Raw genomic sequence first — 121,668 nt, 5'->3', positions numbered from 1 at the left:
GACAGCGCAGGAGTGGCTTCGGGACAAGTCTCTGAATGTCCTTGAGTGGCCCAGCCAGAGCCTGGACTTGAACCCGATCGAACATCTCTGGGGACACCTGATAATAGCTGTGCAGCAACGCTCCCCATCCAACCTGACAGAGCTTGAGAGGATCTGCAGAGAAGAATGGAAGAAACTCCCCAAATACAGGTGTGCCAAGCTTGTAGGGTCATACCCAGGAAGACTCAAGGCTGTAATAGCTGCCAATGGTGCTTCAACAAAGTACTAAGTAAAGGTTCTGAATAGTTATGTTAATAATTTTTTCCACTTATTTTTTTTTTAATACATTTGGAAACATTTTTATTTTTTTAAACTGTTTTCGCTTTGTCATTATGGGGTATTGTGTGTAGATTGAGGAGGACAAATGGAACGTTCGTCGTCTGAAGATGAGTAATCATCGGACCAAAGCGCAGCGTGGTAAGTGTTTATGTTAATTTAGTAAAACAGAACACTAAACAAAATAACAACGAGAATGAAACGAAACAGTCCTGTCTGGTACAGACACAAAGACAGAAAACAACTACCCACAAAACACAGGTGGGAAAAGGCTACCAAAGTATGGTTCTCAATCAGAGACAACAATAGACAGCTGCCTGTGATTGAGAACCACACCCGGCCAAACACACAGAAATAGAAAACATAGAACACAAAACATAGAATGCCCACCCCAACTCCCAAAATAGAGACATAAAAAAGGAACTAAGGTCAGGGCGTGACAACAAAAAAACGATTTAATCAATTTTAGAATAAGGCTGTAACGTAACAAAATGTGGAAAAAGTCAATGGGTCTGAATACTTTCCGAATGCACTGTATATGGTGGCTGCACCATGAGTGGAGGTCATCCTCCTACCCTTTGACCTCCCCCTTCCCCTTCTGTCACGTCCCCGTTGTTTTATTAGCGGCTGTGTTTGAATCGTGATTAGTTGTTTGCTCAAAGCTGCCAGCTCCCTGCAGCCTTCACTGTGGCATGTTTGGACATGAAAACTGAAGGCGTTGCAATGTGGACTTAGAGCGGAGGGGAACCAGCGTAGTAATAATGAAATTACAATTGCCAGGGGACTGTTCCCTGTTATTAGAGCTGCTGTTTAATCAAATCAACAGCAAAAAAAAATCACATGCGCCGAATACAACAGGTGTAGACTTTACTGTGAAATGCTTATTTATGAGCCCTATCCAAACAATGCAGAGTTAAAAAGTGAGAAAAATTAGCTACAAATGAAATAGGAAATATTAACACAATAAAATATCAATAAAAATACTATATACCAGTAGTACCGGTACAGAGTCAATGTGCAGGGGTACGAGGTAGTTGAGGTTATTGATGTGAACATGTAAGTAGGGGTAAAAGTGACTAGGCAATCAGGATAGATCATAAACAGAGTATCATGCGTGTGTGTGCGTGTGTGTGTATTGGATTGTGTGTGTTGGAGTGTCAGTGTAGTATGTGTGAGTGTGTGGGTAGATTCCAGTGAATGTGCATAGAGCTGGTGCAAGAGAGTCAGTGCAAATAAAAAGGGGGTCAATGCAAGTAGTCAGGGTAGCCATTTGATTAACTGTTCAGCAGTCTTATGACTTGGGGTGGAAGCTGTTCAGGAGCCTTTTGGTCCCAGACTTGGCGCTCCGGTACCACTTGTTGTAAGGTAGCAGAGAGAACAGTCTATGAATTTGCTGGCTCTCCACTGACACCGCCTGGTATAGAGGTCCTGGATGGCAGGAAGCTTGGCCCCAGTGATGTACTGGACCGTGCGCACTACCATCTGTAGCACTTTAAGGTCGGTTGCCAAGCAATTGCCATACCAAGCGGTGATGCAGTCAGTCAAGATACTCTCAATGGTGCAGCTGTAGAACTTTTTGAGGATCTGCAGGCCCATGCGAAATCTTTTCCGCCTCCTGAGGGGGAAAAGGTGTTGTCGTGCACTCTTCACGACCGTGTTGGTGTGTTTGGACCATGATAGGTCCTTAGTGATGTGCACACTGTGGAACTTGAAGATCTCGCCCCACTCCAGTACAGCCCCATTTGATGTAAAGGGGTGCGTGTTCGGCCCCCCATTTCCTGTAGTCCACGGTCAGCTCCTTTGTCTTGCTGACGTTCAGGGAGAGGATGTTGTCCTACGACCACACTGCCACGTTACTGACCTCTTCCCTATAGGCTGTCTCATCGATCGTCGGTGATCAGGCCTACCATCGGTGTGTTGTCGACAAACTTAATGATATTGTGTTAGAGTCGTGCACGGCCAAAGTAGTCGTGGGTGAACAGGGAGTACAGGAGGGGACTAAGCAGTGTGGTGTGTTGTTACCTGCCCTCACCACCTGTGTTGGCCCATCGGGAATTTCAGGATCCAGTTACAGAGGGAGGTGTTCAGTCCCAGGGTCCTTAGCTTAGTGAAGAGCTTGGAGGGCACTATGATGTTGAACGTACCTTTTGTCAGAACCGATGTAGTAGGATTCGATCTTAGTCCTCTATTAACGCTTAGCCTGTTTGATGGTTCGTCCGGATTAGTGTCCCACTCCTTAAAAGTGGTAGCTTTAGCCTTTAGCTCAGTGCGGATGTTTCCTGTATGTAATCCATGGCTTCTGGTTGGGATATGTATGTACGGCCACTATGGGAACGACATCGTCGATGCTCTTATTAATGAAGCCGGTGACTGATGTGGTAAACTCTTCAATGATATAGAATGAATTCCGGAACATACAGTGGGGAGAACAAGTATTTGATACACTGCCGATTTTGCAGGTTTTCCTACTTACAAAGCATGTAGAGGTCTGTAATTTTTATCATAGGTACACTTCAACTGTGAGAGACGGAATCTAAAACAAAAATCCAGAAAATTACATTGTATGATTTTTAAGTAATTAATTTGCATTTTATTGCATGACATAAGTATTTGATCACCTACCAACCAGTAAGAATTCCGGCTCTCACAGACCTGTTAGGTTTTCTTTAAGAAGCCCTCCTGTTCTCCACTCATTACCTGTATTAACTGCACCTGTTTGAACTCGTTACCTGTATAAAAGACACCTGTCCACACACTCAATCAAACAGACTCCAACATCTCCACAATGGCCAAGACCAGAGAGCTGTGTAAGGACATCAGGGATAAAATTGTAGACCTGCACAAGGCTGGGATGGGCTACAGGACAATAGGCAAGCAGCTTGGTGAGAAGGCAACAACTGTTGGCGCAATTATTAGAAAATGGAAGAAGTTCAAGATGACGGTCAATCACCCTCGGCCTGGGGCTCCATGCAAGATCTCACCTCGTGGGGCATCAATGATCATGAGGAAGGTGAGGGATCAGCCCAGAACTACACGGCAGGACCTGGTCAATGACCTGAAGAGAGCTGGGTCCACAGTCTCAAAGAAAACCATTAGTAACACACTACGCCGTCATGGATTAAAATCCTGCAGCGCACGCAAGGTCCCCCTGCTCAAGCCAGCGCATGTCCAGGCCCGTCTGAAGTTTGCCAATGACCATCTGGATGATCCAGAGGAGGAATGGGAGAAGGTCATGTGGTCTGATGAGAAAAAAATAGAGCTTTTTGGTCTAAACTCCACTCGCCATGTTTGGAGGAAGAAGAAGGATGAGTACAACCCCAAGAACACCATCCCAACCGTGAAGCATGGAGGTGGAAACATCATTTTTTGGGGATGCTTTTCTGCAAAGGGGACAGGATGACTGCACCGTATTGAGGGGAGGATGGATGGGGCCATGTATCACGAGATCTTGGCCAACAACCTCCTTCCCTCAGTAAGAGCATTGAAGATGGGTCGTGGCTGAGTCTTCCAGCATGACAACGACCTGAAAGACACAGCCAGGGCAACTAAGAAGTGGCTCCGTAAGAAGCATCTCAAGGTCCTGGAGTGGCCTAGCCAGTCTCCAGACCTGAACCCAATAGAAAATCTTTGGAGGGAGCTGAAAGTCCGTATTGCCCAGCGACAGCCCCGAAACCTGAAGGATCTGGAGAAGGTCTGTATGGAGGAGTGGGCCAAAATCCCTGCTGCAGTGTGTGCAAACCTGGTCAAGAACTACAGGAAACGTATGATCTCTGTAATTGCAAACAAAGGTTTCTGTACCAAATATTAAGTTCTGCTTTTCTGATGTATCAAATACTTATGTCATGCAATAAAATGCAAATTAATTACTTACAAATCATACAATGTGATTTTCTGGATTTTTGTTTTAGATTCCGTCTCTCACAGTTGAAGTGTACCTATGATACAAATTACAGACCTCTACATGCTTTGTAAGTAGGAAAACCTGCAAAATCGGCAGTGTATCAAATACTTGTTCTCCCCACTGTATTCCAGTCTGTGCTAGCGAAACGGTCCTGTCGCTTTAATTAACTGTTGTTAAGATATTAACTTCTGTGATTATCTTTTATGGTCCTCCATAAGGTATACTGGCTGCCTATCTAGCGGCAAGCCAAACTGCCAAGGAAAATAATCATACTATAGTTGTCCTATATCAAATCGAATGTTATTTATAACATGCACCGAATACAACTGTTGCAGACTTTACAGTGAATATCATGCTAATGACTCTACATTTCTGCAGACATACTTAACTGTAGGTCCTTATAGCAGTGCTTGCACATCATCTTATTTTCATGATTTACCATATCATCATGACCACTTCAGTTACAGTAATAAAGTAAGGATTGTTTATGTGTGTCTGTTCAAGCCTTTAGAAATGTAGTACTCGATCTGAGAACCTAGCAAAAAAAAAATCAAAAATCAAATAAAAATCGGGGAACATTTTGAGTGAGTACAGTAATTAGTCATTGGAAGTGACATGTTTACTATGATGATTTTTGTATCTGCACAGCATCATAGCAATAGCATCTAGCACTTACATAAACTAACACTGAGCAAACCTAACCCTCCCAAAGAAGCTTGCCGATGAAGTGGTCTAATGTTTCCCTGCTGTTCCGTCCGGTATGGGCCCAAGGCCTGGGGGTGGAGGATGGGAGTTGAAGGGTGAAGGGGCAGGAGGGGGAACCGGAAGGAGGGGGAACTGGAGCAGGCCCAGAGAAGCTCCTCGGATGCCGGCCTGGTCTCTTTATCTGGGTCGCTCCCTGCCTGCTCCGTGCTGTGCCTGGATGTTTCCCAGGCAGCCGGTGGTGAATAGTAGAACCGGGATTAGATGGCGGCAGAGAGAGTGAAAGGTGATCGACTGACGGCCGCTGCTGACTGAAGTCCTCTGTTCCTGGGCCCAGGCCGCGACAGAGGGGGTTTTCATGGGCTGTTGCCCATAGCCTCCTCTGCCCACCACGGATCAGGAGGGGCACATGGAACAATGGAGCTACCTAAGCAATGGAGCAGGTCCCAGGACCCAGCCTGTCAGCTCAGTCTGGCCCAGTTGCCCCAATCAGGTGTGGGCATAATGACCCTATCCTGAAGTGAATCAACCTCCTGAGCCTGGTTCTATTGGCCTTGTTCTAGTCTGCTATTCCTTTGTCTCCCTCTAGTTTAATCAGAGGATCATGGTATGTGTAGTATGAGTCTTTAATCACCATAGTTCAGTATGAATGAGTCCTTATAAACTGAGGAGGGTTTGATTTACAGTCACATTCCACTCCTTGCTATGAATTTATATTTAAGGGTGTGGAATACACTATACTTTGATGTAGTTGCAAATGTGCCAGTTGAGTATTGATGTAGGCATACCAAGTTATCAGAAGTTAAGTTAAGGCTCTGAATTTATTTGCCTCCTCAAATAGTTAGAGATCTTCCTCCAAACTGCTCTTTGCAATGTTTGTCATCACCCTTGCCATGTTTTGTTTTAACTGTTTTTAAATGCGGTTTCAAGAAAGAACGGGCTTCCTTAACTTCAAAGACATAATTATAGGGGCAATGAGAAGATACTTTGCTGCCAGGTTAGAAAGAGGTAATAACTTACACACCTTGACATGTTTCAAATGGTTATGAGCAAAACGTGAAGTGCTACAGAAACCAGAAATCTGTTATGAACTGTATAAGAATGAATGTTGCTCAACCCTGTTTGTGCAAAGAGCTTTTTCAAATCAAATCAAAGTTTATTTGTCACATGCGCCGAATACAACAAGTGTAGACCTTACCGTGAAATGCTTATTACAAGCCCTTAACCAACAATGCAGTTCAGGAAAGGGTTAAGAAAATATTTACCAAATAAACTAAAGTAAAAAATAATAAAAAAGTAACACAATAAAATAACAATAACGAGGCTATATAGAGGGGGTACCGGTACCAATTCAATATGCGGGGCTACAGGTTAGTCGAGGTAATTTGTACATGTAGGTAGGGGTAAAGTGACTATGCATAGATAATAAACAGCGAGTAGCAGCACTGTAAAAACAAAATGGGGGGCGGGGTCAATGTAAATAGTCTGGGTGGCCATTTCATTAATTGTTCAGCAGTCTTATGGCTTGGGGGTAGAAGCTGTTAAGGAGCCTTTTGGTCCTAGACTTGGCGCTCCGGTACCGCTTGCCGTGCGATAGCAGAGAGAACAGCCTATGACTTGGGTAACTGGAGTCTTTGACAATTTTTTGGACTTTCCTCTGACACTGCCTAGTATATAGGTCCTGGATGACAGGAAGCTTGGCCCCAGTGATGTACTGGACCATACGCACTACCCTCTGTAGCACCTTACGGTCAGATGCCGAGCAGTTGCCATACCAGGCCGTGATGCAACCAGTCAGGATGCTCTCGATGGTGCAGCTGTGGAACTTTTTGAGGATCTGGGAACCCATGACAAATCTTTTCAGTCTCCTGAGGAGGAAAAGGTGTTGTCGTGCCCTCTTCACAACTGTCTTGGTGTGTTTGCACCATGATAGTTCGTTGGTGATCTGGACATCAAGGAACTTGAAACTCTCGACCCACCCCACTATAGCCCCATTGATGTTTGAGGGTCTGTTCAGCCACCATTTCCTGTAGTGTCATGGTTCCACCAGAAGGCGGCAGAGACCATCCTAGAGACAATTATGACACTCAGGTGTGTTCTATTAGGCATTACGATTTGCACTTTAAAAGAGGTGTGTTTTCGGTTTCTCTTTCAGAAGAATTGTTTACCGTGTGCGTTCGTTTCCTCAGTGAGTTTGAGACTTAGTGTAGTAAAGTATTATGTTTATCCTTAACCACTGATTCCTCGTCTGGTCTCTTCTCTGCACCTGGGTCCAACCTCACCATGTCACATGTAGTCCACGATCAGCTCCTTTGTCTTGCTCACATTGAGGGAGAGGTTGTTGTCCTGGCACCACACTGCCAGGTTTCTGACCTCCTCCCTATAGGCTGTCCTACCACTGTTGTGTCGTCAGCAAACTTAATGATGGTGTTGGAGTCGTGTTTAGCCACACAGTCGTAGGTGAACAGGGAGTACAGGAGGAGACAAAGCACGCACCCCTGAGGGGCCCCAGTGTTGAAGATCAGCGTGGCAGATGTGTTGTTGCCTACCCTTACCACCTGGGGGTGGACTGTTAGGAAGTCCAGGATCCAGTTGCAGAGGGAGGTGTTTAGTCCCAGGGTCCTTAGCTTAGTGATGAGCTTTGTGGGCACTATGGGGTTGAACACTGAGCTGTAGTCAATGAACAGCATTCTCACATAGGTGTTCCTTTTGTCCAGGTGGGAAAGGGCAGTGTTGATTGAGATTGCATCATCTGTTGGGGCTGTATGCAAATTGTAATGGGTCTAGGGTATCCAGGATGATGCTGTTGATGTGAGCCATGACCAGCCTTTCAAAGCACTTCATGGCTACTGACGTGAGTGCTACGGGGCGGTAATCATTTAGGCAGGTTACCTTCGCTTCCTTGGGCACAGGGACTATGGTGGTCTGCTTGAAACATATAGGTATTACAGACTCGGTCAGGGAGAGGTTGATAATGTCAGTAAAGACACTTGCCAGTTGGTCTGCACATGCTTTGATTACACGTCCTAGTAATCTGTCTGTCCCCGCGGGTTTGTGTATATTGACCTGTTTAAAGGACTTGCTCACATCGGCTTCCGAGAGCATTATCACACAGTCGTGCGGAACAGCTGGTGCTCTCATGCATGCTTCAGTGTTGCTTGCCTCGAAGCGTGCATAAAAGGCATTTAGCTCGTCTGGTAGGCTCGAGTCACTGGGCAGCTCGCGTCTGGGTTTCCCTTTGTAGTCCGTAATAGTTTTCAAGCCCTGCCACATCCGACAAGCGTCAAAGCTGGTGTAGTAGGATTGAATCTTAATCCGGTATTGACGCTTTGCTGTTTGATGGTTCGTCTGAGGGCATAGCGGGATTTCTTATAAGTGTCCGGATTAGTGTCCCACTCCTTGAAAGTGGCAGTTCTAGCCTTTAGCTCAATGAGGATGCCTGTAATCCATGGCTTCTGGTTGGAATATGTACGTATGGTCACTGTGGGGACGACATCGTCGATGCACTTATTGACGAAGCCGATGACTGAGGTGGTATACTCCTCAATGCCATTGGATGAACATATTCCAGTCTGTCCTAGCAAAACAGTCCTTTAGCGTAGCATCCACGTCATCTGACCACTTCCGTATTGAGCGAGTCACTGGTACTTCCTGCTTTAGTTTTGGCTTGTAAGCAGGAATCAGGAGGATAGAATTATGGTCCGATTTGCCAAATGGAGGGTGAGAGAGAGCTATGTATGCGTCTCTGTGTGTGGAGTAAAGGTGGTCTAAAGTTTTTTTCCCTCTGGTTGCACATGTGACATGCTGGTAGAAATGAGGTAAAACAGATTTAAGTTTCCCTGCATTATTAAAGTCCCAGGCCACTAGGAGCTGGATGAGCATTTTTCTTGTTTGCTTATGGCCTTATACAGCTGGTTGAGTGCAGTCTTAAAGCCAGCATCAGTTTGTGGTGGTAAATAGACAGCTACGAATAATATAGATGAGAACTCTATTGGTAGATAGTGTAGTCTACAGCTTATCATGAGATACTCTACCTCAGGCGAACAATACCTCGAGACTTCTTTAGTATTAGACATTGCGCACCAGTTGATATTTACAAATAGACACACACCACCGCCCCTCGTAGCTTCTGTCCTGCCGATGCATGGAAAATCCCGCCAGCTCTATATTATGTCATCATTCAGCCACGACTCTGTGAAACATAAGATATTACAGTTTTTAATGTCCCGTTGGTAGGATAGTCTTGATCGTATATCATCCATTTTGTTTTCCAATGATTGCACGTTGGCCAATAGAACGGATGGTAGTGAAGGTTTACTCACTCGCCTACGATTTCTCAGAAGGCAGCCCGACCTCCGCCCCCTTTTTCTCCGTCTTTTCTTCACTCAAATTGACTTTCTTCACTCAAATGACAGGGATTTGGGCCCGTTCCCGAGAAAGCAGTATATCCTTCGCGTCGGATCTTCGTTCAGTTTGAGGTGAGTAATCGCTGTTGTTGATGTCCAGAAGTTATTTTCGTTCATAAGAGACGGTAGCAGCAACATTATGCATGAAATAGGTAAAGAAATAAGTTAAAAACAATGTGAAAAAACTAACAAAATAGCACAGTTGGTTAGGAGCCCATAAAACACAGCCGTCCCCTCCGGCTCCATTCCTACAAGTTGTACTCACAATGATGTTATTAAGTAGGAGGGGCAATATGGTATATGCAAATATGTAATAGTGAAGTGATATATTACTTTCTACTGGTGAAAGTGACACTAATACATGCAACAATAACTTCAACACATAAAATGTTTTACCTCAGCGATGCCAAGGCAGTTCCTAATGTCTGTCTCTGTTATAATCCTCCGCATTGTCAGTCAGTCGGGGACCAGGCTAAACCCCAAGGTGTGGCCGGGCTGCCCCAGCACCAGATGGCACAGCAGAGCAGCACTCTAGAAGTAGTGGGATTAATGGCTGATCAACAGATGTGGCTCAGCCTGGCACCTTGATGCAGGCAGTTTTTACTGAGAGAGAGTCTCTCTCCCTTCCATCCACCCACAAGTCCTCATTACCCTGCTTGCTCGCTATCCAAACTTCCTTCCATGGGCAACGAGGCGACAAGCCAACCAGTTAACATTAGCCTACTACGTCTAGCTACATGTTGAACTTCCATCCTCTCTGGCAAAGGGCACAATGTATAGATTTATGGTTGGATCAGAATCGCTGTTATAATCATTGGCCAGTACCGAGAATTAAGTAAGACCACAAGTACAAATCCCTATCTCCATCCATGGCTAATTTTGGAAAGGGACGATTTTTAGCTAGCTAGCTAGCCACCATAGGACAACAACACAACGAGGTGCAACAGTTAAAGTTTTTTCTGTCACGTTTGGCTTCTGATGTGATTGGTGTGAAACCAAATCCAAACTGACTTCCCTTGACACTTTTTCTTTGGTGTGCCAGCACCATTTACAGCTGACCTCACAATTTTTGTCCCCCCCAAAAATGAAATATGACAATTACATAAGTATTCAGACCCTTTACTCAGTACTTTGTTGAAGCACCTTTGGTGTTCTTCTCTGCAGATCCTCTCAAGCTCTGTCAGGTTGGATGGGGAGTGTTGCTGCACAGCTATTTTCAGGTCTCTCCAGGGATGTTCTATTGGGTTCAAATACAGGCTCTGGCTGGACCACTCAAGGACATTCAGAGACATGTCCCAAAGCCACTGCTGCGTTGTCCTGGCTGTGTGCTTAGGGTGGTTGTCTTGTTGGAAGGTGAACCTCAGTCTGAGGTCATGAGCGCTCTGGACCAGGTTTTCATCAAGGATCTCTCTGTACTTTGCTCCATTGATCTTTAACTTGACCCTGACTAGTCTCCCAGTCCCTGCTGCTGAAAAACATCCCCACAGCATGATGCTGTCACCACCATGCTTCACCATAGGGATGGTGCCAGGTTTCCTCCAGATGTGACGCTTGACATTGAGACCAAAGAGTTCATGGTCTGAGAGTTTTTAGGTGGCTTTTGGCAAACTCCAAGCAGGCTGTCATGCTACCTTTACTGAGGAGTGGCTTCCGTATCGCCGCTCTACCATAAAGGCCTGATTAGTGGAGTGCTGCAGAGATGGTTGTCCTTCTGGAAGGTTCTCCCATCTCCACAGAGAAACTCAAGAGCTCTGTCAGAGTGACCATCGGGTTCTTGGTCACCTCCCTGACTAAGGCCCTTCTCCCCCGATTGCTCAGTTTGGCCGGGCAGCCAGCTCTAGGAAGAGTCTTGGTGGTTCCAAACTTCTTCCATTTAAGAATGATGGAGGCCACTGTGTTCTTTGGAACCTTCAATGCTGCAGAAATGTTTTGGTACCCTTCCCCAGATCTGTGCCTCGACACAATCCTGTCTCGGAGCTCTGCGGTCAAATCCTTCGACCTCAAAGCTTGGTTTTTGCTCTGACATGCACTGTTAACTGTGTGACCTTACATAGACAGGTATGTGCCTTTCCAAATCATGTCCAATCAACTGAAGTTACCACAGGTGTACTCCAATCAAGTTGTAGAAACATCTCAAGGATGATCAATGGAAACAGGATGCACCTGAGCTTAATTGCGTAGGACAGGGTCTGAATACTTATGTAGATAAGGTATATCAGTTATTTTTTTTAATTGTATAGATTTGCAAAAATTTCTAAAAACCTGTTTTCACTTTGTCATTATGAGGTATTGTGTGTAGATTGATGAGCATGTTTATTTATTTATCCCTTTTAGAATAAGGCTGTAACATAACAAAATGTTCAAAAACTCAAGGAGTATGAATACTTTCCGAATGGACTGTATATTCAGTACCATTCAAAAGTTTGGACACTCCTACTCATTCAAGGGTTTTTCTTTATTCTTACTATTTTCTACATTGTAGAATAACAGTGACGACATCAAGCTATGAAATAACACATATGGAATCTTGTACTAACAAAAAAGTGTTAAACAAATCAAAATATATTTGATATTTGAGATTCTTCAAAGTAGCCACCCTTTGCCTTGAAGACAGCTTTGCCCACTCTTGAAATTCTCTCAACCAGCTTCATGATGTAGTCACCTGGAATACATTTCAATTAACAGGTGTGCCTTGTTGAAAGTTCATTTGTGGAATTTCTTTCCGTCTTAATGCTTTTGAGCCAATCAGTTGTGTTGTGACAAGGTAGGGGTGGTATACAGAAGATAGACATATTTGGTAAAAGACCAAGTCCATATTATGGCATGAAAAGCTCAAATAAGCAAAGAGAAACCACAGTCCATCATTACTTTAAGACATGAAGGTCAGTCAATATGGAACATTTCAAGAACTTTGAAAGTTTCTTCAAGTTTAATCTCAAAAACCATAAAGCGCTATGATGAAAACTGGCTCTCCTAAGGACCTCCACAGGAAAGGAAGACACAGAGGTACCTCTGCTGCAGAGGATAAGTTCATTAGAGTTAGCAGCCTCAGAAATTGTAGCCCAAATATATGCTTCAAGGAGTTACAGTAACAGACCCATCAGAATGCCACTTAACCATCAACTGTTCAGAGGAGACTGCATGAATCAGGGCTTTATGGTCGAATTGCTGCAAAGAAACCACTACTAAAGGACACCAATAATAAGAAGAGACTTGCTTGGGCCAAGAAACACGAGCAATGAACATTAGACCGGTGGAAATCTGTCCTTTGGTCTGATGAGTCCAAATTTTACATTTTTGGTTCCAACCGTCGTGTCTTTGTGAGATGCAGATTAGGTGAATGGAAGATCTCCGCATGTGTGGTTCCCACCATGAAGCATGGAGTAGGACGTGTGATGGTGTGGGGTTAGTTTCCTGGTGACACTGTCTGTGATTTATTTAGAATGCAAGGCACGCTTAACCAGCAATGCTACCACAGAATTCTGCAGCGATACACCATCCCATCTGCTTAGGGCTTAGTGGGACCATCATTTGTTTTCAACAGGACACTGACCCAACACACCTCCAGGCTGTGTAAGGGCTATTTCACCAAGAAGGAGAGTGATGGAATGTTGCATCAGATGACCTGGCCTCCACAATCACCCGATTGAGATGGTTTGGGATGAGTCGGACAATTTACCACCTGTGGTAAATTCAATTGATTGGGCATGATTTAGAAAGGCACACACCTGTCTATATAAGGTCCCACAGTTGACAGTGCAGGTCAGATCAAAAACCAAGCCATGAGGTCGAAGGAATTGTCCGTAGATCTCCAAGACAGGATTGTGTCGAGGCACAAATCTGGGAAAGGGTACCAAAAAATGTCAGCAGCATTAAAGGTCCCCAAAAACACAGTGGCCTCCATCATTCTTAAATGGAAGAAGTTTGGAACCACCAAGACTCTTGCCGCCCGGACGAACTGAGTAATCGGGGGAGAAGGGCCTTGGTCAGGGAGGTGACCAAGAACCCGATGGTCACTCTGACAGAGCTCTAGTCACTCTGACAGAGCTCTAGAGTTCCTCTGTGGAGATGGGAGAACCTTCCAGAAGGACAACCATCTCTGCAGCACTCCACCAATCAGGCCTTTATGGTAAAGTGACCAGATGGAAGCCACTCCTCAGAAAAAGGCACGACAGCCTGCTTGGAGTTTGCCAAAAGGCACCTAAAGGACTCTCAGATCATGAGAAACAAGATTCTCTGGTCTGATGAAACCAAGATTGAACTCTTTGGCCTGAATGCCAGGTGTCAGGTCTGGAGGAAACCTGCCACCATCCCTACGGTGAAGCATGGTGGTGGCAGCATGATGCTGTGGGGATGTTTTTCAGCAGCAGGGACTGGGAGACTAGTCAGGATCAAGGCAAAGATGAATGGAGCAAAGTACAGAGAGGTCATTGATGAAAACCTGGTCCAGAGCGCTCAGAACCTCAAACTGGGGCGAAGGTTCACCTTCCAACAGGACAATGACCCTAAGCACACAGCCAAGTCAACGCAGCAGTGGCTTCGGGACAAGTCTCTGAATGTCCTTGAGTGGCCCAGCTAGAGTCCGCACTTGAACCCAATCGAACATCTTTGGAGAGACCTGAAAATAGCCGTGCAGAGACACTCCCCATCCAACCTGACAGAGCTTGAGAGGATCTGCAGAGAAGAATGGGAGGAACTCTCCAAATACAGGTGTGCCAAGCTTGTAGCGTCATACCCAAGAAGACTCGAGGTTGTAATCCCTGCCAAAGGTGCTTCAACAAAGCACTGAGTAAAGGGTCTGAATACTTATGTAAATGTAATATTTCATATTTTTTTTTAAATAAATTGGCAAACTTTTCTAAAAACCTGTTTTTGCCTTCTCATTATTGGGTATTGTGTGTAGATTGAGGGGGGAAACTATTTAATAAAATCTAGAATAAGGCTGTAACCTAACAAAATGTAGAAAAAGTAAATGGGTGTGAATACTTTCCGAAGGCACTGAATATGAACATTTTCCTTTCGGTATAAGTTTTGGAGAGTACTAATGCTACCGTCCCCACTACAACAAAATGTTTTTTAAGTACATGTCACAAAATGTTTTTTAAGTACATGTCATTCTGTCCTTGAAAGATTTAATTAATATACTGTAGAAATTCAGGGAGGACTGCTCCTTTTGAGGAGTACTAATTTGGCCGACCGGTGGCTTCAATGCCTCTCATTGGCCAATACATAGCATCAGCAATCTAGTGTTTATATACACCATTGGCATTTACCTGCTGGCGGCTCCTTCGTCGCCATGCTTATTTAACACACAAACCTGCAGCACAGGCATGCCCACTGCAAATCCCTTGTGAAGATGAGTTTGGAAATGGCTGTCATTAGCGAAAGTGCTAGTGTTGCCGCAGACAGCCTTGTGGATCCAGGTCAGTGACTGCAGAGTGAGATCTTTGATGGGCTCACCATTCCCGGCCCAATGATGTCATGTTTTCGTGAAAATCCATTTGAATTGAACCGTGCAAGCATAGCTTGTAAGTGGTTTGTCCTCTAAGGTTCAAATATGCAATATTTGTAACGTTCTTCATCGGGTGAAATAGAGGAGGACCAAGATGCAGCGTGGCGAGTATTCATTTTAATAGAATACTTGAAAAAAACAAAACCGACGACGAAACTGTCCCATAACGTGAACACAGGAACAATCACCCACAACACACAATACAAAACAGGCTACCTAAATATGGTTCCCAATCAGAGACAACGACAAACACCTGCCTCTGATTGAGAACCATATCAGGCCAAACACATAGAAATAGACAAACTAGACATACAACATAGAATGCCCACTCAGATCACACCCTGACCAAACAAAACATATAAACATACAAAGCAAACTATGGTCAGGGCGTGACAATATTTCATTACTGCCCTATAATGTCATTGTTTTGTGTGGAAAGAGAAACATGTAGCTATGAATAGTCTATAGATTTCTGCAGAGCAAAATAGCAGGTTTAGCCAAATATTGTACTACTGCAGTATCATCCGCTAGGTCAGTGGTTCCCAAACTTTTTATAGTCCCGTACCCCTTCAAACATTCAACCTCCAGCTGCGTACCTCTTCTAGCACCAGGGTCAGCGCACTCTCAAATGTTGTGTTTTGCCATCATTGTAAGCCTGCCACACACACACTATACGATACATTTATTAAACATAAGAATGAGTGTGAGTTTTTGTCACAACCCGGCTTGTGGGAAGTAACAAAGAGCTCTTATAGGACCAGGGCACAAATAATAATATAATCAATAAGTTTGCTCTTTATTTAGCTATCTTACATATAAAACCTTATTTGTTCATCAGAAATTGTGAATAACTCACCACAGGTTAATGAGAAGGGTGTGCTTGAAAGAATGCACACTCTGCAATTTTCGGTTGTATTGGAGAGAATCTCAGTCTTAAATCATTTTCCACACACGGTCTGTACCTGTATTTAGTTTTCATGCTAGTGAGTGCCGAGAATCCACTCTTACATAGGAACGTGGTTGCAAAGGGAATCAGTGTCTTAACAGCGCGTTTTGCCAAGGCAAGTTACTTTGAGCGCAGCCCTATCCAGAAATCTGGAAGTGGCTTCTGATGAAATAAAATTTTCACAGAACCGCTTGTTGCAATTTCGACGAGGCTCTCTTGTTCAGATATCGGTAAGTGGACTGGAGGCAGGGCATGAAAGGGATAACAAATCCAGTTGTTTGTGTCATCCGTTTCGGGAAAGTACCTGCGTAATTGCGCACCCAGCTCACTCAGGTGCTTCGCTATATCACATTTGACATTGTCCGTAAGCTTGAGTTCATTTGCACACAAAAAAATCATACAATGATGGAAAGACCTGTCTGTTGTCCTTGTTAATGCAGACAGAGAAGAACTCCAACTTCTTAAGCATAGCCTCAATTTTGTCCCGCACATTGAATATAGTTGTGGAGAGTCCCTGTAATCCTAGATTGAGATCATTCAGGCAAGAAGAAGCATCACCCAGATAGGCCAGTCGTGTGAGAAACTCGTCATCATGCAAGAGGTAGACAAGTGAAAATGATGGTCAGTAAAGAAAACTTTAAGCTTGTCTCTCAATTCAAAAAAATGTGTCAATACTTTGTGCCTTGATAACCAGCTCACTTCTGTATGTTATAAAAGCGTTACATGGTCGCTGCCCATATTATTGCATAATGCAGAAAATACCCGAAAGTTCAGGGGCCTTGCTTTAACAAAGTTAACAATTTTCACTGTAGGGTCCAAAACATCTTTCAAGCTGTCAGGCATTCCCTTCGCAGCAAGAGTCTCTCGGTGGATGCTGCAGTGTACCCAAGTGGTGTCGGGAGCAACTGCTTGCACGCACGTTACTACTCCACTATGTCTCCGTCGTGGCTTTTGCACCATCAGTACAGATACCAACTCATCTTGACCACCAAAGTCCATTTGATGTCACAAAGCTGTCCAGTACGTTAAAAATATATTCTCCTGTTGTCCTGGTTTCCAGTGGTTTGCAGAAAAGGATGTCTTCCTTAATTAACCCCCCATAAACGTAACGGACATATACCAGAAGCTGTGCCAGGCCTGCCAAACCTGTTGACTCATCCAGCTGTAACGCATATAATTCACTGGCTTGTATGCGAAGCAGTAATTGTTTCAAAACATCTCCTGCCATGTCGCTGATGAGTCATGAAAGTGTTTGATGAAGACATTGTATGTATAGTTTTTTTGGCCTTTTCCCCCAGCATTGTCCCAGCCATATCCGCAGCAGCAGGAAGAATTAAGTCCTCTACAATAGTATGGGGCTTGCCTGTCCTAGCCAGTCGGTAGCTCACCATGTAAGACGCTTCTAGCCCCTTCTTATTAGTGGTATCTGTTGCTTTTATACATGTCTTACTACTCGAAAGTTGTCTTAATTCTCGCTCAAACTCCCTTGGCTTATTTTTTCAAATTGGTATGTTTCGTTTCTTAATGTCTGCGCAAGAGTGAAGGTTTCCCGCGAGAGAGTAACGGTTAACGTGATTGGATGTTCATTATTTGACTAGGCTACCTGTATTTGACATTGTGTTGTTATTTCGCTGAACACTAGATGGTTGAATTTTATTTTTAGCAGTGAAACGAGGCTACTCAGGCGAGGAAAAAACATCACCCAAATGTATAGCCCCGTTGGAAAATCTAAATGGACCGGTGTACCCCCGACGGCATTGTGCATACACGAAGCAGAACATCAAGCATGATCTAGTTTTTATTAAACCCCTATAATACGAGAGCCTGAAAACCATCTCCTTCATGTGGGTTTAGAATTACCTTGGTTCAGAGGCCTTGTGGCTGTGCTGTGGTTGGGATCCCTACCTATCTGTTGTGATGGATGGAGGGCCAGGGTGAAGCCTATCACCCAATAGCCCATGGGCTGGGTGGTGGTGGTGCCTCTGACTGCTGGGTAAAGGGGAAGATGAACCCTAGTCTGTTTCTCATGCAAGGCTCCGGTGTGGGAGGCAGCCAGTTTACTGCGGGCCAGGCTGACTCAGGGCTCAGTTTCCACCTGCTCAGCCAGTTTTAGGAAGGGAACTTCTCAGAGGTGAATTCTCTGCTCTGTATGTGTGCGCGTGGGAATGCATGCATGAATATGAGTGTGTATGGGTGTGTGTGTTTAATATAGGAGCCGTTTGCATGTGGTTGTAAATGCAAGTGTTTGTTGCTGTATTTTGATAAAAAATAGTATCTATATTTTATTTTTAGTGCCCGTCTATTGTGTATGTGTGTTGGAGGTGACCCATGCAGGAAGGAGGGGGGAGTGCCTATTTACATTGGCAGCAACACAAGGGGGAAATGAACTGACTTCAAAGTGAGAGTGGAGCGGAATTGTGAAGAGAGTGTGCGCTCCATGCATGAGCTACCAGACAGACTCTCATAACACAGACAGATATTCCCAGAGCTGCTCAGAATGGCCTGTTAGAAACATACTGGAGCTATATCTGCCCTGCAGTAGGCCAGCTAGGAGATTATATGTGTGTGTATAAAGACACTCTACCCCCTCAAAATATTACACCTTTTGAAGTTTGTACTGTTGCAGTGGTGAAACAACAAATGAGAGCTTAGGAGTGTTTACTCTTGAGGATAACTTTAAAGGTACATTAATACAATTCTCTGTAATCTTGTATTTTATAGAATTGGCTCCATGTTAGCTGACATCCGCTACAGGCCATAGGCTATATCTTATTTAACTGAACATTCTGCTTTTGAATTCTAACTCAGGTGTTCAACTTCAATTCATTGTAAGTGTTTTACTTCACAGTGACAGCATATAAACCTTTTTAGAGGGCAATCTGCTCAATCACTGTCTGTATCTTTGTGACACAGGGATGCTGCAGAGACGGCCCACCACAATTGATTACTAATCCTTTCAAATGCAGTCACTGTAAACATATGTTTCTTTTTTATACAATTTTTGTATTCTAGCTATTTACACTGAACAACAATATTAATGCATCATGCAACAATTTCAAAGATTTTGCTGAGTCACAGTTCATATAAAGAAATCAGTCAATTTAAATAAATTCATTGGGCCCTAATCTATGGATTTCGCATGACTGGGAATACAGATAAGCATCTGTTGGTCACAGATACCTTAAAAAAGGTAGGAGCGTGGATCAGAAAACCAGTAAGTATCTGGTGTGAACACCATTTGCCTCATGCAGTGCGACATATCTCCTTTGCATAGAGTTGATCAGGCTGTTGATTGTGCCCTGTGGAATGTTTTCCCACTCCTCTTCAATGGCTGTGCGAAGTTGATGGATATTGGTGGGAACTGGAACAAGCTGTCATACACGTTGATCCAGGGCATCCCAAACATGCTCAATGGGTGACATGTCTGGTGAATATGCAGGCCATGGAAGAACTGGGACATTTTCAGCTTCCAGGAATTGTGTACAGATCCTCGCGGCATGGGGCTGTGCGTTATCATGCTGAACCATGAAGTGATGGTGGCGGATGAATGGCACGACAATGGGCCTCAGGATCTCGTCATGGTATCTCTCTGCATTCAAATTGCCATCGATAAAATACAATTGTGTTCGTTGTCCATAGCTTATGCCTGCCCATACCCTAACCCCACCGCCATCAAAGGGCCCTGCTGTCTGCCATCTGCCCGGTACAGTTGATCCCGGGATTCATCCGTGAAGAGCACACTTCTCCAGCATGCCAGTGGCCATCGAAGGTGAGCATTTGCCCACTGAAGTTGGTTACGATGCCAACTTGCAGTCAGGTCAAGAACCTGGTGAGGACGACGAGCACGCAGTTGAGCTTCCCTGAGACAGTTTCTGACAGTTTGTGCGGAAATTCTTTGGTTGTGCAAACCCACAGTTTCATCAGTTGTCCGGGTGGCTGGTCTCAGACAATCCTGCAGGTGAAGAAGCCGGATGTGGAGGTCCTGGACTGGCGTGGTTACACGTGGTCTGAGGTTGTGAGGCCGGTTGGATGTACTGGATGTCTCTAAAAGGACGTTGGAGGCATCTTATGGTAGAGAAATTAACATTAAATTCTCTGGCAATAGCTCTGGTGGACATTCCTGCAGTCAGCATACCAATTGCACACTCCCTCAAAACTTGAGACGTGGGGCATTGTGTTGTGTGACAAAACTTCACATTTTAGAGTGGCCTTTTATTGTCCCCAGCACAAGGTGCACTTATGTAATGATCCTGGTGTTTAATCCGTTTATTGATATGCCACACCTGTCAGATGGATGGCTTATCTTGGCAAAGGAACTGTTCTGAACTGTTCTGCCTGCGGCAATGGAACCCTGACCTGTTCACCGGACGTGCTACCTGTCCCAGACCTGCTGTTTTCAACTCTCTAGAGACCGAGGAGCGGTAGAGATACTCTTAATGATCGGCTATGAAAAGCCAACTGACATTTACTCCTGAGGTGCTGCACCCTCGACAACTACTGTGATTATTATTATTTGACCATGTTGGTCATTTATGAACATTTGAACATCTTGGCCATGTTCTGTTATAATCTCCACCCAGCACAGCCAGAAGAGGACTGGCCACCCCTCATAGCCTGGTTCCTCTCTAGGTTTCTTCCTAGGTTTTGGCCTTTCTAGGGAGTTTTTCCTAGCCACCGTGCTTCTACACCTGCATTGCTTGCTGTTTGGGGTTTCAGGCTGGGTTTCTGTACAGCACTTTGAGATATCAGCTGATGTACGAAGGGCTATATAAATACATTTGATTTGATTTGAAAGGAGAAATGCTCACTAACAGGGATGTAAACACATTTGTGCACAAAATATGAGAGAAATAAGCTTTTTGTGCGTATGGAACATTTCTGGGCTATTTTTATTTCAGCTCATGGAACATAGGACCAAGACATTACATGTTGCGTTTATATTTTTGTTCAGTTTAGTATTTAGTGATTTAGGTCAACCAAAAGTTCTACGTGGTTCATGAAGTTTTTGCAGATCTGTGCATATACCACATGTAATATACCATACTGTCTTTCACAAATGTTTGTCATTGATGGATATCAATTATGGAAAGCACTAAAAGTACATTCTGTAATTCAGAATATTGCATCATTGTGCAATATAATCTTCAGCACTTTGAGAATGTAAGTTTGAAGCATCTGTTCCAATGTCCATATAAATAGATAAGTTGAAGTATGTAGACATTATTTTTATTTGTAAAATCTGCCCATAGATTTAGGGAAGAGAAAATACTCATATCTGGTACAACAATATGTGAGCGTTGAATATAATTTTCTGAAAAAGTATGAGCAGTTCATTGTTATTTCCTGTTCAGATCAGAGGGGACAAATACAACACCTGCTATTCCTGTCATTTTGCCTGTGTTTTGACTTAAAGGAAATCTGCTCCCTCTGTTTTGTCTAAGTGTTCCTGTTATGGAGAGAGGGGAGGTTATGGACAGAGAAGGAAGGATAGTGTGACTCTTAGGTGTTGTGAATCAGAGATTTGAGGGACTTCTGTTTAATTCACACAGAGCACGACCCAGACTGTGACGACTAGCTGAATCAAGTATTACCAGCTGTTGCATCTGTTTCAACAGATTCTGACTGTAATTACTAGGGGCTGAGGTTGCAGCTGCTCACCATACAATGTCCTTTTTAATTTTTTTAATTTAACCTATATTTAACTAGGTAAGTCAGTTAAGAACAAATTGTTATTTTTTTTTATAATGACGGCCTAACCCGGCCAAACCCTCCCTTAACCCCGACGATGCTGGGCCAATTGTGCGCTGCCCTATGGGACTCCTAGTCACAGCTGGTTGTGATACAGCCCGGGATCGCACCAGGGTCTGTAGTGGTGCCTTAGACTGCTGCACTACTCGGGAGCTTTACTTGCCTAGAACTGATATCAGACCTTGGACATCACCCGGCAAGGTGGGACTTACTTCAGATGGTTAATCAAGGTGTGAACATGCTATCAAAAGGAGCGAGCTGGGTAGCTGTAACCACATGTAGGCCTATTGTACATCGCACAGAGCCATGAATAATGTCCTAAATATGAAATCGCTAATGGAAGCTTTATTTTCATTACTTGTATGTATCTTGTTTTGAACCAAATCCAATCATATTATTTTGGGGGAAGTGATATCTTGAGTTTCAGAAAGAGACCCCACTGTATATTGAAGTGAATGTAGTATGTGTGATGTAGTGATGATTGCAGGTTGTCTGTTGCCATTGGTGTAGGATTTAAGATGGGCCATTTCAGTGCTATTCACTAGAGATATTTGAACAACAATCAAGATCGCATAGTTTGTCTTGTTGAAGTGGTTTATTTACAAATATGGACAATTATATCAAATTAAAGTTAATTGTGGAAGTGTATAAAAATTATAAACAACCACCAATACTGCAACTGAAAATAACAGGCATATTTGTCACTAGTCAGCCATGTCTACATTACAAAAATATTGACCTATTTTCTATTTTACAACCAATGATTATTGATTATTTTACAACCTATTTTCTATTTTACAACCAATCTATCTACAACCAATTTGATATCACACACAAACATTCCTCATTGTTCTTCAAGATCGGTGGGTCCCCTGTGGGACAGTTGCGCTAACGTAGGCTAATGCGATTAGCATAAGATTGTAAGTAACAAGAACATTTCCCAGGACATAGACATATCTGATATTGGCAGAAAGCTTAAATTCGTGTTAATCTAACTGCACTGTCCAATTTACAGTAGCTATTACAGTGAAAGAATACCATGCTATTGTTTGAGGAGAGTGCACAGTTTTAAACATGAAAAGTTATTAATAAACAAATTAGGCACATTTGGGCAGTCTTGATACAACATTTTGAACAGAAATGCAATGGTTCATTGGATCAGTCTAAAACGTTGCAGGTACACTGCTGCCATCTAGTGGCCAAAATCAAAATTACACCTGGGCTGGAATAATACATTATGGCCTTTCTCTGCATTTCAAAGATCATGGTACAAAAAAATTTACAAAAACAAAAGTTGGTTTTGTCTTTGTATTATCTTTTACCAGATCTAATGTGTTATATTCTCCTACAATCCTTTCACATTTCCACAAACTCCAAAGTGTTTCCTTTCAAATGGTACCAAGAAAATGCATATCCTTGCTTCAGGGCCTGAGCTACAGGCAGTTAGATTTGGGTATGTCCAGATCTGCCAGATCTGTGATACTGTTGCTGCTAGTCACCTACATAAGTAGATGTAAGACATTCTTAAGCAGACATCAGACACAAAGGGGATGGCTTCTATTTACTTTGTACCAGTCAACAGTCATTTTGTCATCATTTGAACTTCATTATATCAGCCTCTGGCCCGGCAACATCGCGTTGTGCATAGATTTCTTTTCTGTCTCTGCTCTTGTGCTTTATTTTACAGTGAAGTGCTTTTGTTTGCATTTATTTACATAGTCGCTTCAGATGCGTGACGGAAGGCCGTGGGTCACAAGCCGCTTGAAAGAGATTGTGTGCCACACACTATTTTGAAATTGGTGTGTGGGCTAATGTAATCTGAAACGGGATCTTTCTGGACTGTTTTTCGGTCCAGGGTGGTTCAAGGGTGGAACACGAGCCAACTAAATCCATGTCATCCTGGAAAAAGAAAGAGTGGAGAAAAGCACACACGGTCATTAGTAATCTATCTACCTAACACAGGCCAGGCAGGGACCGAGTCAGTTAAAACAATATCCCTTCGCACAACATCAGAAAGCTCGGCTAGGATTGCGGTCTGGCCCTATCTTTGCTTCCAGTTTCCATGGACACCACTGTCCCTGCCGATCAAAGGGTGTGCAACAGTTATGGTAAAATAAGTGTGTGTGTGTGTGTTGAACTAGGCTGTTAGGACACAGAATGTCTTCTCTGTCCTGACACCTCTGTGTTGTAGCCTCTGTGTTGTAACTTTCTACATCACTGTTTTGCTGGGGCTTCTGCTGCTCTGGTCTGAGCTCATTCCCACTCACTGGATTCCATCAGTTCAGGCAGTCTGCTCTGGCTCTGAAGCTCCATTTGGCAGATACACTGAAGCTTTTTCCATAAATAGCGTGTATCTGTTTTAATGAACGACCATTTCTTATTGGTTCCATTTCATATTAATCCGGTGGGAACCTGCTATGCAGAAGAATTCTAAATAGTTTTTGAGGGGAAGGAGAAGCAGTGATGTTTCTTTACAGCACATTCCTTTCATGGCATAGTTTACCTAAGGCCTTTAGTTTCCTGAGCTTAATTGTGTTTGCACTTGCATACTTTCCCCTTTTCTTAACACAGTGAAGAATAGTATGTTACTGAGTTTGTTAATCGCTCATTGGCTTGGCTCATGTATAATTACTGGGAAAGCTTACCCTACAGTAAGTGAGCATTTTAAGTATGTTATATACCAAGCATCGCTCAATTTCAAATTGTATGTACACAGAGGACCATTCTGTCTGTCTGCATTAAAGGTCATACAGTACAGCAAGACACCACTGACCTTCCAGTGAAGATGGCTGCTGCTTTGGAAGGAGGACCTCTGTCAGGGCACCAGTCTTCTCCTGGCTCTGATCAGTTGGCTTCTCCTGTGTGTCCTCACTTAACGTGCACCCCTCTTCCTCTTTCTCCTCGCCCTCTTCCTCCACATCGCACCTCTCTGTGGGTTCTGGGTTGCAGCGGGGCGATCCCAAGCTCTCGACACAGCCGGGGTTCTGCATGAGTGGCCATGTCTCGCCAGCCTCTCTGGAGATGCAGGGCTCTGGATGGGCTTTCAGATAGGCCAGGACGTTCTCCTCACAGGGGTTTCTGCAGCATCTGTAGGGGAAAATGGAGGCTGTGTCAGCAGCATAAATCTCTCCCATTCCCAGCAATAATGATCCAACCACAGTCCCAAGGAGGCACTTCTCTGACAGTAATCTCACAAACAGACCCAAAGTTAACACCATAACAAGACTGTTGTTGGCCTTGTCTGCGTTTCTCTTCCTGTTCTGAACCAGAGGTGTGTAAAGGAATGTTGTTTGGTTTTGCAAACATTATCCACCACAGCAATGGTTCTGTCTGTCTGTCTGTCTGTCTGTCTGTCTGTCTGTCTGTCTGTCTGTCTGTCTGTCTGTCTGTCTTTCTGTCTGTCTGTCTGTCTGTCTGTCTGTCTGTCTGTCTGTCTGTCTGTCTGTCTGTCTGTCTGTCTGTCTGTCTGTCTGTCTGTCTGTCTGTCTGCACTTCTAGGTCTTTCTGGGATTCCAGGAGACATGATGTCAAACAATATCAGTTGCTGTGTTTGTTACTGGTTCTTCTGACTGTCATATCTGGGCATCCATGTACTAAAACAGATGGTGATTGTTGTTGATGAATTATGATGGTGTATGGTGTTGAACAATGTTAAGTGATGTTGATTGGAGGTTAATTAATGTTGGTTGATGGTTTTGAGTGGAGGTGAGTGGTGTTGTGTCATGGTCCTCACCCCTCGTTGAGGCTGATCTGGGACTGGAGGGGGCTGGTGTCTCTGCTCCGGCCCAGACTGCAGATTTCATCACAGCACAGGGAGGGGATCAGGTGCACTGGGCCTGGAAATCACACAGTAATAACCGTGTGACCGACCGCCAACCATTAGAACGCATGGATGACCTGGCCAATAAGCCTCAGCGTACAGTAATGCCAGTACCATAGTGATAAAGTCAAAGACTCCATACCACTTGACAGAGTGACCGGCTTGAGAACCAAGGGTCATAAAGAGTGATGTGCTTGTAGAAGCCCACCAGTAATAGGACCTACCACAGGTGTGGCCTGGCCCGTGGTGACACTGACAGCATGGGCGCTGAGGGAAGTCATGGAGCTTCCGTCGGTCCAGGCACGACAACTCTGCTCCACTGTACAGACCATCCTGGGACCTTAGAGATGCTGAAGCAAAAATACACTTTCATAATGGAGACACCAAACAAGTGCAAGGTAGCAGCTGCTATATTTCAATAGCAAAGCCACCTGTTGGTCCCAATGCTACACTGAGATTTCCACACCATTGTAATGACTTCTTTCAAATTCAAGTTGGTCACTCACCGCTGGGCTTCTTCTCCAGCAGCTGTCTCTTGAAGTAGATGACACAGAGGATGAGCAGGGCCAGCAGCACGGTGGCCAGAGCGCTACAGATGACTGCTGCCAGAGCCATGTCCCGAGGACTGGTCACCACCGGTGGGATGGGAACCAGGTTCACCCGCCCGCTACCTGCAGGGGCAGAGATAGAGACGAGGGGAGAGAGAGAGAGAGAGAGACGGTCAGAGAGAGAGACGGGGAGAGAGAGAGACGGTCAATATGATCATCAAATGTCACCACTGCAGGTCTTCTGACATAATAACATGGTAAATTACTGTAGAAGTTGTAAAAAGTTTAATTAAATAAAACATTTCAATTGTATAGTTTTAAAACAACTATATTTTAGAGTCGACTGTGTCATGTCTTTGTCTGACCTTGGTAGTGCAATCTGGCCATATTGAAAACAAGTATTTTTCTACACCTGAATTGTGTCCATTCTAGGTCTATGTTTATTACTGGCATGTAGTAGCTGTCTTTGACCCACTGAGTCCTCCAAGGAGACAGGCTCAAAGGAGAATGTCTGGAGTAGATTCCCCCCGTCCCTCCGGAGGATGAGTTATTACAGTCATTCATCCCCCTACCCCAAGGCCCTCTCATGCCAGTCATACAGCCCCGTCATTATGTCTGTGTAGTCTGGCCAGACGTTTGAAACAAGCCTGGTGTGTGTGTGTGAGTGTATGTGTGTTTATCCCATGACTGCAACTGCTGCCATTGTCTAGGATCCCCAACGCCAAACTGTTCACACACTCTCACATTAAGGGACCTGGCCTAGACGACAGCTTCTCATTAAACACTTTCCCACGGATATGGAACATCAGGGCTTAATGTGCCAGATGTCATAACAAATTAGATACAATCTCCTTATGCTAAATTAAGGTTCAATGACTAAAATGTAATTGTAATGATTCTTTATCGGATATAACTATCTACTTAATTCCTCAAAAAAGCAAGGAATAATTTGGTACATGACGGATGTCTAGTCACAAGGTAAACTGATATTATTTCAAAAAGCAACAGAAGTATGATTGTATTATCTGTGATTTACATTTTAGGTCAATATTACTCTCCCTCATCACAATTACATTCTTATAGAATTCAAAGTGAGTCAAGAGCTGTGCATAGTTGATGTGTAGGTTTACATAGAGAGCAAACAAAATACCTAAAGTAATACTACGCCTACTATGACAAAGTGACTGGCTACCCGCCCCCTATAAAAAAAAATTGTGATTATGTGAGATCTGTTTAATATCTTTTTTGTTTGAAAAATATTTTTCAATAGGCCCCTTCAATCGCTGTTTGCTTTTTAGTACATTAATCATAAAACAAAGTGGGTTTGGTCTTTTCAAATTCAAGAGTCCTTTGTTATGCAATGTAAACATTACTTTAGCCTTGGAAAAGGTTTTATATTCCATCGGGATAGAGGATAGGGGATAAGGGTATTTGTACATTCCATCTGAGGAAGAAAAAAATCCCAAACTGCCGGTGAAGCTTAAAATTTCAGTGTGACCCGGTTACATTTAAATATACATTGTAAACAAACAGGTGATAATGGCTTATTAAAACAAGATTAGGACGTTTCAGGGGAGATAGGTCTTCAAAACTGTTATGACAGAAACCAAGTGCCATTTTCTAACAGTTTTGACAGGAGTGCACTGCTCAGATCAAGGCAAATACATAAATTACACTAGACAGTTTATATAGCGGAATATAACTTGATATATGTTGAGATGATTTTGTGAGGATACGGTAACATTCTCCACTAAATCAAACAACTTCAAAGAAAATCTTTGAATGGTATTCCTATCCATCTTTTGGAAAGTCCTCTATCAAAGTAACCCAAAATTACTTGCTGAAAGATTTGACAACACCTACACCCATGCTTACACAAGCAAGGTACATAATTTTCTCACCATGGTGCAGAAAACCTCTCAGACTTTTTCTTCCACTGTACAGTTGTTGAAACTCCATGTCATGGCCGTCCCGCCTCTGATCCAGCCAGCCCTCCCCACTCCCCTCCGCAGCCAGCTGTCTCCCCCACACCCCCAGCCCAGTGGCAGCCCTTATCACTCCCAGACAGCTGTCTCCCCCACACCCCCAGCCCAGTGGCAGCCCTTATCACTCCCAGACAGCTGCAGCAAACACAGATTAAGGCTGGCCCATTGAGGAGACCTCACCTGCCGATCGTATCAACCCACCGCACTCTGCCAATAAACTGCTTGTTTTGATACATGTTCTCCTCTCTCCCTGTTGACTTTTGAGAATGCCAAACTTAAAGCCATAGCCTTGTGTATGACAGGCCACAAAAAGACAGGGAACCACCAACCCACTGGCACAGACGTCTAGTTCAATGTCTAGTTTTGATTTACATTTGATTGAGTAGTCAACTAACGTGAATTCAATTTGAAATCAACAAAAAAATTCACCTTGTCATTAGATTTAGGTTAAGAAATCAGACATTCTCTTATGTTGATTACTTTTTTCAAATCCTACCGGTTTTCCACGTTGATTCAACATCATCATGTGAATTGTTTTGGTTGAAATGATGTGGAAACAACATTGATTTAACCCGTTTTTGCCCAGTGGGAAGTATGAATGGCCCCTTCTGAAAACTAATGGTGACCCCATCCACATTCATCACCTGTGAAACTGGAATTACTTCCCATTGCCAAAGAGGTATGAGCCCTCCACAACCAAGAGTTTGTATTTTTGACTAAACAGACTTTCCTATCATAAATACAGCCAACACCCCTTTTAGTGTTGCAAGAAAAAAAAACTAGCATTGCCATGGGGTTGTGGGTTTATACATTTAAATGGATACTAGATTACGGCAGTGGTGAGGCGCTTTGCTGCTCTGAGCATAAACACTTTACTCATGTCAATTCTTTAAAACATTTTTTATTTAACCTTTATCTAGGCAAGTCAGTTAAGAACAAATTCTTATTTTCAATGACGGCCTACCCCGGACAATCCCAGACAACGCTGGGACAATTGTGTGCCGCCCTAAGGGACTCCCAATCCCGGCCGAATGTGATACAGCCTGGATTCAAACCAGGGACTCTAATGACGCCTCTTGCACCGAGAGGCAGTGCCTTAGACCGCTGCGCCACTCGGGAGTCCTGATTGGCTCTTGAGTGACTTTGTTTTGGTGGAGTTGATTTTAAGGGTTGACCGCTCTCATTTGGCTTGTGTTGGTTTTCAACTCAATCTAGATAACTTTGTGCATGCTGCTAACACTACTTTTTTACAGTCAGTGGTCAGGAGACATGACATGGACCTTTGAAGTTAGGAAAGTAGAAGTAGAAGAAATTAAATACTGAGATAAAGTTGTCTGAATGTAACAAGTTGAGAGAAATGAGGATGGATATCAGTCGGGTCATGATTTTTAGGGTCTTGAGTAGCACTGACCACAGGCCCTATCTCTAGGAAAAGTGTTACAGTTGCATGAAGAGGTGATAAGAGTCTGCATTTTGCTTCAAACAAAATTGGACTGACTTCCTTTTGTGTATGCTGTGAAATCCTGGTTTGAGATACAAGTGTCTAAAAATATTTCTCTGACTGTTAAGCTTCCATCTTAAATAAGAAGCAATGATTATTGGTTTGGTAATAGAAAAAAACTGACTAAATTCCCATATGACCTTGGCGTAAATCTGTTTTGGAATGAGTAAAAATGGCGAAACGGTTCTGGAGCTGGGGATTGGGGGGTGCTACGGTCGGCCTCTCTCCAGACAACTTTTACAGCTCTACCGTGACACAGACGAAACTCCTGCAGATGAAATACATTAAAGCGACTGAAGGAATCCATAAAACACAATCTAATTTTTACTCTGCCCCAGAAACTGTCCAGGAGACTGAAGTGCATTAAGATTTACGGCCTCCTCCAAAAGCGGCCTCCCTGCACAGCTGCAGCTTCGCCCCGGGCCAGTGTAGCCTATTATAATGATCTGCCCTTTAAGTTTTCACCACCCTCCACAAGATAACACTAGAGGAAGAGAGTTCAAGACTTTCAAACATTTGGAAGACTCCCTGTCGTAACTACCAGCTTTGCTCTCTCTGGGAGACAATGGCCATTTTGATTAATGGGCTTCTGCAATCAAAATGGCAAGCCAGACAGCCAGCCAAACATACAGACATGCATAACTTAGATGTCCCAAGGCCCATGTTCAGGATTTCATATGGTTTAGTCATATGTAGACTCTATCTAGACAAATACTGCATGCCTTACAGTTATTGCTTGAAAATAAATATTTATTGTCCTATCCAAAAATGGTAGTAGTAAAACAAGCTCATATTGAGGGTGTGACACAGAGTTACATATTAAATGTAAGTAGATTTTTTTTCCATCTCCAGAAAGAGCAAATGTAAACTCAGTTTGTGAGTTCAAGTTGTCTGATATCCTGGAGACGTTTTCATTTATCTAACAGAGGGGTGCTAGACCTAGCTGGATACACACACGCTGCCAAACCTTCTCAAGGAACAGCTGCGGCCTCCACAAGCATCAGGAAGTCACACTGATTTACCAAAGGTATAAGTTAGCTAGCCCACTCTCTCTGTGTGAGTGACAAAAATCATAAGGTTATACTTAATCACTGGTAATGGCCGGAAAAAGGTGGCTAATGAGATGTAGTAGTGGCCTACTGGAATTCAATCCGCTGCTTTGTGAACAAAAAACCCGTTAAGAAATGCTTAATAGACCTCTGTGGATACATGCTAGCAAATTACACTACAAAGTTTAAGAATTTTACTGTACATGATGTGACACTACACTCTCTTATTTCATTCAAGACCTAACTAAAGAAGCATGATGTGATGCAATCATTTCCACACTATTATTTCGAAACATTGCAGCTCCTTTTTGTCTTGAAATATGTGGATGGAGGCTTTTACTTAAGAGGTTTTCGCTGAGAATGGAGCGATGATAGTGGGTCTTATTGTCACAGCTAAAATAATCCAGTTCTGGCAAGACTGACTATTTTGCTAGCAGTATCCATTTCAACATTTATGGGCCTGCTTGTAAAACTAAGCATTTATTTGGGCATAAAACATAGTTGGCTGGCTCAATGAGAATTTACTGAATGAACAGTGATTTTCTCCACCCATTGGGGTTGTGGTTCTGATTACTCTAAGGGCCTTGTGCTGGCATGTTTCAGATGAAGGTATGTGCTTTGTTATGGCATTATGGCCTGACATGTTTTTGGGGTCTTGGCTGTACTTTTAGCCTGGAGTTCAATAGTTTTAATTAATGATGTTCTCAACTTCTCATTCAAGCTACGAATATTCCTTATTTTGCCTATAATTTCCCTGGCTACATTCCTTGGCCTGATGTGAATGGTTCAATTTAATGAGAACTTTTCCTCAGAGGCTCTTCTGATGTTACACAACTTCTAGTAAAGGAAGAGAAAGTAAGTCCTCACAGTGTGGTTCATATGGAGGTGGAGGGTCCCCACATGGTATGCACTCCATATCTTGGAATCCACTCAGCTTAGTTTTCCTGTAAAACCTGTTAAACATAACATAGCATTGGATTATTATGAAATCTGTTTAATTGATTGTGTGCAGTAACGAACCAATACTTTGACCATTTATCTATAGTAACAGAGTAGTAGTACACTGGTAGTAGAAGTAGAGTAGTTGTTGTACGTGATTAAGCTCTTCCCTCACCCAGGCAGACAGTCTCCGCACACAGCATTTCTGGTGGTGGAACAGTTGCCCTTCTGGAAGCGGTTGTTCAGGCCACAGTCCAGGCAGGGCTTGCACTTCTGCAGGCTCCGGTCCTCTTTGTAGCGGTTGCTTCTGCAGGGCACACACCGGGCATCCTCTCCGTAACCAAAGCCACATTCCTGGAGGGATTAACAGGAGAAATCCCCTGGGTGAGAGGTGGGGCTGGGGGCAGCTGGAAAAAGGCTCTGAATGTGGACTTTATTTATTTATTTTTATTTAACCTTTATTTAACTAGGCAAGTCAGTTAAGAACAAATTCTTATTTACAATGACGGCCTACCAAAAGGCAAAAGGCATCCTGTGGGGACGGGGGCCTGGGATAAAAAATACAATATAACTATAGGACAAAACACACATCACAACAAGAGAGACAACACAACACTACATAAAGAGAGACTTAAGACAACAACATAGCAAAGCAGCAACACATGACAACACAGCATGGTAGCAACACAACATGGTAGCAACAAAACACGGTACAAATATTATTGGGCACAGTCAACAGCACAAAGATCAAGAAGGTAGAGACAACAATACATCACACAAAGCAGCCACAACTGTCAGTAAGAGTGTCCATGATTGAGTCTTTGAATGAGGAGAATGATATAAAACTGTCCAGTTTGAGTATTTGTTTCAGCTCGTTCCAGTCGCTAGCTGCAGCGAACTAAAAAGAGGAGCGACCCAGGGATGTGTGTTCTTTGGGGATCTTTAACAGAATGTGACTGGCAGAAAGGGTGTTGTATGTGGAGGATGACCAGGGTGTCTAAAATTAAAGAATGATCTTGGCTTCCAAGATCATAAGGTAACATCTTACACTGGCAATAATCTCCCCGACTCTCAGAATCAATACGTGACCTTCCGCAACAGGACCCCAGAATGGCCGGGTATTTCAAAGATAAAGGCCCTCGGGGACAACCACTGTTGTATTATTGCAAGTTTATTGCTGGGTTTATGTATGACTGGTCATTCTGGGACAACTCAGTGAGTGCCCTGGTGATAGAGAGGCCAGTGTATGTAGGCAACGCTTCAGTTAGATACGGGGCAGGGATTATGGAGAGGTGCCCAAGAGTAAAAAGTTGAATACCTCTCCTGGTCCTACAATGGGTACTGCACTTAAAAAGCACAGCATCTATTACTGAATGAGTGATCTAATATGGAATCAGCTTAGTTGTCAGGCTTAAACCTCTATAGCGAATCTAAGATGGAAAATATTACTGGACCCATATTAGATATACAGTATTATCACCCTGTATATATTATCTATATAACATGAGTATATCTGTTTACTATTGGATTAATGGGTACACCTCATAAAATGGGGACAAGAGAATATAGCCTATTCTGTTTTGTCAAAAAATATATAATGGGGTGTATGTAGTAAGTCTAATGTTAATGCAATTCCTATTCATGAGGCTGACAACCTTGTTTTCCTATGGTCACAGGAACATTTACATTTCTGCTGATCATCGCATCCCACGCCAAGTAAAAGGACCGTGCTGGAATGACATCAGTCATTGTGTTATCTGCAGCAGCTGCCCCCGTCCACTATTAAACCACTGTTGCCACACTGCATTCCCAGACCAGGCTGATTGATGGGGGGGGGGGGGGGGGGGCTCATATATCATTAACGTGAAGGTGAGATTCAAACAGGGCACTTCTCTCCTTGACCTTGTCATGTTTCACCGCCTGGGCATGCAGTCGCACCAAAATGTGGGCAGACTGGCTAAGAAAAATTTAAAAAGCGAGGCAAAGATGGGATCCCGTGATGGCCCCACAGAGTCGGGGCAGAAGATAGAGGAATTTAGCCATTTCAGCTAAACACATATGAGACGACATTGGACCTTGGCTCTGGCCGGAGGAAGGCTATGACAGGGCTGCAGCTGTTGTTGTGTGCTCTCCATATAAGGACCTTCACACCAGCAGAGCAGGGAACAGTGGAAAGATGAGAGACAGAGCGAGAGAGAAAGAGGGAAGGGAGATGATGACAACGGAGAGAAGGAAATAAAGTTACAATTTTGATTCATGGAGGATGGTGAACCGTGGAGCCTGGGTTTCTCCTTGTGCACGCCATGGAAGGCTAGCTGCTGCAAAGCAGTCAGAGCAGAGCTGTTTAGAGTGGTTTTGGACAGAGGAGCGTCGTCCAACTTCCAGATGAAGGGGCCTTAAGAGGATTGATCCCCACAAAGCTGGGCGCTGGCACACTGTCCATGTGGCACTGCATGGCAGTGGATGGGGCTGCCATGTGCACAGGCCAGGGCACAGAATAAAAGGAGCACTCAGCCAACTTGTCCCCTCTCCACCCAGGCAGAGCTGTAAGGAATGATCCAGGAATGATCTAATTCAGTCCTTTGTCTCTGGTAATTGGATGGAAACACCTTCTTTTTTTTTACAATAAAGATGCTGTCAAGGTATCCCATCTTTGGATGCAGCCAGGAATCACATAATGCTACTGTCTCATTTAAATGGAGCTAATTGGGTATAGGTAAATTAGCTTTCAAGTGCGTCATTACTTCCATGGGTTTAGGATGATCTAGCCTAAAAAGTGAGCACAAAAGCCAGTGCTTACAAGTCTCATTTTACTCCTATCTCCAGATCTAGTTTTTGGTGAGAATGTCAAGCAAAACAGCACAGAGGTAGAGCTGTGTGGAGGGAAGAGAGAGAGAGCTGGCTGGGTGGGGTTAAAGCATATTCAGACCGGGAGATAGTTCAGAGATCAGGAGGGAATCACAAGAGTCTCTAGGGGGGCCAGTCATCTGATCCAGTAATGAATGAGTTCGTAAAACAATATGAGTTTGTTAATGCAGTGTGCCATCTAATGTTCTCCACACACTGCCACACTCTTTCAATGTCTAGTGTCTACAAATCAAAGACATGTTGCCTCTTTGCCAGTGGCTTAATGCAGCTCCCAGCTTGCATGCACTATATGTGGGGCAGTCACTCCTGTGTGTACTGTATGTACTATGTGTACTGTATGTACTGTGTGTACTGTATGTACTGTATGTATATATTGTTTGGAATCGTAGATTTGTGCAAATGTGACGAAATGCTGGATGAAAGACAAGGCGAGGACTTCTGTAATTTTCGAGGATTTAATAGAAATAAACCTGTGCACAAGTGAGAGTTGTGTGATTCTCAGAAGAGCTCGCAACAATCTGACCCTCAAAGTCAGGAAGCTTGTTAAATACCATCCTCTGTTCGTTCTCCAAGTTCCAGGGCCCTGGTCAAAACATTAATCAAGATTGTTGTTGAGACCACTTGGGTCAGAGTGAATCGTATATTAGCTATCTCTGTCATTTGAAACCACTGGTGGCTGAATTTACAGCCTGGGGGGGTTACCTACTTTATGGTGACTCCAAAGGGGCTGAGTTCAGATTTAAGGGGGAAGGAATGTAGTTCTTAACAGTATGTATGTTTGATATGAGGACAAAAAACAAAGCAACCCTTGCTAGCTAATAAGTTATGTGTCACGTTCTGACCTTAGTTCCTTTTTTATGTCTTTATTTTAGTTTGGTCAGGGCGTGAGTTGGGGTGGGCATTCTATGTTGTTTTTTCTATGTTTTGTTCTGTTGTTCTATTTCTATGTGTTTGGCCTAGTATGGTTCTCAATCAGAGGCAGGTGTCAGTCGTTGTCTCTGATTGGGAGCCATATTTAGGTAGCCTGTTGTCTATTGTGTTTTGTGGGTGGTTGTTTCCTGTGTCTGTACCATACGGGACTGTTTCGATTTTCGTTTGTTCTTTCACTTTGTTATTTTGTATTTTTGTAGTGTTCAGTTTTTATATTAAAATGGACACTTACCACGCTGCACATTGGTCCGATATCTCTTACTCCTCGTCAGAAGAAGAGGAAAGTCGTTACAGAACCACCCACCAAAAAAGGACCAAGCAGCATGGTATCGGGCAGCAGCGAGTTCTGGACTCATGGACATGGGAGGAGATTCTGGATGGAAAGGAACCCTGGGCACAGGCTGGGGAATATCGCCGCCCCAAGGCAGAGCTGGAGGCAGCGAAAGCTGAGCAGCGTTGGTATGAGGAGGCAGCACGGCAGCGCGGCTGGGACGAGAAGCAGCCCCAAAAATCTATTGGGGGGGAACACGGGGAGTGTGGTTAAGTCAGGTAGGAGACCTGAGCCAACTCCCCGTGCTTTCCGTGGAGAGAGGTGGTCCGGGCAGCACCGTGTTATGCTGAGAAGCGCACGATGTTAGTTCGAGACCTGCGCCTCCACGGACCGGTCTATCCTGTGCCTCCTCCAAGGACCAGGCCTCCAGTAGATCTCTCCAGCCTGGTGAGTACTGTGCCTTTTCTAAGAACCAAGTCTCCTGTGTGCCCCTCCAGTCCGGACGATCCAGAGTCTCCCTCCAGTCAGGACCCTCCAGAGCCGCCGTCTGTTCTGAGCCGCCGGAGCCGCCCATCTGTCCTGAGCCGCCCATCTGTCCTGAGCTGCGCGTCTGTCCTGAGCCGCCTGAGCCGCCCGTCTGTCCTGAGCCGCCTGAGCCGGCCGTCTGTCCTGAGCCGCCTGAGCCGGCCGCCTGTCCTGAGCCGCCTGAGCCGGCCGCCTGTCCTGAGCCGCCTGAGCCGGCCGCCTGTCCTGAGCCGCCTGATCCGCCCGTCTGTCCTGAGCCGCCTGATCCGCCCGTCTGTCCTGAGCCGCCTGATCCGCCCGTCTGTCCTGAGCCGCCGGAGCCGCCCGTCTGTCCTGAGCTGCCCGTCTGTCCTGAGCCGCCTGAGCCGCCCGTCTGTCCTGAGCCGCCTGAGCCGGCCGCCTGTCCTGAGCCGGCCGCCTGTCCTGAGCCGGCCGCCTGTCCTGAGCCGCCTGATCCGCCCGTCTGTCCTGAGCCGCCTGATCCGCCCGTCTGTCCTGAGCCGCCTGATCCGCCCGTCTGTCCTGAGCCGCCTGATCCGCCCGTCTGTCCTGAGCAGCCTGAGCCGCCCGTCTGTCCTGAGCCGCCCGTCTGTCCTGAGCCGCCCGTCTGTCCTGAGCCGCCCGTCAGTCAGGAGCCGCCTGAGCCGCCCGTCAGTCAGGAGCCGCCTGAGCCGCCCGTCAGTCAGGAGCCGCCTGAGCCGCCCGTCAGTCAGGAGCCGCCCGTCAGTCAGGAGCCGCCTGAGCCGCCCGTCAGTCAGGAGCCGCCTGAGCCGCCCGTCAGTCAGGAGCCGCCTGAGCCGCCCGTCAGTCAGGAGCCGCCGGAGCCTCCCTCCAGTCCGGGTCTGCCGGAGTCTCCCCTCCTGTCCGGAGCTGCCCCTCCAGTCTGGAGTTGCTCCTCAGTCCAGTGGTGCCCTTTACTAGGGTCTCAAATCCAGGGTCGGTGACGAGGGTCGCCGCTCCTAAGGTATCACAGAAGTGGGCCGGGATTATGGTGGAGTGGGGTCCTCGTCCCGCTCCAGAGCCGCCACCGCTGTAAATGCCCACCCAGACCCTCCTCTATAGGTTCAGGTTTTGCGGCCGGAGTCGGGGGGGGGGGGGTACTGTCACGTTCTGACCTTAGTTCCTTTTTATGTCTTTATTTTAGTTTGGTCAGGGCGTGAGTTGGGGTGGGCATTCTATGTTGTTTTTTCTATGTTTTTGGCCTAGTATGGTTCTCAATCAGAGGCAGGTGTCAGTCGTTGTCTCTGATTGGGAGCCATATTTAGGTAGCCTGTTGTCTATTGTGTTTTGTGGGTGGTTGTTTCCTGTGTCTGTGTTTGCACCATACGGGACTGTTTCGATTTTCGTTTGTTCTTTCACTTTGTTATTTTGTATTTTTGTAGTGTTCATTTTTATATTAAAATGGACACTTACCACGCTGCACATTGGTCCGATATCTCTTACTACTCGTCAGAAGAAGAGGAAAGTTGTTAACATAATGTAAGTTGATGAAAATGACAAATATTAGATCATTTTAATAAAAGACTTCCCTGATGCTTTGGTGGTTCCCTGAAGGAAGAGCTAATTGATGTTTGTGATTTTTCTTTACAACAATACAGGCAGACATCCAGAAGATGGTATAATCACATTCCATATGTTGCTATGGCAACCACACAGCCTTATTAGAGCCTCCCTCCACTGTGAGATGGCTTCCCGCTACCACTTAGAATGAATGAGGCAGCCAATTATTAACCAGGACCCCCAGGGTGTCTAGCATTCATGACTGTTGAACTGGCAGAGAAACATGGGGCCCACTGAAGCGTACCACCACTGACTGCATGTCTGTGTGTAACAAGATAAAAGGCAACCTGGTAGAAATGTATGTGTGCAACAGATGTTACGAGAGGGCAATTTAGTATAAGATGGAAGGTTTTTACCTGTGCTTAGCTGAGCACATGTTGAAGTGGTAGGAGGAAAAGCATTGCTAAACTAACTTTGCTCATGGCCTTCCAACCCGTTTCTACACAGCCCACACAGAGCACCATGCCTTTGGCAAGAATAGTGATAAAAGGCATTCCCCTCTCACTGTACAGCAAGTTTATGCATGGTTTCCTTCAAACATTGGAGACAATAACTTGGTCAGGGAACTTGGGGGAAAACAATGGAATCCATTCAGCAACAGAGGGTCGAAGTATGGGTGTGACTGATTAAAGAGCGGTCGGTGTTCTACAAAAGCCATTTGGCCCTTTTCTCCATGAAACAGAGGAAGTCATAAATAACCTCAGTCCCCTGGATAATATTCACTATTCTAAACACTGGAATCCATTCTATTGATGAACGCAGGTCTTTCACGAAAAAAAGCGGTGTATTTTTTTTACCAAGTGTATATCTTATCCAGAGGTTATTCAGGTTTCTGAAGTTCCAACATGATTTAAGTGATCTGTTAGTATCCAGTTGTATCATAGTTTCACTCTCTTTCATTTTTATAGATCAAGTTTTCCTTTCAACTGTGATGAAACATGCTATAAACTTGTTCAACTGAGGTGTAATCATCTGGACTACATTTCCTACATATTTTTTAAGTCTGTATGTAAAGTGCAGTACATTTAAGGGCACTCTTAAGGAGAACATAATGTGTTGATGTCTAAGTTTTACTGTCTATATAGGGTACATTACTAGGCTTCAGACCTTTGATAGCTCCTGTCCCGCGTCGCACTGTTTGCAGGGTTTACAGTTCCCGAGCTGATCCTTGTACTCCTGTTCCCTGCATTCACTGGTCTCCTCCTCTGCCGTTACAGGAACCTGAGAGGGAATAATAATTTAATACTGAGCAGCTAGGGATTCCTGCGTTTCATCATGCCTTTCATCAGTAAGAGATAATGTGAACCGAGTCCAGAGCGGGCGTAATCCCACTACAATAGTGCTACTATTTCACCCACTGGCTTTTACTCCTCAAACCATGTAGACTACTATATCTGTCCGTCCACACATTGATGTCCTGCCAGATCTGACAACAGTAACTTAGAATGGAGACTGTTACAAAGGCTATTATTCCTTGGACATTACAGATCACAGATCAGACTATAAATGGCCTGTCAAAAGCCTGATATCACACTAGTTGGGTAAATTCAATGCAGAGCACTTACCAGAGATGAGTATATTACATGAAATATCAGTAGAAGTAACCAGGTGTGACCAAACATCCAGGCCATTTTGAGGGGCTACTGTGGAATGAGTCTGGAAAAGAGAGAGATATAGAATGAAGATGTGAATTTCTACTCTGTTCAACAACAACAAAAAAACATAAAGGAATATTGTGGAACCTTGGATTGGTGTCAAAAAGCCAGTGAAAATTAGCACAATAATCATGAGTAGGTACATATTTGTTCTCAGCCACTTTCCTCCAAACAGGTAGACATAGTGACCAATCACAACATAAACACAACATACCGGTTTTGTAACAACTATGTTGGAACATTGTAACAATGTTTTTGATGAGATAGTTGATATATTCAGCGAGGACAATGATGCGACATCATGCGTCAAAACCGGCCAGGGCTATGACAGAATTATCTTATCAAAAGTCAAAACATTTATGTTAATAGTTTCAGTTTGTTGAATGTCTCAAAATCATATAGGCTACAAAACAACTGCAGCCCTCTGTACGTTTTACCTGGGATGTGCTGCTGTAGTCTGATCGGTTCTTTAGTCGTTCTTTCCCTGGCTGAATGAGTGTAGTTTCAGACAGATATCCACTCCTATGCGTTCTGCATAGGGCTCCAGACCATTCCAGCCATGCGATGTGCTCTCTGCCCGGCTGCGCTGCTCCAGTCCAGAGGAATCCCCGGATTGAAGACAAAATCAGCGTGGAGATCAAAGGCAGGGGATGGCTGCGATCTAAAGCATGTAATCTGATCTCTGATCGGCCTCTAGGCCTACATCAAAGCGCAATCACAGGGCGGACACTAGCGCTACAAACAGGTCATTATGATCGCATGACAATAACCTCACAATTCGATAGAATTGCATGCAAGACAGAGGGATCATTAAAGTAGAAATGCAAAGAGTTTGCAAAGTGCAAGGCGTCGAGATCTGGTTGTGTTGTTATTCCACTTCCAGGGCCGCCTCCCTCTGTGCGATCCCCGGTCTGTTTGTTTGGTTTATCTGAGGGCTCGCTGTTTGATGCCAAGCTTGGGTTTGAAGTTGAGCACAGCCCTCAACATTCCCTTTCATCTCAATGAGCTGCAGATGCCATGACGTCACTTTGCTGTTCTGGGATTGGTCGGGCCGACTGTCTGCAGCTTTTAGAGAGGAAACCAGCCATAAAGTTAACAATCTGAAAGAGGCTGAGAGCAAGCAAACTGTCTCTACTTTATGGTGGTCAATTTGGATAAGATAGGCTGCAGTAGCTACCCTTTATGTTTAGAGTTTATAAAGGGTTTATAACCAGCTTATAAAGAGTTTAGAAGATGTTTATAGACGTTTGTAAATTGTTACAATAGGTCAAATCATTAATGTTGTGGCTTAAGCCTAAATTGTTAGGGCAACAACATTGACCTGACCAATAATACCATATAATAATTTACAATTGACCTGTAAATAATGTATGCAATTATTAACAACCTATGAACCCTTACAATATAATACATGAAGGCCTAATGCTAATTTTAACAAATAGCGTCCCTTCTCACGTAGACCTAGCCTTCAGTGTTTCCAAAAAATCATAATTATACTCCTGCCCTAACTAGGCCTACTAACATTTCTGTTTTCAAAGCTATTTAATAGGAAGAACTCAAACAGTGAGAGAGAGAAAGAGTGAGTGAGAGACAGAGAGAGAGAGGGAGGCAGAGTGAGAGGAGAGTAACATTTTGCAGTCAAACAGAGCAGCCAATTAGTAGACATGTTAGGGCATGTTGTAAATAAATTCTAGAGATTTGTGTCATGATTGTACAAACTTGAGGTAGGCCTCCTGCATGTTTTCATTATATTGCCCCACATTTCAAATAATGGAACTACAGTATTTCTACAGCGGAATGTTGCTCCGCGTACAATTTCTCTAATAATGTATCTGGCAAATATCTCTAGTTTGAATACATTACAATAAATATTAAGTTAGTTATTTGAAAAGCCCAAAATGCCTACACACTTCTTATGTGTTGTATATCTTTTGTGTACTAAAAGATTGCAGTCCTTGACTTTTTAATGAATGGCACACATATATAATGGTGCCATTCACAAATAGAAAAACAACGCTCCTCTGCATACGACCTCCTTCCAATACAAAAGTGTAGCAACCAACTGTAGGTGCTTTCATCTCTACAAGTATGTGTTCATCTCAGCCTGGTGGACACACTGCTATGAGGCTGTAGTTATAAAACTGTCCATCTTAGTTGTTTCAATGCATTGTTTTCAATGCATGTTGTCATATGATCTCTTTGTGGGACTGTTGACTGGGGTTTATACGTTGTCTCCATCTAGTGTATATAAAGTATAAAATATAAAATATTTTAATGCATGGGAATTCCTCAGCAGTAGGATAGTTTATTTTAGCGCACCATTCTCTTCGTCATGACCTAAAGAGGTTTGCACCTTAAAATCATATTTTCTAAAATATCTGCTCCCTAAAGTGAATACATGCAGGTATATGCCTGGGCCTATATTTGTCTCAGGTGTGAGGGACCACTTTGAATACACTTATTTGATTATATCCACAGAAACGTCCAAAATAAGCTGGATGTTTTTAACACATTATAAAATGTTTTGATAAATACATTGTGGTTTTAGCCACCATGGTGCAACTTGATTTGAACCCCAAATTGTAACCCCATGTATCTTTCTTTGGGACAAAAAAACGTTTTAATTGCATCTGGTGATTGGTTAATAAAGGTGCATTAACAAACAGGCCTAGGCCTATTGGCATATTCAAACAGTAAGTGCCAGTGACATGCTCAATACGGAAGTGGTCCGATGAAGCGGATGCTAATCTACAGGACTGTTTCGCTAGCACAGACTGGAATATGTTCCAGGATTCATCCGATAACATTGAAGAGTTTACCACATCAGTTGCGGGCTTCATTAATAAGTGCATCAACAACTTTGTGCCCACAGTGACCGTACTTATATATATATATTTGCCTTTTCTTTTTTTCTTAAAAAAAAAAACATTTTTGTCATTTAGCAGACACTCTTATCCAGAGCCACTTACAGTTATCCATTCATCTTAACATAGCTAGGTGGGACAACCACATATCACAGGCATAGAAAGTACATTTTTCCTCAATAACGTAGCTGTCAGTAGAGTCAGAGCTAGAAGGGGGAGTGGGGTGGGGCGGGGGTGTCAACTGCAAGTGCTGGTTAAATGTTTGGGTGAGGAGTCGTGGTGAGGAGGAGGATTATTTAAGATACTGTTTGAAGAGGTAAGGTTTGAGATGTTTTCGGAAGATGGGCAGGGCTCTGCTGTCCTCAGGGGGAAGCTGGTTCCACCATTGGGGTGCCAGGACAGAGAAGAGCTTGGACTGGGCTGAGCGGGAGCTGCCCTCCTATAGGGGTGGGAAGGCCAAGAGACTCGAGGTGGCAGAACGGAGTGCTCGGGTTGGGGTGTAGGGTTTATAGCATAGCCTGAAGGTAGGGAGGGGAAGTTCCTTGTGCTGTTCCATAGGTAAGCACCATGGTCTTGTAGTGGATGCAAGCTTCAACTGGAAGCCAGTGGAGTGTGCAGAGGATCGGGGTGACATGAGAGTATTTTGGCGGGGGAGTATTTTCTTAGGATCCCCATTAGCTGTTGCAGACCTCACTAGTCGCAGGATGTCATCTGGAGAGAGAGGGGAGAAAGAGGTCAAGGCGTAGGGTAGTTCTGTGTGAGTGAGACATGTGGACTCAATAGGCTGAGTGAATGAGTAGCGGATGTCGTCAATATTATTTTCAAAGTGGTTGACAAAGTAATCTGCGGAGAGGGAGGGACAGAGGGTGGAGGATTAAGGAGGGAGGAGAATGTGGAAAAGAGTTTCCTAGGGTTAGAGGCAGAAGCAAGTGGCTTCAGCAGTTCACACACCAAGTAGGCCACTGAGAAAACAGGCAGCACTTAAAGGAGATGGCCCTAGCTAGCAAAAAGACAGTACTAGACCACAACAGATAAATACTAAAAAATATATACTTATCACTCCTGGAGATATCAGGAGTCCTCTAACTATAGAATGAAGCACACTGAGATGGAGCCTGAGAAGCTCAGAAAAGAGATGAAACCACTTCCCCTTAATACAGTAACTGATTACCAAAACAAGTCACAAATTGCCCTGCCCATTGATCCTGGTTGATGTGCCAACAACAATCTGCAAATTATGAGCAGTCAGCAGTTCACACACCAAGTAGGCCACTGGGAAGACAGACAGCACTTAAAGGAGATGGTCCTAGCTAGCAAAAAGACAGTACTAGACCACAACAGATAAAGACAAAAAAATTATGCTTATCACTCCTGGAGATAGCAGGAGTCCTCTAGCTATAGAATGAATACAGTACCATAGGCAACAGCCGCACTGAGCTAAAGGCAAGAGCTGCCACTTTCAAGGAGCGGGACACTAATCCGGATGCTTCTCGCTGTACGACCTCAGACCAGCATACTCAGAGCATGCCCTGACCAGCTGACACTGACTTTTTAAACCTATCCCTGACCCGGTCTGTAATACCAAGTTGTTTCAAGAAGACTACCATAGTCCCCGTGCCCAAAGACGCCAAGGTAACCTGCCTAAATGACTATCGCCCTGTAGCACTCCCATCTATAGCTATGAAATGCTTTGAAAGGCTGGTCATGGCTCACATCAACACCTTCATCCCAGACACACTGGACCCACTCCAACTCACATACCGCTCCAACAGATCCACAGATGACATAATCTCTATTGCACTCCACACTGCCCTCACCCACCTGGACAAAAGGAATACATATGTAAGAATGCTGTTCATTGATTACAACACTATAGTCTCCTCCAAGCTCATCACCAAGCTCAGGACCATGCGACTGAACACCTCCCTCTACAACTGGACCCTGGACTTCCTGACGTACCGCCCCCAGGCGGTGAGGGTAGGCAGCAACACATCCCCCACTCTGACCATCAACACGGGGGCCCCTCAGGGGTGTGTGCTTGGTCCCCACCAGTACCCCTGTTCACCCACAACTGCATGGCCGCAAATGACTCCAATACCATCATCAAGTTTGCTGATGACAAGATGGTGGTAGGACTGATTCCCGATGACAATGAAGCAGCCTATAGGGAGGAGGTCAGAGACCTGGCCGTGTGGTGCCAGGACAACAACTTCTCTTCAACGTCAGCAAGACAAAGGAGCTGATTGTGGGATACAGGAAACGGACGAGTGAGCACGCCCTCATCCACATAGATGGGGCTGTAGTGGAGTGGGTCGAGAGCATCAAGTTCATCGGTGTCCACATCACTAAGGAATTAACATGGTCCACACAAACCCACACAGCCTCTTGCCCCTAAAGAGACTGAAAAGATTTGTCATGAGCCCTCAAACAGTTATACAGCTGTGCCATTGAGAGCATTTAAAAAATACATATACACTGCTCAAAAAAATAAAGGGAACACTAAAATAACACATCCTAGATCTGAATGAATGAAATATTCTTATTAAATACTTTTTTCTTTACATAGTTGAATGTGCTGACAACAAAATCACACAAAAATTATCAATGGAAATCAAATTTATCAACCCATGGAGGTCTGGATTTGGAGTCACACTCAAAATTAAAGTGGAAAACCACACTACAGGCTGATCCAACTTTGATGTAATGTCCTTAAAACAAGTCAAAATGAGGCTCAGTAGTGTGTGTGGCCTCCACGTGCCTGTATGACCTCCCTACAACGCCTGGGCATGCTCCTGATGAGGTGGCGGATGGTCTCCTGAGGGATCTCCTCCCAGACCTTGACTAAAGCATCCGCCAACTCCTGGACAGTCTGTGGTGCAACGTGGCTTTGGTGGATGGAGCGAGACATGATGTCCCAGATGTGCTCAATTGGATTCAGGTCTGGGGAACGGGCAGGCCAGTCCATAGCATCAATGCCTTCCTCTTGCAGGAACTGCTGACACACTCCAGCCACATGAGGTCTAGCATTGTCTTGCATTAGGAGGAACCCAGGGCCAACCGCACCAGCATATGGTCTCACAAGGGGTCTGAGGATCTCATCTCGGTACCTAATGGCAGTCAGGCTACCTCTGGCGAGCACATGGAGGGCTGTGCGGCCCCCCAAAGAAATGCCACCCCACACCATGACTGACCCACCGCCAAACCGGTCATGCTGGAGGATGTTGCAGGCAGCAGAACGTTCTCCACGGCGTCTCCAGGCTCTGTCACGTCTGTCACATGCTCAGTGTGAACCTGTGAAGAGCACAGGGCGCCAGTGGCGAATTTGCCAATCTTGGTGTTCTCTGGCAAATGCCAAACGTCCTGCACGGTGTTGGGCTGTAAGCACAACCCCCACCTGTGGATGTCGGGCCCTCATACCACCCTCATGGAGTCTGTTTCTGACCGTTTGAGCAGACACATGCACATTTGTGGCCTGCAGGAGGTCATTTTGCAGGGCTCTGGCAGTGCTCCTCCTGATCCTCCCTGCACAAAGGCGGAGGTAGCGGTCCTGCTGCTGGGTTGTTGCCCTCCTACGGCCTCCTCCACGTCTCCTGATGTACTGGCCTGTCTCCTGGTAGCGCCTCCATGCTCTGGACACTACGCTGACAGACACAGCAAACCTTCTTGCCACAGCTCGCATTGATGTGCCATCCTGGATGAGCTGCACTACCTGAGCCACTTGTGTGGGTTGTAGACTCCGTCTCATGCTACCACTAGAGTGAAAGCACTGACAGCATTCAAAAGTGACCAAAACATCAGCCAGGAAGCATAGGAACTGAGAAGTGGTCTGTGATCACCACCTGCAGAACCACTCCTTTATTGGGGGTGTCTTGCTAATTGCCTATAATTTCCACCTTTTGTCTATTCCATTTGCACAACAGCATGTGAAATTTATTGTCAATCAGTGTTGCTTCCTAAGTGGACAGTTTGATTTCACAGAAGTGTGATTGACTTGGAGTTACATTGTGTTGTTTAAGTGTTCCCTTTATTTTTTTGAGCAGTGTATATTTATTTTACCCGCTTTTTCTCCCCAATTCCGTGATATTCAATTGGTAGTTACGATCTTGTCTCATCGCTGCAACTCCCCAACGGACTCGGGAGAGGCAACGGTCGAGAGCCATGTGTCCTCCAAAACATGACCTGCCAAGCCGCACTGCTTCTTGACACACTGTCGGTGGAAACACCGTCCAACTGACAACCGAAGTCAGCTTGCAGGCGCCCGGCCCGCCACAAGGAGTCACTAGAGCACGATGAGGCAAGGAAATCCCCCGGCCAGATCCTCCCCTAACCCGGACGATGTTGCGCCAATTGTGCGCCGTCCCATGGGGCTCCCGGTCACGGCCAGCTGGTATCTAACCCGAAGCTGTAGTGGTGTCTTAGACCGCTGCACCACTCGGGAGGCCATTGAGAGCATCTTGACTGGCTGCATCAGAGCTTGCTAGAGCAACTGCAAGGCACCCTAACGCAAGGCGCTACAGAGGGTGATGAGTACAGCCCAGTACATCACTGGGGCCGAGCTCCCTGCCATCCAGGTCTTCTATACAAGGCGGTATGAGAGGAAGGCCCAAAAAATGGTCAAAGACTCCAGCGACCCAAGCCATAGTCTCTTGTCACTGCTACTGCAATGCAAGCAGTACCAGTGTACCTAGTCTGGATCCAACAGGGCCCTGAACAGATTCTACACCCAGGACATAATACTGCTTAACAAGACTGCTAAATAGCTAATCAAATGCATTGACCCTTTTTTGCACTAACTCTCTTGCACTGACTCTATGCATACACACACTAGACTCTACCCACACATGCACACATACTTACACTGACACCCCAATGCACACATACATATGTGTGCGTCTATTATCTATCCTGTTGCCTAGTCACTTTACCCCTGGATGATGTCAAAGCGAAAACTGGTTAAAAATTTATAAAAAATGAAAAATGCCAAGAGTGTGCAAAGCTGTCACCAAGGCAAAACGTCGCTACTTTAAAGAATCTCAAACATTAAATATATTTTGATTTGTTTAACACTTTTTTGGTTACTACATGATTCCATGTGTGTTATTTCATAGTTTTGATGTATTCACTATTATTCTACAATGTAGAAACTAGTAAAAAATAAGGAAATACCCTTGAATGAGTAGGTGTCCAACGTTTTGACTGGTACTATATATGTATATATATTTAACTCTGCAATGTTGGAAAAAGACTCATAAGTAAGCATTTCACTGTTAGTCTACACCTGTTATTTACGAAGCATGAGACAAATACATTTCGATTTTATTTTGATTTGGTGTGCAGTCGGGTCGGTCACCCATTCATACTGTAGCTTTAAGAAATGCATGCACGAGTTCTGCAGTATTGGACTTGTTCAGAGATGTTTGGACGAGACCATTCGATATAGGATTATGTATCGCATGTACAGTTTCTCGGAATATTTCTGTTGTAAAGTGGATACTGGATAGTCCTATACATTCATCTGATCACCCCAGTACAGGTCTCCCTTTTTAGAGACAGTCAAGCAGCGACTTGCGCACTACAGGGGTGTGAGAGGGTGGAGAGGACAGGGAAGATGCCGCACAATGCGTGAGTCTGATGATTCTGGTGGAATCTTGCTCCGATGTAAGTATCCCTGTTCGTATAAGCTACTGCGGCATCAAACTTATTCTGAAAATTGCAAACTGGGTGATGCTGTTCTTTCCCCGTATCATGCATATGTTATTGTTTGTTTACGAGTAGGGTAGCCAAATAGGCCTAACAACGTGCCCTTTGTTTGTTGCACACAACAGTGTCAGTCTTTCATAGATCATATTTTGCGAAAAGGTTTGTTGACATGCTAAGCATAAAATAATGTCAACGCGTGGAGATGGATCGTTTAAAGTGCTGAAAGTCCTTGATTAAGGTTGGATGATGTCATTTTTCTACGTTGCATTGGATACTGATGCCAATTGCACTGCACCAAAATCATAAATATTATCGAAACATTTTCAGAGATGATTACTTTATATTGAATTATACAACTACTTAATTCTAAAGACTATAACATAGATAAGAAACTGTACAATTGATTTACTACAGACATAGAAAGTGTGACATATAACCTAATGCATCACCTGCAAAATATTAATATTATAACCATAGCTTATTTTGCAACCCATAATAATATGGGTTTATATGAGAAAGTAGCTAGATGGACGCAATTCGAGAGGGACTGCAATGTGTTTCTAGTATTGTTACTGTCGTGACTACAACTACCAGAGTTCATTAGCTTCCCACCAGCAGTCCAGCCAACCCGCAACCGACGCAGTTATCACATGCACTGATAATACATTATTAGAAACAGCGCCTTTGGAGGAATTACCATGTAGGAAGTATCCTCACAATTTTGCTCGCTTACGACTTCCATATCTATAATTTTCAGAAACACAGATTCTATTGAAAAGATACAGCTGGACTACAAGATCATGAAACGAATGTCTTGGCGGGATACAAGTGAGTGTCGGTTTTACTGAATAGCTGATAACTGAGCACCGCAGTGATACATTGTAGCCTTAGCGGGGGACCCATTGAGGGGGAATGGCTAAATGAAGCTTCTTACAACCGCAACATTGGCTAACTGTACGTAACCTATGGAATGTAAACGAATAACAATACATCTACAGTAGATAAGTGGCTCGAGTGAAAACGTTGTGAGGTGTATTGTGAGAAAATAACGGTCCAGTTTGTTTGTATGACAGTCTTTTCCCGGGTGGAGTTTCCCAACGCTCAGTGCAGAAGATAGAAAGAAGTCCAATGAATGTGTACGCGGGGACATAGCACGAAAAAGGCTTAGAAGTGATGGCAAACTGTCGATACCCATGGTAAGTTCGATGTTTACACATTTCAGATTTAAACATGGGGGCTGAAGTAGGCCTACTCATCAACATGCCCAATCAAACGTTATGTCAACTGCTGTTAAACTATGTTGAGGTGTTAACTCACCATTATTCTCTCTATCACCAGTTAGTTATACATTGTAGTATTCAACACCTGTCTTGAAACCCTGGAATCAATGTCACAATCACCTGTAAAATAAAGGCCTAATGTAATTTCTGAAGTGTCTATAGAAAACGCATTGCCATTATAGTGAACCTTTGTCTAGAACATGTTGTGTTCCATCCATCCCCTGTTGAATGCCCCACCCATTTTTTGTAGAACTATGGACATTGCAGAGATGGCAGCTTGAGTCAAGTGGTTTGCAGAATAGGCAAAGCTATTACCCTTTATTGCTGCCTGCACAATCAATATCTGTTGCATAAGTAAATATATGCATACAGATCTCTGTATTTAGTGACTCAGACAGAGCCTAAATAGAGTTATAAACAGTGTTATGGCTACACTAGAAGATGTTACTGTCAGGATCTAGCTATTCTCTTTCGGGAAAGTGATGATATTTGTACCTGAGTGCACGTGGCCTATGTCCATATGGCCTATCACCATCTTGAATCTTTTGGAATTGGTGGTCATTTTTCTGACAGTATTTCTCAGATGCAGAGGAGAAAACACAAGAAACACAAGCAATATTGAAACGTTAGATAACAAATGGAGAAACACAAGCAATATTGAAACGTTAGATAACAAATGGATGTGACTTAGGTTATATACTCAGGTTTCTCTTTAATCAATACAAACTGCAAGCAAGCATTGCTGACCCCATTGTTCCCTATGTTTAAGTGCTACCAGTATTCTGTGCTCTTTACATATCATTAGAAGAGCCATCTGGTCTTGTGAACTCAGGATGACCAAGGAAACATGTACATTACAATTATACACAAATTTAAATTTGTGATGGAATCAGTGTACTGCCAGAATAAAATCTTCCCTGAACATCACCATGTAAGCTTGACGTTGCTCTATGCCTGTGACCTACCAAATGAACAATGCCGTCTATGATTCACTGTGCCATTCTTTCCAGGACAAAGAAATAACTAATACATGGATTTTTTTGGTGTATTTTCTAGGTTGCCTTGGGTGACAGTCCGTCATGAGTATATTGGCCAGAGGGCCTACCAGGTCCCTCATTCTGCAGCTGTTAGGGACATCAAGCAACTCATCTATGAAGAAACCGACCTGCCTGTCATCGAGCAGCAGCTGGTTCACAATGGGAAAGTGGTAGGTAAAAAAGAAATTTTACAAATTGTAGCTATTTTCATTGCTGAAATGACAGAAAATATACAAATGAAGTTTGGCATATTTGACTACAGTAGATTAAATGCTTGACATGAGAGCACAATGGTAAAATTCATTGACAAGAGACAATCCCTTGTCTGTGCATACATCCTGTGTGAGACACTATTGTTTAATCTTGTCTGCTTCTCATACTCCTCCATTGTTTATTGTTTTGTGATGTATTAAAAAGGTCTTTAATAGAGTAAGTTAAAGTGTTCCATCCTGAGGGTGCGTTTGTAAATTCACTCTGGCTATCTACTCCGATTTCAGAGCATTCTCGTCTGGGTGTACCAGAATGCAGAATCATTTATTCATTTACGAACGCTCAACACCCGTTGAATATGACTGGTGTCAGTAAACGTCGGCAACAAAACGTAATTAAATTGTTGCCAGCAGCATAGTTACATGCTAACCAGACCGCTCACGCGCATGCATCCACGTGCGCCATCGCGCGCATGTTGATTTTGCCCACCCACACCAGACGCGGTCAGGACATGCAAGTATAAATATCAAAACAAACTCTGAACCAACTATATTAATTTGAGGACAGGTCGAAAAGCATTAAACATTTATGGCAATTTAGCTAGCTAGCTTGCTGTTGCTAGCTAATTTGTCCTGGGATATAAACATTGGGTTGTTATTTTACCTGAAATGCACAAGGTCCTCTACTCCGACAATTAATCCACAGATATTAGGATAAACCGTGTTCGTTTCTAGTAATCTCTCCTTCAGGCTTCTTCTTCTTTGGACATTATATGGCGATTGACCCACCAACTTTGAGGTGCATTACCACCACCAACTGCTCTGGAGTGTGGACCTCAGTTCATCTTTCAATCACCCAGTGTGGGTATATGCTCCTAAAAACCAATGAGGAGATGGGAGAAGAGGGACTTGCAGTGCGACAAGCGTCACAAATATAACCAAGTTCTATTTTAGCGCCTGGCTATGCAGACGCTCGCGAACAGTGTGAGTGCAATGATTAAATAACATGTATGTGTCAATTATTTTGCAACGTTCACACACTCGATGCGAGCGGTGTGGTCAGCATGTTACAATCACCAACGTTCTAGATAACATGAAAATAGTCTAACCAGCTCTGCTAGTGCAAGTAAAATGGTCAGAGGGAGGTGTTCTCTCATTTATGTCTGGAATGAGCTAGCAAGCTAGCTAACTTTAGCCAGTTAGCTTGGGTGCTTGACTGCCGTTGTGAGTGTGAGGTCAGAACGCTCGGATCAACCCTACTCCTTGGACAGAGCATCCAGTGTGCGGTCTGAATGCTTGGAGAGTGAAACGCTTACGAATGGACAATCTGACAACGCTCTGAAATTATGAAAGCCCAAAGCACACTCTGAGCGCACTCCTGCACTCCATAGTGAATTCCCGAACACACCCAACGTCAATGTAGGCTACATCAGTGCTGGTTATGTTGTCAGAAAATATGTGTTCTACTAGTAAGCAACATTGGTCACTTTGTTTGACTACATAACAACAAAAACATCCAGAAATGTAGGGATTTAGGGATTGTATCACAGCCAGTGCTGCTGATTAAATATCCATTGTGTTTCCAGGGCAGGATTAGAACTCATGACATTCCATGTTTTGTTTTTAGTGTCGATATCTTTGTGCAGTCAAGCCTGTCTCTTTCCAACACGTCCTTATTCAATATTGGAACATGTTAATACCATCTTCATTATATCACATTCTGTGCATTGACCTGGTCAAATTTCTCCTTACTATAGTGGCTGAGGGAATAACATGATGTATTTAATGGCTCTCCATTGCGACAACAACATTACAATGACGTAATCTTCACCATTAACAATTTCATAATTGAGAGGACTACGTTTTATTGGTTTATCACCAGTCTGATAGGACAGTGTATTGATTCAATAGTTTCAAGGCCCTTTGGTTTTTATCTCTTGATAGAATTCCAGTCATTGTGATCAAGAGTGCCTTTGATTACAGACACAGTTATTTTTCATGTATTGCAAAAGTAGGCTCTATGTGATGTAGCCTGTTATGTATTCTCTAAAATGAGATTAAGGCTAACTAATTTATTCAGGTATGTACATTCACATGTATGATCAGTGATGCTTGATGACAGGTCTCACCTATTGCTAAACTAGGCAACTATACTGAACAAGAATTTTAACGCAACATGTAAAGTGTTGGTCCCATGTTTCATGAGCTGAAATAAAATATCCCATAAATGTTCCATACGCACAAAAAGCTTATTTGTCTAAAATGTTATGCACAAATTAGTTTACATCCCTGTTAGAGAGCATTTCTCCTTTGCCAGGTGTGGCATATCAATAAGCAAATTAAACAGCATGATCATTACACAGGTGTACCTTGTTCTGGGGACAAGGCCACTCTAAAATGTGCAGTTTTGTCACACAACACAATACCACAGATGTCTCAAGTTTTGAGGGAGAGTGCAATTGGCAGGCTGACTGCAGGAATGTCCACCAGAGCTGTTTCTCTACCATAAGCATCATCATTTTAGAGAATTTGGCAGTACGTTCAATCGGCCTCACAACCGCAGACCACGTGTAACCACGCCAGCCCAGGACCTACACATCCGGCTTCTTCAGCTGTGGGATCGTCTGGGGCAGAGTATGTTAGCAGAGTTGAACGGTCGGAACCACGTCCTTTTCAACCGCTCTGCTAAAAACCAGTCTGTGCTCTGTGCAAATGGTATGTTCAGGTAGTCACATAAACTGCTGCTTCAAATTCGCTCCATTCATTAAAATCTGAATTTAACCAGCACCCATCTATTTTTGTGACTATCTGAACATACCATTTAGCTTTGAAGTAGCCTGTTGAAATCAAACCATATGATTTGAATGAAAAGTATTATAATTAACATTAAAAGGTGAATGTAAGAAGCACTCATCACTTCAAATAAGGTACATGTCATATTAAACAGCATATAAACACTTTAAATAGTTCAGGAACGAGACAGGGAGTCGAAGAAGGAAACAAACATGTATTATTTAGGCTGTATTTTTTTCAATTATTTCACGGCTATAGCCTACAAAGAAATACATTGTGAAGCATTTGTGATTGCGACACAAAAGCTAGTAGAGTCATAAATCGCTAAGCATTTAAACAACATTTCGTATTAAATTATTAGGCTATATATAGTCTATCAATTGTGCATATAGGCTGTGACTTAGAATTAAATACAAAAATGCCATATTAGGCTCAGTCTACAGTGCATTTGAATACATTTTTAGAAACACGAGTTTGGCCAGTCTGTGGCTTCAGGCTCATGCAATGGTTTCTGGAGAGCAGACCGGCAGTGGAGAATATCCTCTCCGCGCTTGCAGAGCCACTGGGGATGCTAAACACCCTTTTGGCCACTCTTGCCAGGCTGGGCAGAGATGCAGAGTTGTTGTTTTTCCATTTTTCCATATGTAGGCCTAAAGGTTTTTAGGCAGAATAACCCAATCAAAACTAAAAGCTCATGGAAAGGGGGAATATGCCAGGCCTATTGGGCCAAAATCAATTATGGCCTATTGTGTATGGCCTATAGAACAAACATTTAAGAGATCTGATTTTTTGTTTATAAATACAAATACTACAGTTATCTACCCACCTCATTCCTTTCTTTTAGCATGTGCACATAGTAAGTACACCATCATGCTTTCGGGATACGTGTCTTTTCAGATTCCACAATGATTATTTAGTTGTGGACACTACATCACTGCATTACCTCTCTTGCGCTTGGTCCTCATCTTTGTAAGTCACTTTGATTTTGCACCTGTGAGTTTTATCAGTTTCTTTCTGAAAATATTTAGCGAACTCCATGACAGTAGCTAAAGCAAGGGGCTATAGCAGCACACAAGTAGACTACAAATGCGTGCTGGGCCGGGCATGCCCTGAGCTGGTGAAGTGAGCGCTACTGGAGCAAAATTGGAGCGTAGGCGAGAAGGCCTATGCTCCAGTCTTTGGGAATCTTGCTCCGCGCTCCAGTCAAATTGGGCACACTCTGCTCCAGCTCCACTCCACTCCGCTCACATACTCTTGTCTGGGGACGGGTTGCTGAGGAGTATTTCTGTCTGTTTATGAAGCCCTTTTGTGGGGAAAAACAAATTCTGATTGGCTGGGCCTGGCTCCCCAGTGGGTGGGCTTATGCGCTCCCAGACCCACCCATGACTGCGCCCTTGCCCAGTCATGTGAAATCCATAGATTAGGGCCTAATTAAGTTATTTCAACTGACTAATTTCCTTATATGAACTGCAACTCAGTAAAATCTTTGAAATTGTTGCATGTTGCGTTTATGTTTATGTTCAGTAAGTCCTAGGCCTACTGGTAGGCCTACTGCTAAGAGCAGGTGTCAGGAATCATTTCAGGTATTCACACTCCATGAGACCACCACAGCTCAGGATTAAGGTTTGGGATTAGACAACTGAGTCTTTGCTGCTACAGATTGTTCACCATGCGCAGGTCTTGGTGGCTATGTGCAGTATGGGATAGAGTTTTATCTCCCGTTCTTTCATGGAAAGCCCTCCTGTGTGCCTGGCTCATATTAATAGGAAGCATGACTGCGCAGACAACTTTCTTTGTCACTTATGCTCTTATCATGTTACACATGACATTTTGTAGCTAATCATAACTTTGAGCAACGTTTACATGATCTGTAGTAGGTACATGTTTAGCAGCATTGTATTCTATGTTGTGTTGCAAAATGTGGGTTGTTATGTATGCCATGATTAACATGATTGCAGAACCCACTGTTTAGCTGAGCCTTTACTGACTGAGGGAAAGGAGCAGGTGGATCCCTGCCGTCAGCCCCTCTGATGTCACCCTCAGAAATTAGCCACAGTCCACACCCACAAACTATCCTAGATCAGCTGCAATACCCACAGGGAGCCCTCTCTCTGCCCAGTCTAACAGAGTTGAGAAGGGTATCTGACTGACTTTTATGCAAGTTGAGATCTAATTTATTTGATTTGATTATGAACACAGCTATCTATCTGAAGAGTTGGCTCTGTCCCAGCGTCCATACTTAGCTTGGGAATGTCTTACTTAAGGGTGTAACACGTTTAGACTTAGTCTCCATATTCTTCAGTGTGCCTCTGATAGTCAGCTGATTCTGAAAAAATCATTAACTAAGATGGTTAAGTAACCATCTGAAGGGAAAAAAACACTGAATGTCAACTGTAAACTGAAAACATTCCAGTTCTTTGGAGAATTATGGGCTTTGACGCTTTTCAAGCTCAGAAGTAGGACATTGCACCACTACCAGTATCGTATTAGTAGGCCTATTATGGTCAGTCAGAATATACTACGATTCATGCGTGCTTCAATCAGATTGAAAGCCCTGACTTCTCTTTCAACCTTTTATACCATTTTGTGCTATTATTATACACATCTCATTGGCTCAACAACGGGGCCATTCATTGGCAGGTTAAGACCAACAACCTTAATGAACTCTCACTCACAAGGTTACATGGAAAGTTAATTTAGGCCTGGCCTAGTACCTGACCTGTGTTGAATTTAGTCGCTGAGTTCTTGTGATTGCACATGATCAAATCAAATTTTATTTGTCACATGAGCCAAATACAACAGACCTTACCGTGAAATGCTTACTTACAAGCCCTTAAAGCCTTAACCAACAATGCAGTTTTAAGAAAAATAAGAGTTAAGAAAAATATAAAAGAGCAACAATAAAATAGCAATAACAAGGCTATATATAGGGGGTACCGGTACAGAGTCAATGTGCCGGGGTACAGGTTAGTTGAGGTAATATGTACATGTAGGTAGGGTAAAGTGACTATGCATAGATAATAAACAGCGAGTAGCAGCAGCGTTAAAAAAAAGCTTTGTGGGCACTATGGTGTTGAACGCTGAGCTGTAGTCAATGAACAGCATTCTCACATAGGTGTTCCTTTTGTCCAGATGGGAAAGGGCAGTGTTGAGTGCAATGGAGATTGCGTCATCTGTGGATCTGTTGGGGTGGTATGCAAATTGGAGTGGGTCTAGGGTTTCTGGGATGATGGTGTTGATGTGAGCCATGACCAGCCTTTCAAAGCACTTCATGGTTACAGACGTGAGTGCTACGGGTCAGTAGTCATTTCGGCAGATTACCTTGGTGTTCTTGGGCACAGGGACTATGGTGGTCTGCTTGAAACATGTAGGTATTACAGACTCGGCCAGGAACAGGTTGAAAATGTCGGTGAAGACACTTGCCAGTTGGTCAGCGCATGCTCCGAGCACATGTCCGGATAATCCGTCTGGCCCTGAGGCCTTGTGAATGTTGACCTATTTAAAGGTCTTACTCACAATGGCTACGGCGAGCGTGATCACACAGTCGTCAGGAACAGCTGGTGCTCTCATGCATGCTTCAGTGTTGCTTGCCTCGAAGCGCGCATAGAAGTCTTTTAGCTCGTCTGGTAGGCATTTGTCACTGGGCAGCCCGTGGCTTGGCTTGGCTTTGTAGTTCGTAATAGTTTACAAGCCCTGCCACATCCGACGAGTTTTGGAGCCGGTGTAGTCGAATTCAATCTCAGTCCTGTATTTACGCTTTGCCTGTTTGGTTGGTTCATCTGAGGGCATAGCGGGATTTCTTATAAGTGTCCGGATTAGAGTCCCGCTCCTTGAAAGCGGTAGCTCTATCCTTTAGCTCAGTGCGGATGTTGCCTGTAATCCATGGCTTCTGGTTGGGGTACGGTCATTGTGGGGACAACGTCATCGATGCACTTATTGATGAAGCCGGTGACTGATGTGGTATAGAGTATTCCTCAATGCCATCGGATGAGTCCCGGAACATATTCCAGTCTGTGCTAGCAAAACAATCCTGTAGCTTAGCATCTGCTTCATCTGACCACTTCCGTATTGAGCGAGTCACTGGTACTTCCTGCTGTAGTTTTTGTTTGTAAACAGGAGGATAGAATTATGGTCAGATTTGCCAAATGGAGGGAGAGAGAGAGCTTTGTATGCGTCTCTGTGTATGTAGTAATGGTGATCTAGAGTTTTTTTCCCCCTCTGGTTGCACATGTAACATGCTGGTAGAAATGAGGTAAAACGGATGTAAGTTTCCCTGAATTAAAGTCCCCGGCCACTAGGAGCGCCGCCGCTGGATGAGGATTTTCTTGTTTGCTTATGGCTTTATACAGCTCATTGTGTGCGGTCTTAGTGCCAGCATCGGTTTGTGGTGGTAAATAGACAGCTACGAAAAAATATAGATGAAAACTCTCTTGGTAAATAGTGTGGTCTACAGCTTATCATGAGATACTCTACCTCAGGTAAGGGAAGACCCCCATGAAATGTACAAAAATGAATGGCAACTTATTGGCATTGGGTGAACCATTTACACAATCGCAAATACCGCTCAAATGGACGGCAGTTCATCAAAACCATGTTGCAAGCGGAACATGGCAAATGCCAATTGTCATACTCCAAAAATCACAAAGATGGCGAGTGCGCTCCACCGTAGATTTTCATATGGCAAATAGTCACAAAAAAGTAGTCACAAAAAGGTAAATTTTGAAAATCCAAAAATATATATATTTAAACCTCTTTTTTTGTTGTCAATTATACATATGTAATAACCGTATGGACATACTATTCTTATTTTATTGAGTTTGTCCATAAGGCCTATGTTTTGTCCATTTGCAATATACAATCATATATTTGTGTTCGGCTTCCGAACACAAAAAATCTGTGAACCATGACCAAATGGCATAAAAATGTCCAAATGGCATATATAAGTATTGAAAGTACCAAATCAGGATGTTACATCCATTTGCCATATATGATCATAGGAAATCGGCTTCCAAACCCAAAAGTCAGTGAACCATGTCCAAATGGCATAACAAATGTCCAAATGTCGTATATACTGACCAAATGATATATATCACTATGTTAAGCCCTGAATCAACCTAGAAGGTCTATTTGTCATGTTTGATCATAGGAAGTAAGAATTTCTCATTAATGTTGATTCAGCATGTCCATTTCATAATGGAAGTCCATGTGGATATACATTGGCAATGGACACTGTCAACTTGCAGAAGAGCATGTTCATACTGACAGTATAGCATATGTGTGATGGACACTGTCCAATCGCTCGTTGATGTTGATTTCAGCCTGTCCATTTGGTGATGGAAAATCCCGGTTTAAATAGATTGGAAATGGACAAATGTTAATTGTTCGTTTGCTATGTCTTACAATGGGCATTTACCATCACGAATTGGACATGGTCTAATATACTGCAGAAATGCCTAATTGACTGGCTCGTTGAACGAGCAGTGATAGTGGTTCCTTTCCATCGCTCGTTGGTGCAATGAGAGAGAAGTGGGACTGTCGTTTTTTTAAATGTTTTTTGAGAAACATCCACAATGACCAGGGGCGCCCCCTGTTGGTTGGACCAGGGGGGGTGCTCCCTACCCGGCTATGGACTCCTAGCACCCCCCTGACGCCATTTAGAGCCATATTAAAAGTACGCTCCTGGTAACCCGTTCAATTACCAGGTGCACAGCTGTCCATTAGCAATGTCTTACAATGGACATTTACCATCACGAATTGGACATGCTCTAATATACTGCAGAAATGCCCAATTGACTGGCTCGTTGAACTCGGGATGGCCCGAGCAGTGATAGTGGTTCCTCTCCATCGCTCGTTGGTGTTGATTTCAGCCTGTCCAGTTGATGATGGAAAATCCCTCATTAAATACATTGGAAATGTACACTGTCCATTTGTAATATAAAATGTACAATGCCAATATATTATACTGCCATCAAGTCAGCCATCAGTCAATAAGATATCATACTGACACCCATCTTACTTTGTCCAACTCTTTTAGAAGCCAACTATCACATATTTCAGAGCTGGCCCACAATTCATAGCGGCTTCTGTTAAAACCATTTTAAAAAACATAGTTACATTCGAGCTGCGGGTCCAGTTCTGACATTATGTGTAGACCTAGCTGAGGCGACCCCGGATCTCGAGTTTTGGGTCGATAGATCATTCAGAGCCCAAGCAGCAACCTTAATTAGTGCTGAAAATTAACTTTGTCCGGGCATTGCTACAGGGTCCCTGAAGGAGCTATCGGACAGAAACTTTAGGGTCCAAGGCTGTCTTGTGATTCTGGGACTTTTTTAAGTGACGTCAATTTTGCGACTTTAGTTAGTGCAAATGGACGAAGCTGTTTCTCGGCATGATAACCTTTTTAGAGTCACATAACTCACCGTGCACTGTCAACTGAAGCCCTAGAACAGGTTTATAAAGTTTCAGAGCTCTAAGTCTGACGGTTCTTTGATGGTTCGAACGCAGGTAACTATTGCAGGCTGCAGGCTGTGTCTGTAAGCCCCACACTGTCACTCCACATTGACTGTGTGGGTGGGTGAGTACAGAAAATCACAGAAATCACGTAGAGCACCCGAAACCCGTCTTAACGAAATTCGCCTTAACACTGGATCTGTAACTTTTTGGGGAAAAAACACATTTGTTTAGCCATCACCAAACGGACGTTGTATGATTTCTCGTAAATTACGATAGATAAATGGCTGGTTCTTTTTTCCTTACACCGTAGGTTTATGTACTTTGATGTGAAGCGGTCAAATTAGCGCTGTATTACCGTTTTTCACCTTTAATCCTTGAAAATGGGCATTAACTCAAAGAGCGTTGAGGCTTCGACACCATCTTGTTTCTGGGCTAAAAGTACATTTGGCCAAACCTGTGCTCACCGAGTTTCATCTTTGAAGTCTTTTCCATTTACAAGAAACGGCCGTGTCCGTTTGATGTTTTGTCAATTTGCAATAAGCAGCCAGTCACCATCTGGTGGAATCAGCCTATTTTAATAACACCTGCGTAAGGGACCGTACATTTGCAATATGGAGATCCTCATCAACCATACGGGAAATGCCACTCATGTCCCTTATGTAGGCGAGCAAAACCTTGAGACTTCCTTAATATTAGTTTTTTCGCGCACCAGCTGTTATTGACAAATAGACACAGACCGCGCATCAGCAAGACTGAACAGATGCCTCCGGTAAGTAGCGGTCTGTGTCTCGTTAAAGAAAAAATATTTGTTTGAGGTGAGTAAACGCTGTTCATAAAAGACGGTGACAAAAACATTGTGTACAAAATAAGTTACGACAACGTGAAAAAAAACACAAAATAGCACAATTGTTTAGGAGCCTGTAAAACGGCAGCCATTTCCTCTGGCGCCATCCTCATTCATTTAAACTATTAGACTAATCGTTTACATATCAGTAACAATATTGTACAAACCATGGCCAGCATGAAAAAGTGACAATCAGTATTAGCCAGTCAGTTACAGTATGTGAGTAGTCAGACAGCCTCTGTGATGAGAGGTTTGGTTTGCAGAGCAGGGCTCGTCGTGCCGGACTGCTTGTTCATGTGCCAGAAGTGCTGAGCGAAGCAAGTGACGCTGCAGATGAGGGTTTTCACCTTGGAGAGTGAGAGATAATGGTCTTAGTGTAATAAGCCTGCCTGCCTGCTGCTGGTGCACGTCCAGCCTGCTCTGCTCAGTATCGATCCTGTTAGGTGCAGAGGGGGATTGTGTATCACACTGACACCTGTGCAATAACGCTACCCCAAGATTTTACCTGGTTGACAGTCAAATGTACTTTATTATGCTGTGAAGATTGTTCAATTTAATGGTCTTGCATTATGATCATAGGCTGCCTATATGGCAGCAAATAAATAAATAAATACATGTGATCTGATGTGCAATTCAAGATATTTGTCAGGTTATTAATCGTTTGAAGGATTCATATTTAGGGTTTTGCATACAAGATGTTAATTACAGTTCCAGTGCAGTTACTAAAGCTTAAGGACAAGCATATTGTATAGTACTCATGGTGTGTTCTGTCTCCCCTAACTTCAGCTGGATGATAAAGCACAGATTGGGACCCTGGTGCCCATGGGAAGCCATGAAGTATGCATGACACTGGAGGGAAGGGGCCTGAAAGGGGGAGGTAAGATAATAGATTACTAGAAATAGTTCTGGGATGAATCCATTCTTACTTTTCACATAGGTGTTCATAATCCTTTAGTTTAGTCCTTCATGGGTAGTATATGTTTCACATAACATTCTATTTCACTGCTATTTTTACAGGGAGATTTGGACAGACGACACCACCATTGGTCGAGTTTTTGAAAGATATTCTAAGAAGGTATCCTGAAGGTGGACAGATTCTGAAAGTATGTACAATGTATTAATGTTGTCTGGCTTTAACTTACTGTACCCTGTAAAAGTCCATAGTAGCCAAACACATGGACTCATTGATGGTGATGATGAACAACCATGCCTAATAGTATTACATCCAGGCAAAGGTGATTATACTCTTGAGAGGAAAACACATTGGGTTTGGTTCCCGAAAATAGGCCTGACACTCACTCTCATTGTTAAGACAATGGAAGCTCATTACCTAGCGACGTTCCACTCATTTCACACAGCCCTGGAAGATGCAATACCTCTGGGGGAATGAAAGGCTCCTAAAGGTTGAACCTTTCCGTGAAGATGATGGTTCAGAAGCTCTGTGACTATGTAATAGTGTGATAATGCACTGATATCGACATGCACAATACCCTGTATGCACATAACATCTTTCTTTATATCAGTATGTATAGTATGTATTTATGTATGTACAGTATGTATGTATCTTAATGTCACAAAACAAAGCCCTGAACCTTTATATTGTTTTAAAAGATCTCAATGTTTTTCTCTGCAGGAGCTGATACAGAATGCTGAGGATGCTGGAGCCACAGAGGTTAAGTTTTTGTACGATGAGACAGAGTATGGAGTGGAGTCACTTTGGTCACATGACATGGCTCAGTATCAAGGTAGGTTTTTATTAATTCTCACAGATTATTCAGTTGACCAGATATAGGGACATTTTTGTTTTCAGTAAGAAAAGTTGCAGAGTAGTGAGAAATTGTTTTGTTGGTTTTTCCATAGCAGCAGCAAACATCTAAACTGTCACCAAGATGATCTTATTTGGATGATCTTATTTGGATGATCTTATTTCTTGTTTTGGTTCTAGGAACGGCCTTGTATGTGTACAATGATGCGGTGTTCACGACTGAAGATTGGAATGGAATTCAGGAGATAGCAAGGAGCAGAAAGAGAGAGGATCCTTTGAAAGTTGGAAGATTTGGTATTGGGTTCAACTCTGTGTACCACATAACAGGTGAGGCTTTTATTGGAATATTATTTTAACTGCATATGAGTAAGGTGATTATTCAGTATAATGTTTGATATATCCTTCAATGTGCACGTTTTTTAAGTTATCTTTAATCAATAAATGAATACATTTTGTTTGAATGTTTGTTTCAGATGTCCCCAGTATATTTAGTGGGGAACAGATTGGCATGCTGGACCCTCACCAGACGCTGTTTGGTGCCCATGAGTCTGGGCAGTGTTGGAACCTGAAGACAGATATGAAGGAGATCACAGAGCTCACCGACCAGTTTGCGCCCTTCATCGGCTTATTTGGAAACTCCGGTAAACCCATCGAGGACGGCAGTTTTTCTGGAACTATGTTCCGCTTCCCCCTCCGCATTAAGCCCTCCCAGCTGAGCGCCAACATCTACAACAAAGAGAAGGTGCTGGAGCTTTTCGAGTCTTTCAAAGCCGACGCTGACACGGTGCTTCTCTTCCTCAAGAGCGTTCAGAAGGTCTCCCTGCATGTGCGTGAGTCAGACGGTACAGAACGCATGCTTTTCCAGGTGACAGCAGGAGAGAACCCAGAAGACAAGCTAGAGCGTCCTAACTCTCTAAAGACTCTGGGACTGGCCACAGACAGCTACAGCAATGGAGTGCCCAGCAGTACTGTCATGTGTGCCACCTACCAGGTCAACATTGAGACCCAGGACGAGACAGCCAAGGAGATCCAGAGGACCACCTGGCTTGTGTGTAATGGAGTGGGGGGCCGGGGCTTGTGCAGTGACCTGGACTCCCTGGCAGATGACCTGAAGTTCATCCCCACCATCGGCATCGCCCTGCCTCTCACCCGCATCGACGAGGACAAGGGGGCCACGTCTTGTTTCTCGGGGCGAGCCTTCTGCTTCCTGCCTCTCCCCCCTGGAGAGGAGAGCCTGACGGGGCTGCCGGTCCATGTCAGTGGCTTCTTTGGCCTCACAGACAATCGCAGAAGCATCAAATGGCGGGAGGTGGACCAGTGGAGGGACCCTGCAGCGCTCTGGAACGAACTCCTCATCGTCACCATCATCCCCAGGGCCTACTTCACACTCATCATGGAGGCCATCAAGAGGATCCAAACCAAGAAGGACCAAGACTTCCCCCTCTTCCCTAGAGGTACTTACGGGGCTTGGCCAGACCTCAACCGGATCAAGCCTCGCTGGAAGCCCATACTGGAGCCTCTGTTTCATGACTTGCTACAGCAGCAGGTCGTCTACTCTCTCACTAACAGCTGGATCCAGGTGGACGAGGCTGTGTTTTCAGAGCTGGACACGGACGTGGACATCACAGATACGGTGATCAGCTACCTCCAAAGCTCAGGGATGCAGGTGGCCAGGGTGCCTGCCGCTGTAGACACGGTCCTGGACACGTACATAACAGGGCCTGCCTCTGTGAAGAAGGTGACCCCTCATCTGGTGCGGCAGGTGATCAGGAAGGCCAAACATAAAGGGACCTCTCAGGAGAAGCTGCTTCTGCTGGAGTTTGTCCTCAGCGACAAAGGTTACAGCGACCTCATTGGACTAGAGCTGCTGCCTTTGCAAGATGAGACATTTGCAGCGTTCTCCTCCTCTGTCAGTGATAAGGATGCAGTTTACATTGCTTCAGAAGAATACCCCAGGTACAGAATTAAAGTCCTCAGACTTTCTCTATGCCTTAGCAAAACCACAAAAAAACACATATTTGAATGCAAGTATTGTTGACTATCAGCGATATGCTAGATTGCAGCCTGTGAGCTAATATATAACAGTGTGTACTCTCTCTTTGTTTTGTGTTAAGGTCTCTTTACCCTGGACTAGAGGGACGATTCATACTGGAGGGCATTAAACCATCAGTTATGAGCAGCCTGAAGGATGCAGCCAAAAGCAGAGGTAAACCCCCCACTCACATGTCTGGGGTGTGTCAGTCATCGGAGGAGCCACCTTAATCCTAATATTAGATTTGGACACCAACATTATTTCTAAGAAATAAAATCGATGAATCTAGAAGACATGCAGTCTAAACTGTAGTTCAACATACAGTAGATTAAAATTGTTACACGGTAGCTTCACTGCCTTCACTGCCTAGTTCACCCTGTGTTCTTTGAGGGATGTGTAAGGTTCGTAGCCATGTAGTAATAACTCCTGGTCACCCCATTCCCCTGCTGCCCCCGGGGGACATTAAACCTGGTGCACTGCTGATAGATAATTTATGACTGCTGAGTGCGTGCGTGAGCTGGCAGATGGGGGTGACTCACATTCCATTCACTGCTATCAGATCCTGGACATGCTTGCTCCCATACCCAACCAGGAGTGTGCCAAAAAGGCCTGGAGCCAGTCAGGGGGAATATGCAGATTTGTCAATTAAAGCCCTTTGCTGCACGGTCCAGAGAACACAACGTGTCCACATCCACATAACAAATCAATTCAGAATCAAACATCGTTTTCACAGTGTGTGTAATCTGGACATAATATAGCATTGAAGGCTTCTTCATGTTGAGCTAGGAGTTCTCTGTGAAACAGTAGAAAGGTCTAGCCAGGGCAGAGAGGTACACTCCATCATTCTGACTGCTAGTGGTAGCTAGATTGAAGGAGTGAGGCGATAATATGCTGCTCTAACTGTATCCAGTATATTTCTGTAAATAGACATTGATTCATTTGGAATATTGCCTTTCAGAAAAATAATCCTGAATAATATTTATCGTTTTAATTTTACGAGTTGACAGAATTCCAACTTTCTACTTTACTCAAAGCCTAAGTAATTTTCCTTACACCTCTCTGCTGGTCTGTCATTGCCACCTCATAGCTAGGACATCGCCTTGGGTGCTGCTACATGCATCAGAGATTTAATTATCCCCATTACACTTCATTAAGTGGGTCACATAGAAGGTGGTCTCACACAATAGACCCTTCACACACAGCCATGCAGAACGCCATCTGTACGATCCTCAGCCAGAGACACTAGAATTCCCCTACCTCAGCTGTGTTGTATGATCCTCAGCCAGAGACACTAGAATTCCCCTACCTCAGCTGTGTTGTATGATCCTCAGCCAGAGACACTAGAATTCCCCTACCTCAGCTGTGTTGTATGATCCTCAGCCAGAGACACTAGAATTCCCCTACCTCAGCTGTGTTGTATGATCCTCAGCCAGAGACACTAGAATTCCCCTACCTCAGCTGTGTTGTATGATCCTCAGCCAGAGACACTAGAATTCCCCTACCTCAGCTGTGTTGTATGATCCTCAGCCAGAGACACTAGAATTCCCCTACCTCAGCTGTGTTGTATGATCCTCAGCCAGAGACACTAGAATTCCCCTACCTCAGCTGTGTTGTATGATCCTCAGCCAGAGACACTAGAATTCCCCTACCTCAGCTGTGTTGTATGATCCTCAGCCAGAGACACTAGAATTCCCCTACCTCAGCTGTGTTGTATGATCCTCAGCCAGAGACACTAGAATTCCCCTACCTCGGCTGTGTTGTATGATCCTCAGCCAGAGACACTAGAATTCCCCTACCTCAGCTGTGTTGTATGATCCTCAGCCAGAGACACTAGAATTCCCCTACCTCAGCTGTGTTGTATGATCCTCAGCCAGAGACACTAGAATTCCCCTACCTCAGCTGTGTTGTATGATCCTCAGCCAGAGACACTAGAATTCCCCTACCTCAGCTGTGTTGTATGATCCTCAGCCAGAGACACTAGAATTCCCCTACCTCGGCTGTGTTGTATGATCCTCAGCCAGAGACACTAGAATTCCCCTACCTCAGCTGTGTTGTATGATCCTCAGCCAGAGACACTAGAATTCCCCTACCTCAGCTGTGTTGTATGATCCTCAGCCAGAGACACTAGAATTCCCCTACCTCAGCTGTGTTGTATGATCCTCAGCCAGAGACACTAGAATTCCCCTACCTCAGCTGTGTTGTATGATCCTCAGCCAGAGACACTAGAATTCCCCTACCTCAGCTGTGTTGTATGATCCTCAGCCAGAGACACTAGAATTCCCCTACCTCGGCTGTGTTGTATGATCCTCAGCCAGAGACACTAGAATTCCCCTACCTCAGCTGTGTTGTATGATCCTCAGCCAGAGACACTAGAATTCCCCTACCTCAGCTGTGTTGTATGATCCTCAGCCAGAGACACTAGAATTCCCCTACCTCAGCTGTGTTGTATGATCCTCAGCCAGAGACACTAGAATTCCCCTACCTCAGCTGTGTTGTATGATCCTCAGCCAGAGACACTAGAATTCCCCTACCTCGGCTGTGTTGTATGATCCTCAGCCAGAGACACTAGAATTCCCCTACCTCAGCTGTGTTGTATGATCCTCAGCCAGAGACACTAGAATTCCCCTACCTCAGCTGTGTTGTATGATCCTCAGCCAGAGACACTAGAATTCCCCTACCTCAGCTGTGTTGTATGATCCTCAGCCAGAGACACTAGAATTCCCCTACCTCAGCTGTGTTGTATGATCCTCAGCCAGAGACACTAGAATTCCCCTACCTCGGCTGTGTTGTATGATCCTCAGCCAGAGACACTAGAATTCCCCTACCTCAGCTGTGTTGTATGATCCTCAGCCAGAGACACTAGAATTCCCCTACCTCAGCTGTGTTGTATGATCCTCAGCCAGAGACACTAGAATTCCCCTACCTCAGCTGTGTTGTATGATCCTCAGCCAGAGACACTAGAATTCCCCTACCTCAGCTGTGTTGTATGATCCTCAGCCAGAGACACTAGAATTCCCCTACCTCGGCTGTGTTGTATGATCCTCAGCCAGAGACACTAGAATTCCCCTACCTCAGCTGTGTTGTATGATCCTCAGCCAGAGACACTAGAATTCCCCTACCTCAGCTGTGTTGTATGATCCTCAGCCAGAGACACTAGAATTCCCCTACCTCAGCTGTGTTGTATGATCCTCAGCCAGAGACACTAGAATTCCCCTACCTCAGCTGTGTTGTATGATCCTCAGCCAGAGACACTAGAATTCCCCTACCTCAGCTGTGTTGTATGATCCTCAGCCAGAGACACTAGAATTCCCCTACCTCGGCTGTGTTGTATGATCCTCAGCCAGAGACACTAGAATTCCCCTACCTCAGCTGTGTTGTATGATCCTCAGCCAGAGACACTAGAATTCCCCTACCTCAGCTGTGTTGTATGATCCTCAGCCAGAGACACTAGAATTCCCCTACCTCAGCTGTGTTGTATGATCCTCAGCCAGAGACACTAGAATTCCCCTACCTCAGCTGTGTTGTATGATCCTCAGCCAGAGACACTAGAATTCCCCTACCTCAGCTGTGTTGTATGATCCTCAGCCAGAGACACTAGAATTCCCCTACCTCAGCTGTGTTGTATGATCCTCAGCCAGAGACACTAGAATTCCCCTACCTCAGCTGTGTTGTATGATCCTCAGCCAGAGACACTAGAATTCCCCTACCTCAGCTGTGTTGTATGATCCTCAGCCAGAGACACTAGAATTCCCCTACCTCAGCTGTGTTGTATGATCCTCAGCCAGAGACACTAGAATTCCCCTACCTCGGCTGTGTTGTATGATCCTCAGCCAGAGACACTAGAATTCCCCTACCTCAGCTGTGTTGTATGATCCTCAGCCAGAGACACTAGAATTCCCCTACCTCAGCTGTGTTGTATGATCCTCAGCCAGAGACACTAGAATTCCCCTACCTCAGCTGTGTTGTATGATCCTCAGCCAGAGACACTAGAATTCCCCTACCTCAGCTGTGTTGTATGATCCTCAGCCAGAGACACTAGAATTCCCCTACCTCAGCTGTGTTGTATGATCCTCAGCCAGAGACACTAGAATTCCCCTACCTCAGCTGTGTTGTATGATCCTCAGCCAGAGACACTAGAATTCCCCTACCTCAGCTGTGTTGTATGATCCTCAGCCAGAGACACTAGAATTCCCCTACCTCGGCTGTGTTGTATGATCCTCAGCCAGAGACACTAGAATTCCCCTACCTCGGCTGTGTTGTATGATCCTCAGCCAGAGACACTAGAATTCCCCTACCTCAGCTGTGTTGTATGATCCTCAGCCAGAGACACTAGAATTCCCCTACCTCAGCTGTGTTGTATGATCCTCAGCCAGAGACACTAGAATTCCCCTACCTCAGCTGTGTTGTATGATCCTCAGCCAGAGACACTAGAATTCCCCTACCTCGGCTGTGTTGTATGATCCTCAGCCAGAGACACTAGAATTCCCCTACCTCAGCTGTGTTGTATGATCCTCAGCCAGAGACACTAGAATTCCCCTACCTCGGCTGTGTTGTATGATCCTCAGCCAGAGACACTAGAATTCCCCTACCTCGGCTGTGTTGTATGATCCTCAGCCAGAGACACTAGAATTCCCCTACCTCGGCTGTGTTGTATGATCCTCAGCCAGAGACACTAGAATTCCCCTACCTCAGCTGTGTTGTATGATCCTCAGCCAGAGACACTAGAATTCCCCTACCTCAGCTGTGTTGTATGATCCTCAGCCAGAGACACTAGAATTCCCCTACCTCAGCTGTGTTGTATGATCCTCAGCCAGAGACACTAGAATTCCCCTACCTCAGCTGTGTTGTATGATCCTCAGCCAGAGACACTAGAATTCCCCTACCTCAGCTGTGTTGTATGATCCTCAGCCAGAGACACTAGAATTCCCCTACCTCAGCTGTGTTGTATGATCCTCAGCCAGAGACACTAGAATTCCCCTACCTCAGCTGTGTTGTATGATCCTCAGCCAGAGACACTAGAATTCCCCTACCTCAGCTGTGTTGTATGATCCTCAGCCAGAGACACTAGAATTCCCCTACCTCAGCTGTGTTGTATGATCCTCAGCCAGAGACACTAGAATTCCCCTACCTCGGCTGTGTTGTATGATCCTCAGCCAGAGACACTAGAATTCCCCTACCTCAGCTGTGTTGTATGATCCTCAGCCAGAGACACTAGAATTCCCCTACCTCAGCTGTGTTGTATGATCCTCAGCCAGAGACACTAGAATTCCCCTACCTCAGCTGTGTTGTATGATCCTCAGCCAGAGACACTAGAATTCCCCTACCTCAGCTGTGTTGTATGATCCTCAGCCAGAGACACTAGAATTCCCCTACCTCAGCTGTGTTGTATGATCCTCAGCCAGAGACACTAGAATTCCCCTACCTCAGCTGTGTTGTATGATCCTCAGCCAGAGACACTAGAATTCCCCTACCTCAGCTGTGTTGTATGATCCTCAGCCAGAGACACTAGAATTCCCCTACCTCGGCTGTGTTGTATGATCCTCAGCCAGAGACACTAGAATTCCCCTACCTCGGCTGTGTTGTATGATCCTCAGCCAGAGACACTAGAATTCCCCTACCTCAGCTGTGTTGTATGATCCTCAGCCAGAGACACTAGAATTCCCCTACCTCAGCTGTGTTGTATGATCCTCAGCCAGAGACACTAGAATTCCCCTACCTCAGCTGTGTTGTATGATCCTCAGCCAGAGACACTAGAATTCCCCTACCTCGGCTGTGTTGTATGATCCTCAGCCAGAGACACTAGAATTCCCCTACCTCAGCTGTGTTGTATGATCCTCAGCCAGAGACACTAGAATTCCCCTACCTCGGCTGTGTTGTATGATCCTCAGCCAGAGACACTAGAATTCCCCTACCTCGGCTGTGTTGTATGATCCTCAGCCAGAGACACTAGAATTCCCCTACCTCGGCTGTGTTGTATGATCCTCAGCCAGAGACACTAGAATTCCCCTACCTCAGCTGTGTTGTATGATCCTCAGCCAGAGACACTAGAATTCCCCTACCTCGGCTGTGTTGTATGATCCTCAGCCAGAGACACTAGAATTCCCCTACCTCGGCTGTGTTGTATGATCCTCAGCCAGAGACACTAGAATTCCCCTACCTCAGCTGTGTTGTATGATCCTCAGCCAGAGACACTAGAATTCCCCTACCTCAGCTGTGTTGTATGATCCTCAGCCAGAGACACTAGAATTCCCCTACCTCAGCTGTGTTGTATGATCCTCAGCCAGAGACACTAGAATTCCCCTACCTCAGCTGTGTTGTATGATCCTCAGCCAGAGACACTAGAATTCCCCTACCTCAGCTGTGTTGTATGATCCTCAGCCAGAGACACTAGAATTCCCCTACCTCGGCTGTGTTGTATGATCCTCAGCCAGAGACACTAGAATTCCCCTACCTCAGCTGTGTTGTATGATCCTCAGCCAGAGACACTAGAATTCCCCTACCTCAGCTGTGTTGTATGATCCTCAGCCAGAGACACTAGAATTCCCCTACCTCAGCTGTGTTGTATGATCCTCAGCCAGAGACACTAGAATTCCCCTACCTCAGCTGTGTTGTATGATCCTCAGCCAGAGACACTAGAATTCCCCTACCTCAGCTGTGTTGTATGATCCTCAGCCAGAGACACTAGAATTCCCCTACCTCAGCTGTGTTGTATGATCCTCAGCCAGAGACACTAGAATTCCCCTACCTCAGCTGTGTTGTATGATCCTCAGCCAGAGACACTAGAATTCCCCTACCTCAGCTGTGTTGTATGATCCTCAGCCAGAGACACTAGAATTCCCCTACCTCGGCTGTGTTGTATGATCCTCAGCCAGAGACACTAGAATTCCCCTACCTCAGCTGTGTTGTATGATCCTCAGCCAGAGACACTAGAATTCCCCTACCTCGGCTGTGTTGTATGATCCTCAGCCAGAGACACTAGAATTCCCCTACCTCAGCTGTGTTGTATGATCCTCAGCCAGAGACACTAGAATTCCCCTACCTCGGCTGTGTTGTATGATCCTCAGCCAGAGACACTAGAATTCCCCTACCTCAGCTGTGTTGTATGATCCTCAGCCAGAGACACTAGAATTCCCCTACCTCAGCTGTGTTGTATGATCCTCAGCCAGAGACACTAGAATTCCCCTACCTCAGCTGTGTTGTATGATCCTCAGCCAGAGACACTAGAATTCCCCTACCTCAGCTGTGTTGTATGATCCTCAGCCAGAGACACTAGAATTCCCCTACCTCAGCTGTGTTGTATGATCCTCAGCCAGAGACACTAGAATTCCCCTACCTCGGCTGTGTTGTATGATCCTCAGCCAGAGACACTAGAATTCCCCTACCTCAGCTGTGTTGTATGATCCTCAGCCAGAGACACTAGAATTCCCCTACCTCGGCTGTGTTGTATGATCCTCAGCCAGAGACACTAGAATTCCCCTACCTCAGCTGTGTTGTATGATCCTCAGCCAGAGACACTAGAATTCCCCTACCTCAGCTGTGTTGTATGATCCTCAGCCAGAGACACTAGAATTCCCCTACCTCAGCTGTGTTGTATGATCCTCAGCCAGAGACACTAGAATTCCCCTACCTCAGCTGTGTTGTATGATCCTCAGCCAGAGACACTAGAATTCCCCTACCTCAGCTGTGTTGTATGATCCTCAGCCAGAGACACTAGAATTCCCCTACCTCGGCTGTGTTGTATGATCCTCAGCCAGAGACACTAGAATTCCCCTACCTCAGCTGTGTTGTATGATCCTCAGCCAGAGACACTAGAATTCCCCTACCTCAGCTGTGTTGTATGATCCTCAGCCAGAGACACTAGAATTCCCCTACCTCAGCTGTGTTGTATGATCCTCAGCCAGAGACACTAGAATTCCCCTACCTCAGCTGTGTTGTATGATCCTCAGCCAGAGACACTAGAATTCCCCTACCTCAGCTGTGTTGTATGATCCTCAGCCAGAGACACTAGAATTCCCCTACCTCAGCTGTGTTGTATGATCCTCAGCCAGAGACACTAGAATTCCCCTACCTCGGCTGTGTTGTATGATCCTCAGCCAGAGACACTAGAATTCCCCTACCTCGGCTGTGTTGTATGATCCTCAGCCAGAGACACTAGAATTCCCCTACCTCAGCTGTGTTGTATGATCCTCAGCCAGAGACACTAGAATTCCCCTACCTCAGCTGTGTTGTATGATCCTCAGCCAGAGACACTAGAATTCCCCTACCTCAGCTGTGTTGTATGATCCTCAGCCAGAGACACTAGAATTCCCCTACCTCAGCTGTGTTGTATGATCCTCAGCCAGAGACACTAGAATTCCCCTACCTCAGCTGTGTTGTATGATCCTCAGCCAGAGACACTAGAATTCCCCTACCTCAGCTGTGTTGTATGATCCTCAGCCAGAGACACTAGAATTCCCCTACCTCAGCTGTGTTGTATGATCCTCAGCCAGAGACACTAGAATTCCCCTACCTCAGCTGTGTTGTATGATCCTCAGCCAGAGACACTAGAATTCCCCTACCTCGGCTGTGTTGTATGATCCTCAGCCAGAGACACTAGAATTCCCCTACCTCGGCTGTGTTGTATGATCCTCAGCCAGAGACACTAGAATTCCCCTACCTCAGCGGTGTTATATGATCCTCAGCCAGAGACACTAGAATTCCCCTACCTCAGCTGTGTTGTATGATCCTCAGCCAGAGACACTAGAATTCCCCTACCTCAGCTGTGTTGTATGATCCTCAGCCAGAGACACTAGAATTCCCCTACCTCAGCTGTGTTGTATGATCCTCAGCCAGAGACACTAGAATTCCCCTACCTCGGCTGTGTTGTATGATCCTCAGCCAGAGACACTAGAATTCCCCTACCTCAGCTGTGTTGTATGATCCTCAGCCAGAGACACTAGAATTCCCCTACCTCGGCGGTGTTGTATGATCCTCAGCCAGAGACACTAGAATTCCCCTACCTCAGCTGTGTTGTATGATCCTCAGCCAGAGACACTAGAATTCCCCTACCTCAGCTGTGTTGTATGATCCTCAGCCAGAGACACTAGAATTCCCCTACCTCGGCTGTGTTGTATGATCCTCAGCCAGAGACACTAGAATTCCCCTACCTCGGCTGTGTTGTATGATCCTCAGCCAGAGACACTAGAATTCCCCTACCTCGGCTGTGTTGTATGATCCTCAGCCAGAGACACTAGAATTCCCCTACCTCGGCTGTGTTGTATGATCCTCAGCCAGAGACACTAGAATTCCCCTACCTCGGCTGTGTTGTATGATCCTCAGCCAGAGACACTAGAATTCCCCTACCTCGGCTGTGTTGTATGATCCTCAGCCAGAGACACTAGAATTCCCCTACCTCAGCTGTGTTGTATGATCCTCAGCCAGAGACACTAGAATTCCCCTACCTCAGCTGTGTTGTATGATCCTCAGCCAGAGACACTAGAATTCCCCTACCTCGGCTGTGTTGTATGATCCTCAGCCAGAGACACTAGAATTCCCCTACCTCAGCTGTGTTGTATGATCCTCAGCCAGAGACACTAGAATTCCCCTACCTCAGCTGTGTTGTATGATCCTCAGCCAGAGACACTAGAATTCCCCTACCTCAGCTGTGTTGTATGATCCTCAGCCAGAGACACTAGAATTCCCCTACCTCAGCTGTGTTGTATGATCCTCAGCCAGAGACACTAGAATTCCCCTACCTCAGCTGTGTTGTATGATCCTCAGCCAGAGACACTAGAATTCCCCTACCTCAGCGGTGTTATATGATCCTCAGCCAGAGACACTAGAATTCCCCTACCTCAGCGGTGTTATATGATCCTCAGCCAGAGACACTAGAATTCCCCTACCTCAGCTGTGTTGTATGATCCTCAGCCAGAGACACTAGAATTCCCCTACCTCAGCTGTGTTGTATGATCCTCAGCCAGAGACACTAGAATTCCCCTACCTCGGCTGTGTTGTATGATCCTCAGCCAGAGACACTAGAATTCCCCTACCTCGGCTGTGTTGTATGATCCTCAGCCAGAGACACTAGAATTCCCCTACCTCGGCGGTGTTGTATGATCCTCAGCCAGAGACACTAGAATTCCCCTACCTCAGCTGTGTTGTATGATCCTCAGCCAGCGACACTAGAATTCCCCTACCTCGGCTGTGTTGTATGATCCTCAGCCAGAGACACTAGAATTCCCCTACCTCGGCTGTGTTGTATGATCCTCAGCCAGAGACACTAGAATTCCCCTACCTCGGCTGTGTTGTATGATCCTCAGCCAGAGACACTAGAATTCCCCTACCTCGGCTGTGTTGTATGATCCTCAGCCAGAGACACTAGAATTCCCCTACCTCGGCTGTGTTGTATGATCCTCAGCCAGAGACACTAGAATTCCCCTACCTCGGCTGTGTTGTATGATCCTCAGCCAGAGACACTAGAATTCCCCTACCTCAGCTGTGTTGTATGATCCTCAGCCAGAGACACTAGAATTCCCCTACCTCAGCTGTGTTGTATGATCCTCAGCCAGAGACACTAGAATTCCCCTACCTCGGCTGTGTTGTATGATCCTCAGCCAGAGACACTAGAATTCCCCTACCTCAGCTGTGTTGTATGATCCTCAGCCAGAGACACTAGAATTCCCCTACCTCAGCTGTGTTGTATGATCCTCAGCCAGAGACACTAGAATTCCCCTACCTCAGCTGTGTTGTATGATCCTCAGCCAGAGACACTAGAATTCCCCTACCTCAGCTGTGTTGTATGATCCTCAGCCAGAGACACTAGAATTCCCCTACCTCAGCTGTGTTGTATGATCCTCAGCCAGAGACACTAGAATTCCCCTACCTCAGCGGTGTTATATGATCCTCAGCCAGAGACACTAGAATTCCCCTACCTCAGCGGTGTTATATGATCCTCAGCCAGAGACACTAGAATTCCCCTACCTCAGCTGTGTTGTATGATCCTCAGCCAGAGACACTAGAATTCCCCTACCTCGGCTGTGTTGTATGATCCTCAGCCAGAGACACTAGAATTCCCCTACCTCAGCTGTGTTGTATGATCCTCAGCCAGAGACACTAGAATTCCCCTACCTCGGCGGTGTTGTATGATCCTCAGCCAGAGACACTAGAATTCCCCTACCTCAGCTGTGTTGTATGATCCTCAGCCAGAGACACTAGAATTCCCCTACCTCAGCTGTGTTGTATGATCCTCAGCCAGAGACACTAGAATTCCCCTACCTCGGCTGTGTTGTATGATCCTCAGCCAGAGACACTAGAATTCCCCTACCTCAGCTGTGTTGTATGATCCTCAGCCAGAGACACTAGAATTCCCCTACCTCGGCGGTGTTGTATGATCCTCAGCCAGAGACACTAGAATTCCCCTACCTCGGCGGTGTTATATGATCCTCAGCCAGAGACACTAGAATTCCCCTACCTCAGCTGTGTTGTATGATCCTCAGCCAGAGACACTAGAATTCCCCTACCTCGGCTGTGTTGTATGATCCTCAGCCAGAGACACTAGAATTCCCCTACCTCGGCTGTGTTGTATGATCCTCAGCCAGAGACACTAGAATTCCCCTACCTCAGCTGTGTTGTATGATCCTCAGCCAGAGACACTAGAATTCCCCTACCTCGGCGGTGTTATATGATCCTCAGCCAGAGACACTAGAATTCCCCTACCTCAGCTGTGTTGTATGATCCTCAGCCAGAGACACTAGAATTCCCCTACCTCAGCTGTGTTGTATGATCCTCAGCCAGAGACACTAGAATTCCCCTACCTCAGCTGTGTTGTATGATCCTCAGCCAGAGACACTAGAATTCCCCTACCTCAGCGGTGTTGTATGATCCTCAGCCAGAGACACTAGAATTCCCCTACCTCAGCTGTGTTGTATGATCCTCAGCCAGAGACACTAGAATTCCCCTACCTCGGCGGTGTTGTATGATCCTCAGCCAGAGACACTAGAATTCCCCTACCTCGGCGGTGTTATATGATCCTCAGCCAGAGACACTAGAATTCCCCTACCTCAGCTGTGTTGTATGATCCTCAGCCAGAGACACTAGAATTCCCCTACCTCGGCGGTGTTATATGATCCTCAGCCAGAGACACTAGAATTCCCCTACCTCGGCGGTGTTATATGATCCTCAGCCAGAGACACTAGAATTCCCCTACCTCAGCTGTGTTGTATGATCCTCAGCCAGAGACACTAGAATTCCCCTACCTCAGCTGTGTTGTATGATCGCTGCCCTACAGTGGCTGTTGGAGGCATTGACTGTCTGCCACTGTAGCCACCCATGAGTGATCTGGGGACTAATCCTCTGAATCACCCCCTTGTCCTCACAGTCTCTTGGCAGATTGATTGTATCCTCTGCTATCAATGCAAACTAGTATATCAAAGTAAAATCCATGACAGTTACATTTTAAAATAACATTTATACAACTATAATGACATCATTTTATTTTGGGTAATTGGAGGATGTAGTTATCAATGTGCTAACCTAAATGTCTAAAACATGTAATTTAAATGTAATTGCAGTGCAACAATTTCTTTGGGGGTGTTCAGGTAGGTACTTTGACATGTGGTGTTGTGTCCTGGAATCATTTTTGACAGTAACCCAAACCAATACATTGTTTTAATGGGCACTATACAAACTCTAATCTGTATCATACATTTAATGTGAACAGTAGCTAACATTGCCTCAACATTGATAAAGACTGAACCTTTGTGGAGGTGGGAGCGTTTGAAATATTATGTTCCCTTCCATCTAATTTGAAAAATGTCACATTTCATAGTGCCCATAATGTTTTTGTATTTGTTTAGCTGTGTGAGTTCCCAGAAAAGTGTGTCTCTCTGGCAGTGTGAATTCTAACATGTCACTGGAACGCTCTTTGCTCATTGCAGGAATTTGCATAATCTTTATGTGTATCAGTCATTTAGTTAGAACTCATTGTAGAATTTGATGGCAGTCTTGTGATGTGACATTGAGTCTATTAAATATTAGCTTGTTAAGTGTGTGTTATGCTTGCCATGCTGTGCATGGTAACTTAATATAATTGTTATGTTTTGCTGTGCTTTGGATTTTTTGAGTGTTGTAGTTAATCAAATTCTATTAACTAGAAATATTTGTAATGAAATGCTTGTTGTTTGCCTAATTGAGCCCATATGGTCTTGATGCAAATGATCATATTTGATTCAACTTGATTTTCTAATGCCCTGTTGATCCCCACTACATTGCAGGTCCAAAATGCAAATATATCTTGTTGATACATGGGGTGATGATGGGAATGAACCTGGGGCTGTGCAGTAAAGCTAATAAATCACCTATAATACCTGCAGGACAAACATTGTTAAATGAAACGTTGGGCTATATATGTAGTTCCTATAAATTGTCATTGAGAAAGTCATCATTAAGGTTATATTAACTTGCGTTTTTGTATCTTCTACAGGAAGACCCTGCACTCAGGTACAAGTGCTAACTCCTGAACGGTCAGCTCGACTCATAAAGGAGATCCTCTCAACAGTCTGGCCTACCAGAGACTTCACAGTCCAGTGGGAACCTGGGAACCCAGAGAAGAAGCATCCTACACATGCTTGGCTAAAGATGGTTTGGAAGCATCTATATATTAACTTTGCTGATGACCTTAGTACCTTTGAAGACATGCCATTGATCCCAAATGTGCCCCTTGAAGAAAGTGTGGACTCAATTGAGCTCCATCGTCTCAGAACCCCATCCCCTATTATCATTGTGGATGAGCAAGAGGCCCCAATTTCTGAAAGCCTTCTTGAAATCATGAAAAAACTTGGGGTAGTAGTGATGAAAAAGTTGGACCTGTGTTTGCAGCATCCTCTGTTGAAGAACTACATCCATCCTTCATCTCCCAGTATGCTACTGCAAATCATGGACAGGTCATCAACCCAGAGAGTGGCAAGCCTGGTCTCATCCTTTTCTAGCAAACAGAAAGTGGCACTGAGGGACTTCCTGGCAGGGCTGTCTGACATCACAGAGAAAGAGAAGCGTATCCTCCTGGAGCTAACAATATTTGAGAAAGTAGGGCCTTGTTCAGAGAAAGGCATCGCAACATATACCTCACTGAGAGGAGCCAGGGCTTTACACCATACCGCAAAGTATCCACCAGACGTCAAACTATCCATCAATGTTGTGGGCTGCAGTGATGAGGCATCCATTCGCCTCATTAAGATTCTGAACGTGGAACAGGTGAAAACCACTGACTGCTTGAAGTTGGTTGTTCAAGACATGGAGAAAGGGTTTTACTCAAAAGAGGATATCACTAAGATCATGCTCTGGGCCCTTAAGCATCTGTCATTCCTTAAGAATGAAAACAAAGCTGTGATTGGATGGCTTTCGGCTCTAAAGTTCATTCATACATCTGCAGGGAAAACTGTTGCAACTACAGACCTTTTTGATCCTGAGCTGGAGATTTTACAGAATCTTTTCTACATGGAGGAAAATAATAGGTTTCCCACAAGTACATATACGTCATCTCCTGATATGCTACATTCACTGAGACAACTTGGACTGAAAAACGAAGTACAACTCAGCGAAAAAGATGTACTCCAGGTGGCACAGAAGATTGAGGAATTACAGGGTGGCAATGAGCCAGAATGGGAACCAGTTATACAGAAAGCGAAAACACTGCTGCAAATACTGAATAGACAAACCAAGCTGGTAAAGTCTTCAGAAGCTCAGATTTCCTTGAAAAAACTGAAATGGGTGCCAGTTTGCAAGGACAGACCTGTAAATTACCCAAAGTCCCTTGCCTGGATGGGAGACACCCATAACATCTGCTCATTCTCAGAAATGTGTGATATATCCCATGCAGTGCTAGTAGGTTCTTCAGTTGCACTTGTGGAGCGCACTTCTGCCGGCATGAAGAAGGCCCTGAAGTTATCTATAGAGCCACAGATTGATCAAGTGTTACAGCATTTAAAGGCAGTGAATGACTGGCACAGATCTCAAGCATTTACCACAGAAGACTGGTATCAATTCCAACAGATCCTTATTGAGATTTATGACTTCATGCAAGCACACCTTGAAGATGCAAGAGAGGCAATGAAGTCACTGCCATTTGATTGGGTGTGGACTGGCAAGACCTTTTCATCACCTAGTCACACAGTTCTAAAACCCATTTCTGACCTTGATTTGCAACCCTACCTGTACTCTTTGCCAAAAACCATTGCAAAGTTTCACAAACTTTTCAAATTCTGTGGTTCGGTTGAAGAGGTTGTCCCAAGCCATGTGTTCGATGTGATCAAAACAGTAAGGCAAAGGTGTGATGAAGAAATTACTAAAGAGGAAAGTAAGCATGACCTCCTCCTCCTGATAAATATTCTGAGATGGCTGTATAACAGTCAAATTTCTGTGGACATTGACATGCATGTACCAATCCTTTGCTACAAGGATCCAAGCAAACTGGCCATGAAACCCATTCATGAATGCACCTACTGCGACATTAAAGTGGAGGATCTACATGACTTGCTTGATGATACATCAGAACCCATTATCTTAGTCCATGATGACATCCCCATGAAAACAGCAGAATGGCTGAACGTGCCTTGTTTGAGTACGAGACTGATAAACCCAGAAAACCTTGGCTTTGAACAATCAGGCCAACGGGAGCCTCTGACAGTGAGAATAAAGAACATTCTAGAAGAATATCCATCTGTCGCAGATATTTTCAAAGAACTTCTTCAGAATGCTGATGATGCGAGTGCTACAGAGTGTAGCTTCCTGATAGACATGAGGAAGAATATTGACATTCGAGAGAACCTGCTTGACCCTGGCATGCTTATATGCCATGGCCCCTCCTTGTGGTCATTCAACAACTCTACATTCTCTGACACTGACTTTCTGAACATAACAAGGTTAGGTGGGTCAATGAAGAGATGTGAGGCAGACAAAGTTGGCAAATTTGGCCTAGGTTTCAACTCAGTTTATCACATCACTGACATCCCCATCATAATGAGCAGAGAGTTCATGATCATGTTCGATCCAAACATCAACCACATCAGCAAGCACATTAAAGACAGGTCAAACCCGGGAATTAAGATCAACTGGAGCAAACAACAGAAACGGCTGAGAAAGTTCCCCAATCAATTCAAACCCTTCATCAATGTCTTCAATTGCCAACTTCCTCTTGCACAAGAGTCTCCGTACAAGTACAATGGAACACTGTTCAGACTCCCATTCAGGACCGAGCAAGAAGCATCAGTGAGTGAAATCAGCAGTGTCTACTACAACACCCCAGACATCTACTCCCTTGTTGATGAGTTCAGCATATGCGGCCACCGGCTCATTCTGTTCACGCAGCATGTGGGCTCCATGGTACTGAAGTACCTGAAATATGAAGAGCCCAATCCAGCAGCAGCACAGGATGTTGTCACTATCAACAAAAGTGTATGGTCATCCAAAGCTGCATTTGGGCCTCTGAGCATCCTGAAATCTGCAGCAAAAGTCATGAAAAAGGTGGCAGCCACCAACAGGGTACCGGCTGACACTCCCAAGTCTGGCTGTATCATACGCATTGTGGTGGAGGAGTTTCACAATGTGTTCAAGCGCATAGTTGATCTCCAGTCACCCCTTTTCAGAGGTACAGAGGAGGATCCTTCCTCATACTTTGAATTGGCTGCCAAAGATGGAAAAAACAGACGACTCACAGACGAAATGCCCCAAAAGGCAGTTGATCTCACAAACTGGCTCATTTGTTCATGTATGGATGTGACCGAAGCTCTAAAGTTTTCACTCGGTGAGAATGGAAAACGACTTGGACTAGTGCCTTGTGGGGGTGTTGCTGTTCTGCTCTCAGAGGAGGAGAATCGAAAATGGACAGTGAAGGATAACACCAACCACATCAACCCGATAGGAGAAGTGTTTTGCTATTTACCTCTCAGAATCAAAACAGGTTTGCCAGTCCACATAAACGGCTGTTTTGCTGTGACATCTAACCGCAAAGAGATCTGGAAGACAGACACCAAAGGACACTGGAACTCAGTGTTCATGAGACACGTGATTGTCCAGGCATACCTAGCAGCACTCAATATGCTGCGTTCAATGGCAGAAAGTGGAGAACTGCTTGACTACAGCTACTATGTAGCATGGCCTGATCCAAGTGTAGTACACGATGACTTCACAGTGATCAGCCAAGGAGTCTACCAAGAGATCGCCAAAGGGGGTGACGGGGACCGTGCAAAAGTTTTCTCAGATGGCAAAACCTGGGTATCAATCAAGTACGTCAGATTCCTAGATGACTCCTTGCTCTGTAGACCAGACATTGGCCCTGCTGCCTTCAAGATATTCCTAAAATACCTCAAGAAGAGCAGCTCGCAAGACCTCTGTGCTGTTGAGCTGCCTGACTGGGTCAAGGAAGGTTTTGATGATGCTGGATGCAAAGGGAAGCTGATAGAGAACACCCTGACTGAAAAGCAGTTCTTCTTAGATGTATTTTTCCCACATATTCAAGACATTGACAAAGAACTTCGTGACCCACTAATGCATTATGTCTTGAATTGCAAACTGGACGAATTTGCATCAATTCTTAGAGAGACACCATGCATCCCATGCTCTGGCCCCAATCACCAATTAGTCATACCATCCAGACTAATCCATCCAGAAGGAAGAGTTGCAAAACTGTACAATGCTGATGATGGAAGATTTCCAGAAGGAACCTCAAAAGACTACATGAATCCAGTATGCTTGGTCAAGCTAGTACAGCTGGGAATGGTCAAAGATGACCTTTCTTGGGAGGATTTGATTGAACGTGCTGAATCTGTGTTTGATCTAAATGAAAATGATCACACTGCTGCATGTCTTCGGAGCAGCATTATTCTCAGTCTCATTGATGAGAAGCTGAAAATGACAGACTCAGGAGCAGGTAAACTACTGGAGAAGCTACAGGACATAAAGTTCCTTCCATTTCTGACAAAGCCTGCAGGGTTTTCACTACCATGGCATGGGAATACTTTCCACCCGTCCACCATGTTTTCTGCCAAAGAGCTTTTTACGACTGACCACCAGGATACAGTGTGCTTGATAAAGCCTGTTCTTAATGAGAACTCTCCATCTTTCAAAGGGTGCGGCACAATCACATTGGCAGTAAAAGACTCTCTCGGATTGATAAGAAAGCCAACAGTTGGACTAGTTGTCAGTCAACTTAAGGAACTTGCTAAGTCATTTGACGGAGTTACTTTGTATCAGGAAAATATCACCAATGCCTGCTACAAATACCTACATGAAGAAATGCTCCAGGATGCCAAAGCAAAGACACAGATCAATGAGGAGCTGAAAACCTTCTGCTCCATTCTGGTGGAGAACACTTATGTTGAGCCCTCCAAAGTTGCATTCTACCAGAACTTTGATGCAGCACCATATCTCTACCAGCTTCCCAACAAGTACAGAAACAGTTGCCGTGAGCTCTTTGAGAATGTTGGGGTTCAGTCAAGCTTCACAGTTGAAAACTTTTCAGCAGTCCTTGAATTAGTGAAAAAGGAGTGTGGGAGAAGAGCCCTCTCTGAGGATTACTTTCAGCTCTCTCGCAGAATCATTAGTGAAGGAATATGGGGCTTAATCAGAGACAAAAACCAAGAATTCTGCCAAGCTACCTACGGGGAAATTCTCCTTCCTGACACCAATCTTACACTGCAGCCATCAAAGTCTCTGTGTTACAATGACTGTCCTTGGATCAAAGTCAGAGACACAACTGTGAAATATTGCCATGCAGATATTCCAAGAGAGGTTGCTGTGAAATTAGGAGCAGTTCCCAAACGTCACAAAGCCCTGGAAAGGTATGCCTCAAATATCTGCTTCACTACACTTGGAAGTGAGTTTGGACAAAAAGAGAAACTCACAAGTAGAATTAAAAGTATCCTCAACGCTTACCCATCAGAGAAGGAAATGCTAAAGGAGCTCCTGCAGAATGCAGATGATGCTAAAGCCACTGAAATCTACTTTGTTTTTGATCCAAGAACCCACCCCACAGACAGAATATTTGATGATAAATGGTTGCCAATGCAAGGCCCATCACTTTGTGTCTACAACAATCAGCCTTTCACTGAGGATGATGTCAGAGGAATCCAGAACCTAGGAAGAGGAACAAAAGAAGCAAATCCTGGTAAAACTGGACAATATGGCATAGGATTCAACTCTGTGTATCACATCACAGACTGCCCGTCTTTCATTTCAAACAATGACATTCTTTGCATCTTCGATCCACATGCACGATTTGCACCCGGGGCGACATCTGTTAGTCCTGGAAGAATGTTTAGGGACTTGGACTCTGACTTTAGATCTCAATTTTCTGATGTGCTAAATCTTTACCTGGGATCTCATTTCAGGCTAGAGCGATGCACAATGTTCAGATTCCCCATACGCTCAACAGAAATGGCCAAAATATCAGAGATCAGCTCTGTTCCTGCATCAGACAGAATGGTGCAAAACCTTCTGGATAAACTAAAAACCGATGGGGCAGAACTCCTCATGTTCCTCAACCACATGGAGAAAATTTCCATCTGTGAAATAGAGAAAGCTACAGGTGACCTGAAGGTGCTATACTCTGTGACTGCTAAAATCACAGATGGTGACCGTTTAAAACGCAAGCAGTTTCATGCCTCAGTGGTGGATAGTGTGACAAAAAAGAAGCAGCTCACTCAAATCCCAGTCCAGCAGATAACCTACTCAATGGATATAGAGGACTCCGATGGCAATCTAACAACTTGGATGGTCTGCAATCGATCTGGCTTCTCCTGCATAGAGAAAGTCTCAAAGAGTGTGATTTCAGCCCACAAAAATGAAGACATTACTCTCTTTCCACGTGGAGGGGTGGCTGCATGTGTAAGCCACAACTACAAGAAGCCCCACAGAGCATTCTGCTTTCTGCCCCTTTCCTTGGAGACTGGCTTGCCCTTTCATGTTAATGGGCATTTTGCCTTAGATTCTGCCAGGAGAAACCTATGGAGAGATGACAATGGAGTAGGAGTGAGGAGTGACTGGAACAACAACTTGATGACATCTTTGATAGCTCCTGCCTATGTGGAGCTTTTGATTCAGCTGAAAAGACGATACTTCCCGGGACCCGATTCCACCATGACTGTGTTACAGGGAACACCAATTCACATTGTCAAAGACACTTTGAGGAAATTCCTGTACTTCTTCCCAGTCAACAGACTTGACATCCAGCCAGATTGGTACTGTCTTGTCAAAGCAGTGTACACCTGCATTCATGCTGACCTGAAACGTCTCCTTCCTGTTGTTAGGGCTCCCCACATTGACAACACAGACATGCACTCTGCCATATACATCTCCTGGGTGAACACATCCTCTGCCAACAAAGGTCGTGCATTCTTTGACAATCTGCTGCAAGATGAACTTCAACATCTGAAAAACTCAGAATACAACATCTCCTCACGCAAGTCTGTTGCAGAAAATGTCTTCCGACTCAAGGCCCTGCTTTCGGATGTGGGGTTCAACTTGGTCCACAGTTGTGACGAAACAGCCAGTCTTTACTTCTGTTTGGATGATGCAGGCATTCCCGTGAGCTATGTTACCCCAGAGGATGTACGGAACTTTCTCCTCACATTCTCGTCCCCAGACACATCTTGCCAAGTTGGGAAACTTCCCTGTCGACTCCAGCAGTCAAATTACAAGCTCTTCCACAGCCTGAAGCTTCTGGTTGACTACTGCTTCAAAGACGTAGAGGAGGATGGAATCAGCATAGAGGGGCTACCACTGATGATGACAATGGACAACATACTCCAGGTGTTTGATTCCAAGAAACCAAAGTTTCTGTCAACACACCATGAACTGGTCTCATCAAGGAAAGAGCTGTTCATGAACACACTATACATGAAGTACAACAACATCCTGATGAATTTAGGTGTTGCAAAGGTCTTCGACATCAACAGTTTCGGGGAACTGTTGAGTTCTGTTCTACCACGTGAATACAGAACAAGGATCCTTGTGAAGTGGAGAGACAGCTACGCCAGTGAGTCTTGGCTGAAAGGTGTGTGGCACTTCATCAGTGAGAACATTGCAGTCAAGGAAGAGCAGGCAGGCATCAAACCCAATTTTGAGACTGTACTCGACCTACTGAAAGACTGGGCTTTGCTGCCAGGAATAAAATTCATGGTTTCAAGCAACAAGTTGGTTGTCCCTGATCACGACGTGTTACTACCCCTGAGTTTGATAAGCGCAGCTATCTTTCCAAATGGGCAAAATGACAAAATATTTCACATCCTAATGAAAGGGGGATGCATTCAGCTTGCCATCAACAAAATATGCTTCAAAGAGAATCCTGTCCTGCCTTTTTTGGCACAGCATACAGCAAACATAGACAATCCTTCCAGCATCCTGAAAGCACTGGAGTACATGATTCAGACGGCAGCTTTCAAAACAGGAAGTTTAACTGACAAAGAGTTTGAGGCTCTTCTGTTGTACTTCAACTGCAATTTGATCAATCTCACCCAAGACGACGCTCAAACTCTGAAACTGCTCCCATGCTTTAAAGCAGTCAGTGGCAGATACATCAGCATTGCAAACTTTGGGTCATGCTATGTTTTGGCAAAAAGCATTCCCTCTGCAGATATGGAAAAATGGGCTCACACAACATCCTTCGCCTTTCTCGCAGACAATCCACAGTTGAAGGAACTGTACAGTTTCCTTGGATGTTGCCCAATTGATGATCTGGAAGTCTACCTGAGGCATCTCCTACCAAAGTTTGACAACCTGTCATACGATGCCAAAATTGAGCACCTTGTCTATCTGAAGGAGAGACTTATGGCAATGGAGGAGTCATGTGGAATGAAGGATCATCTGTATGAGAAACTAGAAGGTCTGTCATTCATCTATGACTACACAAACAGACTCAAGTCTACCAAAATGTTCTATGATCAAACAGTGAAGGTGTTTGAAGTGATGCTCCCTCCAAAAACATTCATATCCAATGACTTTTTCAAGAAGGTTGAGCAAGTGTCAAAGCCAAAAAATGGGACAGCATTTCTCACCTCATGGATCACATTCCTAAGGAAAATAGGCCTCAAACACATTGTCTCTCAGCAGCAAATTCTCCAGTATGCAAAAGAAGTCAGCATCAAAGCTCAGACAGAGAACTGGTCCAAAGAAAAAGCCCAAATGATTGTTGATGTTCTCCTTAACCACATATTCAATGAGAGGACAGACCTATTTGTTGGCGCTTTCCTCAAAGAGCTGTCAATGATAGCATTCCTTTGTCCTGAGCGTGCACCCACTGAGCTGATCCGGCTCCATGCTCAATTCCAAGAGATGAATGGCACTCTCCCTCTGATACGTTTCAGTGGGTCTCAAGTCAATCCAAAATTCAAGCAAACTGATATCATTCAATTACTATGGACATCATGTCCCATTCTCCCAGAGAAGGCCACACCAGTAGCCATTAAAGACCAGGAGGGAAGCACGCTGACTGGCCAAGAACAACTGAACTTAGTGCTGACCATGTTAAGTGTCAACTTGGATCCCCCCTTGGACAAAGTGATAAGCAACTGCAAAAATATCTGCAACATATCCAATCCCGATGATGACATGGTGAAAACAAGAAACAAAGTCTTGAGATCCACCTACGAAATTCTCAATGCAGATAAAAGAGAGTTTCGCTTCCAGCTACGAGGGGTGAGTTTTATCATGGTTGAGGAGGGCTGGAAACTTCTAAAGCCAGAGGAGGTTGTCATCAACTTGGACAATGAATCTGACTTCAAGCCGTACCTATACAAACTACCACTAGAGCTCGGCATCTTTCATCAGCTGTTTAAGCTTTTGGGCACAGAGGATGTTGTATCAACAAAACAATACATTGAAGTGCTGTGCCGCATTCACAGAAATTCAGAGGGTAAGCAGCTCGATCCGAATGAAATGAGAACTGTGAAAAGGGCTGTCTCAGGGCTATTCAAAAGCCTACAAAATGAGCCAGTTCAGATACGCAAAGACCTTGAGAGCCTCAGAGATTTGATATTTCACCTGCCAAGTCACGATGGTAGATTAGCCAAATCCAACAGTTTAGTGTTTGACGATGCCCCACACTACAAGAGCAGAATTCAGGGTAATGTAGGCGTTCAGATGCTTGTGGACATGAGTCAGTGTTATCTTGGCAAGGACCATTCCTTCCACACAAAGCTGATCATGCTGCTCCCACAGAAGCTAAGGCCAAGACTCCTGAGTAGTATCCTTGAGGAGCAGCTGGATGAGGACTCTCCAAAAATGTGCCAGTTTGGAGCTCTCTGTTCGCTTCAGGGTCGCCTTCAGCTTCTACTGTCATCAGAACAGTTCATCACAGGACTGATACGAATAATGAAGCATGAAAATGACAATGCATTCCTTGTGAATGAGGAAAAAGCCATACGATTGTGCAAAGCACTTTGTGAGGGTTTGAAGGTGTCTTGTTTTGAGAAACTCCAGACAACACTACGAGTCAAAGGTTGCAGCCCTATCCCACACAGCCGGAGTGAAACACTTGCCTTCCTGAAGAGGTACGGTACAGCTGTTATTCATCTGTACATCCAACACTCAGACAGCAAAGACATTAATTTTCTCTTAGCGCTGGCGATGACACTTAAATCTGCAACAGACAACTTGATATCTGACACCTCCTATCTAATTGCTATGCTGGGCTGTAACGACATCTACAGAATCACAGAGAAGCTGGACAACCTTGGCGTCAAGTATGACTCCACAGAGCCCTCAAAACTCGAGCTGCCCCTCCCTGGAACACCGATACCAGCTGAGATACACCATATACTCCTCATGGATCCAATGAATGTGTTTTACCCAGGAGAATATGTGGGTTACCTTGTGGACTCTGAAGGAGGGGATGTCTACGGCGGATATCAGCCCACGTACACGTATGCCATCATTGTTCAAGAAGTGGAGAAAGAAGAGGAGGACAACCCAAGCTTCCTTGGGAAATGCTTCCAAATTGACATTGGATATTCGGAGTACAAAGTAGTCAGTTCTCTTGATCTATACAAATTCTCTAGACAAGAGGAAAGTGCTCATATCCGAGACACCAGCGCCCCATCGACTCCAACAACCCCCCCAGAATGTCGCTCTCCTGGTCCTGGTCCACGATTGGTGCCTCCCCTTTTTACTAGAAAGGAAAATCACAAAGTCCCTCCCACAAAACAATCTCCCAAAAAGATAAGACTTAGTGCATTGCCAGAAATCCTAAAAGATGTGACCTTAGTTATTGAGCAAGCTTGGAAGCTCGCTGAAACGGAAAGGAAGAAGATAATTCGCCGGTTGTATCTCAAGTGGCATCCGGACAAGAATGCAGAGAATCTAGACGTGGCTACAGAGGTCTTCAAGCACTTACAGAATGAAATCAACAGGATGGAGAAGCAGACTCTGACAGATCAGCAGAACACTGACAGAGCATCCAGGAGAACTTTCTCAACATCTTCCACCCGCTTCCAGTCAGAAAAGTTTTCATTTCAAAGATTTTACACATCGTGGAACCAAGAGGCAACAAGCCATAGGTCTGAGAAACAGCAGTTCCGGGAGCAGTTCACTACTTATGCAGGTTCATCACATTCTAATCGCTTCTTTGTGCCCCCGACCTTCAAGTCTGTCGGCAATCCTGTGGAAGCCCGCAGGTGGCTCAGGCAAGCAAGAGCCAATTTTTCTGCTGCACGGAATGACCTTCACAAAAATGCCAATGAGTGGGTGTGTTTCAAATGCTACCTGGCTACAAAACTAGCCTTGATAGCTGCTGACTATTCTGTCAGAGGAAAGTCAGACAAGGATGTGAAACCCACATCACTGGCACAGAAAGTGGAAGAGTACAACCCACAGCTAGCAGGACTTGCGAAGGATGTCAACATCTTGGAGGGGTATGGTGTGGACAGCCTAAGAACTCGCTATCCTGACCTCTTACCCTTTCCTCAGATCCCCAATGACAGATTCACGTCTGAGGTGGCAATGAGAGTGATGGAATGTACAGCACGGATCATCATCAAACTTGAAACTTTTGTGCAGCAAAAAATCTAATTCTGCAATGGTATTGGAACATATCAGATATGTTAAATAAAAAAAAATATGCATAGATCCTCTGAACAATAGAAGATTATAGTGGCCGTGTGCAATATTGATATTTATATTATTGTTTTGAGGCTAAATTAAGTATCCAGCTGGCAGCTTAGATATGCAGTAAGCCAATACCAATATTGGTTCTGTGGCCCATGCAGAATGTATACATGAATGGCTCTTCATATCCTAACACCAAGCTGTCTGAAAGTCATTTGACGTGGATGTACCATTTTACAAAGACACAAATGATCTTTAGCTGCAATGCTGTACATACAATTGCCCCAGCAATACTTTTTTTAACCAAAGTCCCATGTTGAATATATTTGCTGTCAGATAATTGAGTACAAGTATGCTGCTTTTTTACTTGACCTTTTATACAAGTATATTTTTCCTGCCATAGACAACCATTTGTCTGTACTTTCTTTGTTACCATCTAAAAAGTCAAATGTATTGATTTTAGCCAATTCTCTCATGTTGTCACTGTTGTCATGCAATGTGTTCTATTTGCAACATCTGAAAATGAACCAACAAAATTACAATAATATTTGTACTTTTAAAACAGAATTATTTTATATTTTGATGGTTGGTTGGTTTATTTTTATTTTTAATAAGTTGTAAATGTTCTGTATCATAGTCTTTGCTTGTAAATGGACAAAGCACTTTCTCAAAACTTCTCCGGTACTTGCACTTGTAGAGCGCTTGTGACACCGCAGCAGATTGGGAGAAATAGACTGAATGGAACATGATTAATGTTACAGTACATCTAGCTTTCATATGTCTATACTTTAGATTCTGTTTTATCATCATTTAATGTCTCTCCACTGAACTCTTTGTCCGTTTATCAGACTTTGAATGGTGTCTTTTAGGAGCACAATTGTACACTACATCTACTGTAATTATCTGTATGCTGACGAATATGTATGATACATCAGGTCGTTTTTGGAGGACTCATGATAAATAAGCAGTTACCTGCTTTGAAAATATCATGGGTCAAAATGATTCATTATGGATTGGGCTGACCAAAATGATTTAGGGCAAGGATTCGTCCTTAAGAAAAATAGTGATTACTGTAATGAAGAACCATGGTGTTCAATGGATAGATAATGTAACATGTTTATTTTGCCAAAGTTGAATCAAGCTTTGTTTCATTTGGTTGTCTAATCTTTTCATAGTAGAGGAATATTGCAGGTGGCATCCTTGTGTGGTGCTTGTTTTTGTCAATTTTCTTTACTCTTTTCGTGTTTTAATTTTCATTAATGATTTTTGGGACTATAAATACACTGGCAGCATATTGTTGATACACTATACATACAAAAGTATGTGGGCACCCCTTCAAATTAGTAGATTCGCCTATTTCAGCCACACCCATTGTTGACAGGTGTATAAAATCGAGCACACAGCCATGCAATCTCCATAGTTGAACATTGGCAGTAGAATGGCCTTACTGAAGAGCTCATTGACTTTCAACATGGCACCGTCATAGGATGCCACCTTTCCAACAAATCAGTTCGTAAATTTTTTGCCCTGCTAGAGCTGCCCCGGTCAACTGTAAGTGCTGTTGTTGTGAAGTGGACACATCTAGGAGCAACAACAGCTCAGCAGTGAAGTGGTAGGCAAAACAAAAGCTCACAGAACGGGACCGCCAGGTGCTGAATAGTGTAAAAATCATCTGTCCTTTGTTGCAACACTCACTATGAAGTTCCAAACTGCCTCTGGAAGCAACGTCAGCACAATAACTGTTAGTCGGGAGCTTCATGAAAGGGGTTTCCATGGCTGAGCAGTCGCACACAAGTCTAAGATCACCATGTGCAATGCCAAGCGTCGGCTGGAGTGGTGTAAATCCACCGCCATTGGACTCTAGAGCAGTGGAAACGCGTTCTCTGTAGTGATGAATCATGCTTCACCATCTAACAGTCAGACGGACTAATCTGTGTTTGGAGGATGCCAGGAGAACGCTACCTGCCCGAATGCATAGTGCCAACTGTAAAGTTTGGTGGAGGAGGATTTTTTTTTTCATGGTTCAGGCCCCTTAGTTCCAGTGAAGGGAAATCTTAACGCTACAGCATACAATGACATTCTAGACGGTTTTGTGCTTCCAACTTTGTGGCAACAGTTTGGGAAAGGCCCTTTCCTGTTTCAGCATGACAATACCCCGATGCACAAAGCAAGGTCCCTACAGAAATGGTGATTTCGAGATTGGTGTGGAAGACCTTGACTGGTTTGCTCAGAGCCCTGACCTCAACACCATCGACCACCTTTGAGATGAATTGGAACACTGACTGCGAGCCAGGCCTAATCGCCCAACTTCAGTGCCCGACCTCACTAATGCTCTTGTGGCTGAATGGAAGCAATTCCCCGCAGCAATGTTTCAATATCTTGTGGAAATCTGTCCCAGAAGAGTGGAGGCTGTTATAGCAGCAAAGGGGGCACCAACTCCATATTAATGCCCATGATTTTGGAATGAGATGTTTGACGAGCAGGTGTCCACATACTGTTGCTCATGTTTTTAATTTGATATCTGTTTGTCTTATTACACCTCTAATAATCCTGAGGTGTGCAGCCAAGGGGAATTCTTTGAATAGATCTTTGACAAACTTTACTAGGGGAAAACGTATATCTTGATGTACGCAGTGCCATAGTTAATAAATTCCCCCAAATAAATTGACTCAACCTTTCTTCTGTATAATGCATAACCAGTATAATACACTTAATGGTAACCGTAAAAGTGAGAATCTATTAAAGAATTTAAGGTACAGTTGCTGGCACATTATATATATATATATATATTTGTTATATATTTTGTTTTATTTGAACTGTCATGGCGTAACTAATGGATTTGTTATAACGGCTACAGGAATTAAGTACAGAAACACTGGAGAAGTAACAAGTATCCCAATGTATGGGCATGCATTCTGTGACTATAGGCAGTGGCATGGGATTGTCCATGGACCAGGAAATACTGCATGTTTGACTATTTTGTCTCTGAGCCATGGCTGGGGGATTTTTTTATGATGTGCTACTGTTGCAGAAGTGCTCAATTAGAGTGCATCAGTGCTATACATTGTGGAAAGAAAGTAATACGCATTGGACATCATTGTAGAAAAGCTTTAAATATATTTATTGTCGCAAGGAAGATGATCATGGAACTTTTAAAATAAAGAGATTGATCGTCCTTTTTTCCACCTGGTATTTATAATGTTTATGGAAAATGTACTTTCAGATACATGTTATTCTGTTAAAAAGACAGGAGTTTTTTTTACAAGAATAGCACAAATGTTTTATTCAAACATACAAAACCTGGCAAACATGTTCCACAATTTATCAAAACATCAACTTCACTGACAATTCTAGAATATTTACTGTATAAGGACAACAAGCGAACACGTATACAACATGCGTGAACAGTAACGCATTAGAATCTATATTACAGTCAAGGTCGTGACAAGATAACTAAGAAGCTACCATTTTTTTCAAAAAATCTAAATGTACAATAAATATTCCCTAAAATAGAACACATAGGCAGGAGCATATGCACAAAAAATACTCTGAACCTTGCGAGCGCTAGTTTTCCTGCAAAGATTGGTATTTATCAATTGTGAACATGACAGGAAAGTGCCTATCTCCATGCAAATGTCAAGCCAACATTTAGAAGGGTGATCAACTGCATTGCAGCAAGTAGGCTTATTGCTAATTTGGGGAAAATGGGAGGTGTTTGATGCACAGGATTTATAATGATGGTAGGCTAATAAAAACATTAAAACTTAGGCCTAATGATAAAACAGATGCATTTGCCATTGGTAAAGAGATTGCATTATATATTTATTATATAGGCCTATATCATAATCACATTGCAGGACGTGTCTCCTTTTCTGACATAACTGGTTTAAATTATTCCCGCCACACAACAAATTGTAGGCTACCATTTATCAATTGCTAATTCAATAGCCAAACATGCGCAAAAGTAAATAGACTGGTAACCTTGACAGTATGTGACAGTTGGCTATGGGTAGGCTACAGTAATGCAGTGCAATAGGATTAGGAGTGCGACATCATAGCATATTTAATGTCGTGGCCTATGCCAAGGAAGGAGATAGAAGCACAACCATGTATTGAGAAAGAAAATATAACAAATTTGAGAGAGTGATGAAAATGCATGCTAGCTGTTCCTGTACACTTCCAGTCACAGCACTAGTTAGCAATGGCTCCAGAAAGTACCTTCAACTTCCTTCAAACTGCACGCAGACATACAAATGGTATCCATGAGTTCATCTGACTCTGGGTAAGTAGAACAAGGGGCTTAGTTGCCAAAATGTCACACTATCCATTTAATTTCCTATTCTTGCAAAGTTATTACTTACAGTATACTGATTAGTTTGACTGACTAATCTAAACTGGGTGATTCGAGCCCAGAATGCTGATTGGCTGAGCCGTGGTATATTAGACCGCATACCACGGGTATGACAAAACATTTATTTTTACTTCTCTAATTATGTTGTTAACCAGTTTATAATAGAAAGAAGGCACCTCGGGGGTTTGTGATATATGGCCACATACCACACCTAAAAAAACATACAAATAAATACATTTCACACAATAAATGCATAAATGAAAAAAACTACAGAAACACAGTGGCAGCTGGTGAACTGTGAGATTAAATTAAGTACTTGGGAAAACAGTCACTTTTTAACATCTCTAGCAACAGGATTGGATGTATCAGATTGTGTAACATATTAATTCTGCAATGTTAAGCAAACACAATAAATGCATGAATGAAAAAAACTACAGAAACACAGTGGCAGCTGGTGAACTGGGAGATGAAATTAAGTACTTGGGAAAACAGTCCCTTTTTAAAATCTCTAGCAACAGATGTATCAGATTGCTTAACGTTGCATAATGAATGTGTAACACAAACACACTCAACTGTACCTCTATTTTATATTATCTTTCTTAGACCATAACTAGGTTACATTTGTATACAAAACATTAGGAACACCTGCTTTTTCCATGACAGACTGACCAGGTGAATCTAGGTGAAAGCTATGATCCCTTATCGATGTCACCTGTTAAATATACCTCAATTAGTGTAGATGAAGAGGAGGAAACAGGTTAAATAAGAATTTTTAAGCCTCGAGACAAGTGAGACATGGATTGTGTGTGTGTGCCATTCAGATGGTGAATGGGCAAGACACAAGATTTGAGTGCCTTTGAACGGAGTATGGTAGTAGGTGCAAGGCGCACTGCAATGATGCTGGGTTTTTCATGCTCAACAGTTTCCCACGTGTATCAAGAATGACCCATCCAAAGGACATCCAGCCAACTTGACACAACTGTGGAAAACATTGGAGTCAACATGGGCCAGCATCCCTGTGGAACACTTGACACCATGAGGCTGTTCTCAATATTAGGAAGGTGTTCCTAATGTTTGGTATACTCAGTGTATCTACAGACTAGATCATATCATCCTTTTCTCTCCATTTGCCCAACATTAATACACTACAGGCCGGTTTCCCGGACCCAGATTAAGCCTACACTAAACATCACTTTCATTGGGAGATTGTCCATTGTGGACTAAGCTTCACCTGGGTCCAGGAAACCGGGCCCACATAAATACCTATATTATTGCACCACAAAAACATATTGCATAGGATGTAATCTGTTAACCAGCTCCTCATTGCCCAGCCATAATACCGTAATTATAAAATAAACAATCTCAACTCAGTGTAAACATAAGATGGTATCAACAACTATATTGCAGGAGTAAGCCACTTATTCATGTGGTATAAAGTTGTCATGTCACTGTTTCAGTTACATAGTAAAATAGTCTCAAATGTAACTTTCATCAATAAAATGCACCATAGATATATTACTTAGGAGGATATGTCTACAGTTCAACCGGCAGTTTTGTTCAGAATTGAAAAGTTGTGATTGTTTTTTTGCTTTATATGAAAGTGTTTCAGAGTACCCAATTTAAAGGCATTTTCATTCACTATGGTATAATCTGATGGCAAAGACACTCGCTAGCACTCTTGGCTTTCGCTGCACATGGAGGTGACCCCGGCCTTGGACAGGAACAGCTTTCCGCTAGGACAGACACACACTTCGTAGAGTCCCTGAGCGTTTCCAGACACCCCTCCGTGTCCCAGGGGGAGACTCGGCAGACGCACCGTCTCGGCATCCAGAATCACCTACACAGACAACAAAGGGGCGGGGTCAGACGCAGAACACGCCACTGCTGAAACACATACATGTACACGCCACTGCTGAAACACATACATGTACACGCCACTGCTGAAACACATACATGTACACGCCACTGCTGAAACACATACATGTACACGCCACTGCTAAAACACATACATGTACACGCCACTGCTAAAACACATACATGTACACGCCACTGCTGAAACACATACATGTACACGCCACTGCTGAAACACATACATGTACACGCCACTGCTGAAACACATACATGTACACGCCACTGCTGAAACACATACATGTACACGCCACTGCTGAAACACATACATGTACACGCCACTGCTGAAACACATACATGTACACGCCACTGCTGAAACACATACATGTACACGCCACTGCTGAAACACATACATGTACACGCCACTGCTGAAACACATACATGTACACGCCACTGCTGAAACACATACATGTACACGCCACTGCTGAAACACATACATGTACACGCCACTGCTGAAACACATACATGTACACGCCACTGCTGAAACACATACATGTACACGCCACTGCTGAAACACATACATGTACACGCCACTGCTGAAACACATACATGTACACGCCACTGCTGAAACACATACATTTACACGCCACTGCTGAAACACATACATTTACACGCCACTGCTGAAACACATACATTTACACGCCACTGCTGAAACACATACATTTACACGCCACTGCTGAAACACATACATTTACACGCCACTGCTGAAACACATACATTTACACGCCACTGCTGAAACACATACATTTACACGCCACTGCTGAAACACATACATTTACACGCCACTGCTGAAACACATACATTTACACGCCACTGCTGAAACACATACATTTACACGCCACTGCTGAAACACATACATTTACACGCCACTGCTGAAACACATACATTTACACGCCACTGCTGAAACACATACATTTACACGCCACTGCTGAAACACATACATTTACACGCCACTGCTGAAACACATACATGTACACGCCACTGCTGAAACACATACATGTACACGCCACTGCTGAAACACATACATGTACACGCCACTGCTGAAACACATACATTTACACGCCACTGCTGAAACACATAGATTTACACGCCACTGCTGAAACACATAGATTTACACGCCACTGCTGAAACACATACATTTACACGCCACTGCAGAAACACATACATTTACAAGCCACTGCTGAAACACATACATTTACACGCCACTGCAGAAACACATACATTTACACGCCACTGCAGAAACACATACATTTACACGCCACTGCAGAAACACATACATTACACGCCACTGCTGAAACACATACATTTACACGCCACTGCTGAAACACATACATTTACACGCCACTGCTGAAACACATACATTTACACGCCACTGCTGAAACACATACATTTACACGCCACTGCTGAAACACATACATTTACACGCCACTGCGGAAACACATACATTTACACGCCACTGCTGAAACACATACATTACACGCCACTGCAGAAACACATACATTACACGCCACTGCAGAAACACATATATTTACACGCCACTGCAGAAACACATATATTTACACGCCACTGCAGAAACACATACATTTACACGCCACTGCAGAAACACATACATTTACACGCCACTGCAGAAACACATACATTTACACGCCACTGCAGAAACACATACATTTACAAGCCACTGCAGAAACACATACATTTACACGCCACTGCTGAAACACATACATTTACACGCCACTGCTGAAACACATACATTTACACGCCACTGCAGAAACACATACATTTACACGCCACTGCAGAAACACATACATTTACACGCCACTGCAGAAACACATACATTTACACGCCACTGCAGAAACACATACATTACACGCCACTGCAGAAACACATACATTACACACCACTGCTGAAACACATACATGTACAAGCCACTGCTGAAACACATACATGTACACGCCACTGCTGAAACACATACATGTACACGCCACTGCTGAAACACAAAAATTACACGCCACTGCAGAAACACATACATTACACGCCACTGCAGAAACACATACATTTACACGCCACTGCAGAAACACATACATTTACACGCCACTGCAGAAACACATACATTTACACGCCACTGCTGAAACACATACATTTACAAGCCACTGCTGAAACACATACATTTACAAGCCACTGCTGAAACACATACATTTACAAGCCACTGCTGAAACACATACATTTACACACCACTGCTGAAACACATACATTTACACATCACTGCAGAAACACATACATTTACATGCCACTGCTGAAACACATACATTTACACACCACTGCTGAAACACATACATTTACACACCACTGCTGAAACACATACATTTACACGCCACTGCAGAAACACATACATTTACACGCCACTGCTGAAACACATACATTTACAAGCCACTGCTGAAACACATACATTTACACAACACTGCTGAAATACATTTACATGCCACTAGGGAACAGCATCACTGCTATTTATAAATATCAAGGCCAGTGAGTAAATGTACATGTCTCTGCCACATGTAGTGTAAAATATAAGTACAGTACTGTCAGTCAATAGCAAGTAAATCACACATTGCCTCACCAGTCCTTCACTGGAGTGCAATAGAATATCCATGTTAGATGACGCTTCGATGTTCCCGGCCAGTGCTTTGACAAAGACTCCCTTTGGTGCATCCATGCTGAGAGAGCGGGTTGGAGACTCCAGCCTGGAACACACAGGAGAACATCAGTTTGATCAGGTCCACGTGTGACTGTGATGAAAGAATCAACAAATTGCATGGAATTAAGAGTTCATATTTCATATCGGCCTCTTCCAAGAGGTCAGTGATTATTAGATCCAACATCTACCTCAAGTCTTTGAAGGGCTCAGTTTTGAGCAGGGGCGTCTCTACAGAGTGTTCAAACAGGGCACCTTCTGGACCTAAATAAAAACAAACACAGTAAGTTGATAGTTAATTACAATGAAACATCATTGGAGATACATGTTACATATTGTAATATAATATCATATATAATAATAATATATAATAATAAATGCCATTTAGCAGACACTTTTTTCCAAAGCGACTTACAGTCATTAAATAGTGTTCTATTTAATTATACTATGTAGTGTGAGTGGTTCTACAGTTTTTGACTGTCAATTGTTTCCCTAAGTGCTTGTCATCTGGTGTTAGCGAGAGGATGACATGTGCACTGGCTCAGTCACCTCCAACCCCCTGGATTGAAGGAGAGAGAATATGTTTGCAGTGATTTAATCACTGTGGGTGACAGCTCCCTTGCCTAGCTAATTACATCTTTATTACCATCTACCTTTGCCAATCGTATGTTACCATTGCATGCAAAGCTGCTCACTTGACATCACACTATAGAGCCTCACTAGGTCTTAGAGTGCTATCGCGACAGTATACACAACTTTAGCTTTGTTCTGTTTGTGCATGGTCTTCTGGCGAAGGTTGTATTAACTTCTGCTCTGTATTTCTGCTGTTGCATTATAGACATTCAGTGTCTTGCTACGACATTCAGTGTCTTGCTAAGTGAAATGAACGTCACCGTTCAGCGGTCAGTCAGGGTCCAGATGACTGAGATATAATGAAGCTATCAACGGGCACTCTCTTCAGCTAATTACCCCACACAGCAATTCTACAACTGGACACAACAAAGATATTTAAGGAAAATAGGCAACTTGAACATGTAGCATTAGTTAGCTTCAATTTACAATGTAAGAAAAATACTGAGTGATTCAGTACATTGTTCTCATTCCTTTAAATTACAAGAAAATGAATGAAAACCCTGTTTGTAGGTCCTATCTGGAGTGCTGTATACACATGTATGGGCTAAGTGGTGTGACACTGACACTGCAGACATGATGGTACCTGTAACACGGAGTTTGTCTGTTCCAACAACCACCTCTTTGTCATCTGCAGAAAACAGCGTCTTGGTGTTGGAGCTGATGACAAAATTTGGTGCATTTCCCTGGGCCACATCTGGACCTGAAATGACACCAGGGAGAATTATTAGAGACCAGAAGCAGTCAAAGCTGTGGGACTGGGAGACATAGGCTTAAAATAATTGAGATATTATATGCTGTATCACTAAAACATGTAAATTATGCACGCAGCTTTAACATTTGAATGCATTTTTCCACTTTGTCACCTCTCTCTCATAGAAAGAAAAAAACAAACAAAGGTTGCAGGTATACCTACTGTACAACTGCCTCTGGGCAGTGAGATATTTAAAACACTTCAATACCATCTTCTATAGAAGAACAGAACAAGATGTTCTTTCCAAACTACTTAAGTCTGAGGGGGAATAGACCAAATAACTGGTCTTCAACGGTCTTAAACTTCCTTCACAGAGAGTCACAGATGGGTCAATGCCTTTTATGGCATAACAACCAAGAATACATAACAGCCTCGTGAAACACTATAATTAGTTAAGTCGTTTGTTACCCCTCTAATTATGGTACACTCGTCAACGAACCCCGCTGGCCAGCCATAAAAGGTACGCAAATAATAGTCTCTGTAGGCCTGAGGGCCTTGGTGTAACAGATAGGCCATTCTGGTGCTGATTATAGAAAGCTATGTTTTTGATTAAATGGGGTTTTAATGGCAATCTGATGGAATATGAAAGGGGATATGCGTTTTTGTCATTGCTAATGTTGTATTACATACAGTAGAGCTGCAGGACAAGTCCATTAATGACATTGCTGAATTCTCCACATATCAGTTAAATAGTGCAATATATGAACATTGACAGCATGCTTTACGTGAGTAGGTGTGTGTGTTTTCTGTCCTCTTACCTACGGAGAGACTTCCTGTGACATCATTATTTTCATTGCGGGCATTGAGAGTGACGTTTTCAGATGAGTGCACCAGGAGAGAGGAGTCCTGGAACAAAATAACTCTTCGGTCATCAATGAGCATCCTGTGCACGTCATTATCAGATATCACTGGACAGGACTGTAATTGAACATTTTGAACGCTACAAAATGTATCGTTCTGCTCACAGGTTCAAGTACCTGGTCATCCCTCTTACCTTCCAGAAAACACTATTTAGTTACAATGGGCTAAAGAGATGTAACGTATTTGGGCGGGTCGTGAAAATCAGGTTGTATATAATGAACTCTGAATCTCGTTAGAAACTGTAGACTTGATTGATGAATGTGTGAGTCCATAAATGGTGAATACATTTCCTTTTTAATGAAGCTCATAAAGATAGAGTGAGGAAAAACCATAACATGTAAACAACTGCTGCAGTGTTACCATCTGCTGCTGGATTGCACACCAACTGTTTTCCACCACAAATATTCAGGAGGTTAATAAGGAACTCGCTGCACTGTGCATCCACAGGTACTGCCAAAGCTCATTGAGTAAGACACATTTCCCAACTACGCAAGAGAGTGATATAAAAATACACAGAATTTCATGACTATGCCTCAGAAAAGTTGTTTTGATGTAATTGCCCAGCGTTCTTAATAGGAACCGCTCAACAAACAAACAACTTTGATCTCTATGGTTTCCTGACAGTGAGTCAGAGGTTGGGCAGCCAGACCACTTTATTCCAAACAAACCTATTGGACTGGGTGTGGGTGTTTGAGGAGGAGGAGGATCAGGAGAGGGACGAAGAGAAGAAGGAAGAGGAGTGTAGGAGCCTGTTTGCTTACCTCTCTGGAGTGGATCTCTTGGGCGTAGAGAGGAAAGAGGAACTCTGACTTGCCGTCCTCAAGCCTCACTCCCTCCGCTGTTACTTTTAGATGTCCCATCCCTTCCTCAAATGACAAGCCGAAAGAATGAACTCAGCAATACATCAGAGAAAAGACATTGCACAGGGTAAAATACAACAAATGAACTCACTAACCATGACCATAGTGTCCCCAAGGATTTTTGTGACACCATGTGTTGTTTTTAATTCTGGATGGTGAGTGAATCTATTTTAGGTGACGGTCTCTGCTGGGTTTAGTGTTGGGAGTTAACCATACTGCAGTGAATATATGATTCATAGCACCCCAGGCAATAGTGACTTTGATAATGATCCAATAGTGTGAAACAAAAGCAGAATCTGATTTCAATTCCATCTAATAACTACTTCTCTCAGGCTATATTCCAAAAGGACGGAGAAATCATGAAACGTGTATAAAACTAAGCTTACCCGGCTAGAGGGGAAATATTGAATTTGATTCATCCCATCAGGCAGCCATTGGATGCCAAGGATAAGAGACATGTGTCTATACCCTCCAGGACTGAGGCTAAACTCAAACTAAAGCAGTAGAGATGTGTTTGCTCTCCCAATGCAGTCACTATATTCCCAGGGTGTTGTGTAGTTTCAGTTACTCCAAAGCCCCCTTTATACCTGGTGCTAACATGAGTCCTTTGTTCTGATCTTGTCTACTTTCTGATTATGCCCACATTTCCAGAAATGTGTCTACACATGGTATTAAAATGTGTCTGTTATCTGTCTGGCCATGCTTTCCACCTGGCTACCCCTACCCTGGTCAACAGCTCTGCACCCCCCACAGAAACTTACCCAAGCCTCCACATTTCTCCTTCACCCAAATCCAGATAGCTGATGTTCTGAAAGAGCTGCAAATTCTGGACCCCTACAAATCAGCCAGGCTAGACAATCCGTACCCTCTCTTTCTAAAATTATCCGCCGCAATTGTTGCAACCCCTACTACTAGCCTGTTCAACCTCTCTTTCGTATCGTCTGAGATCCCTAAAGATTGGAAAGCTGCCACGGTCATCCCCCTCTTCAAAGGGGGAGACACCCTAGACCCAAACTGTTATTGACCTATATCCATCCTGCCCGGCCTTTCTAAAATCTTCAAAAGCCAAGTTAACAAACAGATCACCGACCATTTCGAATCCCACCGTACCTTCTCCGCTATGCAATCTGGTTTCAGAGCTGGTCATGGGTGCACCTCAGCCACACTCAAGGTCCTAAACGATATCATAACCGCCATCGATAAAAGACATTACTGTGCAGCCGTATTCATCGACCTGGCCAAGGCTTTCGACTGTTAATCACCACATTCTTATTGGCAGACTCAACAGCCTTGGTTTCTCAAATTATTGCCTCGCCTGGTTCACCAACTACTTCTCTGATAGAGTTCAGTGCGTCAAATTGGAGGGCCTGTTGTACGGACCTCTTGCAGTCTCTATGGGGGTGCCACAGGGTTCAATTCTCGGGCCGACTCTCTTCTCTGTATACATCAATGATGACGCTCTTGCTGCTGGTGATTCTCTGATCCACCTCTACGCAGACGACACCATTCTGTATACTTCTGTCCCTTCTTTGGACACTGTATTAACAAACCTCCAAACGAGCTTCAATGCCATACAACTCTCCTTCTGTGGCCTCCAACTGCTCTTAAATGCAAGTAAAACTAAATTCATGCTCTTCAACCGATCGCTGCCCGCACTCGACTGCCCATCCAGCATCACTACTCTGGACGGTTCTGACTTTGAATATGTGAACAACTACAAATACATAGGTGTCTGGTTAGACTGTAAACTCTCCTTCCAGACTCGCATTAAGCGTCTCCAATCCAAAATTTAATCTAGAATCGGCTTCCTATTTCGCAACAAAGCATCCTTCACTCATGCAGCCTAACATACCCTCGTAAAACTGACTATCCTACCGATCCTTGACTTTGGCGATGTCATTTACAAAATAGCCTCCAACACTCTGCTCAGCAAATTGGATGTAGTCTATCACAATACCATCCGTTTTGTCACCAAAGCCCCATATACTACCCACCACTGCGACCTGTATGCTCTCGTTGGCTGGCCCTCGCTTCCTATTCGTCGCCAAACCCACTGGCTCCAGGTCATCTATAAGTCTTTGCTAGGTAAAGCCCCGCCATATCCTAGCTCACTGGTCACCATAGCAGCACCCACCCGTAGCACGCGCTCCAGCAGGTATATTTCACTGGTCATCTCCAAAGCCAACTCCCTCCTTTGGCCGCCTTTCCTTCCAGTGCTCTGCTGCCAATGACTGGAACGAATTGCAAAAATCACTGAAGCTGGAGTCTTATATCCCCCTCACTAACTTTAAGCATCAGCTGTCAGAGCAGCTTACCGATCATTAAACCTGTACACAGCCCATCTGTAAATAGCCCATCCAACTACCTCATCCCCATATTATTAATTTTTTTGTTCCTTTGCACCCCAGTATCTATACTTGCACATTCATCTTCTGCACATCCATCACTCCAGTGTTTAATAGCTAAATTTTAATTATTTCTCTACTATGGCCTATTTATTGCCTTACCTCCCTAATCTTACTACATTTGCACACACTGTATATAGACTTTTCTGTTGTGTTATTGACTGTACGTTTGTTTATCCCATGTGTAACTCTGTGTTGTTTGTGTCACACTGCTTTGCTTTATCTTGGCCAAGTCGCAGTTGTAAATGAGAACTTGTTCTCAACTTGCCTACCTGGTTAAATAAAGGTGAAATAAATAAAAATAAAAATAATAAACTGTGTCTGCATTGCGACCAGATTTCCTGGTCTCTTCCTTTATGCAAATGATTTCACAGCTATTCTTTTAAAATAATATTAATTTATTGTAAGACACATATTGAAGTAATCAGTTAATGGTGCCACCTGTCAAGGCAGAATAATGATGATTTAAATGGTTTCTGTCCAGATCTGTCAACACTTGTAAGATATCCAGACACAATGCGTCTCTGACTACCGAAGGAGGTGGGCAGGATGATCTGATCACAATGTGTCTTTTGATTGTCTACACCTGTCTAAAAATGTGGGCACAATCAGAATGTAGACAAGGTCTCATTAACAAACATCTCACATTTTCATTGATGCAGGAAAGATTATATGGCGTTTTGTCCATACAAGTGCCAATCAATCTGTGTGTAGTCTACTGTAAAGGTCAGGCAGCATGTGTTATTAATGAATTAGAGCTAAGAGACCCCACATACTGTGTTTAACCACATGACCCGGAGGATCCATATGGTGAGGGCAAAGTTCACGGTGAGGATGATGATGAGCAGCAGGACAAACAGGTAGAGGCAGCGCTTCCTCCAACCGTAGATCCCGATCTTATAGATGGAGTCAGGGACCGGGGCAGGGACACTGCTGTCCTGGGTGGTGGTGACATACTGCTCCCTCACCATCTGCTGGGGAAAACACAGGGACATGAAGAGGTAATTTAAATCAATGGACATGTTTGACATCAACTATACCTCACCCTGAAGTGGCGCATCTCTTTATACATATCATCATCATCATGCTTCATCTTATGGAAATTGCCTCATAGCTTCAGCAACCATGTACAGTACAAAACCTGTTCTTATTATTCTAAACACCTACGTGTCTAATGATCAGCTGGATATCTGTCCAGAACACTGATGAAAAACTTGAGTATATTTCCGACATTTATTAAAGATGGCTAACAGCAAGAGGGCGAAAACTCCTCCTCATTCCACTGACTTTCGTTTGAAGTCCAGACGAAATAGAACTGAACAGAGCGTGATTCTTGGGTTCTGTCGGAATGCATGCTTATATAAATCAACAATACCAGAGATCTAAATGGCAAAGGCATTGCTGCTTCTTCATATTCATGTCATATAAGAGCAGAGACAACATGAGTAATGTATTTCACAAGGATGCGCTGAGAATACAGGCTGTGACAGCTGAGTACATAGCCATAGCTTTTTTGCCCTACAGGAATGGAGCCAGGGCTGGTGTCACATTAAATGTATTAATCAACATTCATACTTTCATTCAAGGCAATGCCAGAAGAAAATGTATTGAGTTGTAGACAGTAGCTAAATAAAATGCCTTTCACGATCAATGACAATGAAACAACCCCATTCACCAAATAATCTCCACACTGAATCCTAGAATCATGTTTAACACTCCTTGAGTGTGTGTAAAGAATACACAGACACAATGATTAAATGTGACCGATAAAGGTGATACAAATGAATGAATCTGTTAAATTCATTTAATCTCTGTCGGCACCAGTGGAGGCTAGTGAGGGGAGGGCGGCTCATAGTAATGGCTGGAATCGAGTAGATGGAATGGAACATCTACTCCATTCCAGCCATTACTATGAGCCGTCCTCCCCTCACCAGCCTCCACTGGTCGACACCAATACTGCAAAATGCACACGTTTAATCAACAAACCATTCAACACAACTTAGTTTCTGTATCATCAAGTTTCCCCAAGATCTGCTGTTTACTTCATACTAACATCTCAACTTGTTGACAAAATAAAAAAATAAAAAATGTTGATTTGTTTCATGCCAGTCAGGAATGGAGACATAGCAGCTTGGGTGATTTACATGTGTAACGGCGTTCCTCCTCCTCTTATTCCGAAGAGGAAGAGCATGGATTGAACCAAAATGCAGCGTTGGAATAAGACATAATGAATTTATTGAACAAGACAAAACGAACTATACTTGACAACTAAACAAAATAACAAACCGAATGTAGACAGACTTGGACCACGAACTTACATGAAACACGAAGAACGAACGAACGAACAAGTACTTACTACAAACAAAACGACGAACGAACGAAACAGTCCCGTATGGTGCAAACATAGACACAGGAGACAACCACCCACCAACAAACAATGTGACCCCACCTACCTTAATATGATTCTCAATCAGAGGAGATGAAAACCACCTGCCTCTAATTGAGAACCATATTAGGTACCCATTCACCAACATAGAAACAGAAAACATAGACTGCCCACCCAAACTCACGTCCTGACCAACTAACACATACAAAACTAACAGAAAACAGGTCAGGAACGTGACAATATGTACAGATGCTCCGCCTCATTGCAGAAGTAAACATGGTTTCCATCATGTTTAAAGATCAACTTTTCATTGTGGACTATAATTCTATCCCGACATGAGCCAGTACAGCACCTCAGTGTAATTTGGCTGGCTCCCAACCAATAATGATAAGGTTAGGCCTATCTGGAGAGGCTGGGGGAGTTAACTGGTAATGTGTGGCACTATTATAGCTCTTTGTTTTATTATTATAACTCATCCTTTTTGTTTGTTAAGACAACATTTTGGTACACAATAAAGTTTTAATGTTTTTTGTGGAAAAGAAAACATCAAACTTGTAACCTCCAATTCCAAAAAACTTGCCAAAGGCTTTTCAGATAAATGCATGATTAATGAATCAGCGGTATATCTTAGTGTCTATATCAAAGGTAAATGGATGAATAGTATACATGCTCCCTGCTTGGGTCCGTCCCCTAGGAAGAGATGTTTCAGAGAAGATGATAACGCCTAGTCATTGTGTATACAAACAGCTTGTTTCCTGCTGTTACCATTAAAATGCAAACTTGCAAAGGCAGCAAGCGTGTTGGCATAAAGGATACAGAGCATCTCTTCCCACCAGGATTCACCTCTCCCTAGGACCTGGCACACTGGCTCCACAGCCCAGCAGTGATAAATAGCTCTTATTTCACTACAACACAAATGTAGCAAAAAAACCTAACCCAAGGATTACCTCCACAAGGGAATTGTAGAAGTAATCCTTGTTGTGTGGAATACCTATTTTTCATACCAATGCCCATTTGTATTATTAATTTGACTGAGTCATCAGGATGAATCATAATAACAAATTGGATTTCAACAGTTCCCAAAATTGGTTTCCTCTTGACCCGTCTTATAGTGAATACAAACTACATCTGACTGAAAAAAACATGCACACAGGGCTTATAACCTTGCTTTAAAAAACGGCCTCATAGTATATAAATGAGAGATGTTCATGTAGTGTGTTGGCAGTAGGAATTTAAGAAAGTGCATACATGTGTTAAAACAATTACACTGTAATAATATTCTGTGGAGTGCCTAAATGAATAATACAGGTTGAATAACTATTAATAGAGGTGTAAAATGTATTTTCTCTGCCCAATTAATTTAAAGAGAAGCATTAGGATGAGGTCTACTGCTAAAACAGAGGAGAGCAGCCTGGTGACTGAAGATTTTCAGACTCCAGTTTCAGAGTGCCAGCCCAGTCACATAGCAACCCAAATAAACATTCCTTAAATAACCTTGCCACTGGACTGCCATGGAAAGAATCCCCCTCAGCTAATGTGCTTTAGGAAACAAAATGCTAGTCATGTCCCTTTCACAGAACACAAGCATAGCAGTTGAACAGTTCTTTATGAGGCCCGATCACATGAAAGGGTTTTAAAAGTAATTTCAAAATCCCAATAGTCCCATAAGATTTCACTGTCCTCCTGTGATGAAGAGTATTGAGTTCACCTCATAGACTTTTCCCGTTGCTTTTTGTCTTGGGGCCCTTGTCCATTAACCTCAAACCAGTGATGCTACTTTTACTGCCCTGTTCTGTCTTCACTCATGTGAAGCTAAAGGGCTGTAGCAGTATTGTGTATACTGCTGCCTGCCTGTCTAAATCACTAGGGTCTGACTCTAATTGAGATTCCAGGCTTCTCTTAGCACCTCACTTTGACCTGATCAGGCACCAGCAGAACTTCCAAAGCCGGGGAGGGAGTTAAAAATTACTTTCTCAAATTGCTAGCTGGAGGATGTTCACTTATAAAGACTGCAGGGGAACAAACAATACTCAGAGGAGCTCAGGTGTGAGCTGTCAGAAAGAAGGCAATCGAAAGCCAAGCCCTCTCCGTTCTCTGCTAAGTGTTTTGTCTCTGTCTAAGCTGCTGTGTCCATATCTCCCATCTGCTGTAATGCTTCCACTTCTAAACATAGGGCATAGCATTGGGTTCTACATTTTAAAAGAGCCACAGGACATAACATGAGCAAAACTAATCAACAGAATGATACAGTAACAAGGGAAATTAACATAAATTATAACTGAGGTACACTGACAACATTTTTCTGTCTTCCAATATTCTTGACCATGTATGGTAAAATTATTACCAGCACATGAAACAGGGAAAATAAATCCACTTACATTTAAATGCAATATTCTCTCTTTCTATAAAAATAAAAAGGCAAAAAGGGACACCAATGTCACCAGCAGACAGGTCAAAGGTTAGACTGTAAAGACTTGAGTTGAAACACTAGAGCATTCAAAGGATGCAGATATTCACAGAGCACTAACTCATACAGTAGCAACAACATTAAGTAGTTAAGAAAGCAGAGCATGTTGCCTACCTTTGTGTGCTGAGACAGAGCTTCTTCTCCGGTAGCAAACAGAGCTCCTCTGAAGCAGCAGTAAAAGGGGTAGCAGCGGTGGAGCCCTTGCCTCGGATGTCTGTCAGGCGTTCAACAACTGCGTGCCATAAATCTAGCCATGGAACTGCCCCAACTAATCACCACGGGACGGCGCTCCCACTTCCTGCATATCCAATGTACCTCTCTCTACCTTGGGCTTCCCTTCTTTTGATTATCCTCTCAAATCATGTCTCTCTCTGAGCAGCCACTGCTCATAGATACAGAAGGGTGTCTGGGATCCTTTCAAAAGTGTCAAGGAGGGAAATCACAGTTGTCTCAAATCTGATTTGTGCCCTTAGCTTCCATGAATACCAGTGTCTGGAAAAACATGATCGTGTCTAATTTAAGAAGCTTCACTTATAGCTTTCACTAGGGAGTTTGGCGGTGGTCTTCTTGACAGCTTCAATATGACAGGTAGACATAGCTCATCTTATGGAGGGCTGTCAGTGACAGAAGAAACAGGCAGACTACATTACAGCATGTATTAAGTACTTATGCTAAAATGCTTATTCTATTCTACCACCATTTACATTATGTTCCACAGGTGGCTGGCACCTAAATTGGGGAGGACAGGGTTGTGGTAATGGCTGGAGCAGTATAAGTGGAATGGTATCAAATATGGTTTATATGTGTTTGATGTAATTCTATTGGCTTCGTCCTCCCCTCAGCAGCCTCCACTGTGTTCGTATTCTTAACTTTTATTATTGTTGCATTGTCGAGAAGGAACCTGCTAGTAAGCATTTCGTTGGACAATACAGTGCATTCGGAAAGTATTCAGACCCCTTGACTTTTTCCATTTAGTTAGTTATGGCCTTATTCTAAAATGGATTTAAAAAAATAATTCCTCAAATCTACACACAATAATATGACACAAAAAGAGTTGAGAAATGTTTGCAAATGTATAAAAAATGTAAAACAGAAATACCTTATTTACATGTATTCAGACCTTTTGCTATGAGACTCGAAATTGAGCTCAGGTGCATCCAGTTCCCATTGATCAGCCTTGAGATGTTTCTACAATTTGATTGGATTCGATTTGGAAAGGCACATACCTGTCTATATAAGGTCCCACAGTTGACAGTCCATGTCAGAGCAAAAACCAAGTCATGAGGTCAAAGGAATTGTCCGTAGAGCTCCGAGAGAGGATTGTATCGAGGCATAGATCTTGGGAAGGGTACCAAAACATTTCTGCAGCATTGAAGGTCACCAAGAAAACAGAGACCTCCATCATTCTTAAATGGAAGAAGTTTGGAACCACCAAAACTCTTCCAAAAGCTGGGTGCCCGGCCAAACTGAGCAATCTGGGGAAAAGGGCCTTGGTCAGGGAGGTGACCAAGAACCCGATGGTCACTCTGACAGAACTCGAGTTCCTCTGTGGAGATGGGAGAACCTTCCAGAAGGACAACCACCTCTACAGCTCTCCACCCATCAGGCCTTTATGGTAGAGTGGCCAGACGGAAGCCACTCCTCAGTAAAAGGCACATGACATCTTGAATTCTTTGGCCTGAATGCCAAGCGTCACATCTGGAGGAAACCTGGCAGCATCAAGCCGTGGGAATGTTTCAGCGGCAGGGACTGGGAGAATAGTCAGGATCGAGGGAAAGATGAACGGAGCAAAGTACAGAGATCCTTGATGAAAAACTGCTACAGAGCGCCCAGGACCTCAAACTGGGGTGAAGGTTCACCTTCCAACAGGACATCAACCCTAAGCACACAGCCAAGACAACGCAGGAATGGCTTCGGGAAAAGCCTCAATGTCGTCGAGTGGCCTAGCCAGAGCCCGGACTTGAACCCGATCGAACATCTCTGGAGAAACATGAAAATAGCTGTGCAGCGACACTCCCCATCCAACCTGACAGAGCTTGAGAGGATCTGCAGATAATGGGAGAAACTCCTCAAACACAGGTGTGCCAAGCTTGTCGCATCATACCCAAGAAGACTGAAGGCTGTAATCGCTACCAAAGGTGCTTCAACAAAGTACAGAGTGAAGGGTCTGAATACTTATGTAAATGTGATATCATTTATTTTATACATTTGCTTTGTCATTATGGGGGTAGTGTGTAGATTGAGGGGAAAAAACAATTTAATCAATTTTAGAATAAGGCTGTAACTAAACGTTGAATAAAGTCATTGGGTCTGAAGTTCCCGAATGCACTGTATATTCAAATATATTTTCACTTTAAACGCTTGTCTTGGTAATTTGATGCATTTATTTTATTTGATCCAGTCCAGAGCTGATGGAGACAATTTTTACCCTACTCAAAACAAGTCCCATCTGATCTGATGGTTTATCGTTTCATAATGAACACATCTGGACAACCTAAAAAGTTAATCCGGAGTTGATGAGATAAAATTACATGTGCATATTAATGTGACATTTTGGCCACCATAGCATACATAGTTATTCATAAAAATCAATAAGCTCTGAAAAGGAACATATATATATTTTTTAAGTTGCTCTCTCCAAGGCGGGATGCCAGAGGAATTCATGGTGGCAGATGAGGTTGTGAATCTATCAGTGTGCATCGTGCTTTTTTCCCCCGTGTCGCAGCGCCAGGTAGTGCTGCTCAATGACAAGCTACAGCATCAATCAGTAGGCTACCCTGCATCTCACACATCCCTAACTCAAGCCCCTAAGCCGAGTTGTTTTAGTTCATGCCATTTGTCAATAAATAACTCATACCCTTCAGTTGCCTGTGGCAGCACTATACAGCCACCCATTGTAGACCCAAACATGGACGGAAGCAGAAATGTATTGGTCCCTCATTATATTGAATCCTTGGGACATCCCCCACCCCCCCACTGAAGTACTTTTTTGTTGTTGAAAGGTTACGGTAGGGTTGCAAGGATCCCAGATAGGCCTACGAGAAATGCATTGTAAACAATCCACCTTATATGGAATGCAGTAACACGATCATAGCATGAACCTGGATGTCCTACTGAAATTAAATGGGTGCCAAAATTAACAAATGCAGCTTGAGTGAAAGCACAAATGTAGGGTTGGGTGAGTCCCATTATAAAGGGAAGCATTGATACTAATTGAACACAACACACTAAATCAGGTGTAAACATGCTCGGCAGGGTGCCTCCTCAGCCCGCTTGTCTTCTGTCCCCAAAGAACCATTTTGACAACGTAATACCACAACACTCCACAGCCCTGTCCTCTCCTATCAGGATTACATTTTCAAACTGATTTAATGTGAGGGCAAGAATAAAAAACAATCAACAGTCAGGTTTTGTTATTTGCAGGTCAGAAGTCCTGGATTTGATTTGCCAATGATGGCCATAACGAAGTTAAAGTGTTAATGCAGAGGCAACATTGTTGAGTGTGATATTGTAACCCCAATTTGTTCAAAGTCAAGGTTTGTAGTCCTGTGATCGAATGGCATTTCCTTCTGGATATTGCGAGATCAATTGCTGTGTACATTACAATATATCAATTGGAGTTTTCATACTGAATCTAGATGCACAGATCTCCAGCCAAATGTAACTAAATGAATCACCGCCTTACACCTGGAGCTATAAAGTCTCTTCAAAATGATGAGTACACAGACGACAGGGAGAGTAAGAGAATATTACAAGGAATACAAAAAAATGTAATGCAAATGTATCTTCAGATTTTTATTCACCTTACATCACACATGTGGACGCAGGAATCACAACAGCACAACCTGAAAAAAACCTTGTTTTAGATGGGATTCATAGCAGTAGTCCTCCAACCTGCCCTGTTAACATGTTGTTTACATTTCTGCTAAAACACTAAAAATCAGCAACAGTGAATTGCAGTGAGCAATCTTCAGTTATTTTTAATAGAATGTAGGCTAGTTCCAACGGGAGTACTAGCATAACGCATACCGGTTTATGCTTTCTCTTCCTTCTCTCCCTTCTCTGCCTTTGATGCCTTAGCTGCCTTCTCAGGCTTCTCTGGCTTGTCTGGAACCACAACACCACCCTCCTCCTCGGGACCCTTGGTGTTACGTGTGTAGATCACCTGCGATCTGTGCTTTGACACCAACTTGATCATGCCTAGAGGGGAGGCAGAATGGAACGTGTCAGTTATTTTGTACAGATATTGAAGTTCTATGGTCCCACATTAGCAACTGATCCATTCACTGCACTGACAAGTTAAGGCAATATTCACAAGACATGATCCTGAAAGAGCAGACATCAAGTTGCAGTGCCAGTCTTCGTAGTCACTGATCAGAGCCCATGTTTACCAAAACGACAGTATATTCAAAATCACATTTTATTGTTGACATATTTAGCAGGCATTATAGTGGGTGTAGCAAAATGCTGGTATCTTCTTCCCTTGAAGGAAGACTACTGCCGACTGGGGTTAAAAGTGATGTTTTAAAGGGAACTGATGTGCATTAGAAAGTGTTCGCTTTGTAGTAACGCAGAAATATTTAGTGTTTCATTTGGAAGGCATTGGCTCTGTGGCAGACCCATATAGTCTGTGCCTTCTAGACTTACTGGGTTTCGCTGTAGCAAAGCTCAAACTTTAACCAGATATACATCCTCTCAGAAGACTGCCACAGAATGTAGCCTGCCACAAAACGACACTATTGTAGAGATTTGACAGAGCAGTGAACCAGGAAGGAATCCATGCAAAAGGGTGCCTGCCTATTCTGACAAGCAATACTATCCGCACCTCTGGTATTATGGCTCCAAAATAAAGCTAAATGTTGAAATGTGAGTTCAGTGACTGCTATACATACTTTTCTTACATTAAAGTCAGATATATTCCCTATGAGTGAACAATGGTTGGGAATCAGAGTAGGGTTCAGGGTTTACCTTTGCTGAGCAGTTCCTGGAGGGCAGCCCTGGCCAGAGAGCCTCTGATCTTCAGCCTCTCGGACACAACTGCTGGTGTGATGAGCTTGTAGTTGGGCACTTCCTTGTTCAACTTTTCGTAGGTGGCCTTGTCGAAGAGGACCAGGTTGTTGAGCTTATCCCTCACCTTTCCCTTGGACCACTTCTGCTCGGGGGAAATGGAGAAGTTGTTGATGTTGCTCACACTCCTGACAGTTAAACCATTATGACCCCAAAGGAATATCTAAACTCCCACAAAAAGATTGCTACCAGAACATACCTTCTTTTTGGCTTTGCCTCCAGATTTGTTGGCTGGATCCTTGTCCTTTTTGGACTTCCCAGAATCCTTCCCCTTCCCCTTGGCGTCCTTAGGAGGCTGGAATAACACAGATCGCAGTACCATTATCCAACTGATGCGGAATTAACCACCACACATTTCCCAAAACTAGTTAACGTTAGTGCACTGAAACATTTCCAGCTAACTAACAGAAGAGAGGAGTAACAAGATGGTTAGCTAATAAAAGGTAACCACGAGTCCCTCAATTGGAATTGAACCAAATAGGATGTTAACCTTTGAACATTTTAGTGTAACAAATGTTAACGTTAGATAAGCCTAAGCCAACTAACTAGGGCCTAGCTAACGTTACATGTTAAAAGTTAGCCTGTTAACGTTAGTTAACAAACGGCTTCAGTTAGGCCAATAGTGGTCTGCAGAGAACTGGCGTGCAGTTTGCATAATCTCATCAATTGATACATTTTGGTGGGAAATGTCGGCTTGAGATATCTACACATGTGGCCATGGTCGTCTGGTCATGCAGTGCACCATCAGCACTGCCAGCCGCATGTAACGTTAGCTAGCTACCAAGCATGTCCAACTAGAATATATAACTGAGCCATTCCATCCACACCCACGGTCAGGACGAAGTATATTTTTCAACTACGCATCCTGATCTATTCAGACTGACATTTTCAGAGTGAAATGTTTTGTTCGCCATCGAATTTAATGAAAAACCACGCTAAAGACCTTACCATGATGTCCCACCGTCAAGATGTCGGAGTGAAAGGACGTTCAACCCGTGCACCAGCCACTAAGAGAACCCGTACATGCGGATGTTGAAGTACGGTACTGGGAAATGTAGTTATTTTTTCTATACTTTTTTCTATTTCTTGATTTTAGAATTAATAATTAAAAGATCTGCGAAATAAATATAGATGCGATCTTAAACAAAAAACAATACGAATGAACACGCAGCTAAAGTTGCCTCTGTTGAAGATTGTATTATATTTTGTCTGAAATATTTCCTGTCACCTGACAATTTCGTCAGCTGTGCAGAAAAAGGCAAAGATGGCGATATTCAGTGTGTATGTTGTAAATAAGGCTGGGGGATTAATTTACCAGTATGACAATTATGTACCGAGAGCAGAAGCAGAGAAAACATTCAGCTATCCTTTAGATTTAGTGTTAAAGATCCACGATGAGAAAGTTGTTGTATCATTTGGTCAACGCGATGGAATCCGAGGTACAGTAAGTTGTCAGCAACAGTCAACTGATCACATCAAGGCTTACACAATGTATATAGTGATAACTGGTAATATGTCATGGTTGGAACTCAAATGTTGCATTGTGCATGTTTATATTTATTGTTAACATTGTCCACGCATACTTCTATTAATTTAGTGGGCCATGCTTTACTGTCCATCAATGGAGTGGATGTCAACGGCAAGTTCACGGCGGATGGGAAGGAGATCATCGAATACTTGAAAGACTCAACAAACTATCCGGTGTCCATACGTTTCGGAAGGGCTCGCTTGAGTTCAAATGAAAAACTGATGCTGGCTTCAATGTTTCATTCGTAAGTAGTTACAGTTCTCAAGTGATTACACCTATCTGCTCTAACATGAATAAATCATTTATCTATGGTGACATAGGCTTTTCCATGATCTTGCTGCATGTTGTATTGTACTCTTTCCTAGGTTGTTTGCTATTGGTTCACAGCTGTCCCCTGAAGTTGGCAGTTCAGGAATTGAGATGCTGGAGACAGATATGTTCAAACTGCACTGCTTTCAGACACTCACTGGTAAAGCCATGCATTCAAACACCGCGATCAGTCACTGTATGTGATGTCTACATGCAATGCTCTTGTTTTGAAAAACGAAATCTGCTTCAGTGTCAACATCTTTTTATCAGGTATAAAGTTCATTGTGCTGGCAGACCCCCGGCAGTCTGGCATTGACGCACTCCTCAGGAAGATTTACGAGATCTATTCAGACTTCGCCCTCAAGAACCCCTTCTACTCTCTGGAGATGCCTATCAGGTAACTGTCACATGTCAAATATCTGCCCTCTGTCTCTCACATGAGTCTCTATCAGTTAGCCAAGTCATTGATGAGCAACCATGGTGAGATATTTTGCCCTCTCTTGTTACAGGTGTGAACTCTTTGATCAGAATTTGAAGGGTGCATTGGAGATAGCAGAGAAAGCTGGTAACTTTGGACCTGGATCTTGAGCAGAAAAAACCCTGAAAAATGTGTACGAAGGCAAATCCAGAGTATCCATTGCTCCAGTTCCTTTTCTTATTTTTTTTGCCAATCCATTGAATTATGTTTGTTGTGACTGGGAAGCTATAGTACACTGCATATGGGTCAACATGTCTCCAAGCAGTGCTGATATTTCCGAACTAATGTTGAATAACTTGTATATGAGAAGGATATGCTATACTGGGATACAATGTAAATACTGAATGTTTTGTTTTTGTATATACTTTAAGAATAAACACCACGATGTAACATTTATCATCTCTAGTCTTTCTTTCCAATGTAATTCTTTTTAGAAGTAACTAAAACCACAACATAAGGTATTTTATTCAAGTCTTATCTATTCAAACACATTTCACCCATATAAGGAGATGTGTACAGTGCCAATTTAAAAAGTGAGCAGTACATTTGACCATAAAGTGTCTTGGTTTCAAATTATCACATTGACACATTTTCAATACTTGAATCTGGAATCTGTTTAATGCCATGAGCATTGAAAATAGTTAACACAACATGGTTGATGTATTTGCATCTGAATACATCTTCAGTGAAAATAAATATTCCCCCGCTCAACTCCATGTCTCACTATCTCTTAAAAGAAGAATATACAGGACCATGTCTCCCGTCAATTCAATTGAGCCTTTTTCAAATCAAAAACACTTAATAAATAAGAATGTACATTCTTATCCTAAATTTCCCACATTGACAGCAGAGAGTTGGTGTAGTGATCACTCAGTCTTCTTGGGGATGTGACCCATCTTGGTTCTGATGTTCCGCAGCAGGAAAAAGCAGATGGTAGTGATGAGACAACTGATCTCTGCTACCCAGAAGGCCATTTCCCAGCTGTGGTGCTTGGCGATGGTGCTGAACGGCAGTCCAGAGCAGAAGCCACCAACTGAATGATACAGGAATGTCAATTAGGCTGGTTCTCATAAATAGGATATACAGATTTAGTTGTTGAACTACACTACCTGTCAAAAGTTTTAGAACACCTAATTCAAGGGTTTTACTTTATTCTTACTATTTTCTACATTGTAGAATAATAGTGGACATTAAAACTATGAAATAACACACATGGAATCATGCAGTAACCAAAGAAGTGTTCAACAAATCAAAATATATTTTTTGCCTTGATGACAGCTTTGCACACTCTTGGCATTCTCTCAACCAGCTTCACCTGGAATACTTTTCCAACAGGAGTTCCCACATATCCTGAGCACTTGTTGGCTGCTTTTCCTTCAGTCTGCGGTCCGTCTCATCACAAACCATCTCAATTTGGTTGAGGTCGGGGGATTGTGGAGGCCAGGTCATCTGATGCAGCACTCCATCGCTCTCCTTCTTGGTAAAATAGGCCTTACACAGCCTGGAGGTGTGTTGGGTCATTGTCCTGTTGAAAAACAAATGATAGTCCCACTAAGTGCAAACCAGATGGGATGGTGTTTCGCTGCATAATGCTGTCGTAGCCATGCTGGTTAAGTGTACATTGAATTCTAAATAAATCACTGACCATATCACCAGGAAAGCACCCCCACACCATCCACCTCCTCCTCCATGCTTCACGGTGGGAACCACACATCCGTTCACCTACTCTGTGTCAAACAAAGACACGGTGGTTGGAACCAAAACTCTCCAATTTGGACTCCAGACCAAAGGACAGATTTCCACCGGTCTAATGTCCATTACTCGTGTTTCTTGGCCCAAGCAAGACTCTTCTTCTTATTGGTGTCCTTTAGTGGTTTCTTTGCAGCAATTTGACCATGAAGGCCTGATTCACACAGTCTCCTCTGAACAGTTGATGTTGAGATGTGTCTGTTACTTTAACTCTGTGAAGCATTTATTTGGGCTGAAATTTCTGAGGCTTGTAACTCAAACTTATCTCCTGCAGCAGAGGTAACTGGGTCTTCCTATCCTGTGGCGGTCCTCATGAGAGCCAGTTTCATCATAGCACTTGATGGTTTTGGCGACTGCACTTGAAGAAACTTTCAAAGTTCTTGAAATTTTCTGGATTGACTGAGGTTCATGTCTTAAAGTAATTATGGACTGTTGTTTCTCTTCGCTTACTTGAGCTGTTGCCAAAATATGAACTTGGTATTTTATTAAATAGTGCTATCTTCTGTATACCCCCTACCTTGTCACAACACAACTGATTGGCTCAAAGGCATTAAGGAAAGAAATTCCACAAATTAACTTTTAACAAGGCACACCTGTTAATTGAAATGCATTCCAGGTAACTAACTCATGAAGCTGGTTGAGAGAATGCCAAGTGTGTGCAAAGCTGTCATCAAGGCAAAGGTTGGCTATTTGAAGAATCTCAAATATAATATATATTTTGATTTGTTTAACACTTTTTTGGTTACTATATGATTCCATATGATGTCTTCACTATTATTGTACAATGTAGAAAATAGTAAAAATAAAGAAAAACCCTTGAATGACTAGGTGTTCTAAAACTTTTGACCAGTAGTGTACCTGTCTGGTACTGCTAGTAAAGCCAAGACACCAGAATACAATACAAAAAATGTGAGAAAAGCATTCATTAGAATTTGAGACAATTTGGTTGAGATAAACTTACTGTTGGCCATTAGGGCAACAATAGCATGTGACGTTCCACAATAGTTTGAAGGAGCACTCTCATTGGCTATCACGCCAAACAAGGCTATTGGTCCGTAAGATGAGAAGCCAAAAGTAGCCCCCAAGAAGAGGATCCACATCTGAATTTATAACATAAAAAAACAAAACATGAACTAACAAACAGTCTAATAGTGTATTGGCTCTGAAAGGAGTTTTGATGGAACATGATGTGTTCACTATACCTTTGGGCTGTCTGGCGTGACAGTGATCCGGAATAGATACATGGAACCAAACATCCCAGCCATCATTGAGATCAAGAGAAAATGACGGGGGTTTCCATGGCTTTTCATGCCTTGCTGTACAAAAAGAAATACAGTACCTTACAAACACTGCAGTGATCTGTATAGAGCTCTGAATTAGTGTATGATGCCACTGTAAACCCACTTGTGCCACAGCCTTGTCAGAGAAGTATCCTGCAGCTAAACTGCCCAACAGGCCTCCCACCTCCAGGGCACTCATGTAGGAACTGCCTGTGAAAAAGAGCTGCGTTCAGTCAAACTTAACAAGAGGCAGTTATTATTGAGTTATCAACCGCAGTCTATTGCATACTGGTAAAACAGGCAGGCTAGCGTTTTTAGTCATGAATCTGCAGTGGTCACTAGCTGGCAAAGTCATAAAATCTGATTTTAAACCCAACCTTAACCACACTGCTAACCCTAATCCCTAACCCTAACCTTAAATGAATACCAAAAAGCACATATTTGTTTTAATACATTTTTACATTATAGCCAATTTTTACTTTGCAGCTGGCCTATCTAAGAGCAAATCACTGTTATGCCTCATGACAATACACGTCAACCTGCGTAAAACAGAGGGAAAACGCAGGTCTTAATGTATCAGACTTCCATACCCATGAGTGTTGACTGGCCCTTGTCCTGGATGAGGAAGAGCTGGCCCCAGTCAGTGCAGGCTGTCTTCACCCCAAACACCACCAGGTAGCCCACAGACAGCAACCACAGGTAGGGGGACAGGATGAACTCTTTGAAGGTGGTCTCATCACTGGATGAGCCTGGTAAGGGAGAGAGGTTTCAGTCACACTAGCACATCACTTAGAGTGTGCATGATCTTGAACTTGTTCACGCTAGCATGTGAGGGGCACACTGGGTGCAGAGTCCATTAACACAGAGTTTTACTGACCTTACAATCAATTGCACATGCAGACAATACACAAAAAGGCATGCGTTCAAAATAAAACCTGTGCACGTCACAGTCGCACATATTTTGCAATGTTTCAACCACAGGACAAGATGAGGTTAGCTCCCAGCTCTGACCTGCTTTGCCCTTCTTGGCCCCCCCAGTGTCTATGTTGGGCAAGCCCACGTCCTTGGGTTCGTTCCTGATCAACAGCAGGCAGACGAAGGAGACCACACAACAGGAGAGGCCTGAGATGGACAGGGTCGTCCTCCAGCTGTAGCTCTGGGCCATCAACGTTGCAATAATGGGGCCTAAACTCCCAGCCAGGTTCATACTGCAGGACAGAATCGCCCACCACGTCCCAAACTGAGAGGGCTCGAACCACTGAGGAGCAGAAGGGAATGACATTTCATAATATCAGACTAGTGATGTGCTTCATGGCTTGACACGACTAGTGTTGAATGGATAGGGATATACAAAATGGTACACTGACTGACCAGTATTTTAACAGTGCAGGCAATTGATTTAGACGTGTCTGACAACTTCATATCCCGTGGACTACAGTGTTACTTCCTGGTCCTACCTTGCGCAGCACCCTGCCACATGGGGGCCACCCCAGGCCCTGACCCAGGCCGTTGAGGAACCAGAGGCCAGAGAAAATGGCCACTGTGGAGGACCAGGAGAAGACCACATTGATGGCACCCACCATGAACAGGCCAATGGAGAAGAGCCAGCGGGCGCTGATCTGATCCGACAACACACCGCTGATGAACTTGCTTATAGCATAGGCCAGAGACTGGCTACTAGTGATCATGCCTGAGGGGTAGTGCACACAATACAGAGGCAGAACAATGTTTAATTGATTTTGGTACTAATATAAACATATACAAAGCATTAACTGATGTATCCCCATATGATCGTTCAATTAAACCAATCAGTCAGACCACTATCAGCAGTATCTAAACTTTAGTTGTTAATTGTTGTTAGGGACATGCAAGACAGAAACAGAGGAAAAGACAATAGTGAGGCTTCTCTTACCCAGGTCATCTTTGTCCAGCTTGATCTCTTGCATGAGAGAGGGCATCACAAAGGAAAATGTCTTCCTGTTGAAGTAGTACAGCGTATAGCCCACAAACATGGCCAGGAAAATGGTGGTGCGGTAATATCCATAACCTGCGGTTGCCATGATTTTTGCAGTGCCGAAAAAAAGTGCTAAATAAAAGAGGATTATAAAATAAAACTACAGAGGAGGGGAGACGCTCCTCTTGTTCGAATGTAAAGTACTTCTGCCACCAGTGACTGAACTTTGGTGTCAGGATCCACGGTGCAGTGCAGAGCTGGTTAGAAGAGGGAGAGAGCTGTAATCAATAGTTGGGGTTAATGGTCAACTTCTCTACTCTAAGACTGATTTCCCCTCCCTTATCCGAGTTCTACAAGGGCCAAAGGGAAGAGGCAATAATGGAATTGACCTACTCCGATGCTGTTATCTTCTGTAATGCTGCTTGTATTGTCCAACAGTCTGTAAAGAAAATGATAGACACTCCTGATTCCTCTTATATACCTTTCACCCCCCTCTTGCTGATCCTGACTGTTCCTCCCTGCCAGTGTGCCTGGATGTTATTAGTTAATGATTCATTGGAGAGTTCAATGCTGACTGCAAGCCCAGAGGGTGGATCCTCCTCAGCCCAGGGGGTGTGTGAAGAGAGATGACCATCAGCACAAAACACAACCCCATTATCACGGTGGGTTGATTTGTGTGAAAATGCATCATAATCTAGGTTTCCATTCAATTGGCAACATATTTTCTAATGCGAATAACACAAAGGAAATATGCGCATTTTCC

The 121,668-nt window shown here is 43.8% G+C and overlaps 6 protein-coding genes across 10 annotated transcripts; 2 read left to right on the top strand and 4 right to left on the bottom strand.

Annotated features, from left to right (window-relative positions):
* Positions 1–22,578: 22,578 nt before the first annotated feature.
* On the bottom strand, positions 22,579–40,109 carry LOC139549315 (tumor necrosis factor receptor superfamily member 19-like). Its single transcript, XM_071359631.1, has 10 exons — positions 39,619–40,109; positions 39,092–39,182; positions 38,634–38,747; positions 31,548–31,726; positions 31,301–31,386; positions 25,857–26,021; positions 25,575–25,700; positions 25,264–25,366; positions 24,304–24,617; positions 22,579–23,429 (listed from the first exon to the last, which is right to left on the bottom strand). Exons 2-10 carry the CDS (start codon positions 39,155–39,157, stop codon positions 23,425–23,427), a joined length of 1,158 nt encoding a protein of 385 aa, XP_071215732.1. The 5' UTR covers positions 39,158–39,182; positions 39,619–40,109; the 3' UTR covers positions 22,579–23,424.
* Positions 40,110–47,433: 7,324 nt separating this feature from the next.
* LOC139549765 (sacsin-like) lies at positions 47,434–92,404 on the top strand. Of its 2 annotated transcripts, XM_071360524.1 has the most exons (12): positions 47,434–47,703; positions 48,503–48,573; positions 48,819–48,941; positions 50,082–50,232; positions 61,148–61,238; positions 61,379–61,464; positions 61,995–62,106; positions 62,307–62,453; positions 62,600–64,082; positions 64,241–64,332; positions 76,707–76,733; positions 77,618–92,404. In XM_071360524.1, the coding sequence occupies exons 3-12, from the start codon at positions 48,919–48,921 to the stop codon at positions 89,191–89,193; spliced, it is 13,788 nt and encodes a 4,595-aa protein (XP_071216625.1). In that variant the 5' UTR covers positions 47,434–47,703; positions 48,503–48,573; positions 48,819–48,918; the 3' UTR covers positions 89,194–92,404. The 2 variants fall into 2 exon arrangements, with proteins under 2 accessions (XP_071216625.1, XP_071216626.1); XM_071360525.1 differs by lacking the exon at positions 76,707–76,733.
* A 630-nt stretch (positions 92,405–93,034) lies between these two features.
* On the bottom strand, positions 93,035–109,015 carry LOC139549767 (gamma-sarcoglycan-like). 4 transcript variants are annotated; one of them, XM_071360527.1, is made up of 8 exons: positions 108,655–109,015; positions 104,464–104,661; positions 101,184–101,288; positions 100,320–100,407; positions 99,394–99,510; positions 98,369–98,441; positions 98,103–98,226; positions 93,035–95,417 (listed from the first exon to the last, which is right to left on the bottom strand). In XM_071360527.1, exons 2-8 carry the CDS (start codon positions 104,656–104,658, stop codon positions 95,250–95,252), a joined length of 870 nt encoding a protein of 289 aa, XP_071216628.1. In that variant the 5' UTR covers positions 104,659–104,661; positions 108,655–109,015; the 3' UTR covers positions 93,035–95,249. The 4 variants fall into 4 exon arrangements, with proteins under 4 accessions (XP_071216628.1, XP_071216629.1, XP_071216631.1 ...); XM_071360528.1 differs by having other exon boundaries at positions 104,464–104,658; positions 108,655–109,014; XM_071360530.1 differs by lacking the exon at positions 108,655–109,015 and adding an exon at positions 106,044–106,110.
* Positions 109,016–112,320: 3,305 nt separating this feature from the next.
* On the bottom strand, positions 112,321–114,764 carry LOC139549769 (small ribosomal subunit protein eS25-like). The gene is made up of 5 exons (XM_071360533.1): positions 114,556–114,764; positions 113,807–113,902; positions 113,509–113,692; positions 112,570–112,740; positions 112,321–112,385 (listed from the first exon to the last, which is right to left on the bottom strand). Exons 1-4 carry the CDS (start codon positions 114,556–114,558, stop codon positions 112,574–112,576), a joined length of 450 nt encoding a protein of 149 aa, XP_071216634.1. The 5' UTR covers positions 114,559–114,764; the 3' UTR covers positions 112,321–112,385; positions 112,570–112,573.
* A 107-nt stretch (positions 114,765–114,871) lies between these two features.
* On the top strand, positions 114,872–116,316 carry trappc4 (trafficking protein particle complex subunit 4). Its single transcript, XM_071360532.1, has 5 exons — positions 114,872–115,046; positions 115,205–115,379; positions 115,501–115,604; positions 115,715–115,841; positions 115,954–116,316. The coding sequence occupies exons 1-5, from the start codon at positions 114,872–114,874 to the stop codon at positions 116,030–116,032; spliced, it is 660 nt and encodes a 219-aa protein (XP_071216633.1). The 3' UTR covers positions 116,033–116,316.
* Positions 116,317–116,511: 195 nt separating this feature from the next.
* On the bottom strand, positions 116,512–121,423 carry slc37a4a (solute carrier family 37 member 4a). Its single transcript, XM_071360526.1, has 8 exons — positions 120,864–121,423; positions 120,409–120,641; positions 119,963–120,209; positions 119,542–119,700; positions 119,076–119,161; positions 118,874–118,987; positions 118,633–118,771; positions 116,512–116,955 (listed from the first exon to the last, which is right to left on the bottom strand). Exons 1-8 carry the CDS (start codon positions 121,009–121,011, stop codon positions 116,789–116,791), a joined length of 1,293 nt encoding a protein of 430 aa, XP_071216627.1. The 5' UTR covers positions 121,012–121,423; the 3' UTR covers positions 116,512–116,788.
* Positions 121,424–121,668: the final 245 nt, after the last annotated feature.

The sequence above is a fragment of the Salvelinus alpinus genome, chromosome 22 (assembly GCF_045679555.1).
Source record: "Salvelinus alpinus chromosome 22, SLU_Salpinus.1, whole genome shotgun sequence".
In the NCBI taxonomy this organism is placed as follows: domain Eukaryota; kingdom Metazoa; phylum Chordata; class Actinopteri; order Salmoniformes; family Salmonidae; genus Salvelinus; species Salvelinus alpinus.
Note: the sequence above shows the minus strand (reverse complement) of the source record. Positions and strands in the feature narration are given on the sequence as shown.

What these genes read in the sequence shown, in the direction of transcription:
- slc37a4a (XM_071360526.1), bottom strand. Translation starts at nt 121,011, where the DNA reads ATGGCAACCGCAGGTTATGGATATTACCGCACCACCATTTTCCTGGCC. An exon ending in GCTGGACAAAGATGACCTGG is followed by an intron (nt 120,642 to 120,863) that starts GTAAGAGAAGCC and finishes ACTACCCCTCAG; the next exon opens with GCATGATCACTAGTAGCCAG. An exon ending in GTGGCAGGGTGCTGCGCAAG is followed by an intron (nt 120,210 to 120,408) that starts GTAGGACCAGGA and finishes TCTGCTCCTCAG; the next exon opens with TGGTTCGAGCCCTCTCAGTT.
- LOC139549769 (XM_071360533.1), bottom strand. An exon ending in GAGGCAAAGCCAAAAAGAAG is followed by an intron (nt 113,693 to 113,806) that starts GTATGTTCTGGT and finishes TCCCCCGAGCAG; the next exon opens with AAGTGGTCCAAGGGAAAGGT. An exon ending in CCAGGAACTGCTCAGCAAAG is followed by an intron (nt 112,741 to 113,508) that starts GTAAACCCTGAA and finishes CCTCCCCTCTAG; the next exon opens with GCATGATCAAGTTGGTGTCA.
- trappc4 (XM_071360532.1), top strand. Translation starts at nt 114,872, where the DNA reads ATGGCGATATTCAGTGTGTATGTTGTAAATAAGGCTGGGGGATTAATT. An exon ending in CTGCTTTCAGACACTCACTG is followed by an intron (nt 115,605 to 115,714) that starts GTAAAGCCATGC and finishes TCTTTTTATCAG; the next exon opens with GTATAAAGTTCATTGTGCTG. An exon ending in TCTCTGGAGATGCCTATCAG is followed by an intron (nt 115,842 to 115,953) that starts GTAACTGTCACA and finishes CTCTTGTTACAG; the next exon opens with GTGTGAACTCTTTGATCAGA.
- LOC139549767 (XM_071360527.1), bottom strand. Translation starts at nt 104,658, where the DNA reads ATGGTGAGGGAGCAGTATGTCACCACCACCCAGGACAGCAGTGTCCCT. An exon ending in GGGTCATGTGGTTAAACACA is followed by an intron (nt 101,289 to 104,463) that starts GTATGTGGGGTC and finishes TTGTCATTTGAG; the next exon opens with GAAGGGATGGGACATCTAAA. An exon ending in GAGCCCTTCAAAGACTTGAG is followed by an intron (nt 98,227 to 98,368) that starts GTAGATGTTGGA and finishes TGTGTGTTCCAG; the next exon opens with GCTGGAGTCTCCAACCCGCT.
- LOC139549315 (XM_071359631.1), bottom strand. Translation starts at nt 39,157, where the DNA reads ATGGCCTGGATGTTTGGTCACACCTGGTTACTTCTACTGATATTTCAT. An exon ending in ATGTAATATACTCATCTCTG is followed by an intron (nt 38,748 to 39,091) that starts GTAAGTGCTCTG and finishes ATTCCCTCTCAG; the next exon opens with GTTCCTGTAACGGCAGAGGA. An exon ending in CGGGCCAGGCCACACCTGTG is followed by an intron (nt 25,367 to 25,574) that starts GTAGGTCCTATT and finishes TGTGATTTCCAG; the next exon opens with GCCCAGTGCACCTGATCCCC.
- LOC139549765 (XM_071360524.1), top strand. Translation starts at nt 48,919, where the DNA reads ATGGCAAACTGTCGATACCCATG. An exon ending in TGACATGGCTCAGTATCAAG is followed by an intron (nt 62,107 to 62,306) that starts GTAGGTTTTTAT and finishes TTTTGGTTCTAG; the next exon opens with GAACGGCCTTGTATGTGTAC. An exon ending in GCTTCAGAAGAATACCCCAG is followed by an intron (nt 64,083 to 64,240) that starts GTACAGAATTAA and finishes TTTTGTGTTAAG; the next exon opens with GTCTCTTTACCCTGGACTAG.